We start from the raw sequence: 121,896 nt of genomic DNA, 5'->3' as shown, positions 1-121,896 counted from the left end.
GTTGAATGACCAGAGCTTAATTTGTAATAGTAAAGATTTAAGTTGGATTTCAGTACTTCCCATAGAATCAACAATGGATTTTCTTATGCAAAGGACAGTCAGGTATATCTACTTCCCCAAAGCAGGTCATACTGATCCTCCTCTTCTTTTTTTGCTAATCAAAATTTATGATGGGACTAGAAGCTGGAGAGTTGAAAGTTCATATAGTTCCAAAACTCATCATTCCACACCTGGACCATTCTAACAGTTTCCAAAATGGTATCCATCCTCCACAGAAGATACCCTAATAATCTTCCTAAAGCATAGTTCTGACCATGTCACTTAATTGCTCAAGAATCCACAATAATTCCCTATTAGCAGAATAAACTGTCAATCCCTTAAGCTTGCTGCTTCTTTCAGCTTCTTCCAAACTATGTTCTAATGATCTTAGTATTGTGACTGACTCTGGCTCACTTTCCTGACTCAATTCCCACTTGTACAATCACCATTCCAGGGAGAGAGATCACCTTCCATCTTCTGCCTCCATGTATTTGCAGAGGATGTCTGCCACACCTGTCATGGTTTTCCCCCTCACTTCTACTTCTTAGATTCTCTCCAGCTTCCTTTAATGTACCACTTCTCTAAAGGAAGTTCTCCTTTCCCCATTATTTTGGATTTGCTTGGCATATATTTTGTATTTCTTATTTGTGAACAAATTTTGTGTATACATTGTGTTTGCTGAATTGTGTAACTACCCAAGAGAGGGCCAGCTCCTTGAGGGCAGGATTTTCATTCTTGCATTTGTATCTCCACAGGGTAGCAAAGTCTTGCCACAGAGATCCTTAATCAATGCTTGCTGAATTAAACTGAATGAATCTGTCAGCCCTATTGAGTCAACAGAGGTGTAACCTGGCTGCTAGAAAACTGTGTGAAAGTAGATTGGTTGCATGAAGTCAGAGCTGGAAGGGCTGTTAGAGATTTTGTGAGGGGGAAGGAGGAAAGAGAGGGGAGGAAAGAAATGATAGGTTCTGTTAACTATAATTTTTTTAGACTAAAAATGAAATAATAAAAAATTTTTATCCATCAAGTTTTATTTTCTAAGATCTTACCGAAACCATGGGTTGATGGTATCATTGAAAATACCAACCAGGAGTTTAATGAGGAAACAATATTTACAGAAATTTCACAAAGGATCGTAAAAATTTGGCAGCCAACCAATCAGGTTACACATTAGTACACAAAGGTGCCATTGATTACTTTGTTTCTCTAATCCATCCATAAGAATGTTACATGTCAGAATTGACAAAGATCCAATTAGCAACAGGACTACTATCTCCTCTTCTGACTTGATATTTTGTTATCAGATATATAAAACAATGGGATTTCTCCATTTCCAAAATGTTCTAAGTATAAGAATTTATTCAGTCTGATAGAGATATCCAGACCAGTTTCCTGCCTTCTAGGGATGATCTTTACTCTGTTTATACAACTGTGAAAGTCCAAGCTTTCAGATGAAGTTAGAGGGGGACTAGGCTATCGGATTTATAACTGGAGACCTTGAGGAGAGTACAGGCAAACATTCAAACTTACAAACTTCAATTAGAGGCTGATAAAACCATTTTTGATCAGAAATACAGAATTAAAGAGTATCAGACTGTTTCTATGTTTGGTTCTGGTCATATCACACAGCTGGAGATTCACATTGAATTCTGGGGCTCATATTTTAGGAAAGATCTTGTTGAAGAGAAAGCAAATCTAGAGGGTCCCTGAATTGGAAGCAGTGTTTTGGGCAGAGGGCATTGTGGAAGGAGACTGCTGGGGTGAAACTGCAGAGCAGTGACTAGAACTAAGAAGGAAGGAGGCTAAGGAAGATCAGTCACTGGCCGAGGCATTCAGCTTCCCCAGTAGGATTTGGAATAGGAAGATTTGGATTCCGGTTCCCATTTGGCCAGGGGCTAGCTGTGTGATCTTGGACAAGTCATTTTCTCTTCTATATAATGCCAGTTATCTCTTCTGTAAAATTTAGAGAGCTGGATTAGGTGCTCTTTCAAGTCCCTTACATTTCTAACATATATGAAAACGCTCTTTTCTGGGTGCCTGACTGGATTGGTGATGTCAGAGTAGCCCGAAGGAGGAAGGTTAGGCTGGTGACTAAGGGAAGCAGGAGCTGGCTTCCCCTAGCCCCAAAGTGGGATTACCAAACCCTGCCCCACCTTCAGTATTCCTGCAGGTTTTATGGGACCTGGCCAATTCAGCTAGTAGGGCCAAGCCTGAGTGTGATTTAGACCCCTGAGCCACAGCCTGGAGCCCCAGATTCTGGAGCCCCTAGATCTAGGACCATGCCCAGGCCTCATCACCCTCTCCCATCACCCAAAGGACACGTCGAGTTGCAGAACTTGAGGGAACATCGCCAACTTGTATTTGGAGATGCAGATGCGTGCTAGCACTAGGGAACCCAGAGCTGGGAGGGCTCTTGGAGACCACCTGGAGGTCAACCACCTTTTTTTAAAAATGTTAACCCCAGGTGATAGGGGAAGTTTAGGGAGAGGAAGGGATTTTCCAAAGAGCAGGATTATTAGTGTGGGGTTCAGAGAGTAGGGCCGGAAGTCGGGAGACTATCAGGCTCCGGGCTACTCACCAAAGATAACAAAGATACCTAGATAAAAAACAAAGGTTTTACTTGGGGAGGGGCAGGGAACGATCAATATGTACATATAACCCACCTTCCGCAGGAGCCATCCGGCCCTTTCTCTTTTTACAAAGATTGTCCCAAGGTCATCCCCGGGCCCTCTAACTCTGAGGGTCTAGGATCGGCCCACCCCGCCTTCCCAAGGGAAATGTTGAAGGAAGTCAATTCTGGGTTTTGGGGGGAGTAGGGAGGCACTAGAAGTGGGGGGCGGGGAAGCACTAGAAGTGGGGGGCAGGGAGGGCCCTAGAAATGGGGGGCGGGTAAGGCACTGGAAGCTGGGGGCGGGGGGAACGCACAAGTGGGGGGGCGGGGAAGCACAAGTGGGGGCGAAGGCCCTAGAAGTGGGGGGCGGGGAAGGCCCTAGAAGTGGGGGCAGGGAAGGCACTAGAAGTGGGGGGGCGGGTAAGGCACTAGAAGTGGGGGGGCGGGGGAAGGCACTAGAAGTGGGGGGGCGGGTAAGGCACTACAAGTGGGGGGGCGGGGGAAGGCACTAGAAGTGGGGGGGGGGGCCCTAGAAGTGGGGGGCGGGGAAGGCCCTAGAAGTGGGGGCAGGGAAGGCCCTAGAAGTGGGGGGCGGGGGAAGGCACTAGAAGTGGGGGGCGCGGGTAAGGCACTACAAGTGGGGGGCGGGGAAGGCCCTAGAAGTGGGGGCAGGGAAGGCCCTAGAAGTGGGGGGCGGGGGAAGGCACTAGAAGTGGGGGGCGGGGAAGGCACTAGAAGTGGGGGGCGGGGAAGGCCCTAGAAGTGGGGGGCGGGGAAGGCACTAGAAGTGGGGGCGCGGGGAAGGCCCTAGAAGTGGGGGGCGGGGAAGGGTTTTGGCCAGTCCACCCCGCTCTCCAGCTCTAACACAAGGGGGCCGGGAGGAGGCGGCCCCTGGGCCAGCGGAGCCGCGTTGGGGCGCCCGGCAGCGCCCCGACCCGGACCCGGGGGCCGTGGCTCCAGGCCCGGCGGAGCGGGAGGGCTCGTGCAGGTCACAGGGGCAAAGCCCGGGGGGCTTGGGGGGCCGGGCCGGGGTCACGAGGCCTGCGGGCCCAGAGTGGGGGCGAGGCCCTCTCGGCCGGGCCTCGCTCCCCCGTCGGGGCCGGCACTCGGGGCCGCAGTGCCCCGGCGCACGCGCACACGCCGCACGCGCACGCGCCGCGGGTCCCGCCCGCTCCCCTCCCCCCGCGCCCCGAGCCCGCCCTGTAGACGTGGATGCCCCGCCCCCCCGCGCAAGTCCCGCCCCCGCCCGGCCGGAGGACGCTGGCTCGAGCCGGGGCGCCCGGCGGCCCCGCCCCCGCCTCCCATTGGCCTAGGGGCTGTCACCCTGTGGCGGGCGGCGGGGGCGGGGCGGCTTTGCTTTGTCATTCGTGCCCGGCGCTCCGGGGGCTGCGGCCCGGGTGTCCCCCGCGGGGGGCGGACGGGGGGCCGGAAGGAGGCCCGGAGGGCGAGCCCCTTATATAATGAGGCGCGGCGGCGGCCGCGGGGAGCCCACCGCGTGCCGCGGCCCGGGGCCCCGGTCACGTGCTGCTCCGTGCCAGATGTCGGATTGCAGAAACTTCTCAACGCGATATGCCGCATGACAGATATAACATGGCGATATAGTGTAATATAATAATTTAATATACTATAGTGGAACAGATCGTCACCACAAAGCATCATAGAAGATGTTATATTTATAGGGCCTATTTATAAGCCCCTATTTAAACGCTCTCTGATTGGCTTAGGCGCCGCTACAGGCCCCATGGTGATTGGCGCGCTCTTCTGTCCGTCAGGAAGGCGGGCTCTAGGCCCGACCGGATCCCAGCAGGCTCTAGGATTGGTCCCGGCGGCGGTGGCCGAAGCTCCGATTGGCCGACCTCGCCGTCGGTCGGCGCGGGGGAGGCGGGGCCGGAGGGCGGCTGGCCGTGGGGCGGGCGGGCCCCGGAATTGTCATTTCTTTGTTTCCGAAGGCGGAGGAGGCTCCGCGGCCCCCCCCTCCCCGGCCCCCGCCCCCCAGCCCCGTCCCCACCCCCTCCCCCCGGGGGCTGGCTCCGCGGTGACCGGCCCCAGGGTAGAGTCCAGGCCCGGCGCGGCGGCGGCGGCGGCGGCGGCGGCGGCGGCGGCGGCGGCGGCGCGGGCGGGCGGGCGGGCGGGCGCCCGGACAGGCGGCTCGGGCTCGGCTCGGGCGGCGGAGGCGGCGGCGGCGGCGGCGCGGGCTCCCGGCCCCCCAGCGGGAGGAGGATGAAGCGGCGGAACGCGGACTGCAGCAAGCTCCGCCGCCCCCTGAAGCGGAACCGGATCACCGAGGGCATCTACGGCAGGTGAGGCCCCGGCCCGCCCCGGCCCCGTTATGTAAGCCCGGCCCCACTAGGCCGCGCGCCCGCCGCCCGGCCTGCCCGGCCTGCCCGGCCTGCCCTGCGGAGGCGGGGCGGGGCCGCCGCGGAGGGGGCGCCGGGAGGGCCGCGCCGCCGGACCCCCACCCCGGGCGCTGCCCCCGACACGCGGCGGCGCCCACGGCCCCCGGGCGTGCACACACGGAGGAGGGAGACCCTCCCGCGGGCCGGAGCCGCGAGTGAACGGACCCTCCACACGCACAGGCCTGGGCCCACTCACAGGCGCCCCGACCCCAGACACGCACACATGGTCCGGGGAGGCCCCCACATACACCTGAACCCACTCACAGGCGCCCCGACCCCCAGACACGCACACATGGGCCGGGGAGGCCCCCCACATGCACCTGAACCCACTCACAGGTGTCCTGCCTCTCAGACATACACACATGGGCCAGGAAGACCTCCCCACATGCACCTGAACTCACTCACAGGTGCCCCGACCCCCAGACATGCACACATGGGCCAGGAAGACCTCCCCACATGCACCTGAACCCACTCACAGGCGCCCCGACCCCCAGACATGCACACATGGGCCGGGGAGGCCCCCCACATGCACCTGAACTCACTCACAGGTGTCCTGCCTCTCAGACATACACACATGGGCCAGGAAGACCTCCCCACATGCACCTGAACTCACTCACAGGTGCCCCGACCCCCAGACACGCACACATGGGCCAGGGAGGCCCCCCACATGCACCTGAACCCACTCACAGGCGCCCCGACCCCCAGACATACACACATGGGCCAGGAAGACCTCCCCACACGCACCTGAACCCACTCACAGGTGCCCCAACCCCCAGACATGCACACATGGGCCGGGGAGGCCCCCCACATGCACCTGAACCCACTCACAGGTGTCCTGCCTCTCAGACATACACACATGGGCCGGGGAGGCCCCCCCACACGCACAGGCCTGGGCCCACTCACAGGCGCCCCGACCCCAGACATACACACATGGGCCAGGGAGGCCCCCCACATGCACCTGAACCCACTCACAGGCGCCCTGACCCCCAAACATGCACACATGGGCCGGGGAGGCCCCCCACATGCACCTGAACCCACTCACAGGTGTCCTGCCTCTCAGACATACACACATGGGCTGGGGAGGCCCCCCCCACGCACAGGCCTGGGCCCACTCACAGGCGCCCCGACCCCAGACATACACACATGGGCCAGGGAGGCCCCCCACATGCACCTGAACCCACTCACAGGTGCCCTGACCCCCAGACATGCACACATGGGCCGGGGAGGCCCCCCCACATGCAGCTGAACCCACTTACAGGTGCCCCGACCCCCAGACATGCACACATGGGCCAGGGAGGCCCCCCCCACATGCACCTGAACCCACTCACAGGTGCCCCGACCCCCAGACATGCACACATGGGCCAGGGAGGCCTCCCCACATGCACCTGAACCCACTCACAGGTTCCCTGACTCTCAGACATACACACATGGGCCAGGGAGGCCTCCCCACATGCACCTGAACCCACTCACAGGTGCCCCGACCCCCAGACATACACACATGGGCTAGGGAGGCCTCCCCACATGCACCTGAACCCTCTCACAGGTGCCCTAACTCTCAGACATGCACACATGGGCCAGGGAGACCTCCCCACATGCACCTGAACCCACTCACAGGTGCCCTGACCCCCAGACATACACACATGGGCCAGGTAGATTCCTTCACATGGACATGGAATCATTCAGACCCACCCCCATCCCTCAGACATAACACACAAGAGTCCATATGTATATGCACACATGGGTGAGGGTTACCCCCCCCACATACACAAGATTTGGTGCCCACAAAAGATACTCTCCACCCAGACACACACAGACTTGTACCCACTCACAAACATCTCTACCCCAAACACACATATAACTGTGGGAGATACCCTGTCCCCCCAGAGGCCTGCACTCACTCACAGACACTCCACACTGATCAGAACCCACTCACACTCTCAGACACACACCAGGATGAGAGAAATCTATTCACAGATCCCTTCCCTCCAGAGACACACAGGGTTTACTCACAGACCATACCCCCAGAGATACATGATCTAGAAAGTCATTCACAGACCAACCCCCTCCAATTCCCTCAATACTTGGACTGGAGAGACTCACAGACCAAGGCCTACTCAGGGACACCACACAGACACAGACACAACACATCTCAGGACTCCTGGGAGAGCCCTCCCCCCTTCACAGGAGAATTCTTCCAGCTACTCCACCACAGACCACCCTTACCCTTATAAGGTGGCTCTCTTTAAAGAGGCAGACATAACATAAAGACACCCCAACCACCTTCCTCACAAGAGACCTCCCCCCCCAAGATGCCCTCAAGATATGGTCACATCAGCCCTCACCCGTGATACTGCCCATAGAGAGACAACTGCCTACATAGAGATACTTCCATCCTCACAGAAGATAGTCCCCAAAGACATCCCTTTCCTCCCAAACCCTTCATACACATATTCCCCATCATAAAAAAATCACCTCAAAACAACCTTGCAAATGTAGCCCTTTCACCACCCCACATGCTGCCCCATACATACATAGTCATCCCTTTCTTCCCTGGAGGTGCCCCCTAAAAACACTCCCATACACAGATGCCTACTTTTTCACAGAACGCCCCCCCAATCAGATAGCTTTACACACTTGCCATTCCTTACATGAGAGGCCCCTCCACGAGATAATCTACACACATACTTGGATGTTTCCTTCCTCACAAGGAAAGCACAGAAGACAACCTCTACACACCTGAATGTCCCTTTTCTTAAAGAGGAGGGACCATAAGACAACCTTCTCTACATATAGGCACCCATCTCTCACAGGAGGTTTCTCTTTAAGATGACACCCCACCCCCATCCTTTTTCTCCACAAGAAATTCTCCATAAGATAACTCCTTCACCTGATCTTCCCTTATGCACCAGGGATGTCTCCATGATACAACCTCCCTCTACACAGATAGCCTCTTTCTCAAAGTTAGGTCTCCTACACAAAGCTTTCCTAATACTTGACCATCCCCTTCCTCATAGGAGAGGACTTCCATAAAACAACCCCCAAACTTTGAAGCTTCTTCCTTAAAGGTCTGCTTCAAGACAGACACCCTTTATATATAAACATCACTATAACAGGAGATTCTCCTAGAAGGCAGCTTACCAGAACACCCCCCTTCCACAAACAAAGCCCGTACTCAGATATCCCTTGTTATAATCAGAACCTCTTCCAAACTCCCTAGATCCTCAGAATATTTTACTCCTGGTTCTCACAGGAGGCCCCCTACGTAAAGTCACTTCCTTTCTCATAGCTCCCCACACATTCATTCCCATTTTCTTAGAAAAGCTGCCACCAGGGTAATACCCCTTCTTCCTAGGAGGCCTCCATCCAGGGCCACCCCCTTTCACATAGCCTTCCAGATACTTATTTATTCAAGATATCTCTACATTTAGGACAACCCAAATACATAAAGCACTCCTTTTCTCATAGAGGCAAGACCCCATTTTTCAGGAGGCTTCTGAAAGAGAATTCTCTAGATACTCCCCTTTTTTCAAGATTATCTTCCCCATAGATTTCTCTTTCCAGGGAAAATGCTTCCATAAGATACTCCTTTTCTCACAGAGTAGGCCTCCACACATAGACCTATTTCCTGAAAGGGGAATATCTCCTTGCATCCATTCCCCCCTTTATCCCCCACAACAGGGCCCTCCCAGTATATCCCTTTACACACAGACACAGGGGAGCCTCCTAACTGAGGGGGGGGGAAGGAAAGTTTTTTTGAAAGGGCATTTCTGGATGGTCTTCTAGGACTTTTGATTTCTCAGAACTCTTGAGGATAAGTTTTTCAAGTGGGGGGGGGGGAAGATGGTGTTTGGCAGGCAGTGCCTTTAGTCTTTCCTGGCCTAGTTCAGAGGGGCTGAGGCTCCTCAGCCCCTCCACAGTTCTCTGGAATGGTGGGGGGGTTTTCTAGTCCATTTTCTTTTTCTGTTCCACTTGGGTACTGAGGGAAAAGCTGTTGCAAAAATCAAGCACCCTGGACCTAAGCCAGGCTCCATAGGGGCTACTGTTACTGTGCTTTGCTCACTGTAGACACTTTATTTGTTTGAATTTAATTAGGAAAAGAATTTTAACATGACAAAGAAAGTTTTTCTTGAACTCTTGGGACGGGAAAAAACTCCTTGGTGGGGCATTTGCTCCCAAATCTTGTGTCTTTTGTCCTTATAATCCATTCCCTCTTCCCCCCATTCCAAGCAACTGTAGCTTAAAGGTCTTTCAGGGCTCAGAGAAAATCTACAGGTTCATGGCAGTTTCAGCGTGGATCATTTAAAATCCTGGACCCTCAGTACGATTCATATACAACAGCTATTTTTGTTCTTCTTCATAGTGTTAATTCTAAATGGTATTTGTTTTGCTCAGGAAGTCTATTAATTGGAAAAGAAATTGTAGAATTTTCAGTGAGTTAAAAATTTACTAAAGTCCTCCTCAGCGTGTCTTAAACATTTGTTTTTATAGCCAGAGACCTTACAGGAATATGTGAGGTGACTGAAGACACCTGGGATGTCTATACACCTGTGTGTGTGTGTGTGTGTGTGTGTGTGTGTGTGTGTATTGGGGGGAGTGTTTTCTTAGGTAGCAGATGTTCCTGTATTATTTTTTAAAAGCATATCTAAGATCATAATTAAAGCAGAGTCCTAGAATATAATATGTCCTCATGTGATGACTAAGCAAGACCATTTCAACTAAAACCATAAAAAAGAAAAAAATTTCTCTTGATCATTTAAGAGTGTATATATATATATGTATATATATATATATATATATATATATATTCAGTTTAAGTTGATAGCTATAACTCTTGAATAAAAGAGCAGATCCCTTTGTTATTAAGAAATAGATGAAAAATTTAACAGGTGATTTGAATTGAGAATCAAATGTTCCAGAGTAAACAAAGTGAATAACTATGGAATTTGATTATCTGCTATATACAAATGGCATGACTTTCATTTGTCTTCCATTTGTAGGAAGAGTCAGGATGCTTCCATGTGATCTGTTGTTTCAAATTCTACATGCATTTTGTTCAAGGTCCATTGTCTTGTTACTAAGTTGCTGGTGGCCCTTTTGACTGTGAATTCTCTTATATAGTTGAAGATAAAGTTCTTAGGAAAGCTAATGAGTCTCAGGTCATCAATTTTTGAAACTTTCCCAGAAATACTTGATTATATCTGTTATTTCCTTCATATATGTTCTGGCACCTCTTGAAATGGTACATGAAAATGAATTTATATATTTCTTCTAGAAGCTGTCAAATGAGATCTTCCACTTATTCTTTATATTTTTGAGTGGATTATGGAGTAGTAGGATTAAAAGTTTCAGTGAGTCTCTTCTAGGTCAATACTGGTTTCTAATGAGAGTTTTATAGCAGAGTCCTAATGCTTCCAGTTCTGAATTGATTCTGAATGGTAAACTGAGGCAGCCTATGAACTTGGTTTTTTTAATTGTTCAATAAATTTCAGTGTGATTGGTGTCCTTTGAAATTCTATACATTTTAAAAGCATTCTTTCAGAGAAATCCATAGATTTGGCCAGACTGTCCAGGGGTTCCACAAGACACACAAAAAAGAAGTGCTATTGTAAATAATACTCAGAGCTTCTTGAATATCAGTAAAAGGCATCACAATTTCTGCTTAACATAAGTATTTCATATGTAAGATTTGGTCTCCCCAGCCACCATTTACTGTTGCCCTTTTGGTTCTCCACTGTTATTATTTCATTCACCAGAAAACTTTTCTTCTGACGCTGGCCACTGTCCTAACCAACAGAGGGCAGACTTCCCAGTTAATTTATCTTTCTACCTTTCATGGAGCCAGTGACTGGGTGGTGCAAGGTTCAGATTAGTGTTGTAGGAACTCAGAACTCACTTGCTGCATTAAAAGAGGTTCCAAGCAGATTGTCGACAATTTCATGTTTTTACAAGGTTTGGAAACCTTATTTTCTATTATAAATTTGCCAGTGGAGGTTTCAATGCTTACAGTATCAAACTAGTGTGCAGCTTTAACTTTGAAAGCTTCCTACAAGCCTATTTGATTTAGTCTTTAAGAAAGGTGGATATCATTTGACACACTTGGAGTCAAAATTTGTAGGGTCTTTCTTGCTTAAAAATCCATTTGGTGGTAAAATGGTCTTTTGAGTGGCTTTTGCCATTGGTCTTTCTAGCAATTGTAAATAAACTGTCTCTTGATTCAGGTATAGCTCATGGTCAATTTAGAGGGAGTGCTAGAAGTTTGCTTCAAGCTCAGATTTTTTTTTAAAGAAGTCAGATTTTTTTGTCAATTTACAATTAAAGACCTGAGAGAAATCTAAAGGAGAAAACATGTAGAATAAATCACCAGTTTGGAATCAGTAGGCACCTGTCTTTCATTCCTTGCTCTTATACTTATTATTCATACTCTCTGAGCCTCAGTTTATTCATCTGTAAAATGAAGGGATTTAGGATAGATGACCTTGAAGCTTTCTTCCAGTGCTAATCCTGGGATCCATCTGTTTTTATCGATTTGTTTTGTTGTTTACCAAACCCATGATTTCAACAGTGAAGGGGAACTTCGCCTGTTTTGATAACAGGACCTTTCTCTACTTGGGTAGATAGACTCCTCTGTAATTTATAGATAGGAAGGAAGAGGTGGAAATAACTTGCCATGGGTCACATAACTGGTAGTGGAACTTGAATTATTCTCTCTTTGGCTACTTCTCTTTCCCCTCTTTTCCAGGTTGTTTCTTATAGATCTGCATCTATTTTTATCAGGGTTGTGTGTGTGTGTGTGTGCCGTGGGTTCAGTTCCCTTCCAGATATTAGTATGTGATCTTGTCCATGTGATCATGTCACTTAACCTGTGTCTCAGTTTCCTTCACTATAAAATAGACTTGAAGTCCTCTGAGGTTTTTACCAACTTTGAATCTGGGTAAAGTGAGAGGGTTGCATTAGATGTCATCTCTAAGTTTTATGATAGCTCCTAATTTCTTTAATCCTTTGATTTTGTTTTTAAAACACCAGAGCATTTGGTTAAAGAACCTCATCACAGAACTTTGGGGTTGGAAGAGATTCAGAGACTATCAAGTTTAGCCCAGACCACTACAGGAATCCCTTCCACAGTATACCTGACAAGTGGCTGGTCATCTTTGGCTTGATGCTCTTGATCTAGGCAGAACCCATTGCTCCTTGAGGCAGCCCATTTTGTCTATGGAAGGCTCTAGTGGTTACCAAATTTTTTTTTATTACATTTTCTTACATTAAGGCCTAAATTTGCTTATCTTCAATTTCCATCCTTTGCTTCTGCCTCAGGGTGATGGTTCTTTAGATATTTAAAGAGAGCTCTCTTGTTCTCCCTACATATTTCAGTTCTCTGAGCTGAACATTCCTACTTCTTTCTCCTGAACTTCCTGAATCATGCTCTCTAAACCTTTTCCCCATCTTGGTTGTGCTTTTTTACTTAAAGTTTTGTTTGTAAATGTACATTCTAAACTGGCTCTCAGAACTGAATGCAGTCCTGGATGTGTTCTGACCAGGAGCATAATCACCTCCTGGAGCCTTTCTTGATGTTGCTTAAGGACACATGACCATTCTTGGCCATGGAAACTTTCCTGTTTCCATTTGAGTTAGCAATCCTCTTTCTCCCCCACATATTTTTAGACCCCCCCCATCTTATTTGTGAATTGGATTTTTTTTTTTTGGGAACCCAAGGATGAGTTCATCTCAATTAAATTTCATCATTTAGGATTTGGGCTGACATTCTAAGGCTTTTTTTTTTTTGCAAGGCAGTGGGGTTAAGTGGCTTGCCCAAGGCCACACAGCTAGGTAATTATTAAGTGTCTGAGGTCGGATTTGAACTCAGGTACTCTTGACTCCAGGGGCTGGTGCTCTGCTCTATCCACTGCACCGCCTAGCCACCCCTAACATTCTAGAATATCCGGATCTTTTTTATCTTAAGAGATAACTCTCTTATCTAATGATGTTAATGTGTTTAGTAGAGAAATTAAGTCAGCATTCTGGCCTGTTTATGGTTCCAAATAACTGTAGGAGCTAGAAGAGACCTGAGTCTAGGCCAGTTCCCTTTCATTTAATGGTTAAGGAAGTAGAAACAAATTTTTTTGTCCATCTTCTAAGGAAGGAGATCTCATAGCTACTTTTAGCGACAAGAATCGATTCTTGACTTCAAGTTTTTTTGTGCCAAGTCCACTCCTCTTCCCATGTTGCTGCACAACCCATTTTGCTTTTCCTTAAGACCCCTATAAATATCCTCTTCTTTCCAGAAATTTAAATGCTTCTTCATCTTGTTCTAAAACTCAAATCTCCTCTGGACTTACATTTTTTGCAGTAGCAGGAAGACTGCCTTTGGCCTTGATGGTTCATGTGTTGTGCATTTGAAACCTTAGATACCAATATTGCCGTCTCATAAGCTAAAAAGAACAGTATTCTGCTCCTCAGCCTCAAAAAGTATTCCATTAATGAAGAGAGACTTTTACCGAAGAACACCTAGCCTAGAAATGAGTGGTGATACTGATATTGCTTTGTTATATTTGGGAAAGATTGAAATAGAAATGTGACTTGATCTGCCTCTGGGTTCCTGGTTTGATCCATTTGGAAAAAACTGCTTGATAAAATTTTGACACTATTTTATACCTAGTTTTAAAAAGTGGTTTTTCTTCCCTGTAACTCCTTAGGGGTCCACCTTCCATTTTTGTAGATTCTTTTAAGTAACTATTACTGGATTGGAAGAGTAGGTCAGTTTTTTAAAAAGGATCCATTCCAAATTGTTTGCTTAAAAGCTTATTTTTATCACAATGATAGTACTTTTTCGCACAATTTCCTAATTATTTTCCTTGTGCACCATTTGTATCTGAAGATGAATTTTAATACTAGGCTTTATAACTTTATAATTATTTCCATTTTCATTCTATGCGTCATTGAATTTATATTCTGAGTTCCGAAACTGAGAAAAACTTCCTCCCTCTTTTTCTGTTTTGGAACTCTCAATTCTGAAGATCTTCCTGTTGATATTAACCCCTTGATTTTTGTCACTTTCTAGGCCTTAAGCACACTTTGACATAACTGTAGGCTTCTGAGGGAGAGAAGTTTCACAAACATAGTTAAGAGCCACAAAGTAAAATATTGTATTGGGTTACTTTTCTAAATAAAAATCCATACATCTTAGATCAAGTGATTGCTTGTCTTTTTCCTAACTTAAGCTTACTTATTGTATTTGGCTTGTTTTCAAGGATTGAGTCCAGAACTAGGAGTTAGCTCTTCTACAAGCTATAGAAGGAAAATTGGACATGCCTACCCAAGGAACATATCCTTTGGAAGGTGTTTTTCTCCCCATCAAAGTATCTTAAAATACCCAAGAAATGATTGTTACCTTAAAAATCTCATCTTCTGGTGCTGACCACCTAATTGTGAACTTTTAAAAAAATCCTTAAAGGCTTCTTCTATATTTTAATTTGGCTTTAACTTATTTAAAATCAACTCGAGACTCATATAGAATCTCTTTATCTTCCTTCTTGAAGGTACTGAGCACTTTTGTGGCTCTGGAGCTTATTTATTCTTCTCCTACACTCACTATTGAGTCGTGGGATTATGACATCAGAGGTAAGTTTTCCCACCCTCAACAACTCTGTTGTCTTTTCCTTTCCCACTCCCACCCCACCCCCTTTTTAACTGGTTTTTCATTTATAAAGGTGGCTGAAATGGGGCAGTCCCATCACAGCATCCTGGGATCCATTTCCTGTCCATCCTAGTGGAGGTGGCCAGAAATAATCTTTTGTTATCCTTACTATTACCTTGTTCATCTTCAAAAACACTTTTGAGCGCCAAATAAACCTCCCAATGCCACTGTAAGTACTTTGCCTATGTCAAAAATGAAACAATTGAAGATTCTCTGGAGAGATTGAGACTTTTCCAAGACTGTTTGCAGAAACCCCTATCAGGGCTAAGATTAGCATTCTTGCTTGAGTCTTCTATATGTGACAGATTTATCAGGGACCAGTTTTCCTCTTTTTACCTTTCTTGCACTAACCGTCTATATACTTCACATGTCATCATTATCTGTGGCCTTTTTTTTTTTTGGCATTCTCTTTGTTGACATGTTACATAGCAGAAATAGTACTGGGTGTGGAGCTAGTAGGCATAGGTTTGAATTCCAGCTCTGCTGTCTGGAAAATCGTGAATGAGTTATTTAATTACCCTCCACAGCAGTTTCTTCATCTATAAAAATGAGGGGGTTAGACAAGATATTTAAAGTATCTTCCAAATTTCATGGTACTATTTTTCATTTATATAATATAGATGTTTTACAGAAGCTACTCAAGGAGGTTGTTTATTGTTAGGTGGTTTTTTTTTTAATGGTAGACTGGAAACTGACCAAAAATCAGGTGGCTCACCAATGAGAAAACTTTCTAATAATTAGTTATCTGTACTTTTGTTATTTATTTATTATTGTTATTTATTATCTTCTTGTGTTTTTATCCTGTAAATAAAGATACTGAGGAGTAATCTTTCTTGAATTCTTAAAAGCCCATTACTCATTCATGACTTTTATTTTTTGGCTCAAAGATATATATTTATAAGGGACTGTATATATTTCAAAGTTGGCTCATGGTTGTTATCTAAATTGATTCTCACAAGCTTGTGAAGAGGGTAAAGGTAAAATGAAATTAATAACAGCTCTCACAAATTGTTGAAATAACACCTACATTTCTTGAAAACTTAAATTCTTCAAAGATACTAGCTAGTATTGGCTATTATTATTCCTATTTAGCAGATGAGGAAACTGAGAAACCAATAAATTGTGACTTGTCCTAGGTCATATAAAGAATTGGGGATGTCTGTCCTAGTCTCCTCATTTTTAATCCAGTGTTTTTCAACTCCACATGGAAATTATTACAATCTCTTCTGCATCATAAGTGCCCAATCCAGTTTACAGAATTGAGAACAACTCCTACTTGTATAGAGTTTATAGTTCACAACAGCCCTGTGAGGTGAGTGGCACAAGTGTGTTCTTATACTCATTTTATAGAGGAGGAAATAAGGAGTTGGAGGTTTTTAGTGACTTGCCGATAGGCATGACAACATGAGGTACAGCTGCAGTTTGAAACTTAGGTTTTTCTAATTCCCCATCTAGAAATTTCCTCCCTGATAGGGCTAATATGAGGGGGAAATGAAGTTGGATGGGAAAATAGTTTTGAAAAATTGGCCAAATAGATATGGTGGATTTTATTGTTATCTTACACATGATGAACAATACTCTTAGTCTTCACAAAAACTCTACTCAGTTCCTTTATGTCATGACAGTGGCCTAGAGTTTTTGAATAGAGGCAGTGTTGCAGTGGTGGACAGAGTACTATCATTGGATTCAGAAAGACCTAAGTTCAAATCCTGTCTCCTACACTTAACTATGGGATCATGGTCAAGTCACATAAACTCTCTGAACCTTCTGCAAAATGGAAGTTATGCCTGTAGTGCTTACTTGAAGGTTTTTTATGTGGTTCAAATTATGTTCTCTATGCAAGGGACTTTTCAAGTTTTAAATCACTATATAAATATCAGTTGATTATTGTTGAAGGTTCTGTCAGTGTAACAAGGTAAAACAAGCTGGAATAGCATTGAATTATAGATTCGTTGGCAAGTTGTATGTCTCTTATTCAAGGACCTGCCTAACATTCAGAAAAGGTCCTTTTAACTTGACTTGAATATTTTTTGGATATAGCAGCTAAAGAAGCCTTAAAACAGAGGGGTGGAAATTTGATTGGTGGAGGGAGGAATTCCTTTAGTGATTAAATCACTTATTTTAAGTAGTAGTATTGGTTATCGCCTCCATCTTCTTTCCTTTGCCCTCTTGCTTCAGGATACAGTCTGCTCAGTCATTCTTAACAGTTATGTGACTAGTCACATCACCCCTAGGAAGCCTCATTCTCTTCATCTGTGAGATTGTAGGGGAAATGGAGAGTGCCACTAAATGATTTCTAATGGCCTAGTTTTTATAATTGTGAGCATATAAATTCCTTTCATATAAGACATATATATGAATTCTTTTAAAATTTACTTTTGCAGTTGTGGGATTGCGATTCCTTATATTATTGAGGTAATGTTTACCACCAAAATAGTAATGATGATTCTATACTGAAGGTTTTGCTAAACACTGCATCTAAAATTCCAAACTTTGAATTTGCACCACTTGATCAAACCTGAAATTCTTCTTTTTGTATGAGTTTATGTAAGTTCTACATATTTTTTGTTTTTGTTTTTTCTAAAGCCTTCTTACCAAGTTTCAGAGCTTGGTGTTTTCCATCGGAGCATTCATGTTTCACATTATACTGTAAAACAATAGCAGTTGTTACCCACGAATCTTGGATTTTGGGTAGAATAATTTGGTGGCTAAGACATTATCAAGCAGTAGAATTGAACAAATTTCTCTTTTTTTGGAGGAGATGAGAAGGATGATAGGGATGTTTTCTCACATAAAGGTGAAGCTTCTCAGAGAAACCCTTGGGGTTTCCAATACATTTCATCAGGTAAACTTGACAGAGTCTGCATAATAAAGAATTTAGGTAGGAAAGAGAAAGAAGTCAGGAGATAAAATGTCATGGTGGATGGGTCCAGAAATCACAGAATGACTTCATCTCTTCCAAAAAGGAGAAACAGTCAATGAGAACTATTTGTTAATATCTGCAGTATTTTTTTTTCTTTCTGTGTAAACCTTATAATTGTGTGTTTCTGTGTTGGTGTTGCAGCATTCTACTGCCCTTCTCATTCCCTATTATCTCTCCCCACATCCTTAATTGCCTAGTGAAATTTTGTGGTCTTTTAAATATACCTTTTGGTTACTCCCAAACTTGATTCCTTTTTTGCAAACAAGTTATTTTAAGTGTTTTCATTTAAGTTGTAATTAGGTAATGACCTTGTCCTTGGCTCAGAAAGAACTTTAGAAAATGAAAGTTAGGACCCTGCAACAATCTGATTGTTTCTAATTTGGGGATAAGGCAGCTGACAATTTAAAGATGATTAGTACAGTGAAAGTACTTTGGATCAGGAATCCAAGAGACTTGACTTCTAGTCTCACTTTGACACAAGAGATTTTTCCTCTGTACAGTGTTGAGATTTGACTAGGTAAATGTCCCTTCCAGTATTGATTCTACGAGCTGTCTGTCTAATTTCTAAAATACTTAATAGAAAAAGTTGATTTTAGGAACAATGGGAGTAGACAGTTCTGTCTTTACTGAGATCTCTAAGCATAACATTTGTTGGGTATGTAAGAAACAAATGGTTATGGTTGTCTAGTTTAACTCTTATGACCCCTGAGGCTCCTTTCAACTCTGATATTCTGTGAGAAAATCTCAGTGAATATGAGATTCTCATGGATAACCAATAGTCACTGAGAGACCTGAGCAGGAATTTGATCAGGATAGGGGACAGCATGACTACCTTGGAAAAATTCCAGGAGGGGACAGTCAGCTGTATAATATCAAAAGAATGCAAAGAAGAAAAAGCAATTGAACCAAGGGAAGTATATCAAGAGCTGAAAAACATAGAAGATGAATCATAATCAAGGCTAAAAAGGCAAAGCAAAGGAAGAAAGGCAAAGGATTGAGATTTGTGACTCCTATATTCACACTGAAGTTTTCCACATGTTTCTGTTGTTTGAGGACCGAGGGGACTAAATGACCATTAGTTTTCCTGGAGAAAAGGTCAGGTTTTGAGGATTAATAGAAGTACTATCATTATTTTGTTGGCTAAAGCCATTGGAAGCAACAAATCTCATGAATGCAGAAAGAGAAGTGTCTTTTATTTGGAAACAATTAAAGTATAAGGTATCCAATAATTTTCTTCTCATTAGTCCAATGTAGAGAAGTGCTGCCAAACACACCAGGGAAATCAGTCCTGGATGGCAAAGGTAGAAATAGTACCATTTGGCAAAAGATAAGAACAGAGCTCAGGAAAGTAGAACAAACCAAGAGACCTAAGCCTTAGTTTGACTGATACTGACTTTGGGCAAGTTACATCCCCTCTATCCTCATTTTGTTCATCTTTATAGAAAAGGGTTAGGAACCAGAGGATCTCTAAGGCCTTTGAATTAAGTTAGAAGGGTCTAGAAAATTGATTTTAGGAAGTAGGTACATTATAGCAAAAGGGTAGGAAGAGAGTATTTGGGCAGGGTAGGCAGGCAAAAATTTTTTTGCCCTTTTACAATGTGATCAGTGGAGTTCAATTTAAAATTTAAATTTCCAGCATCATTAAGCATAATAATTTCATATCTTTTTCTTTATTTCATTGGCTGTAAGTATAGCAACCTATACTAATAAAGATTTTACCTTTCTGCCCTTGTTTTTAAAACAGAATGGTTGAAAAATGTCCTGTAGTAAATAATTTTCCTAATCAGGATTTTCCACCTTACAACTTTCTAAATCATTTGAAAGGAAAAAAATCTGAGAATCCTAAAGTGATTTAACAATTGCCAGTTTTCTCCTTCCTCTTTGGATATGGCAGAATCTTAGTTGATCTTTAAATGTGAGGCAAGATATATTCATTAAAATTGATACCCATCCTGAAATGTTAAATTTCTGAATCTAATAACTTAGATTATTTGGTATTTTTAGCCAGATTATTTGATACTTTGGGCTTTGTAGATACACTTGTAAATTCTAGAATATTAATATGTATATGTGTGTTGACATGGCAGAATGAATTATTGTATTTTATAAGGTTAAGTTCTTTTTGGGGGGGGGTTAGGTTTTTTTGCAAGGCAAACAGGCTTAAGTGGCTTGCCCAGGGCCACACAGCTAGATAATTATTAAGTATCTGAGGCTGGATTTGAACTCAGGTACTCCTGACTCCAGGACTGGTGCTCTATCCACTGCATCACCTAGCTGCCCCATGCCCTTTGGTTTTTAGAATGGTCTGAAAAGGTGAGCCTTGGAGAAACAAGTTATAGGACCAAAGTGCATGATACTTCCAAGTGCTGTTGCACCAGATTAAAACATAATTGGGAAATAGTAAACAAAATAAATATGCAATATAGCATAGATTGTTACTTTCTAAGTCAAGATGTGGCCCACAAGTCTCCTTTCGTATTTCAGTTTTTTAAAAAAAATTTATTTAAGGCAATGGGCTTAAGTGACTTGCCCAAGGTCACACAGCAAGGAAATTATTAAGTGTCTGAGGTCATATTTGAACTTAGGTCCTCCTGACTCCAAGGGCCTGTGCTCTATCAGACATTAGTGACTTAGCTGTGCCCTTTCCTATTTTATTTTAAACCCTCTGTTGCAAGGTACTGCTTTGTCAAAGACTTGTCTTTCATCATCATGGAGTCACAACTACGCTCAGAAATTTCTTAGAACTGGCAGTTACCAACAGAATAAAATCTAAACTCTTTAGATTGTCATTTAAGGTCCTCCAGTACAGCTCCAACTTGCTTTCCCAGTCTTGTCTCCTCCTATTAGTCACAAACCCTGTGCTTCGGTACAGTTAGATTATTTTCCCATTTCCAGGCCTGCTCCTCATCTCTCTTTTCCCAGTGCCTTAATTTTCACCCACCCAAACGCTCTATTTCCTCAACTCTGTCTTGTTGCAATCCTTTGAGACTCAACTGAAAGATTACCTTCTTCATAAAACTTTACCTGACACCTATTTTCCATAATTGTCCTTTATATAGTATATATATATTGCAACCATTTGGAGTGCTCAGCCATTTTCTGGTCTTTTCTGTTCACTCTCCTCCATGAGCTGCTGGGATGAACTTCTCTCTCCTCTTCATTTGTTTCAATCTTATTCCTTTGAACTTTAGATTAAATTCCCCTTTTTTCAACAAACTTCCCTTGATTTCCCAAACTGAAAATAAGGTCTCAAAAGTTTCTGGATCTCTTCCTCAAGTGCATTCTACATTACATTTTGGGTTTGTGCATTTGTATGGTCTCTTATGAGACTGTAAAACTCTTAAGGGCAGAGATAGTCATTTTTTAATCTTTGCATTCTCAGTACCAAGCACAAGGTCTGGCAAATAGTAGGCACTAAATAAATACTGACTTGCATGTTGTTGTAACACTTTGCCTGACTAATAATAAGGCTCTTAAGGGGAATAATCAAGGTCAGGGTCCATTTTTGTATTCCCCCAGGCTAGCACTGGCTCTTATGTACAGTTGGACTGCAATAAATACTATTTTATTTAATGAGAGAGTTGCATTTTTAAATGATGCCAAAAAAAGATTGATTATACCTGAGAACACTAAAATTGAAGTTAGTTGTTGAAGAAAAAATAATGTAGGTAAAAGTACCCTCTATCAAGTAGTCAAACCAGGACAGAAGAATTGACAAAATATAAGGTCATTTCTTCTTGTTCTTTTCTAAGTGTAACACTGAATTTTCCCTTCTAATTCCAACACACTTTCATCATTTGAGTGATTGATTGTCTTTAAATGATGAAACAATGATGCTTCATGTTCCATTGGGATCCTGCCACAACCCAGGAGGGACAGAAAGCAGGGGGAATGTTTCTTATCCACCTGGGCAGTGGTAGATATATAACTAAGACACACCTTTTTATTCATTCCAGAACTGGTTCCCCAGAATACTGAAAATAATTATCTTTTCGATCTATTTTTTAAAAAATGCTTTAGGAATACTTCATTAAAAGATATTCATTCCTCGTTAAAACAAATAAACTTGAAATTGGAGGAAAACTGTTTTAGTGCAAAATAGTCTTTCAAATCATTCAGCAATAGGGATCAATTTTACTTATCTCAGCTCATGAAGAATCTTAGCAGAAACCTGTTTAACTTTTCCTTGCAGTGAATTGTGTTTTGTGTTTCTTCCATCTTGCTAGAAGACTTAATGCTTTTTAGTAAGAATGAGGGCACAGTACTCCTATGGACAACAGGTACAGCAAAATGAAACTGAAAGGCAACCAGAGTTTATGGATTACATAGCATTGCACCCCCCCCCCCACTTCAGTCAGCAGAAGCTTATCATGCTGCCAGAATATGTTCTTAGTGAAAGTGTCTCTTAGAGATTAACCATATTTGACAAGTATATGACGTACTGCTGGGCTGTCTTACCTGTAAATGCAGCTAATTATCTTTAAAGGCTCTTTACACCTGAGCTCTTTCACCTATATAATCTGAGTCTCTGTTAAAAGTCCTTATTATAGCATTGCCGCATTATGGTCTGGAATGAGACCTGTGGCTGAATTAGTAGTGCAACCCAAGTTCTGGTAGGTCCTATTGTGCTGGAGAGGTCTTTTTTTTTTTTTTTTGCAAGGCAAATGGGGTTAAGTGACTTGCCCAAGGCCACACAACTAGGTAATTATTAAGTGTCTGAGGCCGGATTTGAACTCAGGTACTCCTGACTCCAGGACTGATGTTCTATCCACTGTTCCACCTAGCTGCCCCTGGAAAGGTCTTCTAAGGAGACCTGGTGATAATTTAATAATCCCTATTCAAAGTTCTCTTCTTATCAGGCTTTCTTCTCTTATGTATCTTTGATCTCCTGTCTTTCCAGAAGATACTGCATCACTGTCCATGCTCTCCAGTATTGCACCCCTCCTCTTGTCCCCACTATACAAGGCATACTCCTTGAAGCTTACTGCCACTTTCAAGCCCTCCTTCTTTTACCTCTCCTACTTTAAAGGATACTCTATATTTACCACTTTGTGCAGATTTTGATGGCAGCCATGTGCTGCCACTCAGGACATTTTTCCTCTTTTCTCAAGGAATTCAGTACTAGTTTGTCACTTCCCTTCACACCCACTGTTAGAGTGAGAAACTTCAACATGCATATTGATATTCCCAAGATATAATGCTCTCCCAGTTCACCAGTCTCATCAAACTCTATACACGAACCTTTTTTCCACCTCGAGCATATAGGAATAATCACTTCATCATTTCCTACAAGTATTTTATTTCAAGAACTCTGAAATTCCATTGAAATATTCGAAATTCCTTCCATTGCCAACTTTTCCTGTGCTTCATTCTTTGCTCTCCCCATGGTCTTCAGTCTCTCCTCCATTGGTGCCATTCCAAGCCATTACCTAATTCATTTGCCTTTTCCCCTTTTCCAATCTTGACCTCATCTTTAACCAGTTCAGCTTTACATTGACCTCCATTTTTGAGTTCTTTGATTTAAGTTCTTTCTCATGCCTTGCCAAACCCCAGATACCTTGCACTGTGTATCCCCTCCACTCTTATTCATGTGCAACTGAATGAGGAGGTGGAGTTGAGTGGATCTTCTCAAGTCCTCCACTACAGCCTTTCCCTCTCTGTTCTCAGGACTCACTTCATATATTACTAAGAAGATAGAGACCATTCCCCCTTCAGTGCTCTTTTCTTCTTTAGGTATCAAAACTCCTTGTCATCTTCATTCCCTCCTTTAGTCTCTCAACTAAAAATTGACCAATCCCTTTGCCAAAACCTTGTCTTGTGCCTGTGCTACTGTCCTCTTCCAACTTTTCTTGTAAATTTTCCATGTAATCATTCTCCATTCCATTACCCCCTCCATCCCAGTCTTCAGTCTCTTCTTATCTACTTGTTCCTTCCCAGCCCTCTATAAGCATACCCAGGAACTCCTCCGCCTTCATTTAACAGTAACATCCCCTAAAGCTGATATCCTATTTCCCCCTTACACTGCAGCATTCCTAGAAAAAGATGTCTGGACTTATTGTCTTTATTATATCTCTACTCACTTGCCAACTCTTTGCCTGCCAATCTTATTTTGCAACTGAAACTACTCTCTCTTTAAGGTTACCAGTGTTATTCTAATTGCCAGATTCACCAGCTTTTTTTGTCAGAGTTCACTTTTTATGCATTTCAAGCATTTTAGTGTTGACCACCCTCCATTCTTGGTTACTATTCTCTGAGTTTTCATGATTCTTAGTCTTATTGTTGCTAATAAAGTTTTTTCTACATATGTATATCAGGTCTATTTATCCAACCCCAATCTCTCTCCTGACCTCCAATCTCACAACTCCATTTGCACATTAGACATTTCAAGTTCTTTGCCTCCCATAGACATTTAAAAATTAACATGTCTAATATTGAACTCAATATATTTCTCTCTAGGTCCTTTCCCCTTCTGAACTTTCCTAGTATCATCCTCACTGTCCTCCCAGGTTACCCAGGTTCACAGCTTAGGTACCATTCTTAACTCCCCAATCTCTCACCCCAACATTTCCAATGTTGCTTCTACTTTTGGTATATATCTCCTGTGAGCTCCTCTTTTTCCTTTAACATTGCTACCTTTGTGGTGCAGATTCTTATCACTTCTAGTCTGGACCATTAAATCAGCCTGCTAGTTGGTTTCCTTGTCTCAAATCTTTCCCACACCCCAGGTTTTCCACTATTCAGCTATTAAAAATGATCTTCCTTAGGGGTGGCTAGGTGGCATAGTGGATAAAGCACTGGCCTTGGAGTCCAGGAGTACCTGGGTTCAAATCCGGTCTCAGATACTTAAGAATTGCCTAGCTCTGTAGCCTTGGGCAAGCCACTTAACTTTGTTTGCCTTGCAAAAACCTAAAAAAAAAACCAACACCAAAAAAAATGATCTTCCTTAAGTGTAATTCTGAATATGTCACTACCCCCTCCCTCCCCTTCAATTCAGTGAACTCCTCTGGCTCCCTATTACTTCCCAGATCAAACAGAAAATTCTCTGGTTTTTAAAGGTCTTTATAACTTGGCCTTGTCTATCTTTTTTTTTTTTTTTTAGATTTTTCAAGGCAATGGGGTGAAGTGGCTTTCCTAAGGCCACATGGCTCGGTAATTATTAAGTGTCTGAGGTCAGATTTGAACTCAGGTTTTCCTGACTCCAAGGCCAGTGCTCTATCCACCACGCCACCTAGCCACCCCCAGCCTTGTTTAATCTTTTTTTTTTTTTTTTTTAAGGTTTTTGCAAGGCAAATGGGGTTAAGTGGCTTGCCCAAGGCCACACAGCTGGGTAATTATTAAGTGTTTGAGACCAGATTTGAACCTAGGTACTCCTGACTCCAGGGCCAATGCTTTATCCACTGTGCCACCTAGCCACCCCTGGCCTTGTCTATCTTAATAGGTTTGTTAATACCTCATTCTCTTGTGATCCTGGCCTCCTTGTTTTCCTTGAACAAGATCCTTTTCACTGATTTTCCCCTTTTTCTTTTTTCCTTCATTGCCTCTGCCTCTTGCTTTCATGTCTAAAATCCTACCTTCTGCAGGAAGCTTTTCCCAGTTCCCCTTAATGGCAGAGCCTTTCCTCTAAGATTACCTCCAATTTATCTTGACTATATATATATATATATATATATATATATATATATATATATTTTTGTTCTTAGTTGTTTGCATGTCTCTCCTCCATTAGAATGTGAGCCTTTTAATGACAGGGATAGTTTTTGTTTTTCTTTGTATCCCTAGTACAGTTCCTGGGACATGATAGGACACTGAGTTGGTTTCATGGCATCTAGACTTTGCTTTTTTCTATAATCTGCACAACTACCAATGTACTAGATTTTTTTTTTTTTTTTTAGGTATTTGCAAGGCAAATGGAGTTAAGTGTCTTGCCCAAGGCCTCACTGCTAGGTAATTATTAAGTGTCTGAGACCAATTTGATCCAGGGTCAGTGCTTTATCCACTATGCTACCTAGCCGCCCCTAAAGTGAGAGATAATTAAAAAACATCTAACCACATCACTTCCCTCCTCAAGAGCCTCTAGTGGCTTCCTCTTGTCTCTAGGGTAAAATACAATCTCCTCTGGGGTGACTAAATGCCCCATGCCCCTTTGTCACAACCTGTCTCTTCAGATTTCATCTTAGTTCTCCCCTTGGCCACTGGACAGGCATGTCGTTCCTTTCTCTGAGCTGTCCCCCAAGCCAGCAAAGCTTTTCCTGATCACTCAGACCTCTTGAAACTCAGAACTTTCTTCAAGGGGCCTCAAAAGACCTTTCTTGAAGCTAATTGTGGGTAAGTTTTATTCTCTGGCTAAGATTTTAAGTACTTGAGGTCTGGGAACTCACTTTTATTATCATTTCCAGCTCTTGTACTTAACACAATATTTGACACATAGTAGGGGCTTAAATATTTGTAGGTTTTTGTGTATATATTACTCTACAAAGATTAGGCAATTAATAAATATTTGAAGAATGAATAATGTCCTTCAGCTAATAGGATTTATATGGCATTAGTTTGGCATTGAAATGTATTTTAAAACTCCAGGCAAAATTATTTTGTACATTTCAGGCACTTCCAAACAGTTCATTTTAAAAGACCTGAATTTTATCCAGTATAGAATGGACAGTGGAAAATGGACTTGGCATACACGCTAAGATTTTTTTCAGCATAGGGCAGTTTAAATGACCAAAAGAATCAACATTGAACTTTCTTGGAAAATAATTGTCTGTTCTTTAGTACTATGTATTTTGAGATAATGTATATGAGGTTTATATACTTCAGCACCTTAAAATATTTGAATGAGAGTGACTAGGTGGCACAGTGGATAGAGCCGGCCCTGGAGTCAGAGGAGTATCTTGAGTTCAAATCCAACCTCAGACACTTAATTGCCTAGCTGTGTGACTTTGGGCAAGCCACTTAGGCCCATTGCTTTGCAAAAACCAAAAAAAACCTATTTGAATGAATGAATGAATCGTAGAACTACAAGGAACCTTGGCCATCTAGATCTATTTCAACTTTTTGAGGAAATCGCTTAAGAGAGTGGCCAAACTGTACTATGATTTTATTTTTAAGCAAACATTCCTTTGTTCATTCCTGACATCTGGGGTCTTTCTCTAAGCAACAGATCACCTGAACTGGAAGCCAAATCTGATTCCTGCTTCTGATTCCTTGGGTGACCTCTCTTTTATGCCTTCTTTTTAGTTCTGGGCAAACCACTCCAACTCTAGACTTTCTCCACTTATAAACCAAGAGAGTTTGGTTTCTAAGATTCCTTCCAATTCTAATATCCTATTATTTTATTTTATCTCCTAAGGAAATTGAGATAGAAGAGGATCATGGAGAGGCAAGGAAGCGAATTAGCAAGGAACATGACCAAATGCTATGTGGTTTTTGTAAATGTACAGGATTGTTTCTTTCTCTTGTCTTAAGTCTCTGGGAAGCTTGTGATTAACTGACATCTGTTCCCTGTGCTACTTTCACTACCCTTGGCTATTCTGGAGGGTTGTTTGGTTTTTATTTGTGTGTGCATAAGCACTGAGTGGCCAAAGGAGAAAAGGAAAAACAGACTGAACTCTTGAGGCATGGATGGGTATGCATCAAGAACTTCATGGACTCTGCAAACAGATGTAAAAGGGGTGGGGAAAACAGCAAATTTGAGGCCTTTCAACCATGACATTTTCCTCTAATGAAGAACAGCTTGCGAGCTATAATTTTGAAAGTGTTGCAGTATTTTGAAGCCAGACAAATAACACATTTTTAAATAGTGGCAAAATTTAAATGTTTTTGCCACCCTAAATGTAAAGTACTTTTGGTCACTGCCAGACTTGGCACAGGAGTATCTGCCTTGTCTTGATAAGTAAGACTTAAGTGAGAAGTGGCTTTTAAAACTGTTAGGTGAGTTATAATATCTTCTTTTATCCTTTACTTTCTTCATTTTTATGATGTACATCAGAGGTGTCAAACAAATAGCCCATAGACCTTAGCACTCCCAAGTATGTGTACCCTGAACCAGTTTAAATTGGAAAATATATAAGAAATTAAGTAAAAATGTAGTAGAACATAGATAACGCTAACATGTGGTTTTTAAAAATATTCAGCCTGCAGGGATTCTCATGCATATTTAGTGACTTTTTCTATTTGAGTGTGCCATACTTGGGAACACAGTTACTTACATATTTCTCTTGATAAGGAATAGTGGAGTTTTTTTTCCCTTCTAGTTCTTCACAACTATCATTGAATTAACACTTTTATTTTTATTTTCTTTTGCAGTACATTTTTATACCTGAAGTTCCTGGTAGTGTGGGCACTTGTATTGCTGGCCGATTTTGTCCTGGAGTTCAGATTTGAGTACCTGTGGCCATTCTGGCTTTTCATCAGAAGTGTTTATGATTCCTTCAGATATCAGGGTTTGGTATGTTCACTAAAAATGATTTCCAAATGTAATCTATATAATATGTAATAAATTTCATTTTATAGTCATTTCAGGGAAATTTTTTTATTTAAAGATTTTATTTATTTTGAGTTTTGCAATTTTTCCCCCAATCCTACTTCCTGTCCCCCACCCCCACAGAAGGCAATCTGCCAGTCTCTATGGTGTATATGTGTGTGTGTGTGTGTGTGTGTGTGTGTATATGTGTGTGTGTGTATGTATACATATACACATGTATGTTGATCCAAATTGAATGCGATGAGAGAGAAATCAAATCCTCAAGGAAGAAACAAAAAGTAAAAGAGATAGCAAGATCAGACAATAAGATATCAGTTTTTTTTCCCTAAAATTAAAGGTAATAGTCCTTGATCTTTGTTCAAACTCCACAGTTCTTTCTCTGGATACAGAAGGTATTCTCTATCTCAGATAGCCTCAAATTGTCCCTGATTGTTGCACTGGTGGAATGAGCAAGTCCATCAAGGTTGATCATCACCCCCATGTGTTTGGGTGTTCAATGTTTTTCTGGTTCTTCTCATCTTTCTCAGCATCAGTTCATGCAAATCCCTCCAGGCTTTCAGGGAAATTTCTAATGCCTAATAATGGAATCAGATAGATTTTGGTAGGTGGGTACAACTTGAGTTTTATTATCTAGTCTTTAGACTTAATGTAGCTTCAAATGGCATTTTGCCTAGCTCTGTTGGGCAAAAATAAAACTCCTTAGTAGTTTATAGAAACGAAAAGTCTACATGATCTTTTTTTTTTTTAAGGTTTTTGCAAGGCAAATGGGGTTATAAGTGGCTTGCCCAAGGCCACACAGCTAGGTAATTATTAAGTGTCTGAGACCAGATTTGAACCCAGGTACTCCTGACTCCGAGGATGGTGCTTTATCCACTATGCCACCTAGCTGCCCCTTACATGATCTTTTCTAAAGACTTATTTTGTCCCCAAGAATCCAATAATATTCTTCATTCTGATAGAAGAAAGTTGAGAACCTGAATTGGGACTAAAGAGTTGGATCTAATAATATCTAGCTGTAGACTGAAGCAGTGATTCAGATCAGATGAGATAACTTTGTAAGCTGCTCTATTATGTATAAATCTGTTACCAGCAAATAGCTGGTTTGTTTTTGTTGTTTTTTGCTGTAATACATATGGTTGTTTAGTTCATAGGGTCAAAGCAGAGCTAAGTTTAGAGTTTGATTTCTATTGTAGGCCAGTTAATAGTGTTCAAGACTAGAGCATGTTCAGAGGTAAAATTGCCCTAGTTCCCTCCTGCCTTCCCCTTCCCTTCCCCCTTTCCTCTCAGTATCTTAGTTCAAGAAAGAAGCTTACAGGAAGAGTGCAAATGGATCTATAAATCAATGACTTAACAAAGACCATCCACATCTTAGGTCCTGCTGATGGTGGGGCAGTATCATAAAACAGTTGGCACTATAAACTTTATTTTTAAATTGCTGCCTCTTCTCCCTTGGAGATAGAGATAAGTCTCCCATGAGACCTTGTAGGGGCAAAGTTGAGTGAGAAAACTCAAGGTTTTTTAAGGTTAAAACTATGAAATTCATATGAAGTTAGTGCTGACTTATCTTGTTTTTTTTCCTGATCCCTTTCTCCTTAGTTAATTAATTATTATAAATAGCAGTAATCTTTAATGTAGAGACATTGTCCTATGATTAAATAACTACCACGTATTTAAATATTCACATTGAAGTTAAATGTTGCTAACCTACACTCTAATTAACTATGTTCAATTCTTTTAGAAATTTACTTCCATGGGGCAGGCAACTGGTTGGCACTAGCCCTGGAGTCGGAGGATCTGAGTTCAAATTTGGCCTCAGACACTTACTAATACCTAGCTGTGTGACCTTGGGCAAGTCACTTAACCCCATTACCTTGAAAAAAACCTAAAAAGAAAAAAGAAATTTACTTCCTGATGTTTAACAAATATAACAGCCTATTTGATGGAAAGTAATTCATTTTCTGACATTTTGTTTTGCTTTTTTCCTTTAGGCCTTCTCTGTATTTTTTGTTTGTGTAGCATTCACCTCAAATATAATATGTCTCCTGTTCATCCCTATACAATGGCTGTTTTTTGCTGCCAGCACTTATGTATGGGTACAGTACGTCTGGCATACAGGTGAGTCTTTTGGATTTTTAAATGAACTGGAACTTTTGTTTTGAATTCCAAAAAAGGAAAAAAAATCTTTTGGCATAAATTGTGATAGAGTGACAGTGGTTGTGTGCATTTTAAAACTGTCTTCCAGATTCCTATTAAATTCAGTTTGGGTAGTAGAAGAACATTGACCTGGGAATCAGGAGACCTGGATTTGTAGTCCTGTCTCTGCACTTAATAACTATAGATTAAAATCTCAATGCTGTAGGGCTTCTCATGGTATCACCTCTCTAATGTCATGATCTTCTTTGAGAATGAAGGAAAAACAAGAAAATCTCAACAGGTTTAACTGTAATCTTCATTAAGTCACCCTCTTTAACTTTTTTTATTGTTAGTATTCTGTGACCCATACTTCTCTATAGATCACTTTTACCAAGGGATTGACGTTCAGCCGCTCTTGTTTGCTAATTAGTTAAAGCTTTTTAGTAGTTTTCAGTCCAGCATCTTTGTGATTTGCCAGTTAAGTTGTAGACACTTTAATGGTTGAAGCTTCAGTGTGAAACCTTTGATGAAAAATTAGGAATTTATTTGAATATAGTCTTAAAATCCTGTATATTCACAACCATTCACTCTTCATAGTTGGTCACTAACAAAATATATGTAGCATATTTATTTAATTCAGTTAAGACCAGATACTGTGTGGTTTAAATGAAAAGAGTGAGCTGATATAATTTTTGTATTTCTTCGAAGACCAAGGAAAAACTGACTCTTGGAACAATTCTGAACTTGTAGGATTTAAGGACTGATGAAAAAACAAGCAAATAAAGATAAATCTGTCATTTAATGATAAAACTGTCATATAATGATAAAACTGAAAAGACCTTAGAAATAATCTGGCCTAACTCCTCAGTCTTCAGAGGAGGAAATTGTGTTTTTTTATAGTTGTTTTATTTGCTTGCTTGGGGGATGCACTTTGGGCTAAGTAACTTGTCCAGGATAACACAGCTAGTGTCTGAAACCAGATTTGAATTGAAGTCCTCCTGACTTCAGGACTTTATTCATTGTGTCACCTTGCTGCTTCAAAATTGAGGTCTTATAGAGCAAGTTCTTTACATATTCTTATAAGCTTAATAAAAGTATGATATTTAAGTACTTTAAGGAGCCATGACAGTTGCCTAGTTGGTGATGAGTTTCTCCAAACTAATAGAATCTCAGTACCTGAGAACTGGAAGGGGCTTCTGAAGCCTTGCAGTCATGGCCTGACCAGTATTTCTTTTTACAGTACTCCTAGCAAGTGGTCCTTAGCCTCCTCTTGAAGACCCCTCCTTAACCAGGTTGGTCCTCATATGACAGACCAAGGCCATTGCTAGCTAGGACCCAGTAGGAAACCTGTGATTGCTATAACTTGTCAGGGCTTAGACTTTGCCAGAATAATCAGCCACTGATACACATTTATTGAGGACCTATTCTGTAATGTATTATGATAATTCCTGGGGATTAAAAAGGAAAAACAAAATTGTTTGTATCATTTCCTCACTCCTACCCCCAGTGTAAAATGTCTCAGTGTTTCCTGGACAGCAGTACCTACTTTGCATTATCACACAGTATGAAGTATGCTCAGTCATTCTCCTTTTTGTGTGATGTTTTCCACACATTGCTATTTACTCACTTTTACTATTCGCTTGGAGATAGGTACTGGAAAATGCCATCAGCCATGCCCTAGTCCCCTTATCAGCCTAGAGAACAGGAGGAGCCATCAATTATGGGGATTGTTCTTAATAATGAGCCTCCTTAATAAGGAAGAGCTCCTCAAGCTAGCTCTTCAAGTCTCTTCACCTTCCTAGGCCTCATTGGCTGTCATGGAATAAGTATTTGCTTCTTGACCTGATTTGACCTGAAGGACTTAAAGGTTGAATCATCTTCCAGCCTTCGTGTACTATGAGTCTGTGACAAGTTTAGCAGTTGAAAGAAAAAAGTAAGTAGCTAGTTTTAATTAGAATAGTTTGGGAATAGGTTTTTGGAATTATCAATAGGGTTTGAGCCAAATGACACCTATTTGTGATAGCATCTCCTGTAGTTCTAAACTTCAAAATGATATTTGGAGCACATTAACATGTTTTTGTTTATATTGACAAATGCTTTTTAACATTTGAGTTTATTGCTTGTTATGCTGGACAGGATTGAGTGTAATTTAATAAATCTTGGATTTGTTTATCATCCTATTGTTCATAGGAAGTCTTCTTTGATGGTAAAATGACAGTGGAAAGGGCGGGCTTGGTATGATTAAAAGGTGTTTCCAGAAGGTACTGAAGAAATGGGGAAGGTTAATTTGGTAACTCAGGAAATGGAAAAGTTCTCTAAGAGAGAGGCTTATAGTTGAATTATCAAAGGTCTTCATCCGCAGAATGGCTTGATGTTTGGTATGTTTTTGTACACATATACTTGAAGCATTCATGTTCTTTTTGACTGGGGGAAGCCAATATCTACATTTGTTGAATCTACAATAATGCTGTCTGTACTGACCCTATCTTCAAAAAGTTCACTGTGTGGTTACATCACTGTGGTGTGAGGGGAAAGCACCAGGGTGGTGGGTAGGAAATCTGAGTGGTGATCCCAAGTCTGCTACTAATTTTGCTTCTGGCCTCCTTAGTGAAAGAAGGGGATTAGAACTATGTCACTGAAGAGCTCTTCCAAATTTTGTGGTTTTGATCTTATCCTAGTTAACATTAGGAAAAGTATCTTGAGTATTTCCAAGTTACTGACACAACTTTTTCTGTCTTTTCTTAAGCACTCTTCTGTAGTTATATTTTCCTATCTGAGTAATCTCTCATGCCTTCTCCAATCAAGTTAGTTCATATGTTTTCCTTCCCCCTCATTGTTTTTCCTTTCTTTTCTCTATCTCTTCCCTATCTCCCTTTCCCTCCACTCCCCCTCTTCTCTCTCTTCATCTCTCTCTTTCTCTTTGTTCCTTTCCTATCTCTCCCTTTCCTCCTTTCACATCAATCTTTAATCTATACAGGGTATCTATATTCAATTTTGTCTTTTTTGCCTGTATATACTTTCCACTCCAGGACTTCTCTTCCTCATCTGTAAAATAGAGCAGGTTGAACTAGATGGTCTCAAAAGCCTTTTCCAGTTCTAAATTCTAAGATCTTATATGTCAAGTCTGTAATATGTTTCCACAATTTTGATTTTTAGAAAACTGACAAAAATTCTCCTTTTATCGGAAAGACATTTTTCTTGGTTCTTTGGAAGGGTGAATGGCTTTTTAATTCCCAGGAAGTTGAAAGCTTTAATGAAAATCATGGGAATTGAGTAAAATCTGCTTTAGGATTCCTTTAGTTAATGTGTTGCTGATAACTGATTCTATGATTTTTTTTTTTCCAGAAAGGGGAGTGTGTTTGCCCACAGTGTCCCTGTGGATACTCTTTGTTTATATTGAAGCAGCAATTAGATTTAAAGATCTCAAAAACTTTCATGTAGACCTCTGTCGTCCTTTTGCTGCTCATTGGTAAGTATTGTATATGTTATTAAACTATTTTTAAATTTTTTTTAGCTTTTTTATTACATATTTTAAGCATTGCCAATATCATAAATTCTTTATTTTGTACACAGATATTTGTACAGAAGAATATCTTGATGAGAATGAACTTGGAATTTCTGTGATACTTTATATTTACTTCTCTCTGGACAATCAGTCTTTTGAGGCCAAGCCTGTTTCATTTTTGAATTTGTCTCCCCAGGACCTCTCACGGGCTTGACCTACAGAATGTCCTCAATAAATCTTGTTGGCTCAGATCAGATTATAGTGTAGAGAAAGGAATTCTAAATTGAGTCAATCACCAGGCTCCTGTTCCTTTCTCCCGAAACTATATTTCTGAAGTTCTCAATGAGCCATTTACCTTCTAGGAACCTCTGTTTCTTTAACTGTGAAATAGAGACAATAAGAATCACAATATCTAATTCACAGGATTGTTAGGAGCATTAAATGAAATATATGATAGAATATTTTATTAATCTTTTTTTGGAAATATTACATTCATTGATAATTTGTTTAAATAAAGTATCACTACAGGCTATGCTTTTTTGTACTTAAAAGATTTTATTTATTTTGTACTTAAAGATTTTATTTTATTCATTTATTTATTTATTCATTCATTCATTTATTTATTTGTTTGTTTGTTTTATTAATTTTTCCCTCAGTCCTATTTCCTTCCCCCCACAGAAGGCAATTTGCCAGTCTTTATGTTGTTTCCATGGTATACATTGATCCAAATTGAATGTGATGAGAGATATTTTATTAATCTTAAAAGTGCTGGGTAAACATAAGCTATTATTATTCTTCACAATTTAACAGAGGAGTATTATTCTGTCCAATGGGAAAAAAGCCCATTGTAAACTTTACAACCCCTTCCTCATCATTGCAGAGTTCAGTGACTGGCTGTGGATCTGCAAAAAGAACCAGGCTTTGTCACTGTATGAGTTAGTTTTGCTGAACTCTTTTCCCTTTTTTATTCTTTACTAGAAGACATTTACTAGAAGTTCTTTTTATAAGTTGTCAAAAACATATTTTAAAATTCTAGTTGATTCTCAAAAGAACAAATGTTTATGAGGAGAAACTAATAAATACCTGTGTTTTAAGCAAAAAAAAAGGCTTTAAAATATTAGTATTAAGATGTATATATGGGGCAGCTAGGTGGTGCAGTGGATAGAGAACTGACCCTGGAGTCAGGAGGACCTGAGTTCAAATGTGGTCTCAGACACTTAATAATTACCTAGCTGTGTGTGACCTTAGGCAAGTCACTTAACCCTGCTGCCTTGCAAAAACCAAAAAAAAAAAAACCCTAAAAGATGTATATACAAGTTTTCAATTATCAAGAAAATATTATTCTTCCTCTGAAACATGCAAATAATGTTCTTTTAAAATTGGGCCAATTGTCATTTGTCTCCATTACTAAAAACATTTTGCCTAGTTTATAATTTCTCACAAACATATGTTTGCTAACATTTAATGCATAGAATAAAATTAACTTGTATCTTAAGCCAGAAATATCAATCTATTCTTTTGTACTTTTAGCACAGTTGTATGAGTCAAATAAATCCAAAATAACCCATTAACTTGAATTTTTATAATATGCCCACATTTGGACTCTTCATGGTGATTGACAGAATTTAGATACCTATAAAGTTTATTCCTGGGTTGTGAAAGTATTTGCTCAGGCTGTGAAATGAGATCAGGTTGGTTGATAAGTTGACTAAAACATCTCAACTTGTCATTTTCCCAAAGACTGGGACAATTGACTATAGCTGGTTTCCTGATGTGATACCAACCACATGTTGGTGTTGATACTGTTATGTTTTTATCTAGATCAGTGGTGTCAAACCCAAATAGAAACAGGAATCAGTGAATTGTTCATAAGGATCCCTGTGGGTGCATATTGACTTAGAGAACCGCCTAATTAACATTGTTTTATTGTATTTCTATATACTTTGTTAAATATTTCCCAATTACATTTTAATCTTATTGGGACTTCACTCTCAAGAGTGTTGTTTGATGGGCTACATGTTTGACATCTCTGATCTAGATGAAGATTCTATTGAGGTTATGGTATTGTGTTTGCAGAACAGTTTTCCAGAAATAGGTGATGGTGGTACCCTTCTGGCAACAAGAAGATTAAAAAGCTAAAGCATTCGTCTGATTTGAACCCTGTCTTCTGGTACTCAAGAGTCTCGGATGATGACCTATTGGATTTGTTTTTCTGACTTTGAGATCAGTTTATATTCACACAAAGAAAGGAGGTCCAGTGCTTTTCACACAATATTTTTAAAGGGCAATTTTTGTGCAGATGACGGATGGATGAATGCTTGGGTGAATGGATGGATGGATTGGTAGATGGATGAATGAATAAAATTATATAGCTAGACCCTGCCTAATATTAAGGGAAGCAGTACAGTAGGAGTGAGCCAATTCCACAGAAACATTGTTGCAGTGGTAGTTGACCAAATAGTGCTTCAATGGGATTCTGGGACATTGACAATAACACATTATTATTTTAGTTTAATGACAGCATGAAATTAGGTTGACAGTGTTTTTTAGAGTATGCCTGGGCTCTGGTAACTCTTATAAGAAGGCTAAATATTCCTCTTTTAATACATGTTCTAGTACTAGCTTACTTGATTTCTTTTTTTTTTGTTTGTTTGTTTGTTTTTGTTTTTGTTTTTTTAGGTTTTTGCAAAGCAAATGGGGTTAAGTGGCTTGCCCAAGGCCACATAGCTAGGTAATTATTAAGTGTCTGAGATTGGATTTGAACTCAGGTACTCCTGACTCCAGGGCCAGTACTCTATCTATTCCATCACCTTGCCACCTTAACTTGATTTCTTTTTAAGAAAATCAGATTTCTCTAAAGGTGATAAGACCATTTCAGGTCATTGGTGACTTCTTTAATTAGATTGAAGTCACAGAGAGCTTCAGAGAAGATTTTCCTGAGGCTCAATCTCATTGGTCTGTTATGAATAAGCTATCCACCACAGTTCTCTCTGCATAATGACATATTTCATTTCTCTTTACATATTCTTATAGCAATTTGTATTCTTAGGTACTCATCCTATCACAATCTATATTATATTTATTCAGATACAAATGATGTAATTCATATTACATTTCTTTTTCATTTCTAAAAATTAATGAGTTATTTGAGGCCAAGGACCTCATCATACGTCCCTTTGTATCTTTTCTGACATCTAAGTACAGTGCTTTACCATGAATGAGTGAATGAATGATTTCCTATAGTAGATGTCATCATCATAATCAACTAGAATTAATAGTTCCAGTTGTTGGAACATTTAGAGGTACATGAAACATATGGTCTTTTTATTTTAACTTTTATTGACTGACCTGTCTTCTTTCTAGTATTGGGTACCCTGTGGTGACCTTGGGCTTTGGCTTCAAAAGTTACGTAAGCTATAAGATGCGGTTAAGAAAACAAAAAGAGGTGCAGAAAGAGAATGAATTTTACATGCAGCTTCTTCAACAGGCTCTCCCTCCAGAGCAACAGATGCTGCAGAGGCAAGAGAGGGAGGCGGAGGAAGGTAGGTCTGAAAGCTCCGAATCTGCTGCCTTACCATTCAGTGTGGCTGAGTGCAGTGAATGCTTGCTGTCCCACTTACTGCCCTTATGACTGTAGACAGTGGGTCTAAGAATTATTTGTTCTCCCAACAGCACCAGCGTTTTGTGAGGAAAATGCTTTCTGAACTCTCAAGTGTTCTAGAAATGGGAGTCATTGTGTTGAGGAAGATTCTTAGCCATCCTTGGCAGAGTATATGCTTGAAGTGGTGTCCAGTTGTTTATACTTAGTATAATACAGTCACTTTGAATAAAGAGTTATTAGGCCTGTTCAAGAACCAAATTGTTACTGAGGTCAGGTTGCTGTGATTTGTGTATACAGAAATACATGTTCACACACATACACATGCATGCTATATATATACATACATACATACATACATACATATATATGTGTGTATACATATGTATTTATGGATGTGTATGTATATAGATATGTTTACCCAAAATGAAAATAAGAGGGAAATATAATCTATTTCAAATTGATTTTATATAATATTCTGTAAATGAGGCTTTGAAATGGGACTTTACTAATGAGACCCAATTACTGGGAACCCTCAGCTAAGAGAAATGGAAGAACAGTGGCATCTGGTGTCTTTGGTTAAGGGACAAAAGGATGATGTGAACCTGGCTTCATTCTGACTGACTGGCTTATAGGGTAGAGGGTAGGGAAATTGATTTAAATCTCTCCCAGAATTAAATTCAGTTCATCAAACATTGAGCACCTACTTGTATTGAGTGAATATTGTGCTAGTTAGTCTTTGGAGAAAGGACAGAGTTTAGATAAGGCACAGTCTCTGCCCTCATGGAGCTTATCCTATGTTTTAGTAGGGGAATATCAGATACAGATTCTCAGTAATGCTAGAACAACAGAGTGCTCTGAGTTACTGGGGAAGATTGTTTTTGCTGGGCATGGGAAGAATCAGGAAGGGCTTCATAAGGTGGCATTGTAGTCATTCTTTAAAGATGAATAGGAACTTTGGGGCAGAGGATGGGGAGAAGGATAAGGCATAGAGAACATCATGGATAAGGACAAGAAGGTAGAAAGTATCACAGTTTGAGAGTAGTGTATGTGTGTGACAGAATGGTTTAAAATCTTTTTCTTTCCTTCCCTGGCAGACATTTAAAACTCCTTTTTGAAGTCAAAGAAAAAAATTCTCCCAATAAAGTGATAATGACTTCCTGTTTAAATTCTGGAGGCTTCCATTTCACTAGCAATCATATTTTAAAATTTTGTGTATAATTAAAATAATAGTTCACATGAATATAGTGGCTAGAGAACTGCCCTTGGATCCAAAAGACCTGGGTTCATACCTTGCCTCTGATGCATAAATACTATGACCTTGGACAAGTACTCAACCTTCCTGCCCCATCAATTCTTTTGTGGAACAGCTGCCCATTTACTTTAGTAGAGGACATTTCTTTACTGTGGGTTTCCAACACTGATGAAGTCACAAACCTGGACAAAAAAAAAATCTATCAGTATTTTTCTTGGAGAAGCAGTGTGCTGTGTTGGAAAGAAGCTCAAATTGGAAATCAGGAGACATAGATGCTAGGTTCAGTTTATCTCGAGTTATCTTGAAATCACTTAACACTGTTAGAACTCAGTTTGGGGATATAATACAGGAATTGCCTGTTCACAATCTATCTGTGAATATTTGCTCACATTGTATATCAGTTTCCCCCAGTAGTCCTTTGGAACATTATAGCACCTCATTTTTCAGATGAGGAAACAGACTCTGGTTGAGTGTGAAGGGGAATGACATGCCCAGAGTTAATATGGAGTGAAGCCTGGGTCTTCTGACTCCATGTCTAATGTTCTATTGCTTACCTTTCAATAAATATCTTACTGGAGCCACCTCTGGACATTATCTTTTTAAAAAAAATCTTCATTTGACATTCATAATAACCTGACTGTCTTTCCATGAAAGTGATTTTTTTTCAAGTATTCAGCTCCTCAAGCCTACTTAATTATGCTTTTCAAAATTGTATAATGTACTCTAGTTATTGCTTCCAAATGAGGATGCAAATTGTATAGGAAGTGTCCCAGCCATCAATAATGTAATGAATCTTCAATTGTAGAAAACTAAACCTTGCTATTTGTTGTTTATTTTTGGTCTTCTAGCAGCCAAAGGATTGTCTGATGTGGATTCCTCGATGCTGTTACATCACAACGGAGGCATTCCAACCAGCAAAAAGTTATCTACAACTTTGCCAGAACTAGAATACAGAGAAAAGGGAAAAGAAAAGGAAAAAGATGCCAAGAAACACAATCTTGGAATAAATAACAATATTTTGCAGCCTGTAGACTCTAAAATACAAGAAATTGAATATATGGAAAACCATATCAATAGTAAAAGATTGAATAATGACCTGGTAGGAAGTACAGAAAACCTCTTAAAGGAGGACTCATGCACTGCCTCATCAAAAAATTACAAAAATGCCAGTGGTGTTGTAAACTCCTCCCCTCGAAGTCACAGCACTACAAATGGGAGCATCCCTTCCTCATCTAGTAAGAATGAGAAAAAGCAGAAGTGCACCAGCAAAAGTCCGAGTGTGCACAAGGACTTAATGGAAAACTGTATTCCTAACAACCAACTCAGCAAACCAGATGCCCTGGTAAGGTAAGTGTGCTTTATGATACCTGGGCATCAATTGGTGCCATTCAGTCACCTCAGGCTTTGCCTTGGACAATATATATTCCCATTTTAGCTTGTTGAGGAGCTGTTTATTGAACAGATTTTTAACAGTTCTGCCTAGGATCCTCCCCGGTGGATAAGACACAGCCACCTTGAGCCATGTTGTAGTGGAGACCTTCTCATTTTATTGAGTTCTATTTAGCATTAGGTCGAGGAACTGTTTCTTTTTCCAGGAATGGGTCATTGTAAACAGAGACTGGATTGGGAACATGGGCTGTAGAAAATTTGGGGGGGTTTGGGGTCACAAATGAAAGAAGGAATAGTCATTCCTTTGGACTTTGAATCAATATTCATGGAATAAGATTCTTCTTTAACTCTTAGTACTTTTCATTTGTTTGTACAGAGTTTTCTTGGCACACTCTCCCTAAAAGAAGAGCTCTGACCCTATTCTCTCAGATTATGTTTGTTGGACAGCTTCTAAGAGGAAAAAGTTATTTTCCCTTGAGCTTTGTTTCTACCTTTAGCCTATGTTCTCTGTCATTTAGTTATCTTGGGGTTACTTTTCTCCTAAATAAAAAATATTGGACTGGGAGATTTAAGAGAGATGTTTTAAATTTTCATAGGCAAATATGTCAGAAGAGTGTTGGTCCAAGGGTTTTGATTTGATGGTCATGTATCTGAGGAAAAAAAGCCTGGTAATTGTTGTGTTGCCCTGCTTGAATTTAGACTGCATTATGTTTGAAGATGCATTTACATATACCTAGTTTGGGGTCACAGAATTTTAGAGCTTGCAGGGACCACGGAAATCATCTAATTGTTGGAGGTTCTTAACCTGGAGTCTGTGAGCTTGTTTTAATAAGTTTAATAACATTTTAATAGAATTGATTTTCTTTGTAATCCTATGTACTTTACTCTTTGTGTTTAAAACATTCTCCCATGAAAGAGATCCATAGGTTTTACCAGACTACCAAAGGAGGTACATTACACAGAAAAGGTTAAGATCCTCTGACCTTATCCAACCCTTCCTTTCTACAGAAGAGATAACTAAAGGTCAGAGATGAGAAGGGATTTGACCACCGTCACACAGGCAATTCCAGAGTCAGGACTCATCCACAGCTTTGTTGACTATCAGATCAGTGTTCTTTCTATCATAACTTAAATGGTTCATAATTCTGAAGTTTTGCTTTATTGGGCTTATATGACAAATTGAAATTGATCTATTTTTATATCTTTCAAAATTAAGGTATTGTAGGTTTGGATACCAACTCTGCCATTTCTCAAGGTCTTTATTTATAAAAGCAAACTTTTGCATTTGATGAATAATAAATTCTTTGGAAATTAGTACTAATATTTAGAACTTTTCTTTAGTTTTAGTTGTTTTTTTTTTTTTGCTAGGCAATGGGATTAAGTGACTTGGCCAAGGCTATTGCTTATGATCCCATTTGGAGTAGTTTTGGCAAAAGATGAGAACTCTAAGAGTTAGAGTTTCATTTTTTCTCTCGTAATCTCTGGAATCCAGATGATTGATTTGTTTTTGTTTTCTTTTGTTCTCATCTGAGAGAATATTGTCCTTATTCTTCTCCTTATACCTCTTTTCTGTATTTATTACAAAATTCATCTTTGTAGACTTCAAAAAATATGGCAAAAGATAATGACTAAAATTGTGTCACAGCACATTCTGTGCCTCCCAGATCTTTATGGGACTGTACTTGTTGCTGTTGATACCAGTTATATAACCATATCCATTCTTTATGGCTGCCTATCAAAACACACCAGCAATCCTCCATCTCCACATTACAGGGAGAATCTAGTGATGCCATGTTGGTCAGGGTCAAGGAGGACCTATTAGCCACCCTAATGATGGTGGGGTGTGTGTGTGTGTGTGTGTGTGTGTGTGTGTGTGTGTGTGTGTGTATTTTAGGGTGCAAATTTAATCTAGGCCATACTAATAGAAGTCTCTTGTCCAGAACAAGAAAGGGAACAGTCCTGCTTCCTTCTGTGCTACTTCCACCACATCTGGAGTAGAAACACTTCTGGGTACCACTGCAAAACTGGTGAGGTCTTCTTCAGATTTGTTAGCAGAGATGTTTAGCTTGATAGAATGAGGCTTTGGGATGGGGCAGGTCTTCATAATGATGCTTCTTATATTTGAGATGTCATGTTGAAGGAATAGATCTATTTTCATTGGTAGTAAATGGCATAACTACTAGTGGATGGATTAGTTTCAGAAAGTTGTATAGATATTTTGGCTCGTTGTATGTAAGGTGTGATTTTCTAACAATTAGAACTGATGGAAAGTTCAGTTAGTGTTTCTCCCATTTGAAATGATTCTCAAGTAGAGGTTGCATGGGTGCTTGTCAGGGGTGGTACGGAAGGGCCTTCCTGCTTCAGGATGGGGTATCCTTAAGATGTGGCCTCTGGGATCCTCTCTCGATGACAAGATTTGATGATTGAATTCCAGGTAGTTCACTGTTTTCTGGCACACCAAGTTGGAGATTCTGCAGCTCGGCTATGTGTCTGTCATTTCATGACTGATAACCCCTCCACCCCACAAGCAGATGAGGTTAGGATGAGAGTGCTGTGGGATCCCCAGAGAGTTCCCAGGGTCTGAGCTTTCAACAACTTCTCCTCTGGGAAACTGGTGCCACCCTAAATGAGCTGAAAATATTATATTTTAGGCAATTATCTATAAAATTTCTAGAGATTGTATCTTTCAGTTTAATTATAATAGAGAGTGGGTCTCCACCTGTAGCTTACCTGCTTATTTCCTCCTACTCCGACCTTTCTCCTTCCTCCAATTGACTGTGTTAGTGAATTGTGCTGAATGACCTCATATAGCACTTTGTTTTGTAACTCTTTAATGTATTTACCATGCCATGGTGTGTATTATAGTTGTGTTTGGGTCTTCCCTGCTTACTAGACTGTTTCTGTCCCAGTCCATTTCTTTGGGACTTAAAGGAGGCTTTTACAAGAGTCAGATAGGCCAGTAATGCTTAAAAAGCATTTCTTAGAGTACTTCTCTTAATTCTTACTAACATGAGACATCCTTGGGTGGAAGTCTAGCTCAAGGGGCAGCAAAAGAAAGTTACAGCCAAGGAGGTCGTGAAAGCCTTTGGCACAGGGGTCTTCAGTCCATGGTAGGAGAAGTAAAAGGAGTCAGTGATAGTTCAGGCAGCCCTTGGCCTTGCACTTCAGTCCATTCTGCTGGTCTGTGTGGCCTTCCTCCTGTCCTAGTTCTCTTCCAGCATAGCTTCCTGACATAGAGGCAAGGACCACAGAGCACTGTCCTTTTTGGAAGAGGCAAAGGTAGTGCTCAGGCATGTCTAATTAACTTCTCATCCTGGTATCATAGGCAGAGAGAGGCTAGGGATTAGGAGGATCCTGGCATCAAAGGTGTAAAGTGTAAGGCATCAAAGTTTCGTACATAGATTAGGGAGGTTTTCAGAAAGAAAGGAACAAGTTGTCCAGACTAGAGGCATTCCATTGCAAATAAGCTCAGAGAAGCCTAAAAGGACAAGGTTTTTTGAATGATATTTTTCTAGAAGGGGGAGGATCCAAGACTTTAGAGACAGCAGAGTGGAATAGTATGAAGAGCATTGGTCTCTGAATCAGGAAGAGCCTGACTTTATATTTTATCTTCTCACCTTTTTAAGTTCTGGTTTCATGAGTATCATGGGTAAAGGCTGCTTTGTGGGACCCTGGCAAATCTGAATTATTGACTTAGGAGATCAGGTTTATTTTTTTCCAGGTCAACATTTTAGAGGAATAACTTTAAAAGTGACTTTAAAAAAAATAAAAATCTTCCCTTTTGACTACTTCCAAATAATCCCTTTTGGCCAATACTACCAGAAATCAAATTTGTTGGTCCTGAGATTCACAAGAAAACTTTCAAGGCTTGGAAACTGTAGACAGTAGAGGAAATTAAAGCAGAGTTGAAGGGAATGAGCAGTTATTAAATGCCTACCAAGTGTTTCACATTATGCTAAGTGTTTTACATATAGTATTTCATTTGATTTCCTCAAATTGGAGACACAGAAGTTGGTGCTTCTTTGAGAGGAAGAAGAAAAGAGGGGCTGTTATAGAAGTGTTGTAAAAGTAAAGACAGACTCATTTGGAGGCCAGGCAGGGATCCATAAGAAACATTTGGCAGCTCTTGAAAAGAACATTTCAACTTATTAGCATGATAGAAATGTGAATTATGTCATTTAAGCTGAACCATAACCTTCAGCCAAATGAAACCCCCATTTTGTTCTTCCAAAATACATGCCATCAAGGTGTTCTTTGAATCATGGCACCTGAAGTTGAGTCAATAACCTGCTCACCACCTTGTATGACTGTGGGGACTTCTAAGCTTGGGTCTACATCCTCATCTGTGAAGAGAAGAGCCTATGTTGCCTACCTAAGATCAAAGAAGAGGAAAGTGCAAAAGGAAAGTGGTCTGTCATTGCCTGGCTTAGATTAGTTTACTTTGATTCTTTACCCTTCTCTCTTAATCTCTAGTTGAATGAGTGTGATTCATTGAATAAGCCAGAATTTTTTATTTGGGAAGATGTTCTACTTAAGAATAGAATGATGATGAAAGATCAACTATTTTAACATCACTGAGGGAAGATGGGAAGAAAATGGAGGAAAGGGCTCCATGTGCATTTTCTAGAGTATTCACTTGTTAGGGTGAGAACTGATTAAAGTTGTGATTGAACTCAACAAATATTTGTTAAAAGTGACTCATTCTACACTAAATTCTGAGGGTACAGAGTCTGGACAAGATGGTCCTTGCCCTTCTGGAACCCAAGGCTGAATGGAGGTTAAGATACCTGTGCAGAGTGTATATGATACAAAGAGACCTTCCTCAGTTCAGTTCAGCAAGCATTCATGAAAGCACCACAATGGGCTAAATTCTTGACTGGGACAAAAAGAAACATTCAGAGGCTCCTGTTTTGTTGCAGGACACACTGCTGGGAGTTAGGAGAGGCACAGATGAAACCTAGGTAGGGTTCATGTCCTCAGGGTTTTGACAGAATAGTGGGGGGATGGCACATGCCCACAGAATATAATATGAAATTAGAACATACAAAGTACAAAAGAGGAACTCAGAGGGCTGGTGAAACATGCAAAAGGAAAGAGAGAGAAGACTCAGGTGAAGAATTTGGCAGCTGATCTTGTCCTTGTGAAAGAGATGGGTTTGGACAGGCAGATAAAAATCAGAGAGGAGTCAATTTCAGGCATGGGAGATGGAGAGAAGCAGACATCTATTGATCACTTATTGTGTATCAGATAGTGTGCTAACTCCTGAACAAAGAGCTTCCATTCTGATGGGAGAAAGATGAAAACCATGAGGAGATGGGTAGAGTGAAGCCCAAGAGCAGGACCCAGAGTTGTGGAGAACTAGAGACTAGAACATATGAGAATAAATTGGGGTAGGTTGTGATATGGAAGAGGGATGAAAACTGATCTTCATAACCTTGAAGGACAGAACCAGGAAGGATGAAACATGGGGAATCAGATTTTAGCAAGATAGAAGCAAAAACTTTCTAACAATTAGAGTTGCCCCAAATTGCTCAGGAATGTCTAAGGGAGGTATAAATAATGAATGTTCCCATCAGTGGAGGTCTTCAAGTAGACTTGGATGAATAGATGGCTTATTGAAAATACTGTAGAGGAAATTCCTTTTTGGGTCTGAGTAAGAGATAGATGATAGAATTACAGGAGACTTCCAGCAATTTGTTTTGTTGTAAGAGATAGATGATAGAATTACAGGAGACTTCCAGCAATTTGTTTTGCTGATGGGAAAATTGAGGGTCTAGGGAGAAGGTCTGATGTGCCATAGCTCATAAGTATAAGATCCAGAGTTTTAAGTTAGGGCTCCAGTATACTATGCTGATGAAAACTAAGCAGGGTGGAAGAGTTGGAATTCCAATTATGTCCTTCTACTCAGATGGTGAGAATGAGCCTCTACAGGTTCTCCAGCAGGATTATTGACACCATCTGATCAAAGTTTTTTTTAATTTTTTTAATTTTTAAAAAAATTTTTTTTTGATCAAAGTTTTAAGAAGACTGATGTGGCAGCATATGCAGAATGACTTGGATGATCAAGAAGACCAGCTAGGAGCTTATTGAAGTAGTAGAGGCCAGAGGTCAGAAGGATGTTAGCAGCCAGTACCCTTAGGTATAGAAATAGAAATTATTCAATTGTAGAAATACTGAAGCAGAATTGCACTCTTTTGGATTTACTTCTTGCTGTGCTGTCTTCCTGCAAAAGAGAAAAAGTTCATTTTTCTAACTTCTAGTACTTCTAGTACATTACTTCTTTTGAATTCTCTAGTTTTGTAGTGCTTTTTGGCATAGGTAACACTTTTGATCACAGAATTGAGAACTTAGTTCATCTAGTTCACCCCACCTTCACCCAGTATTATAGCACTGGAAGCACCTTGGAACATAGACTTAGAGCTGGAAAAGGCATCAGAATTCATAAAGCTCTTAAAACAAAGAATGCCAGAGCTAGGTGGGCCCTTAAATCAGAACTGATTTAATCAGGTGTAACTGTAGTCTAAAAAGACAGCAGATTTGAGGTTGAGAAGGGAGGGTTAAAATTATACCAGAGCTAAGAGGACCTCTAGAACAGACTATGTTTAGACTGGGTGGGGACCTCAGAACACAAAATGATAGAACTGGGAGGGATCTTAGAGAATGTCAGAGTTGGGGCGGGGTCTTAAATTGTATGTTAGAGCCAGAAGAAATTTTATAATTTTTAGAAACTTCAACTGTTTCATTTTCAGAGGAATAATATAGGTCCACAGTGGTCAATTGACTTCCTATAGTCACATAGCCAGTTAGTGATAGATCAAGTAGAACCCAGGTCTTTCAGACCTTCAGTACAAGGTTGCTCTTCCTACAATTCTTTACTTAAGCACATTTGGTAGCTGACTTTTTAGGTATTTGTGTTTGGGTTAATAACACAGTGAACAGATATATACAAAATCCTATGTGTGCAATTTTTGTTGGCAAAAACTGGGTCCCCAAAATAAATACCTTATCAATTACTTACCAGGGCCTAACTTTATGCTTTAGTACCAAAAACCATAGCAGAGCATATTTTTTTAGAATTGCTGGATTCATTTTTTACACCCTGCCACCTAGTAACTAATTAGTATGAGTGTGAACCAGCTATTGGCTTTTCTCAGCACCAGTTTCTTCCAGGAGATAAGGAAGGCTGTGGGGGGGGAGGGGGTTGATGAAACCCATCAAGTTTGTTTTTTTTTTTTTAGAGTGAGAGAAAATTGTACATTTTATTCACGAACCTTGCAAGATGCACATTACAAGATATGGGTACCTCACCTATATGTGAGGCACAAATTGGTCTTGGAAACTCAGTTATTTTGTGGTCTTCAGAAACTCTTTCCCCTCCCTCTTGGATGTTCATAGGCTCTCAGAGTTTGAGTTACAATCTAAGAGGTCCACCCAATCCATGATCCCCCCACATCATATGACGCATGATATACTAATGAACCCCAATCATCACAGGGGGTGTGTGGGTTAATATTCAATTACCTAATTGTGCTAACTCAGTTGCATTAGGTCAAGATCTCTAGGTTACTTTTGACCAGTTGAGAACCGGTTTGGGGAAACCCAACAAGCTTGATGGACTCTGAGCTAACTTCTAGCTTTAAAAGTCTGTTATTTTAAAGTATCTGACTTCTTATTCCTAGCAGATCTATCATGGGCATTTTTATTGCTGAAACTTTCTTTACTCATTATTATGCTATGGTAGAGGGAGGAGTCCAGCTATGATTGGAGCTAGTTTTCAATGAAGGAGGTGCTGGGAAAGTAAGGTGAGTTCTTGGGTCTCTTCTACAGAACTCAGTACTATTCAGATGTCCTGAATGTGGTCACAGGATCTGGAGTGGAAAAGAACCTCAGAGATCTTTGAATTCAGTGAGACTCAGAGAGGTAAAACTAATTATACAGATTCACATGGGTAGTTAATGGCAAAACTAGGATTTGATATCTGTTGTTTTGATTCCAAATCCAATATTCTTTGTATGAAGTCAGAACTGATTTAATCAGGTGTAGCTGTAGTCTGAAAAGACATTTGTTTGAGAGGTTGAGAGGAGAGGGTTAAAATTATACCATAGTTCTGATCCCAGTTTCATGTAACCATGAACATACACATATATACATACATATACATACATATATATATATATATATATATATAATGTCAGGGGAAAAGATCCTTTCCATCTTTCTCCATCTAGATGGATGATCCCTCCCTCCTTGAACCCTTGAGGTTCCTTTCTTATGTTCTTTTTAGAAATGCGAAGAATCACATGATTCAAATCAGATAGAATCTCAGGGTCATCTAACTCAACCTACAGCAGAAAAATAGCCTCTTATGTGGAACACTTGATGAGTGATCCACCTAAAGTTAGAGATATCTAAACCACCTATTCTGTCCTTGGATGGCTCCAGTTTTTAGGAGGTTGACCTTATAACTCCCAGGGCAAGTAGGACAAGTTGAATCTCTCTTTTCAGATACTTAAAGACAGCTCTCATAATCTACTAATTCATGTTTTCTTCAGGTTAAACATTCTGAGGTTCTTCAGTTAGTCCTCAGGTTTTTACTTTTCTGGATGCTCTCCAGTCCATCAGTGACCTTCCTAAAATGAGGGGCCCAGAATTGGAACAGAGCAGATCATAACAGAACCATCATTTCTTTGTTTTTGGCAGCTATTAAGGAAGCCCAAGATTTCATTTAACTGTTTGGCTGCCATATATCATAGTATTGGGCTTGCACATTGTAATCTTCTGTAACCCTTAGATCTTTTTTATAACAAACTATCCAGGCTTCTCTTATCTTAGACTTGTGAATTCAAATTTTCTCTTTTTTTCCTTTTTTTCTTAGTCAAAAGCTAATGTATTTAAATTGAGAAACAGATTTCAAGATTTTATTCACTGTAATTTTAATCATTCACACTAAGTACTATGAATTTTTGCTCTGTGATGTTCTGGGACTATAAACCAAAGCATGAATTTTTCTTCTCTTTAAAGACAAATTTGAGGAAAATCTATCATTATATTTTGATCATATTTTCCAGGGATCTCATGCTTTGTATTAGGTTTGGATCATGCCTGTTAGGGAATACTTTACTCACTCCAACCAGTTTCCCCACTTGATTCTTTCAAATGGCACCATGGAAAATTAAAAAAATCTGGTCCAGTTGATACTCCAATTTTCCTTTTCACTGACAGAATCAATCCATATGCAGATCTGATGAGTCAGCAGTATTTCTACTTGTCCGACTTTGGGGACAGCCAAGGCTCCTGACAGCTTAGTTTGTGTTTAAGTCCTGTACTTGAAGGTCAAACTTTCTGTTCAGCTCTGGTCATTTCAAGAAGAACATTTGAAATTCCCGTTTTCATTAAAAGTCCATCTTTTTCCCTGGAAGATATTCAGTTTTGCCGGGTAGTTTGATTCTCGGTTGCATTCCAAGCTCTTTTGCCTTCCGGAATATTATATTCCAAGCCCTCCAAGCCCTTAATGTAGTTGCTGCTAAGTCCTGTGTGATCCTGACTGCAGCTCCACAATATTTGAATTGTGTCCTTCTGGCTGCTTGTAATATTTTCTCTTTGACTTGGGAGTTCTGGAACTTGGCTGTAATGCCTGGGTTTTTTTTTTTTTTTTTGGATCTCTTTCTGGGGGGAGATTGGTGGATTCTCTCAATTTCTATTTTGTCCTCTGCTTCTAGGATATCAGGGCAATTTTCCTGTAGGATTTCTTTAAAAATAAGGTCAAGGCTGTTTTCCTGATCATGACTTTCAGATATTCCAGTAATTTTTAAATTATCTTTTCTGAATCTGTTTTCCAGATCAGTTGTTTTTGCAATGAGATGTTTCACATTTTCTTCTAATTTTTCATTCTTTTGGTGTTGAAGTATTGTGTCTTGATTTCTCTCAAAGTCATCAGCTTCCTTTAGCTCCATTCTACAGCTGAAGGATTTTTTTCCTAAGAGAGTTTTCTTATCTCATTTTCCATCTGACCAATTCTGCTTTTTAAAGCATTCTTCTCCTCAATAACTTTTTGAACTGTTTTTATCCATTTAACCTAAGCTGGTTTTTGACATGTTATTTTCTTCAGCATTTTTTTGGATCTCCTTTACTAAGCTCTGACTTCATTTTCATGTTTTTCCTGCATCTCTCATTTTTCTTCTCAATTTTTCTTCTCTCTTTACTTGATTTTCAAAATTGTTTTTTTTGAGCTGTAGCATAACCTGAGCCCAACTTCTATTTTTATTGGAATATTTAGTTGCAGAAACTTGTACTTCCTCATCTTCAGATTGAGTATTTTGATCCTCCTTGTGATCATAGACAAAGTATTTGTCAATGGTCAGGTTCCTTTCCCAAGGACCTCAGTGTGTGAGGCTCTGACTGTACTCCTGGTCTGTGAATGACCATAAGTCCACCCCTCTGCCAGAGGGCTGGGGTGGGGGGTCCCTGTTCTATGGGAGGCCTAGACTGTGATCAGGATCTGAATGTGGTCAGAGCCCCAGAAGTCCTATTGTAGGGACAAAGGACAGACCTCGGAAGTCTCCCTCTACTCCCTTACCTTTGGTGGGCTGAACACTCAAGTCATAGCTGTCTAGAGGCTCCTGCTTGTTGGCTCCACAGGCCTGCTTCTGTTTCCTGGATCTGGGTGCGCTGAGTGCTGCAGCTGCGCTGAGAGCCTGGGCTTTGCACTTGCTCTGGCAGAGGTCTCCCTGCCGATCTTCCAAGTTGTGCTTTGTACTCCCTGAAGTGCAGGTCAGGAAACTGCTTCTGCTGCCATGAGCCATGGCTCCTAGGTGCCCTGGAGCTGTTCCCAGGAGGGTGAAGTTTCTTTACTCTGGTGGGGCTGCCCCTCTAACCTGGTGAAATAGTTTTCCCACTATTTTCCAGGTTACCTTGGGCTGGAGAATTGCCTCACTGGCTTCTGTGGGTTCTGTCTCATGCAAATTTAGTTACAGTCATAATTTTAAGATTTTTGAAATATTTTGGAGAGAGCACCTAGGAGAGGCTCTTCTGCCACCATCTTGACTCCACCCCCCAAAGTCAAATTTTCAAACCCAATTGTTTGTCCATATTAAATTCATCTTATTAGATTTGACCTAACATTCTAGTCTGTTAAGCCATTTTGGATCCTGACTGTTATCTAATGTATTAGCTACTCTTCCCAACTTTATGTCATCTGCAAATCTGATAAGTTTGCTATCTATTCCTTTATCCAAATTATTAGCTCAAATGTTGAATAGTTATAAAATCAAACATGGATTCCTGGGGGTACCCTTTCCAAGTTGACATGGGACCATGACTGATTGCCCTTTGGGTCCAGGTGTATGCCTTCATTCTAATTCTTCTGATGGTACATTTAGTAGCCTGCATCTCTCCATCTTTTCTATAGAAATAGCAGAAGAGACTTTGTCAAAAGCTTAGTTAAATTCTGAATGAAAAGTCTACTTGATTTACCTAGTTTAGAAATCCTGTCAAAAAAAGAATAAGTGCAAATAAGGAATAATAATGTACATATTTTTTCAAATTTTATTTAGGGCAATGGGGTTAGGTGACTTGCCCAAGGTCATGTAGCTAGGTAATTATTAAGGGTCTGAGACTGCATTTGAACTCTAGGACCGATGCTCTATCCACTGAGCCACCTAGCTGCTTCCAATGTATCTGTTCTTGAAAAAACATACTGACTCTTTGTCATCATTCTTTTCTCTTCTAAATGTTCATAAGCTGTCTCTTTGATAGTACAATTAGAATCATTACCAAGAACCCAAATGAAACTTACTCAACTGTAGTTTGCAGGTTTCTTTCTCTTTTCTTTTTTGGAAACCTGGGTAGCCTTCCCTTCTTGTGCTTTCCCATTCTCCAAGATTGTTCAGATTATTATTTATCACTAGTGACTCCTAGTCATATCTCCCAGTTCTTTTAACACTGGAACTTCCCTAGACTAATGACTTGAATTCATCAGAAATAGCACTTAGTGTTTCCTTAATTATCTTGGATATCAATTTTTTGTTTTTTGTTTTTTGCAAGGCAAATGGGGTTAAGTGGCTTTCCCAAGGCCACACAGCTAACTAATTATTAAGTGCCTGAGACCGGATTTGAACCCAGGTGCTCCTGGCTCCAGGGCCGTTGCTTTATCCACTGCGCCACCTAGCTGCCCCTGGATATCAATTTCTTAATAGCCTTTTTTATTCTCTACATTCTAGTATAAAAATCATTCTCTTTTGTAGAAAAATTAGAAACAAAGTAGAAGTGGAAATCTCTGTCAACTCTTTTAAGTATTGATTTTCCTCCTCTTTCTACCCAAATAGCTTGTTTAAATAAATGAATGAGTGAATGAATGAATTGATCATTATTTCAGTTTTTCTCACCAACCTTTTGTTCACTCTGAAATTTACCAATCTTGATATTGATCTTACAGTACTATGCCTTCCTTTTGTATTTATCCTGTTACTTGGCTTTGCTTTTATCTTCTTAAAATATATATATATATATATATATATATATATATATATATATATATATATATATATATAATTGGGGGTGGCTAGGTGGCGCAGTGGATAAAGCACCGGCCCTGGAGTCAGGAGTACCTGGGTTCAAATCCGATCTCAGACACTTAATAATTACTTAGCTGTGTGGCCTTGGGCAAGCCACTTAACTCCATTTGCCTTGTGCGTGCGCTATCTCTCTCTCTCTCTCTCTCTCTCTCTTTATATATATATAATATATATATATAATTATTAAAAACATTTTGGTATCTTGGTGAATTTTAATTCCTTGTGCAACCACATTAAGTCTTTTAAGACAAGTTCCCCCCTCTTCTCAGAACTGCTTAACTTTAGGGCCTCAGAATTCTTTTCCAGTGTGCTTGTCCTCCCATCCCTCTCCACAATTGTAATTTAATTTGTTTATCATCTTTGCTATCTTATGACTGTGAGAGATTTCAGAATTGATTTAATTTACTTTTCTCTAGTTATTAATGATCTTAAAGATTTTTTCCACCTAGCTCACAGCTTGCATATCTTCATTTGATGACTGTTCATTTCCTTTGACACAGTAATAGGGAATGATTTTTGTTCTTATTTATTGTATCACTTTCTTGTATAGCTGGAATATCAGATCTTTATTAGAGATGTTTGGTACAAAACCAATTTTTTTTCCCCACCCAGTAATATTATCCCTTTCTAATTCTAATCTCATTTGTTTTTGTTTGTGGAAGGACTTTTCAATTTTATATGATAAAAGGTGTTTATTTTATCTCTTGTTGTCCTCTCTAATCTTGTTTAGTCAAGAAATATTTATCCTTTATACCTCTAATATGACTTTTATATCTAGGTTGTGTATCCATTTAGAACTTACTGTGTGATATATAATGTGAGAATGTTGCCTAAATCTAATTTCTTCCAATCCCTTTTACAGTTTTTCCATAAGTTTTATTGATCAGTGAGAGCTTACCCCCAGTAGTTGGAGTCTTTGGGCTATTGAATACTATGCTGCTGTACTAAAAGTTCAGTTGTTTTCTGGGCTTTGTGTACCTAATTTGTTCTGAGCAACTGTTATCTTAACATACACCAAATTCTTGACAATTACTGATTTTGTAGTCTAATTTGAGGACTGAAACCACTAGACCTCCCTTCTTTGACTTATTTTTCTTTATTTTTCTTGATAATATTGATCTTTTCTTTCCGTAGATGAATATTATTTTTATTTTATACTAGTACTATAGAGTAACCTTTTAGTATAACACTGATTCTGTAAATTAGCTTAGAAAGTACTCTCATTTTTATTATATTGACAGATTCCAATGATGAGAAGTTAATTTTCTCCATTATTTAAATTTCTGTAATTGAATGTTTTATAGTTTTATAATTCCAATTTCCATCTTTGTGTAGACTCCTAGGTATTTTATACATTCTGTGGTTATTTTGAAATTAATTTTTTTCTTTTTCTTTTTTATTGCTTTAAATAGAATTTCTAGAAATATATTATTATGACAGGGTGCATTTTTTCCTATACTTTCTATGCTTTCCCATGCTTCCTATAATTTCCTATACTTCTGCCTTTTTGGAAAGATATTTGCTGTTTCTCTGAAATGATGCTAACTCTTAATTTGGAATAGGTGCTACCATTTGCATATTAAGAAATGGTCCTTTTTTTTCTTGTGCATTTTGTTGTTTTTAACATAAACATGTGTCATGTTTGTCAAAAGTCTTTACAGTATTAATGAAAATAATCTTGTGACTTTTATTATATGATCTAATATAGTAATAATATAGTAGTTCATGTTTCATAATATTAAACCAATGCTGCACTTCTGGTAGAAATTCAACTTGATCGTAAATATTATGTGTATTTTTTTCAGCATGCTCTCCTAACTTTGCTAATAATATGTAAATTGATATTAGTAATGGTATTCTATCATTTCCTTTTTTCTTTTTTGTTTTAAATTTATTATGAGTTTAATAGACACCAATTAAAAATGATCATTTTTTTTTTAAGTTTTTGCAAGGCAGTGGGGTTAAGTGGCTTGCCCAAGGCCACACAGCTAGGTAATTATTAAGTGTCTGAGGCTGGATTTGAACTCAGGTACTCCTGACTCCAGGGCCAGTGCTCTATTTACTGTGCCACCTAGCCGCCCCAGATGATTGTACAAGAAATAGTACATTTTGTACTGTTATGTACATTTTGCTTTTCTTTCAAAATATATAATATTTAATAAGTAACTCAATTCTGTCTAGTTTGTCTAATTCTTTCTTACCTTCTGTTCTCTTCTATACATCTTTAAATAATTCATTGACCTTTTGGGGCGGGCGTGCTACCCTATCCTTGGGCTCCCCTTCCATTCCATTCCAAAAATTTATAACAAATGTTTCATCAAATAAAACAAATTTTCATATTGGCTGCATCCAGAAATGTAATATTATTCTGCATCTTAAGTCTGTTGTCTCTCTGTTACATGCCCTGTCATGTGTCCTCATAGTTTATCACTGCATTGATTAGAATTCTTAAGTCTTTCAAAAATATTTTTTCAGTGATGTTAATGAATAAATTGTTTTCCTGGTTCTACTCACTTCATTGTGCATCAGTTCATACAAGTCTCTTGACACTGTCAACTTTCATTGTACTTATAACACAAAAATAGTTACATGAATTTATATACTATCATTTCTTCAGTCATGCTCAAATTATTGGGCACTCCATTAGTTTCCAAATTTTTGCTTTAGCAATGGAAGCTGCTTATAAATATTTCTGTAGGTATGGGTCGTTTTTCTCATTCTTTCAACTCTTTGAGCTAAGCTTTTTAGTGGTGTCATTGAGTTAAAGATTATATACTTACCAGCATAGTTTCAAATTGCTTTCCAGAATGGTTAGATTAATTCACAGCTTTCACTAGCAGTGCATTATTTACTGTATTTTTACTCTCATATTCCCTCCAACAATTATTTCCTTTGTCATCTTTGTCAGTTTAATGCATCCCTGGGCCCTGCTCAGGACCTCTCTCTTGCCATGTCTTGCATGTCTATGACAGACATGCTTGGCACCGTGTTTTGCCAGGACATTGTTCTGATTTAGGTGCCTACTACTTGCAAACTTTGCTTTCTGGTCACCTCAACTTGTCTGTGCTCAGAACTTTTTATAAGATCTTGGCAGTAATGTGTTTTATGAATTCCTGAACTAGATGAAAGAGCTTGTAGTGCTTTTTCTTTATCATTGTTTTTTGTAATTTTTTTGTAATAAATAAATTTTCTTGTAATAAAATGTAATTTTATTAATGTATTTTTAGAGCTTTACTGGAATGTTCCTAAGTCAACTGGATTCCTTTTACAAAGCTATCCTCCCATAGTTGCTTTAATTTTATTTCTTTGCTTTCTCTCTCCTTGGTTTAGCTATCAGGACAATATTGGTCTTAAAGAAATATCTTTGAATGATTAATAGAATTCACTTGTAAATCTGGCACTTAGAGTCTTTTTTCAGAGTTCAATATGACTTAAGTTTTTCTAAATTTTTATATATTTCACATATTACCAATTTTGTTATGTAACCATGCAAATAATTTCTAATTCATTTTCTCTTTATTTCTTGGGAAAACTTTAATTTTTGATGTTGACGATTTGGTTTTTTTTTGCAAGGCAATGGGGTTAAGTGACTTGCCCAAGGTCACACAGCTAGGTAATTATTAAATGTCTAAGATCGGATTTAAACTCAGGTCCTCCTGACTCCAGGGATGGTGCTCTATCCACTGCACTACCTAGTTGCTCCAACAATTCGTTATTTTTTTAAATTAGATTTGCTGACTACTTATAGAAACTCACAGCTCTAGAAGTAGAAGAAATCTTAAAGACTATCTCATCTAATTCTTTAATTTTTCAGATGAAAAAGTTGAGAATGCAGCAAGGTTAAGTTGGCCAGGGTTACAGATAGTAAGCATTATAGATAGAATTTTAATCCTGGTCTTCTGACTTTAGAACCATTGTGTGTGTGTGTGTGTTTGAATGTGTAGCACATGAAATATATCTTTCTTAATAGGCCTCTTTTAAAAATCTAATTTTAGTTATCATTTTTCTTTTAATTTTATTTAAGGCAGTGGGGTTAAGTGAATTGCTCAAGGTCACACAACTAGGCAATTATTAAGTGTCTGAGGTCACATTTGAACTCAGGTCCTCTTGACTCCAAGGCTGGTTCTGTATCCACTGTGTCACCTAACTGCCCCCTATTTATCATTTCGATGGAAGTTTTGCTGTTTTTAATTGTGGTGATCTCTTTTTTTAGTTTTCAGAATGCCTGTTTTTGTGTTTAGTTGGAAAAGGTTGATTTATTGTTTTTCAAAGTTTTTAGTTTATTTTTTGTTGCTTACCTAATTTATTCATCTATTTTCTTTTTCTTTTATTGGTGAAAGTCTTTGAGGTTATACATTTTCTCCAAAAGACTGGTATGGATATATCTTCAAAGTTTTGGTATGTTGTTGCATTGCCATAATTTAATTTTTTTTAATGTTTCTAAATTTGTTCTTTGACCTACCATTTCTTTAGGATTTAGCATTTAAATTTGATTTTTTTTTCTTCACATGATATTTATTGATTCTAATTTTATTTATTTGTAGTTATGTAGAAAAGCAGAACTATTAGATTTATTGTTTGAATTTTTTATACCCCAGCATTTTGTAAAGGTGACATACATAGCTAAGAAATATGTATATTCCTTTTTATTCTAACTCATTAACTTTTCTAAAATTCTTTTTAATGCCTTGAATTTCTTCTGCTTTCCAATCAAGTCTGTTGTACTTTTTATTATAAGTGTTTTTTCAATTTATATTTTTTGACTGATTGTTTATTATCCTATCATATCTTCTAATACTTTTCCCCTTCTTTTCCTCCTATCCCTCCTTTGCAAAGAACAAGGAGATAAAGAAAATCTTATCACCACTAGTAATCTATTATTGAAGTCATTTGTTTGTTCCTTTGCTTTTCCCCCTCTTCTCTCTAAGTCCAGAACCTACACTCTTTCTCTTTTTTTTTAATCTTTCTTTCATGACCCACCTTCCAGAACTGACATTTGTTTTGTTTGTGATCATTATATTTTTGGATTCTGCCTTCCTCTTTAGACACTCATCTCCCATCTCCTTGTCCCCATCTGTTTCTTTGTTGAATTGAATGGTGTGTGTATGTGTATTTTCAATTGTCCTTTGTTTGGTTAAGAATCTGGTTTAAGAGATGTTCAGTCCCCCACCCTCACCCTGTATTTGTATATTCTTTCTCTTATGCCCCTATTTTGTGACATAGTAATTTTTTCTTCCCTAATACATTCCTTTTACTTTGTCTTTTCTTGCCTCTCTTAAACCAGCAAAGCAGCAGTTCCTGTGTTTGTATATTATATAATTCCTCTGTGACCCTTGAAGACAGTTTGATTCTGAAAGAATACTTGTATATCTTCTCCATCTATTGGAATGTAATCACTTTATCATCATTTAATCCCTTTGCCCATATGTAATTACCTTCCTACATTTCTCTTGGACCCTGTATCCCACATTTCAGATTTCCTATTCAGCTATGGTCTTTGCATTAGGAATGCTTGAAAGTTCTATATTTCACTAAAGATTAATTTTCCTCACTCAGACAATACTTGTTTTATAGGATGTGTGTATGTATGTGTGTGTGTGTGTGTATATATATATTTGTGTAATTTTTTATTTTTTGCTTTTTAACACTATATTTCAAGATTTTCTTTCCTTTATAGTAATTACACTATAGTCATATATGATCCTGTCTTGCTTCCTTGGTCCTTGAACTCTTTATTTCTAACTGCTCATGTCACTTTTTTCTTCAACATTGAAGTTCTGAATTTTGGCAATGACAATCTTGTGTATTTTCAAGTTTGGCATTTTGTTAATCAGGGATTTTTTAAATTCAATTTGCCCTTTGTTTCTGTTAGACTAGGGCAGTTTTTTTTTTATGATTTCTTGAAATATGGAATTCAGGTTTTTTGTGTGATCAAAGCTTTCAGGAAATATGAACCTTAAATTATTCATTCTTGACATGTTCACTTCTTTTTGAGAGTAAATATCTTATATTTCCTTCTAATTTTCAGTCTTTCAACTTTGTTTTTGTTTTGATATTCTTGACTCACAGAGCCACTGAATTCTAATTGTTCCACTCTGTTTTTCAGAAAATCCACCACATGGGGAAGGATTTCTGCTTTCTTTTTAAAGCTCTTCTAATTTTTTCTTTAGATCTCTTATTTCACATCTATTTTATTCTTATTATCTCTGTATTTCTTTCAGCAATTCTCTTAGCTTTTTTGAATTAAGTAGTTTTACTTCTCTTATTTTTCTTTATTGTTGCTCTATCCATTGTCTTCAGATACTCTCTGGGGTTTATATTAAGAAGTGGGCTTCTCTTCGATATGTCACCTAGTCAGATTAGCCAGAAATGAGAGATACTTAACTAGGTCGTGGTTACCATACTGCTTCTCCAGACTGGCAAAGATGACCCACTGGATCTTTGTCATTTTCCTTCCCTTCTGGGATGAGTGGGGATCAAGAAGCAGAAGGGGCACTGATTCTGAGTCAACCATGTTGTCTCTGGTTCTCTAAGCTGGGGAAGGTGGGGGCAGCATATACTGGTCTTGGTTCAGCCCTTCTGAGGGAAAAGGAATTCCACTGAGTCTGTCAACCCCATTCTTTAACTTTTCCTTGTCATTCCATGTATCTTCAAATTCACTGTCTTTTTCAGTTTTAACATCTGCCTAGTTATCTTCATAAGATCCTTATTCTTATTTAAAGTTCTATTCCAGACTCTTCTGCCAATGCAAACTTCTTTGCAAGCCATAAGTAGAATACCTATCATATTTTTAGTTATCATATAGTATATTTTGATTTGTGTTGATATTTTAGCATGTATATTACAGGTGTGAGAAGATTGTATGATATTACTATATATACACAGGAAATGGTATAAAAATATCATCAAGAACATGTGTTTAGAAAGGGAGTGGGCTAGCAGTGCAGCAAAAATAAAGGCTCCCCAAGACACCCTGAGTTTAGTATTGCTATCCACAAAATATCAAAAGAACCATAAAAGGTCTTTACTAGCTTGGGTGAATCCTCAGTGGAAGATTTTTGGGAAGGCCTGGACAAGAACTGAACAGGCAGATGCTGTAGAGATGTTACAATCTAACAGGTATAGTCTGTCCTGACTTGGTTGTGAGTCTGTTGGAAGTGTCACTGCTCTCAGCTGTGGGTTCATTAAAGGAAAGGACTATGCCATTTTATCTTTTTATCTATTCCTGTCCTTGAATTTCTATATATAAGCTTCTGTGACTATTAGTATTTACCAAGTGCTATGGAAGGTAACATTAAGGCAGTATTCCTCATTAAAGAACTTAAAAACTATTTATTTATTATTTATAAAATGGATCTATTTTGAACAGTATTTTTATTGTTGTTTACCATAATTTTAAAAAATATTTTATTTATTTTTCCAGCTATATGCAAGGTGGTTTATAGCAATCTTTTTTCTTTTTGACAAGATTTTGAGTTTCATATTTTTCTCCTTCTCTCCCTTCCCTCTCCTCCCCTGATAAGAAAGCAATCTAACATAGTTTATACATATATAACCATGCTTAACATAGATCCATATTACTCATGTTGTTAAAGAAGAGTCAAATCAAAATAAAAAAAAACAGGAAAAAAATACCTAAGACCGCTTTTAAAAATTGATGTTAGTTAAGTTTGGTCTGCAACTCTACAGTTTCTTCTCTGTATGTGGATGGTATTTTCCATTACAAGTCTTTTAGAATTGTCTTTGATTATTGTGCTGCTGAAATGAACAATTTATCATAGTTGATCATCACCTAATAAGGAACTTATAATTTAGCAGGGAAATGTAAGTCATAGAAGCAAAGAATTGGTGATTAATAGGTCTGTGTTGACTCCTAAGGGTTCTAGACCCTGGTGTTGAGAGATGTACATGGGTCCTCACCACAACCCTAGGAGGCAAGAACTGTAGCAAGAAGTTAAATGACTTGACCAGGGCCACACAGCTAGGAAGAAGGATCTGAGGCTAGATTTGAGACAAAGCTTTGGAAAACTCCTGGGAGTGCCATTTCTAAGACTGGGAATATCTTGACTAGTAGGAACTCTAACTAGCCTCCTTGGGGAGAAGAGAATTCTTTGGATATTTTTCTAAACATTGCTTGCTCAAGTAGAATAGAGATAACTAGTCTTTCCAAAGTCTCTAGCTTATTTTCAGGACTCAACTTAGGCTAATAGGTTATGATTCATAGATAAAAAAATGGTTTACAAATTATATAAATCTGTTTGTGTGTGCTACATAATATTTTACATTCCACAAATAAGAGAGAACTGTGGTATTATATCAGAGCACCATATCCAAGTCACTTTACTCCCTCAACTGGAATTGGAGATATTTGACTGTCTAACAGTATTGTTGGGGGGAGGGGTTCAAATGAGATAATATTTGTAAAACACTTTGTAAAATATAAGTACTATCTCTGTTTACTTTTTGTTATTATATTTCAAGAATCTACAAAGAACATATTCATATTAAAGTAAAAGGTAAAATGTACACACAGTCTCTTTTCTAATCCTGTCATTGCCCTTTCAATGATAACCTCATTTCACCATCCCTGGAGTCAGGAGGACCTGAATTCAAATTCGGCCTCAGGCACTTAATAATTGCCTTGCTGTGTGACATTGGGCAAGTCATTTAAACCCATTGCCTTAAATAAATAAAAAAAATTTTAAAAATGATAACCTCATTTTGTGTTTTGTAGTTTCAAATTCCTTGTGAAAAAAAGGCTATTCTGAAATAAATTGACAAGATACTAAGAACTTTCTCCCACTTAACCTTCTTGTGGACTGGTTATGCCATTGATGCAAATTGACCAGATGGTGTTTGTAATCTCAGATGATTTTAGGCAGCCTAGGAAACCCTTCTGGGTGCACCAGGTTGGATCCCTTTTCTCTCAAAAGGGGTATGTTGTAACTTTAGATGTTACGGAGGCAAAATCAACTTCTATCATATAAGAAAACAAAAAGCTCTGGTTTCCCCACCATACTCTATGGCCTCACATAGTTACTAGAAATTACCTTCCCCTTTGGGAGCTCAGTCTGTAATAGGCATTTGTGGAGCATGACAATGTCCTTCAGACTAGAAGGCCATCAACAAGAGCCAGGAATACATAATCTACCTCTTAGTAGCTCTCCAGGTTCTAGATTTGAGATTTTGCCAGTAAATGAGGTGCAGTGTAGCATGGTGCAAAGAGCCTGGTGCCTAGCTAGAGTCAGAAAACTTGGGTATCCAACCTGGCTCTGATGCTTAGGAGCTGGGCTACCACAGGAGAGATCTTGTACCCCTCTGTTGCCTTATTGAACAAATGGGGACCTTGGTACTTCTCTTCCTATTTCACTGTTGGTTGTGAGGATGGTATTTTGTGAATTAAAAAAGATTACATATCTAATGGGGAGCTATAGTCAGTAAATTAGGATGGGTCTTAATTGAAAAGAGAAGACCATGTTCTTATGTACTACTTTTTTATTGTTTTTTTTTTAATTTTACAATTTCCCCCCAATCTCATTCCCCTCCCCCAACAGAAGGCAGTCTGATAGTCTTTACATTTGTTTCCAAGCTATTCATTGATTAAAATTGAATGTGTGGTCAGAGAAATCATATCCTTAAGGAAAAAATAAAACATAAGAGATAGCAAAATTATGTAATAAGATACCTTTTTTATGTCTACTCTCAAGGGAAAGCATTGGGAACAAGAAACAAGGAAGGCCATACATGTGAACAAGTACCTTAGTAAAAATGAATCCAAACCTTTATTATAAAATATTAGAAAAACTTATTAAATTATCACAGGAAATTGGATTCTAGGTTTTTTACTTCCTAAAAGGAAGTAATAAAATTTCAAATCTTTCTGTGATTGAGTTCTTCCTATGTTTAAATCAAGGTAAGAAACAGCAGCAGTGTTATAAGAGAGAATATAAATTACAATACAAATTAAAATATAAAGCCCTAGTATCGTTCTCTTTGTGGGATTCAGAAGACTCTGGAATTAGAAAAGCTGTGTGTTAATCAATGAAAAAACACCTTGCTTCAGTTTTATAAAGGATTTACTCATTCAGAACACCTTTATTAATATACTTCCAAGACTGGCTACAAAGCTTAGTGCTTTTAATATTGGAGCAATACGGAGGTACGTAAGAAGTAGTACCCTTAAGATGTGTGAAATATAGTGAGACTGATGAGATATGTACATAGACAAATAAATTTGAGGTACAAAGTGACCACGGGATGTGGAACTAGAAAGGACCTAAAAATCTAGTACTGCTGTTTTGAAGTTCATGAGCAAAGATGTAGAAACAACCTTTCTAACTTCAGGGGTCAGGGAGAGATTCATGGGAACATTTGAACTAAGCCTTCTTCCAAAGATGGTGGTATGTTAACAAGGTGGAGATTGTGTGATTGTGTGTGTGTGTGTGTGTGTGTGTGTGTTTATGTGTGCAGGGTGCATTCCAGTGTAAGTTCATGAAGTCATATTATGAAGGGTTTTGAATGCCTAGTGTGGGGTGATTTATTCTTTATCAGAAAAACTGTAAGGGAGTGTAAGGTTTCAGGTAGTGCATTGTGGGACAGATTTGAAAGAGATTAAATCATGACTTGGTTTTTGAATACTCCCTTGAATACTGTCATTGAATGTTCCAGAAACAAGGATTCTGTAGGAGCTAAGTTTCTCCAGAATTTCCTGAGAAGTATGAAAATCAAAAATTAAAGTCATGCCTTTTTTGGGATTTCCTGCACTATTTTGTAAGGGGGATGGGGAGGGAAATTCCACATGCTTGATGACTATTCATCATCTGGCATCAGATTAATTGTACTCTGGGGAACAGGACACCTAGATAAGCCATTCTGACACAAAGAAAACCATTAGAAATCTACAGGGGCCTTCATTCTCACTTCCCTTCCCTCTCATTCCCTTAACATACCCAGGAAAGATTTGCCTATATTTTCTTTGTATTATCCTTAGAAATGAACAGAGTATCAAACTATTCATGTGGGGACATGTATATCCATCATTTTTCCTTTGTCATAGCAGAATAATTAAAACAGCCTGTGACTCCATTTATTCCAACCTTTTCTTCACAAGGAATTCTAAGTAGATTTCTCTGCCCTCAATAGAATTTAGAAACATTTTGGTTTCACCTGTAATTTTAATGCCTTGTGTTTGGTAATTGTAAAATCATCTTTTCAACTTCCCCAATAAAGTTCCCTCTGTGCTATACTAAGGTATTAACCATATGCAATACAATCTGCCTTTGCCATGAGTTATAAACTATTTTATGGATGTATGAGATAACTTATTTTGTAGGAATGCCTTCTTTGAGTGTGGAGTAAAGATTTATAAAAGGTAGAAAACCATGCCTTACAGACTTAGGAAAATTATTCTCCTTAGAGACTGCAGTTTAAATGAAATAAAATATGTTCCTTTGTGTGTAGGTACTTGGAAATTATTTGGAAATGTGGACTGACAGTATTTTCTGCAGTCCTCAAATACCCTTTTTCTTCAGTTAATAGTATTTCATTTTTTCCATTTGTGTGTAAAGACAGTTTTCAACATTCATTTTTGTAAGATTTTGAGCTCCTAATTGTTTTTCTACCTCCCTTCCTTCCCTTCTTCTCAGAACAGTAAGTAATCTGATATAGGTCAAAACCCTTTTTAAAAAATTTTTGTCTAGTAGTGAGTATATCTAGGTATAAACTTCTGTGCATGTGTATGTGTTTGTGCATGCACATGCATGCACACACGCACAATTTAATTCACTTCTTTCAAGAATTCATGAAATCATTTAAAGGAATATTGTCTTCATCCATACAGTTTGCTACCTTTCTATATTTTAGTGAACTTTACATGAATTGCTTTAAAAAAAAGTCCAGTTGCCAATGTATTGGTGAAGTTTCGCCTTTGGGAAATTTAAACAGTCTAACAAGTTTGACCATGGCTTGTGCTCCACCATCATAGCCTTTGGGAGCTATAATCAGTCATCAGAATAAACCTTTATGTGGTGCATTGGAAAGGATGCTACCTGATCCTGCTCTTATTACCTTTGTGACCTTGAGCAAGTCCTTCAACCTCACCAAACCTCAGTCTTCTCACTTGTAAAATGAGGCAGTAGGACTCAATGGTTTTCAAGTCGCTCTTAATATCCTAGCCACTTACAGGTTTCACTTGCTATACCTTACTTCTAATATGTACCCATAACATTTCCATTTATCTCTGCTATAGCAGAGAGTCATAATACAACATCTTGTCAAGTGAGAGATTAAATAGAAATGGAACATTGAATAATTTGCATGACTGCTTCATTCTGTAATCTTAGCCATGTTGCCATTTTGAAGCTCTAGTCTTAATGGTATTTCATCAAGCCCCTTGAAAAACATCCTTGTCCAGATTGAAAGGGAAGGTGGATAAAAGTAATGTTACATGAAAGATGGACGGAAAGATCACTAGACTACAGTCAAGTGACACGAGTGTTAGTCATGGCCTTGCCCCTGACCAACTTGGTTACTGGGGCTAGTCCCTTCTCTTTTGGAGGCCTCTGTTTTCATATTCATGAAATGCTTTTTTGGACCTGGGTCAAGAATAATTCAGTCCTGAGTACATAATGACTCAGCCTTACAGAAACAAGATTTTTGCAACAGTAAGACGTTGTCTTGAGAAGGCAATTGTAGTGAAACTTAAATGTTCTGGCTGAAGCTTGGTGTGGTGAGCAATCAGCTCAACTTCTGATGCAAAAGGTAGGGATTGATGACTCATGAATGTGGGGGAGTGCTCATGAATCGAGGTGCGCCAAGGAAGAGGAATCTGACCCTTTCATTGTTACTGATGCTGCCAATTTGAGGAGGGCACTTTCTGAATACTCTGCCCAGCAACCATAAGTATGTTTCGGCCTTTGTATTTTGCCCAGGGCCTTCCAGACCATTCTTTCCACCAGTTCAAGCTTGGAGCAAGTTTGGGTAAAGTTCCTTAGATTAATAACTCCCTCTAAAACCAGTTGTTTGATTTACCCTGATAGTGTTGAAATAGATGGTGGGCCTGACAAGATGGTGTAAAGGAAAGACTACTTGGAGGAAGAAAAGCTAGATTCTAGACCCAGATCTGTCAGCCTGTTGGGTCCATCCCCTAATTTCTTTGAGATTCTTTTTCTCAATTGTAAGTGATTTACATGAAGGTAAGGTCCTCCCAGCTTTGATATCCTGTGTTCTCAAGTTCCTTCCAGCTCTAACAATCTGACCCCATTATTTAGAATTTTGGAAGCCTTGTATAAAGCTTGCCATCTGTTAGACCAAGTGATTTTCCAGTAGAAAAAATTGGGAAATGCAAGTAGTTTGTTCTTAATTTTTATCTCTCTCTTAGTATATCCTTCAGGAATTAGTGCTCTGACAGTCTTTTAATTCTATAACTTTGCAGATCCTCTTCCTTCTTAGACCAAAAGACAGTATTCACTACATCATAGCTAGCAATCTAACAAGCTATATTATGTTAAGGAGGAAAGTCTAGAACCTAGACCTCCCTTCTTTTTCTTTCCCTTTACCAGGGAACCTGTGACCTATGGGTCTATACTTTATCACATTATAACATTTTATTATTATACTCATTGGTAATATGGGTTACCTTCTAGTCATAACTAAACTTTAAATTCTATATATGGCTCTTGACAAGTTGTTGTTGGTGATGGAGCCCAAAAGAACTAAAACATGGGACTCTCATATATCTAGGCAAATTTGTATGGGGGGTTTTGGTGGGGGTTTTTGGGGTTTGTTGTTGGGTTTTTTTGGGAAGTAGCAGAGAGTTGGGTTTTTTGTTTTTTTGGCTTGAGAAGAGGTAGCTTTTTATAATGGAAAGGCCATTTTGACTTAGAATCTGAAACACAGAATTTGAGAACTGACTCTGCCATTGTCTTTGGGACTCTTTATATTTCAAAGAATCACAGAATTAGAGACCTGTGTTTGTTTTATAGCATATACCATAGGTTTAAAACTAGATAGAACCCTAGAAAGTACCTAATGCAGATGCCTCATTTTATAGATGAGACCAGAGCCAAGTCCTTGTCCAAATGATTCACCCTCTGTCCCATAGGTAGAAATGGGCCAATCAGGATTCAAATGTAGGTCTTATAACATCAAATCCAGAGTATTTTCTCCTATGGTATTCAGTTAATGAATGTTTGTAGACTTAAATTGATTGCCTGCTCACTCTTGGATCAAAAAAGCATTGTGATCTTAAGAAGTAGCCTGCCCCAACGGTGGAAAAATATGGAAGTAACTTTTGTGATGGACTTATCCTAAAGAATATGATCCACCTGCAACCGAGTTGTTGGTGTTGGAACACAGACTGAAGCACATTTTTTATAATTATTATTTGGGTGGGGGTGCAGGGCAAATGGGGCTGGGTGGCCTGCCTGGGGCTGTGTAGCAGGATGATCATTGGGTTGTCTGAGGCTGGATTTGGACCTGGGTGCTCCTGGCTCAAGGGCCAATGCTCTGTCCGCCACCTAGCTGCTCCTACTATTGTTACTATTTTATTTTATTTTAGGTCTCTTTTTTCTTTTTTTTGGTTTATGCAGGGCAGTGGGGTTGAGGTGGCTTGCATGTCACACAGCTGCATGATTGTTGGGTGTACAGGGCCAGATATGGGCTTGGGTGCTCCTGGCTCCAGGGCTGGTGCTCTGTCCACTGTGCCACTGGGCTATACCTACAATTATTACTATTATTTTTTTTATTTTAATTTTTTTCTCTCCCCTTTACTTTATTGCTTGAGCGAGTCTATATTTTTTTGGGGGAGGGGGTATTTTGTTTACTCTTAAACAAGAATATTTTATTAATGTATAAAAAACATTTGTACAAAATGAGAATAAATATTAAAAAAAAAAAAGAAGTAGCCTGCCCAAACAACTGGGAGCACATGTGACCTGTAGCTTTGCTGTGATAGAAGCAAGGAATTGACTGAGGGAAGGAGGGAGTTCATCCTAGATCCTGTGAAAAGTGACCAAGGTGGGAGATGGATGCACAGGGGAAAACGTTATCTCATCTCCTATCTCATAAGGTTATTAGGAAGAAAATGCTTTGGAAATAGTGAAGAAACGCTTTTGTCAAAAACCTTTGTCTCAAACTACTTGAGAGGCAAGATCAGAGCTATGGCAGTCAGTGAAAATAATACTTGGGGTACATATGGAGTTCTACCCTTGAACTGGTCCTACCTCCTCAAGGCCTTTCCCTGTTGAATTTCTAGCACAAGGACTTTGCTACTCAAAGTTTGAACAAAACTACTACTAAGATTTTCTTGTTCGGGAAGAAGGAGATTAGAGTCTCAGCATTTCTTTCAGGCTTCCCTGTGTTGACCCTGCATAGATTTACTGCTAAACCACTCAGCATCCCTAGAGCAAGGGAGCTAGCCACACAATAGTTTCCAGAGGGAGACAGCAACAGTAAGTTATAGGCTTAGATCTCAAGAATGAAGACTTGATCACAGCCATCTCAAAAGTTAAATTTCTCTTTTCCTAGAGTGACTAATATCCCTGAGAATTTAGCTGAAAATTGGATTTTCCCTGAGATTTTTAGATATCATCTGAAAGTTCTTCCAAAGACAAAGGGCAAACCAAGGAGCTAATTAAAAGCACCAAGGAAGCAGGCAAGTGGGCTTCTCTTAGGGTGTTTTGGAGTGCAAATTGCCACATGATGGCTTAGCAAATGAGAAGAACTCAAGTTTCTGTAGCACTTTGACAGTTCACATAGCACTTTACCCATAGCACCCCTTATAGACTTCCCCATTTTATCTTCCCCATTTACAGATGGAGATGCTGGACCTGATCATCCCTAGTAAGTATCAGAGCTGGATCTGGAAATCAGGTCTTGTGGCTCCAAGAGCAGTGTCCTTTTACTTCCCATTATGCCATATAGCTTCTCTGGCTCCTGCCTAAAATAAAACAGTCTCTGTCTTCACACTACATAAAGTCAGTTGAATAAGGAAAATGAGGCATATTCACAAATAATGATCATTCTGGAAACAAACTGAAGGTACAACTATTGAGGAAACCACAAAGTACCTTCTTCTCATTCATAGTGACCTTGGGACTCATTTCAGATAATCACAGATTCTCTAACATTAGAAAGGAACCTTCTGGGTCACTTGGGTCTGCATTTACTTGTAGCTTGTAGCTTTTTAGCACTTCCCAAAGTCTCCTGTGATGAGCAGCCTATGCCATTTTCCACAATTCTAATTGTTACTAATTTCTTTGTAGTCAACTAGCATTTGTTGAATACTTACCAACTGTTTCAGAACTTGTGCCACCCCCCCCCCCAAAAGGCAAAGACAGCCCTGATTTCCAGGAACTCACAGTCAAAAGGGGGGACAACATGCAGATGGGATCCATATAGGATAAATTGGTGGTAATCTCAGAATGAAGGCAAGGTTGTTACAGAAAAGGGAAAAAAAGATTGCAGAAAAGTGGCAAAAGCTTTCTGTAGCTAAGCCTTGAAGGACCCTAGGAAAGCCAGGAGTGGGAGAGTGTTCCAGGCTTGGGGAATAGTCAGCAAAAAGACTCAGCCAGGAAGGCCGGGATCACTGAATTGTCTGAGAGGGGAGTCAAAGGTAAGATTAGAAAGGTGGGAGGGGGCCAGGTTCTGAAGGGCTTGAGAAAGCGCTCTGTATAAAAGAGGATTTTCTATGTGATCCCAGAAGTAATAAGAAGCCACTGAGGTTTAATGGATGAGGAGGGTGGGTAGGGATATGACATCCTCAGACCTACACTTTAGGATGTTGATCTGACTGTTTAGTGGAGGGTGGATGAAAGTAGGGAGACACTTGAAGCTGATAGACCCACCAGCAAACTCTTACAACAGGACAGGTTTGAAGAAATGAAGGCCTGTACCAGAGTGGGGGCAGTGTCAGAGGAGAGGAGCCATATGAAGCAAATGTTTCAAAGATAGAATCAGTAGAATTTATCGATGGATTGGATATGGGTGTGAGTGGAGAATCTGAGAGTGAAGAGTCAAGGATGATACCTAGGTTTCAATCCTAGGTCCTAGATGGATGGTGGTACCCTTGGACATAGGGAAGTTAGGAAGAGGAGAGGGAAGAAAAATATGTTCAGTGTGGCATATGTTAAATTTAAGATGTCTGAGAAGAGAAGTATCTAGTTCAAGATATATAATAGATAGTTGATGTAAAACTGGAGGTTAGAGCTGGATAAATAGATCTGAGAGTAATCATATGCGTCAAGATGGTCATTGAAATCAGAATTTATGAGAGATTTCCAGGAGAAATATCTAGGATAGTCTTGGGGAACTCCTACAGTTACTGGGCATGGTGTGGAAGAAGATCCAGCAGAGGAGACAGAGGTGTGGTCAGAAAGGCAGGAGAAGAGCTGGAAGAGAGCAATGTCATGAAAACTTGGAGAAAAGAGGATTTTAAGAAAAGAGTGATTGACTCTGTCAGAACTACAAAGAGGTCCGGAGGATCAAGGACTGAGAAAAGGCCTTTAGATTTGGTGATTAAGAGATCATTGAAAACTTTGGAGAGAGCAGTTTCATTGGAATGAGTTCAGAAGCTGGATTATAGATAGTTAAGTAGAAAGTTAGAGACCACGTAACTGGCCATATCTGTTGTAGATGGCCTTCTCAAGGCTGTCAGGCACCAAAGTCAGAAGAGATTCCATTGAACTGAAAACTTTCCCCGAAGCTTTAACCCTATTGTTCCTGGTTCTCCAGAGATCAAAGCAAAAATAAGTCTTGTTTCCTCTTTCACATGATAATCCTTTCAGTCTTTTCTCCCAACTCCCTAACTACGCCCCCCCAAGAAACCAAAGCCTTTTCTTCTCTAACCTAAACATCCTCCCCACTTCTCCTGCCTCATATGAAATGGTTTCAGGTCCCCCCAACACCATGGTCTTCCACTCAGGGTGGTCAGTGTGCTGCCCAGAACTGAGCACATAGCACTCTAGGGGTGTCCGACCAGCACAGACTCTGGGATTGCCCTTATTTGAATTCTAGACTTCTATTAATGTGGCCTAAGAATTTTTCTGACTGTTCAGATACTTCAATACAAAAAGGAAGTCAGGTAAGGCAAATGATTCTTTGCTTCAAGGTATTACTTCCAGCACCCACATAAGTCCTACTATTTTCACCTTGTACATAACTAAAGCCTTTGTTGGCAGCTATTACAAAGTGTTTTACTTGGTTGCTAATGTTGCTCCTGCAGGGCTAAAATGCGGATTTCATTTTCACTTCATAAGACCATTTGGGTAGAAACAGACTGAAGGCCCCATGACACTTTTTTACTTGATTAAAACTAAATTTGTTGGCTTTTGTGTTTAGCAGATTATAAAGCAGAGACTTGAGTCCCTTTGTAATACAGCTTTATTTTATAATTAGGCCAGCAGGGTGTTTATTTTTGGACACTTGTGCCTTATAAGCAAATTATGTAAACTCAGACTTTAGGCAACTTGATTTAGGATTTCTGGAGCAACTTTCAGGCAAGTGAAGTAAAGTGTCTGGGAAATGGTTAATTTGAAGCCTGGTTTTATGATCAGCACATCTGATGAATGCTTAGTTGTTAGGTTTTCCCCCCTATGAATCTTATAAGTTTCAGCATGTCTCTGGGATAAATTACCTGAAAGCGAGCAAAACTGTTTCTCATGGGGACAGGGTTTCTCAGATAGTCATGATTTGTGGCTCAAAGCTTTCTGTAAAAACAGATGTTGAGTCTCTTAACAAGTCTTATCTTGCATGATTAATTCAGAGAACCATAGTGGAATTAGTTACTGAGACAAAGCAATTGCTTTTTTTTCTCTTTCCATGTGGATTTGCTTTTTGAGAATGCAGATGCCTTTATACCCAGGTCTTCTACCACAGCTCTCATTCAAAGCCAAAAAACTTTGATGGATCATTTCAGATCCTTATATTCCATGAATATTGACATGTTTTTGCATAGAGTTATGAGAATCATAGAATGTCAGAGCTGGAAAGAAAATCTAGAAATAATCTTGGAGGCATCGTAGATTTGGAATCTGAGGATCTGAGTTATACTTTGCCATTATCCAACTTTACTACTTATCTGTGTGACTTCAGACAGTCACGAATTTTTCTGGGATCTCAGTTTCTTGTAAAAGATCTAAGTTCTCTTCTAACTCTTAAGTCTTAGGATTAAAGTAAGGTGCCTTCATTTTACAGTAAAGTATAATTGGGGACCTGAGACATCCACAGTTCAGAGCAATTCTGTAAATGTCTTCTGATTAGCAGGGACAGTGATGTGCTATAATGCCAAAGGAGAGGTCTTAGACTGGAGTGGTCAGGGATGGTCTTACTAATGAGATAGCCAGGTCTTATATGGAATAGATACTTAAGTGCACTGTGAACATTTATGTTGCTTGGAGGTCAAATTTTAACTGGATCTTGAAAGATAGATACAGACAAACAATAGTGGCATGGCCAGGGATTGTCAGGGATGGGAGGGGGGCTGTCAATCAACATGTACTGAGCTCCTTACTGAAGGCAAGAAAATGTAGAGGTTTGTTTGGGTAAAAGTTGGATTGGGGCAGAGGATTTCCTTAGAAGTAGTAGTGAGAAAAGCCTGAGAAGGTGGGGAAGAGCTATCTTATTTGACTTCATTTGCCAGGCTTAAAATATTAGGTTATATTCTTTTCAGTTATTGTTCAACCCTGCACCTACATCCATCTTCATTGCCCTATTTATGAACCAAGCTGTTTTGCAGTGCACACTTGAAGTTGATACTCTTCAATCTCTTCCCTGTGAGAGGGTGGGTGGGGGTACTTTTTATAAGTGCTGCCTCTCTAGAGCTGAAGATGTTTCTGGTAATTTTACTCATGTGGCTTATTTAATTAATAGAACCAAAAGGCAAAAGTTTGTCATTTTCAGGCCATTCACTTGGGCTTGCATAAGATTCCCACAATGTAAAAAGGATTGTTTTGCCATATTTAAAGAATATATCTAAAAAATATATGGGTAGGTATAAGATAAAAATAGAATGGAGTTTTGTTGTGAGTGTTGATTTTGTGTCGTAACCTTAAAAGCACACACTAACTTCTTGAAAGTTACCCATTGTTGAAACTGAAATAACTTTTCCGTGTGCCTTTTGTTTCCTTGGAGGAGCTGCTTCTTAAGGAAGATTCACTATATGCTTAAGACACATTCTGAGGTAGTTCTACAGTTACAAAAATTGCCCTTTTTCTAAAGTTATAGCCAAGTTCAGCATGGGAGTCTTTGCTTATGATAATTCAGCTATAAGGAGAATGGCATCTATTGGTTAAAAACAGTGTGATGTAGCAAGGGATTCTGGGCTGGACCCCAAGCAAACATGTGAAAGTCATTTAAACTGTTGGGAGTCTTAGTTTCTTGTTCTAAAAGATGGGGAAAATTGTAACACACTCTGTAGCTCACAGACTGTTATTTTTTTTGAAGCCCCTAAACCTAAATGCCCACACATGGGTATATATATGTGTAGTTATGCATGTATGTATATACACATGAACTTTTGTGGGTTTAGACATGGTGAACTTTTGTGGGTAGATAGCTGATCAGCCTGGAAGCCAGGAAGACCTGGGTTTGAGTCCTCTGACACCCATGTACACTGGGACTGTTGGTGACTCCCTTCACATGGTGTTCAGCCACTAAGCCTCTCAGTTTCAAAGTACCAACCTGCATTGATAGAAGGAGTTTGCCTACCTGACACTTCATGATTGTAGATGTAGACCTACTCCATTTTATAGAAGAACCTGAAATCCAGAGAGAAGTGATCTCCTTGAAGAGCAGAGCTGGGGTTCAGACCCTCCCTCTTTTGACTCCAAATCCTGTGAAAACATACATGTGCATAGCTGTAACCAAAACCTATGTATTGCATACACATAGAATAATGGAGAGAGTTGTGCCCTGGAAGTCTGAAAAGGTGGCAATGCCACTGCCTTGCTGGGTGATCCTGACAAGGCCTTTCCTCTCTCTCTGGGCTTCACTTTGCTCCTTATTAAGATGGGGTATAAACAGCTGGCGCCTAAAGCCCCTTCCGTTCTATCATACTTTGAGAAGTTTCTACAAAAATCATTGCCCTTACCTGCTAAAATAATTTAACCTGCTTCAGTCAATAAAAATGAGGTGCTCAATTCAGATTTTTATATGCATGTGATTTCAGGCCATAGTGCCTCTGGGCAGGGCTATGTGATGATGTGCTTCCACTTGCTGTTCAAGTTGTTACCATTAGAGCTTCATATATTTAGGTTAAGGAATGAAAATTTTATGAAAATTTTGACAATTATGAGCTATGGATCCCTTTGTGTGAATTTTCTTATATTCTTTTGAATTAATGACAAATACATTAGAGCAAGTTTTGACCCTCCGTGGTTGGGTAGATGTGTGGACCCAAGAAGTCATGAGTGGTTGGCTGATGGAAGAAGGGAACTGAAAAGGCAGCTGTGGAGACCTTTGCCCCGGAACTCCCTCACTGGCTACATCTGTGGCTTGACTTTCGCGTTGGTTGATTGATGACTTCTGAACTTCAGAGGTGACTTCACAGCACCTTCTTTGGAGACATGTACTTTGTCTTTCCTGGTGAAGGGGTCAAGAACAGTTATCTCACCCATCCACTGCCCCCTGGTTTTAGGATGGACGTGACCTGACTCCAAAATGGAGATGACATCTTTTACAGCCAGAGTAAGGAAGACTGCTTCCACAAGAATCGGTGCAAGAAGGAAATTCATTTGGTTTCAAAATTAACTAAGTATTTTCAGAGTTTGCAGGAATATTGAGGCCATATCTCTGGAAGAATTGTCGCTTTCTCTCATAAGCTTTGGGTCTCAACCCAGTCAGATGTTTAGAGCTTGTCAGTCCAGGTGAATGGGCAATGGAGCTTTTTGTTTTGATTACCTTTTCCCTTTTTTCCTTCAAGCCAGGTGTCCTGAGATTAGTTTTAAGGATTTTCAAACTTATTTGATTCGTTTTTGTAGCCTTCCCCCCCCCCCACTTGCATCACAATTTGGACTACAACTATAGACATTTTATGGAATTCCAAGAATATACGTGAAGATTCTCATTGACTTCTGTGACCTCTTTAATCAGTATAAGTCCCATTTTACCTCAAAACACGCTGATCCTCCTTTACCAGTGGGTTTGGCACAACCTTAGTAAGACAAGTGGCTGTTACTTTGTAAAAAAATGTCCATAATGGGCCCAAAATGGGTGGATTCACTGCTCTTTACTAATTGAAAACATTCATCCTAACTCAATGTGTATATTTTTCCACCTGCTAGCACAAAATTTATGAAGTGCATCTTGTAAATAATATTGGTTAAAGCTTCAGTGGAAACTGTGGAGCCGTGGCATGATAAAATTGCAACTGTTAAAACTGATAAAAGCCCAACCCAAAAAGTCTCTCATCTCCCCCATGAGACTTTTTAAGTGATAGAATCACTTGGGAGTCTACCCTGCCCTCTGGGAGGAGTAGCAATTTACTAGCTAAACTTTGTGCTACTATTGGAAGCTTATTAGTCTTCATTTTTTTTTAAAGGCCAAATATATTTTATTGAATTAATATTAAGCTAATAGATTTAAAATATAGTTTATAAAAGAATAATGGTAGATATGCTCTTAACATCAAATGTCTACAGATTTAATTTTCTCATTCTCAGTTGCTGTTTAAATATTGCCTTCAAAAACATAGCATATGTAGAATCTGATTCCTGGGCATACTTATACACTCCTAAGATGCAACTTAATGTGTATTTCAGTGTCTGTGTGTATTCATTGAGTCAGATTACCTGGATCCTAGAATGTTAGAAGAGCATAGATCTTAGAGCTGAAATTAGATCAACCTCCTTATTTTGCTTATGAGGAAACTGAGGCTGAGACCTGGGATGATTAAGTAATTTTCCTAGGTTACACAGGTAATGAGAGGACATGGATTTGAAGCCATATCCTCTTTCACCAAATTCAGATTTCTTCTGCACACCATCGGGCCCTTCACTCATAGACCTCCAGAGCAAGAAGGGTGTCGGGATCACTTTGTCCATCCTCTTTACAGAGGCCTGGTATAAGAACAAGAGTTCTTGATTTCACATTCTAGTTCCCTTTCCCTATTCTGGTCATAAAAGACCATTTTTTCAACCAAGGATATAAATTATATAAGGACATTAAATTCTACCAGTGATAAAGAGAGAACATAACATCCAAAATTTAGCACAGGAATTTGCTTGTAATAGACATTTAACATGTTTATTGAACCAAATGAATACTTTTTGTAACCTTTCTTCTTTTCTTCCTTCTTTTCCATTTCTTTCCTTTTTTCTTTTCTTTGCCTTTCTTCTCCCTTCCTCTCCTTCCTTCCTTCTTCCCTCTCTTTCTTTCCTTTTTTCTTTCCTTTCTTCTTTCTTTCTACTCTGAAGAGCATTTTTTTTGTTATTAAACCTTGGTCTTCGTTTTTTTGGTCATACAAATGCCTTCCTTCCAAGAAGACTGGGTTCCATTTTGTTCCCTTCAGTGGACGCTGCCTTTACTAGTGTTTTTCCCTTTTCTTAGCTTGTCCTTCCCCCCCCTTCCCACCCTTCCTAAATCCTACCCCTCTTATCCATCTGAACTTAGGATCAACTCCATTTCTATAGCATTTTCTTTCCTTATCATTAAAATTATCACTGAATCATGCCATTCCTTGAATATTTATTGAAGCATTTTATTCATGTCTATTTTGGATCCTTGACAAGTGTGTAAACCTTTTGAGGCCAGAACTGTAATGTACATTATTTTTGTGTCACACATAGTAACACACACAGTAAATATTTGCTGAATTGAAATCTGTTGTTATACAAAAGAATTGGAATGGTGGCAAGGAAGTGAAAAGATGGGTAGCATAGCTTACCCTTGAGAATCTTTACCATTTAGAAAATAAGTGTAGACAAGTATCTTGTTTTTGTACTTTTTTGTTATATCATTTTTTTAAACTGAGTTTAATAAGATTTTCTGCTAAAAATCATAAATACCAGCATAGACATTATTTACCCATGGTTCTATCAACTTTAGTAGATTGTCTCAAGGACTTTTTATAATCTTTTAGGTGGCTTTCTTTATTGACATGAACCAGTAGGTCATGACATATTGGTGGATCTCAAAGCCTTACCTGGTAGTCCTTCAAAGTGTTGACATTTCTACCGCCCCCTCCTCAAGGTCCATGGGGAGTCCTACTATAGAGGTACCTTCCCAACTTATACTCTCACAGAAATTCCTCTTTTGTCCCTCAACCCACACCCTTCTATGATCATAAGACTTGGAGGGAAATCAGAAGCTGCCCTTGTGGGAGAGTGGAAAGAGGCTTGGACTTAGGGTCAGGGCCTAGACTGGACTCCTGGCTCTGCCCTTTATAATCTATGTGTCCTGAACCAGTCAGTCCCTGAAACCTCTCTTAGGATCCTGGGATTCAGAAAAGGCCTTAGAGAAGCCCAGAAAAATTAATCAAATGACATACAGGAAGCTCTGGGATAAAGGAACTGGGAGTCTAAACCTACCATACCACTAGACCTTTGTTTATTTTTCCCTAAAGTGAACTGTAAGATTAAGTAAGCTATAAGCTTCCTTCTAGTCCTAAAGATCAAAATTTTCCCACAGAAAGTGTCTGAGTCCCATCTTTTAAAGGTGTGATTGTGGACTGCAGTCCTGACACTGCCCCAGTTTAAGCCTAACTCATTCCCTCAGAAGCCTATAGAGTTTCCCAAGAGCCCAGTGTATAGACCACAATGAAAGCTCCCTCTCTCTCACCTGTGTTTTCTTCTCTTAGGTTGGAACAAGACATTAAAAAGTTAAAGGCTGACCTGCAGGCCAGCAGGCAGGTGGAACAAGAGCTCCGCAGTCAGATCAGCTCCCTGACGAGCACAGAGCGAGGGATTCGCTCTGAGATCGGCCAGCTCCGACAAGAGAATGAGCTGCTCCAGAACAAGTATGCTTTCACTCCTGTCCTCTGAGGCTGGAAGCCATGATGTTTGCAGTCCAAGGAACCAAGTGGAGGAAAAGATAGATTCATTAGTTAAAGTGTTTTTTTTTTTAAAAAGGTTTTGGGTATTTTTTATTTCATTTTAATACTGATTAAGATTGCCACTTGTTTAACATGTGGGATCTGGCAGTCTTTACTCCAAAGCCAAACAGTTTCTTAGGACATTTTATTTTGATCATAATGTCCCAAATTTAATTTGTGGATTTTTTAGCTCAGTTGAAAATAAATTGAGCTAATGGTATTGAAAGTGATCATACCCCCTTTGACCTACCAGTAGTACCAAGATGCCTAAAAAGAACCACTACTCTCTATAAACAATAGTTATAACATCATAACATCTTTATTTGCAATAGCAAAAACTTGATGAAACAATCTATTCAACATCTAAGGAATGCCTTGACAAATTTTGCTATAGCAATGTCAAGAAATATTTTGCGACTTTCAAAAAGGACAAACATTAAAAATTTAAACAAATCTTAAAAGATGTGTATGAAGTGATTCAGAGTACAAAAAGCAAACAGGATTAGAACAATTTGTGTATACTGCTGTGATCCTGTCAACAAAAATAAAACACTTTTAAGTGCAAACAGAGGTTAAAAAGGGCTAAAAAGCCAATGAACAGTTGTTCAACATTATATTCTTTCCCTTTAAGCAATATATGGTTCAAGTTATCTAATTTAGAAAGGAAGGAAAAGGTTGGACTTTAGAATTAAAACTGTCAAATCATCCTAGCTGCTGTCAACCTTGAATATCCTATTATTTGATATTTACCTTACTTTCTGTTTTAGAACTCAATTTGACTGATTTTCCATTTCTGGAACTGAGAAATTTGACAAACTTTTCATTGGTTTCATTTATAGAGATGGGCAGTCATGAATGAACCTTTTTAAGGCCTGAGTAATTTTTTCCAGAACACTTTTTGAGTTTTATTTTGGTCATTTTGGTTTTTAAAAATCTTTAGCTAGAGGGCAGTTTTTCCGTTTAGAGGATCCATGGTCTTCTTCCACAGAAAGAATTCATGCAGTTTGTAAATGATTTGAAAACATGTAACTTTAGAAATTGGGTGTAGTGGAGTGTTAGACTTGAGTTAAGCATCAGGGTGACCACACATTAACCTTTTGGGTGCCCTTCATCACAGCAGTAATGTGAGCAGGCCAACCTTGCCGGAGAGGGAGGAGTGTGGAGTTGGCAGGAGCTGGACCTGGAACTTTTCATTGAAATTAGGATAACTCCAAATGAAGCGCTCTCCCACAGTGATCCCCAGCTAGTGAGCAGTCTCTCTGTAGAGTGGGTGAGAGTATTTATGTGACTCTCAGCATGACCTTTTTTTCTTCTTAAATTAAGCTTTGTTGATGCCTTTATACATCATAGAAATTTCTCCTCTAATTTACCCTAGATACTCTTTGAAGAAATATTTTGTCCAGTGCAGTATTGAGGATGCTTTTCAGCCCTGGGATCAGGTGTATGATTCTCTTCTCCCTTAGCACCTGATCAGAAGCTTTCTTTCCTTTGAATGCTTTACATCTTTTCCCCAAATTTTTGTCTTACCTGGTCCAAGGGAGATATTTAGATCACTTCCCCCTCTCCTATCAGTCCCAAAGCTGGAGCCATGCCCCTTTCTGTATCCTCTAATGCATCTCATTCAGTGAGTATTAAACAATAGCATATATTCAGTGGGAGCTGTGGATGTTGTTCCATAGAGCAATAATTCCCAAACAACTGTGAATCCTAATGTCTTGCAAGGCACAAGACTGACTCCTACCTGTTCTTTCTCTTTATTAAATGAAAGAATGAAAAAGTCTTTTTTAAGTGCTTAGTATATGGAAAAACACTGTTTACAATTACTATTATAACCTTGGCCCTAATGCATCTCCCAACCCCTACCTTGAATAGACTGTGATTTTAACTGGAGATGTTTAATTTATGAATTCCATAAATGTATTTCATGCCTCCAAATGTTTCATGACTACATTAGTCCAGGAAATACAGATTGAGGTATTGATTATAGAAACTACCTGTTGCCTTGACCTTGATCGAATAGAGATTGTATGTCTGCATGTTTTACAGTGGATACCTCCAATCCTAAAGCTTTCCATAAAATTAATTTCTTCACAGATTACATAACGCTGTCCAAATGAAACAAAAGGATAAGCAGACTATCAGCCAGTTGGAGAAAAAGCTGAAAGCAGAGCAGGAGGCCCGAAGCTTTGTAGAAAAGCAATTAATGGAGGAGAAAAAAAGGAAGAAGTTAGAAGAAGCAACTGCTGCCCGAGCTGTTGCCTTTGCTGCTGCTACCAGGTACTCAATGCCCACTCTGCCATCTTGGATCTGAGACTGCATTCCCAACGTGAAGATAGGACTTGTAACTTGATGCCCTAGGAGCCTGTCAGGGGCACAACTAGACCTCTTAAATACCTTTAGGGTTAGCTGATGGCACAAGGTGGTCAGATAGATGTCAGTTCCTTTCGTGAGTATGTGTCTCACTAGCCTCGTGAAGCTTTAAAGGTGGGATTTTTTTTTTTTTAACTTGGGAGTAGGAATCCCATGAAAACTGTAGACAACTGTTACCTAACCATATAATTATAGAGAATTGCCACTCAGGAGTTCCAAGAAGTTGAGTGACTTGCTCATGGTCACTAAACCAGTATGGGCTGGAGACAGGCCTATTCCACTTATCTCTCGTTCCATCACACCATGCTGTCTCTGATCCAGGAATGGGGGCTCTAATGTTTGGATCAGAGGATCCTAAATTTAGCACTGAATAGCCACTTAGGGTTGCTTTCCAGCCCCCCCATTTAACATATGAAGGTGTGAGTCAAGACACAAGTAACTTGAGAATCAGGAATAAAAACTAGGATTTCAATCCAGGGCCTCTGACTCCAAATCTCCACAGATACACTGTCCGTGTTTGTAGTTTACTAAGTCATAACTTACTTAAGTGCTTTGTTCACAACAGCTCAGTAAAGTAAGTGGTACATGATCCCTGTTATTCAGATGAGAAAACTGAGCCTATTAAAGTCCCTTGTCCTCAGTGGCAGAGCCAAGACTCAAATTCATGTCCAGGGTTCTTTCCTCTATCCTGTGCTATTTCCTCTTCTTCAGAATGGGTAGTCAAAGTGATGACTTTTAGGAAAGGTTGAATTTGACCTCAGCTCTTATCCAAATAAGTGTTAAACCTGTTTTCTTTAAGGTGTAGGAGTTTTAGGAAGCCATGTTTCCTAAGATTTTGATAAAAAGGGAGGCTGGTTTTAGTTTGGGGTCTTCCCAGTTGCCTTTTAAGTGACCCAAAGTAGACCCAGCAAGTCCCTGAAGGCTTCACATTAAAGTAGGCACCCCACAGGGGAAGTTCTGACCCATCCACTCAGGCAAGTCTGACTCCTCACATGCTGCTGCCTATCAGGTTTGGACATTACCAGAAGTTGTGTCATGAATGGAAGAGGCAGAGAGAAGTGAATATAGGACTTTATTAACGTCCAGTTAACCAAGCAGTGAAAAAGAGAAATTGTCTCTGTAGCAAAAACCCAACCCCTATCTGGACTCTTACTGGTCTATATTCCATCAAGGAGGTAAGAAGATTAAAATGCAAATTTCTTCATCTCCTGTTAACTGTATCAATTTTTCATTGAGTTTTCTGGGCCTCACTTACGCCATCTGAAAGATGGGACTTTTATTCTTGTTTGCAAAATGAATGAAAATCTGCAGATGTAGGGTGAGTGTAAATTATTATTTATTCTATTTTTAATTTGTACCCTAATTTGCATCTGTGTGGTATAATACTACTTTAATTCCTCCTTGAGTTTTTGCTTTGTTTTATTAAACAAGCAATTTACTTGTCAACCTTTGGCATATTAATAGCCTTCTTTTAGGTTTTTGCATATGCATAATAATTGGTGAATAATCATTTCCCCTTCAAATGGAGATGAATAATCTAGAATTCCTGATTTTGTACAGCCTTTGCTTACTGCCCACAGTCTTACTGTTTTTTCAGCTCCATCAATCCTTGGTGCTTCAGTTATTTACTCCTGTCCTATTCTCTGACCCTGTGGACCTTATTTCCATGGAATTTCTTGGCACAGATACTGGAGTGGCTTGCCATTGCCTTCTCCAGTGGTTTAAGGCAAACACAGTTAAGTAACTCCCAGGGTTGCAAAACACCTGAAGCTAGATTTGAATTTGGGTCTTCCTGACTCCAAACCCAGTGCTCTATCCAGTGAACCATATAGAGCCTTCAGCCTGTGCAGTCCCTCTAAATTCTTGGGCTTTGGAGAAAATAGATGGCAAAATGGGTAGCTGGTGCTCTGCTTCACATCCAGGGCCATCTCTAATCATCCTGATTCATATCTGACCACTAGAGAAAAGGGAGGGGCATAGCACCCCTCACTCAAATCCAATTCATGTGCCCGTCATAGCCCTTGATGTCATGGTCTTCTTTGAAAATGAGGGTCAGTCATCATCAACAAGTTATCTTTGACCAGCCTCCAAGCAGTATTGTACTCAAACCTCCCCAAAATCCCACCTGTCCTTTTCTTAAGAATTCTATTAGGAGGACTCACTGTCCTCCTGACATTACTTTCCAATATCTTTTAGACTAAGAATGGGAAAATCCTTTGAGACATGACAGATTTTCCTCTATAACAGTTGAAGCCATTTTTTTGGTCCTGTTGCTGAAAAGTTGCTCACCAATACATATGTGAAATATCTTTTGTTATATTCAAGACCTCCTTCTAGGTAAAAGGCAGGCCAGTTCTGAAGTCTTTGCCTCTTTGGGACAATTCTAAGTGGAATCCGTAATTAGTTTTATTTCTGTCCTGCATCTTCATAACTTAGGTAAATTTAATAGCTCTCATTTTATTTAATGCTTTAGGTTTATGAAGTGCAAGATAGTACAAGAGATCTTGACTCCATTTTACAGAGAAGAGAGAGGAGGTGACTTGCCACAGTCACCTAGCCGGCCAGTGTCAAGAGCCATGATTTTTTTTAATAAAGAAAGATTTTATTTATTTTGAATTTTATAATTTTCCCCTAATCTTGCTCCCCACCCCCACCCCGAAGGCAGTCTGTTAGTCTTTACATTGTTTCCATGGTATGCATTGATCTAAGTTGAATGTGATGAGAGAGAAATCATATCCTTAAGGAAGAAAAATAAAGTATAAGAGAGAGCAAAATTACATAATAAGTTAATGTTTTTTTTTTAATTAAAGGTAATAGTCTTTGTTCAAACTCCACAGTTCTTTCTCTGGGTACAGATGGTATTCTTCATCGCAGATACCCCAAAATTGTGTCTGTCGCACTGATGGAATGAACAAGTCCATTAAGATTGATCATCACCCCCATGTTGCTGTTAGGTTGTACAGTGTTCTTCTGGTTTTGTTCATCTCGCTCAGGATCAGTTCATGCAAATCCTTCCAGGCTTCCCTGAATTTCCATCCCTCCTGGTTTCTAATAGAACAATAGTGTGCCATGACATACATATACCACAGTTTGTTAAGCCATTCCCCAATTGAAGGACATTTACTTGATTTCCAATTCTTTTCCACCACATACAGGACTGAAGAGCCATGATTTAAGCATTTTTCACTTCTCTGCTGACTCTTAAGTGCTGCTATCAGCATGGGACATAGAAATAAACTGGTGATGGGCTAGCCATCACCATGATAGTGGAGATAGGTGAACACTGCTTAAAGGAAGAAACAAAGACCCAGGAAAAAAAAGAGATTGTTGCCCCTATCACACCTTTTTGGAAGAATAGGCTTAGAAACTGGTTCTACCACAAGGGGCTTTCTTTTGCCTACTGAGTCCTATTGGAAAGGACTGTATCACATTTGACATAATCTCTAGGAATGATTTCCATGTTTATGGACCCTGGGGAACTGAGCTAGAGGGCAGGGAAGAAGTAAACTGGGTTAAAAGGAAATGCCTAGCTTTGGGGTATGTGGGAGTTTGGGATTTTAGAATCTTATACTGGACTCAAATATGAATCTTTGTGAATCCTTTCCTTCCTCTTCTCTTTTCCAAAGGGGAGAATGCACCGAAACCTTACGGAACCGCATCCGAGAGCTTGAGACAGAATGCAAGAAGCTAACGATTGACATGAAATTGAAAGAAGACCAGATCAGAGAATTAGAAATTAAAGTCCAGGTGAGGAGAAAATACCACTCCTTGATGGAGTCCCTTGGGAATGAAAAGTGGCAGATGGTGGGTGGGCCCCTGTTGATGGTAGACCATGGGGACACTAATAGAATTTATGTCCCCCTAAGAGGGCTTCCTAGGAAAATGTCAATCAGTCAATCAACTAATGCTTTTTTGTCTACTACTTGCTTGATACTGCTTTAGTAATGTGACTGAAGAAGGAAAACTTTAAAATTAATTTAATGCCATAATTTTGATGCCCCCTATAAGGAATCTGAATTAGACTTTGGGTTTTAGACTGAGGCCTTACTTAGTCTCTGTTGACTAGTAGCTCATTTATACTTTAGAAAACACTTGACATCTGTCATGCTGAAACTGCACAGTGATGCTGGAAGAGAGCAAGTCCTTTTTATCCCCTTTTATGGATGAGAAAACTGAGGTTTGTGGAGGCAAAATGAGTTGGTCATTACCTCTTAGAGAGTAACCATGGGAGTTGAAATACCTTCAGGTTTGACCCAAGTCACTGCTGCTGAGCATGAGAACCCTTCCCAGTGACTTGTGGAATGTCCCCCTTGCTCCCAGGGGTTATTGCCCACCAAAAGAGAGGAGCTGGGACTCTAGCCTAGGGCATGCCAAGTCTGTGTACAACTTTGTGGCGCAGATCCTACCTCAGCTAGGATGCCATCTTTTTGCTATAAAATACCTACTCTAAACAGTCAGAATCCAGAGAGAGACCCTTAGGGTCTGCATATAGTATAAGCCCCTCAATTGGGCCCAACAAACGACCTTCCTTGAACACTGCCCTCAGTGACAGAGCCATGGCATATTTGGTTGTCCCATTCTGTGCTGGGAATTTTTAGGAAATTCCCTCTTGTGATGAGGCCAAGTATGTCTCCCTAAACTTCATCCTTCAGCCGCCATTTCTCTCTCTAGTCCTGAGCCGGCCCATTTGTTCTCTGAGAATCAATCCTACCTCCTGGGGAGAATGGAGGGCTCTGTGAACTTGTCAGAGGCCCATTGCAAATGTAGCTGGTTCTCTAGCCCCCAGACCCCAAGGCTCACATTTGGGTTTCATTTTACTTAACCTCACTGGCAGGAACTTGAGAGTTCAGACTCTAGTTGAAAATGAAATCCAGACTGCTTCTTAATAGTTTTTGTTCATTCCTTCCCTTATTCCCTTCCCACCAAAACCTTCTAAAGTTTCTTCCAGCACCTTTCAGTACAACTTGCACTTAATCATTATCTGCTGAATTGAAGACCTTCTTTCTGATGAAGACCCTCTCAGTCTCCTAAACTGGAAATCCTCAGGCAACTTGGTTCACGTCTTTTTTTTTTATTATTAAAGATTTTATTTGAGTTTTACAATTTTTCTCCCAATCTTACTTCCCTCCCCCCACGGAAAGCAATCTGTCAGTCTTTATTTTGTTTCCATGTTGTACATTGATCCAAATTGAGTGTGATGAGAGAGAAATCATATCCTTAAGGCAGAAACAAAAAGTGTAAGAGATAACGAGATAAGACAATAAGATATCTGTTTTTTTTTCCCCTAAATTAAAGGGAATAGTCCTTGAACTTTGTTCAAACTCCACGGCTCTTTATCTGGATACAGATGGTATTCTCCATTGCAGACAGCCCCAAATTGTCCCTGGTTGTTGCATTGATGGAATGAGCAAGTCCATCAAGGTTGAACATCACCCCCATGTTGCTGTTAGGGTGTACAGTGTTTTTCTGGTTCTGCTCATCTCACTCAGCCTCAGTTCATGCAAATCCCTCCAGGCTTCCCTGAATTCCCGTCCCTCCTGGTTTCTAATAGAACAGTAGTGTTCCATGACGTACATATAACACAGTTTACTAAGCCATTCGCCAATTGAAGGACATTTACTTGATTTCCAACTCTTTGCTACCACAAACAGGGTTGCTGTGAATATTTTTGTACGAGTGATGTTTTTACCTTTTTTCATCATCTCTTCAGGGTATAAGATCCAATAGTGGTATTGCTGGATCAAAGGGTATGCTAATTTTTGTTGTCCTTTGGCCGTAGTTCCAAATTTCTCTCCAGAAAGGTTGGATGAGTTCACAGCTCCACCAACAGTGTAATAGTGTCCCAGATTTCCCACAACTCCTCCAGCAATGATCATTATCCTTTCTGATCATATTGGCCAGTCTGAGAGGTGTGAGGTGGTACTTCAGAGAAGCTTTAATTTGCATTTCTCTAATAATTAATGATTTAGAGCAATTTTTCATATGGCTATGGATTGCTTTGATCTCATCTGTAAATTGCCTTTGCATATCTTTTGACCATTTGTCAATTAGGGAATAGCTTTTTGTTTTAAAAATATGACTTAGTTCTCTGTATATTTTAGAAATGAGCCCTTTGTCAGAATCATTAGTTGTAAAGATTGTTTCCCAATTTACTACATTTCTTTTGATCTTGGTTACAGTGGTTTTATCTGCTCAAAAGCTTTTTAATTTAATGTAATTGAAATCATCTAGTTTGTTTTTGGTGATGTTCTCCATCTCTTCCTTAGTCATTAAACTGCTCCCCTTTCCATAGATCTGACAGGTAAACTACTCCTTGATCTTCCAATTTGCTTATAGTATTTTTTTTGTCTAAATACTGTAACCATTTGGATCTTATCTTGGTAAAGGGTGTGAGGTGTTGGTCTAATCCAAGTTTCTTCCATACTAACTTCCAATTTTCCCAGGAGTTTTTAATCAAAGAAAGAGTTTTTATCCCAATAGCTGGACTCTTTGGGTTTATCAAACAGCAGATTACTATAATCATTTCCTGCTGTTACTCCTAGTCTATTCCACTGGTCCACTACTCTATTTCTTAGCCAGTACCAAACAGTTTTGATGACTGATGCTTCATAATATAATTTTAGATTAGGTAGGGCTAAGCCCCTTTCTTTTGTACTTTTTTTCATTAAATTCCTGGAAATTCTTGACTTTTTATTTCTTCATATGAATTTACTTACAACTTCTTCTAAGTCATTAAAGTAATTTTTTGGAATTTTGATTGGTAGGGCACTAAACAGGTAGTTTAGCTTTGGTAGAATTGTCATTATTATTATATTAGCTCTACCTATCCATGAGCAGTTGTTATTTGCTCAGTTATTTAAATCTGATTTAATTTGTGTGAGAAGTGTTTTATAATTGTTTTCAAAAAGTTTGAGTCTATGTTGGCAAATAGACTCCCAGGTATTTTATATTGTCTGAGGTAACTTTGAATGGGATTTCTCTTTCTAGCTCTTCCTGCTGTATCTTGCTAGACATATATAGAAAGTTGAGGATTTGTGAGGGTTTATTTTATAACCTGCAACTTTGCCAAAATTGCTGATTGTTTCCAGTAGTTTTTTGGATGATTTCTTGGGATGCTCTAGGTAGACCATCATGTCTTCTGCAAAGAGTGAGAATTTTGTCTCTTCCTTCCCAATTCTAATTCCTTCAATTTCTTTTTCTTCTCTTATTGCTTAAGCTAACATTTCTAATATGATATTGAATAGTAGTGGTGATAATGGGTACCTTGTTTCATCCCTGATCTTATTGGGAATGCCTCTAGCCTCTCCCCATTGAATATAATGCTTGTTGATGGTTTCAGATAGATACTGCTAATTATTCTAAGGAACAGTCCATTTATTCCTACACTCTCTAGTGTTTTTAGTAGCCTTGGAGGATTTCTAAAGCCCCTTCTGACTGTCAATCTATGACCCTTGGCTCCACCTCTCATGTTTGGAATGAAACTTCTACCTTCCTTCCTCTGCCTTTTCCATGACTCCTTCCCTGATAATTGCTGCTGGAGCTGATCTTGTCTTCTTCAGATTTCTAATCCTACACTGTTAGGATATCTCCTTTGCATTTGTTACAATTCTACCTTTTATTATAGTCACTTAAATGGATAGTTTCACTTTTCTATCAAATACTACATAATTACATATCTGCCTTCTTCATCTCTCTGCATTCTTCTCCCCATCATCACTATTCAGCATGTTCATGTTCTTGTTGAATTGACTAGTTTTCTTGCCCTTCTCAGGAGCTCCGGAAATACAAAGAGAATGAGAAGGATACAGAGGTGCTAATGTCAGCACTGTCAGCCATGCAAGATAAAACCCAGCACTTAGAGAACAGTCTGAGCGCAGAGACAAGAATCAAATTGGATCTTTTCTCTGCGCTGGGAGACGCCAAACGACAACTCGAGATTGCCCAAGGTAGGCTGGAATTGGGTCATGGCTTGGTCAGGACATGCGGGGGGAGGGCGGGAGAAGTGGTTAAAAAACCCAAACCCACAGTTCTTGATCTCAAGAGTTTATATTCTAATGGGAAAGAAAACCACGAACAACTGTCTGCATCTCCATTGTAAGTGGAAACTCATCTCGGAGGGAAGTGAGGAGGAGGAGGAGAATGTCCTGGAGTGGAGGGGAGGGGTGCTGAGGAAGGTCTAGGGACCCTAAGGGAGGCCAGTGTGACTGAATCCTAAGAGTAGAGGGAGGAGCTTCTGTTGGAGCCTCAGGATAATTGTACGCTCCTGGAGTTTACTAACTAATGGGGGATACCCAGGTCAGACGGTGGCAGCTGCATGGGTCTGTACCTGACCAAATGGGGCTGGATTTGGGAGAGGCTTGAGGTATGGGGTCAAGGCTTCCATAGGGGTCCAGGGAAGAAGTCAGAGGAGGATCCTAGCAGTCTGGGTTAGACAGGCCCGGGACAGACGTGGAGGTACTGCATTAAACAGGAGACTGGCTGAACCCAGGGCTGAAAAAAGAGCAGGACCTAGCCAGAGTTGGATGGGGAGCACTGTCCTGGAGGAAAAGGGAAGCTGATGGAGCTGCTGAGAGGCTAAGGCTGTGCCTAGAAAGATCCCTTTGGAAGGGGTGCGGGAAGGCCCTCACTTCAGACAGTTCCTCAGGGGCCACCACATCATTTATAAAAGGGCCTGGTCCATCTGCTGGTCCTCAAAGTGTGCACCATGAATCCTCAATTCACCATGCAGGACTCGGGACCATGGGGAATCTCAGAAGTAGAAGAAAACTGAGACCCTGCCCCCAGTGTCCCAAGGGAGGGGCCTTAGCACATCTTAACACCATCTTAAAGACAATCAAATGACCTAACAAAAATCTCCACAAATGATGAGGCTCAGCTGGGCCCCTGGACCCCCAGGGCAGTGCTTGGTGTGCCTTTATGCTATCAGCCTGCCTTTCTTGGCGTGGTGACCCTCAAACATGACAGTTATTGCAATGATGACCCTCCAGGGTGCTGGGATGTGAGCAGGTGTCCACCACCTCAGACATGGGTCCAAAAGCCTGCCTTCTGAACATACCAAAGCAGCTGCTGGGTGGATATGGGTTTAAGCAGATGTGTTGCCCAGATCATTGGTTAGGTTTCCTCCTCATAGTTTGCCTTTAAACACATATCCTCCCGAAGCCAGGGTCTGTTAGAGAAGGAGGGCTGAGCCTGTCTAATGTTAAATTCTTGTTTTTCCAGGGCAAATCATTCAGAAAGATCAAGAAATCAAGGACCTCAAACAGAAGATCGCAGAAGTCATGGCAGTCATGCCCAGTATAACGTACACTGCAGCCACCAGCCCCCTGAGTCCTGTTTCCCCCCATTATTCTTCCAAATTTGTGGAGACCAGCCCATCCGGACTTGATCCCAATGCCTCTGTTTATCAGCCCCTGAAGAAATGAATGCCAACTTTGTATTTGCCCAACATTTTGGTCACATAGAAGGCATCGCAAAGGAGCATCTCTTGCAGTCAAGATAAAAAAAAATTGTATTGTGTGGGACTGTATATGTTGTCATTTGGAAAAAAAGAGAGGGGGTGGGGGGGTGGGGAGAACATCCAAGTCTGATTAGAACTGCCCATCAGTTTTTCTTGTAAATTTTTAGAAAACCTCACAGAACTTTGCAATTTATTTTTCTCGGCCAATGCATTAAAACAACTCTTGGATTTCAAGTAGCCAATTTTGCCTTTTATGTCCTCTTGCATGGTTTCCTCTTGAAAAAAAATGCAGGGCTTTGCTTGATTCTCAACCCTTTCTTTTGGTTTGTTGTTTTCTTTTTTGGTTTTTGTTTTTAATTGTTTGTTTGAAATAATCAAGCTAAACCTGCAGATTGGATTCAAATGTGATAATGATGAAAATTCTTTTAGTTTTTAGGTGGAAAGGGTTCAATAATCTAACAAAGCTTTGATTTTCATAGCTGATATTAAAGAAGAGGACGTTGATGTCACAGGGAAAAATGAATTCCCATCCCCCCCTCAAAGGGCCAAACAAATTTAAGGGGCATTGTGGAAGCATACAGGAAAAAACAAATAGCATGAATGGCCGGTAATATAATGGTGGCTATTGCTTGAGGTCTTTCTATTCCCCTTAGTGTTTTTAGTCCATAAACATCGCTAGCAGTCTTACTCACAGTGCCTTGGGAAAGAGACATTTCAAGAGGAGACTTGGTAGTTTTAAAAATCATTCCCTCTTCACTGTCATTTAGCTTCAACATCGAGCTCATTACAGATCATCCTGCAAAAAGTAGAGGCTGGATGGTGGCAACCAAGGTATCATGCCTCCTCTGAGTCTTGAGCCTTCTGTCACTTGCCTCTGTCACATTGCCCCCACCCCCACACACAGACCCCTGAAAGCCCAGGTAATGAACCCAAGCAGTGCCCTTGGGGAGGGAGAGCTGGACTGTATAACAGAGACTCTAAAGATGGCCAATAAAAGCAGTTCTGGGTATCTGGGTTTTTTTTTTTTAACTTATTTAACTGTGATTTCCACTCTGCACCATCTCGTGTTTGACAGCTGAGCATGACCAACTCTCAGCTATTGTGCCAAGGAGTTTTTTTTAAAGAGTTCATTCTTTTAAAGAAACTCATAAATTGCACAGAGATTTCAGTTTCAAATGTATATTATACATTGGTAGAAAACTGTTTGCACTGGCAACTTTTGGAAGTGTTTCAGAATTGGGTAGGGGTGGGCAGGGAAGGGAGAGGGCAAAGCAAGGTAAAATTATATTTGGACACACTAGGAAAATTCAGAAACCAAGGGAATCAATTTGGTTTTCTTGCTGGGGATTCTAGAAGAACACAGCTCTTCAAAAGTTTCATGTAATTGGCATGTAATGTCTCATTTAAAACAAATTACATAGAATAAGCAAGTCAGTAAAAATAGAAATGTTAAAAGATTCATCACTTTAATCACAGGCCTTCTTTTGGTATAAAAAAAGAAAAAACAACTTTTAGCTTCAGCCAGATGTGCATGTTGCTGTCATTTTGCATTTTTGAATCATCTTGTGTAATTGTCACCATAAAAGTGTTACTCAGAAATGTCACAGATTTTTCATCTTTGTGCAAAACATGAAAAATTGTCACTGACTATTTGTGTTGAGGGTTTCCCCCATTTTGCTCCCCTTTGGGACATCATTTTCGTTCAGTACTTGGTCTTGGCTGCATTCTTTTATTCTGTGGGGTTTAAAAGAATAAACATTTTCTTGCAGATACAACTACCTTTCTGCCGTTTTAACTTTTAAAATGAGATCAGCAATGTAGTGTGTCCTCTTCGGGGTGGGGGGGTGGGACACTAATACCCCCCCCCATCATTCCAGGCTCTGGAAGACTGAGTTTGAAAATATGTATCTATATATAATTATATATATATGTATATGTATGTGTGTAAATCATACATATATATGTTTATATATAAAATATATAGTTTCCAAATGTTCCTTATATAAAACATGTCCCTTTTTTTCTCCCTAGGCATCGAATTGAGACTATTGCTCACTTGACTTATTTTGTATCTGTTCCTCTTCCCTAAAAAAACACATAGTGAATAAAATAGAATCGGAGCATGCCAGAGGTAGAAGGGACTTCAGAGATCATTTGGGCCAGCCTCTTCATTTTATAGATTAGGAAACTAAGGATAATAAAGGGGCTTGCCTAAGGTGCTACATCAGATCTGTGGCAGAGCCAAAGTTAGCATCCAAGTCACTTGACATCTAAAATGACCATCATTTTCAACCTGATAGAGGATTGTTTGGAGCAGCCCCAACTCCTTTACCCACCACCACCTGCTTGCCATTTTCCTTCTCTCTGTCCCTCCAAACACCCAATCTGGTTTAACTGCATTTTTAATATGGTCAAAAAGAAGGGGAACCCATTGGATTTCCATTTTGTTCTAGCCCTTGGACTGACCTATCCTCCTGGCTCCCTGTTGTTGTTTTCAGTAGCTTCAACTGTTTCCTTCTTCAGAGAAGCCAGATGCCTCTCTTGGCATGGGCTTCCTCTCTTGGCTACTCTTCCCAACTGGTCTTGGCTCCAGTTTTGGAAAATTCTGCTCTTGGCACTCCATCCTCCATCCTCACTCTCTTCATCCCCTTTTGGATTCTTGCCCCACTGAACTCCTTGCACAAGTACATTCATATGTCCATCCAGCTCCCCAGGGAAAGTGTGCCTGGCTTGGCCTTTGCCTTCCATGGAAGAATGTTTCCTCCTTTACAGTGCCCACCAAATCGTTCAATTCCACTCAGGAGTGTCTCCTTTGTGGTTTTACATCCACCATAAAGTAATGATACAATCCTAATGTGTACAATAAAGTATTGTTTGTTGCCCTGTGGTGTTTAAATATTTATCAGATGAGATTGCTTAGATATATTTGGACTATCTGAGGAGATCCATTAACATCCTTTATGTTTACATAACAGAAATGCTGTTAGATGCCTTCATAACTTACTATAAATCTCCCTAAGTTATTATTTGAAGCAGCTTATGCTGCAGTGGACGGCCAGGAAGACCTGAGTTCAAATTCAGCCTCAGACACTTAATAGTTGTGTGAGACCTGGGCAGATCATTTTACCTGTATACTTTAGTTTCCTCAGCTGTAAAATGGGAGATAATAGCAGCTACTTCTCAGGGTTGTTATGGGGATCAAAGAAGATATTTAGTAAAGGGGGGGCTTAGCATAGTGCTTATTCTCCAAACTTCCATTGCTCCCTCCTTCTTTAAGATGAGCTCTAGATTTGGGATTGAAGCACCTGGTTTCAGATTCCAGCTCTACAATTTATAACCTGTATGACTTTAGATAAGTCATTTTTCATTCCTTGGGCCTTAATTTTCCTTTTCTGTGAAAGGGGGAAGATTAGATTTTGTGGATCTTGTAATCCTGTGGAATGGGTCACCCCAAGCTCAGAATGGCCGGAGATAACTAGACAGGCCCCATTCTGTGGCTAGATCCTGGCTCCTGGCGAACTAAAAGCAGCTGCCATTTCCCGTCTGGCTGCCTCATCAAAAATTCACACTAGAGGGAGCTAATGAAGTTCCTTGTACATCCTTTAAAGAACTCAAGCCAAAATAGTGAGCCATTATCAGGTGGTTAGGGCATAGTAATTAGATTGCTGTGAAGTTACACCGACTCTGAGACCAAGGGATGCACTATGGATCCAACTTCAACTTTAGGGCTCACCTGGTCCATTTTTATGTAGAAAATTGGCTTCAGGGACTCGTTTACAGAATCTGGAAACACAGTAGATGCCTCTAGGATAGTTGAAGAGCTGGGGTGCAGGGATGGAAGGACTTTTGACTATCCTAGCATCTCACCCAACAGGCCTAAATTAATTTCTGATATGTCCCCCTTAGTCCCTGATGCAATGAAGACCGAGGAAGGGCAGGAATATATATATAGACACCATTTCCTTCCTGCAGCATCCTGTCCTGTTCTTGGCTTTGTGGCTCCCAGGTAAACTTCTCTGAAATGCAGATCCATAAACTCATCACTACCATTTCACAAAACAACCCCTGGAGCTTGATTAGAACTAAGAACTTCATTCCTGCAGTGAAAAAACCCCTTTACCTTCCAAACTTTGAAATAATTCAGTGGAGAAAAGCTGAAATGCTAAATTTACGTGAATTATTCATTGCATTAGGGTGGGAGGTTGGGGTGCAGTCTGATCTGTGGGTGAAGAACTCAATCCAAAGCTAATTAATAGCGAATGGAGATTAGACCTGAGATCTTAGAAGTCATGTCTTAATTGTATCAGGGTGTTCCTGTAATGGAAGCTGAATGGTGGTAGAGATAGACGACAAAATTGTTTCCAACAAGGAGAGAAAAAGCCCCTTTGCCCTCCGTACTGATCACTAAGGGCAGATCTGCCAGTCTTTCCAAGGGCCTGCCTCCTGGTAATAGTTTGACTCATCAGTGAATTCTTTCCGAAATCTTGCAGGATTTCATCAAGCACAAGAGACTTCCCCAGGAGCTCAGTCAATTCTGGCATCTTAGCTCCTAGTTGGAGAGCACTTCACAACTTGCAAACCTGATAGGTGAGTGGTGCAAGAGTTTACCAAGTAGGAGTTTCCACATAGGTGGGGTAGGAAAAGCCCTGGATTTGGAGTTAGGATGTTTACTCTGGCACTTCGGCAGGTTCTTTGACTCAGAGCAAGTTTAGTCTCTATGAGCCCCAATTTTCTTCAGTGGCAAAATGGGGGTGATCTTCACTATTGACCAAGGATTGTGGGGAAGTCTTCATATGCCTTAGGAATTTGAACTGAAGTTGTTAAATGCCTTCCCCAAGATCCCACAGTGGCAGACCCAGAATCTGAAACCCAAGTCCTGGACTATTTCCACCGCGCATCCCTAGAAATGTGCTTCTCCGTCAAGGAGAAATACCCCCTCTGCACCCAGAAGTATGCAGAGAAAGAATTTCCTACTCTATGGTGGGTACAGAAGATAAAGTTCTAGGTCTGGATTCAGGAAGACTCATCTTCATGAGTTCCAATCCAAGCTCAGATACTTACTAGCTGTGTGACCCTAGGCAAGTCATTTTACCCTATTTGCCTCAGTTTCCTCATCTGACAAATGAATTAGAGAAGGAAATGGCAAATCACTTCCAGTAACTTTGCCCCCCAAAAACCCAATTGGGATCACAAGAATCAGACATGAATGAAAAACAACTGAATCACAAATAATCCAAACTACAATTCAAAATCTGGGGCCTTTTAAAGGAAAGAAAGGACAGTTAGATCTCAAGGAAAACAAATGGTGCTGGGGTAGGAGAGATGACTGCTTTAGCAGATAAGCTTCCTAGTGGCATATTTCCCAGGTCAGAGAGGAATTGGGAGCAGGCTTATGTCTTATAGGGGACCATCAGAAGAGCAAGCTCCCTCTACCAATGATAGCCTGGTACTTTCTTAAAGAGTCACTTCTATTTTTATATATTTATTTTTTGGTTTTTGCAAGGCAATGGGGTTAAGTGGCTTGCCTAAGGTCATACAGCTAGGTAATTATTAAATGTCTGAGATCAGATTTGAACTCAGGTCCTGACTCCAGGATCAGTGCTCTATCCATTGGGCCACCTAGCTGCCCCTAGAGTCACTTCTAATAAAGAAATAAATTAAAGTGACTGGGGACACACATAGAGGTTCCCGATTGGGGAACAGAAGGGTGATCGAACTGGAGATTCATGGTAGCCACTCTCAACATGGCATCATGGCCCCTGATCAGGTCAGAACAAAACCTGTTCTGTAATAATTATCCTTTTATTGTTGTGTCATTATTCAGTCGTGTCTGACTCTTCATGACCCCATTTGGATTTTTCTCAGCAAAGGTACTGAAGTAGTATATGGCATTTCCTTCTCCAGTTCATTTGACAGATGAGGAAACCGAGGCAAACAGGGTATGACTTACTCAGGGTCACTTAGGAATGTCTGAGACTGGATTGGAACTCAAGAAGAGGAATCTTTAAGACTCCAGGCCTGGCTCTTTTTGCACTATTGGTGTCCCTGAGTTGCCCTTAGCTCCAAGGAAAGGAAAATCAAAATTCCTAAATAATGCAATCAACGGTATCATGAGGCTTCAGTGCTGGTCCTGGTTCTGTTGTGTTGACCTAGGGTGAGCCAGTCTCCCTATATGAGTCTAATTTCCTTCACTGAAGTTCCTTTTAACTCATCAAAGTTGTGATCCTAGAACCCTTAGACTCTGAAGTTATCACCTCTCTTGTCCCCTAAGAATGAATGTTCCAGGATTTGGGGATAGGAAGAACCCTATTATTGTGTTCCCTTTGAGGACTCCAGGTCATTCTATGTACTGGGGTCTAGTGGCTTTCCCAACCAACTCATGGACTAGGTAGGTTTCCATACAAATTCTCATTGGAACCTATTTCTACTCTGAGAGCCAATATGTAAAAATAGCAAATGGCCCTAGTGACCTTGATGGTCATATTGTCTCTGTGTCTGGTCTCTTTCTCTTTTTCCCCTCCTCCATCTTTATCTGCCTCTCCCCCTGTTTTTCCCCATCTTTCTGTTTCTATCTTTCTTTCTCCCCTCCTTCCCTCCATCTTTGGCTCTGTCTCTCCCCATCTTTCTTTCTTTGTCTCTCCCCTCCTTTCCTCCATCTTTGGTCTCTGTCTCTCCCCATCTTTCTTTCTTTGTCTCTCCCCTCCTCTTCATCTTTGTCTCTGTCTCTCCCTCTTCCCATGGCAGGTTCTTATCTTCTTTAGGTCCACCTTTCTTTTACAAGTATAAAGATCCCTTAAAGCTTCCTCCTTATTTCTCTGCTCTCTAGATATTCTTTACCTTAACAGTCTCATGGTCTATTATCTTAAGGAAACCATTCTTATGGTTTCCATAGGAATTATAGTATCATCTGTATGCAAATGCATCTACATCTGATTATGGCTACATCTAGAGAGTCCCAATTGCTCCCTTCACATTTCCGCATACCCGATGTCACCTTGGTGTCCCACTAATGAATCAAACTCAGCAAGTATAAAACTGAACTTGTGATCATTCATAACTAATATCTACATAAAGTTTTAAAATTGGTAACATTGACCTTTTCAACAACCTTGGAAGGTAGGTGCTATTCTTATTCACATTTAACAGAAATATCAAACTATTATTGATAAAGGGTGCTTGCTTCTCTAGTAACCCCCTAAAAGACGTAGACAGGCCTATTCCCCATTTCTCTCAGGTCTTAGAGATAATCCCTTTAGGAACTTGAAGCAGAGAAGGCTCCTCAAGGAAGAATATCTTATCTGAGGGCACACAGCTAGTAAGTGTCTGACGGAGAATTAGAATTTGGGTTTTCTTGAGGCCAAGTTAGCTCTCTCTCGATAGATTCTGTCTAGTTGTCTCGTCCTCCTTCTCCCTAAATCTCTTTCCTTCTCCCAATTTCCCTATCATCCAGGCTAGAAACTTCAGAATCCTATTGGGCCTTCTTTCAACCTCCTCCCCATATTTATGGTTAAGGTTTAAAGATTACCTCATCTCACCTTAATTTTAGAGATGAAGAAAGTGAGGCCCAGAGAAGGGAGTTGTGGGTCTCCTGATTTCACTATCACCTCCACCAACATATTTTTGTATCCATTGCCTTCTCTCCATTCACTCAGCCTAGGGGAGCTGTCATATCTATTGAAACCCCTTCTGGGCCATTATGGCCATTCCCTGGTCTCCGTGCCTCCACTTCTCCCCTTCTCCAATCCACCCTTCACATTAGCTGCCATCATAATTTTCCTTAATGCATCAGTCTGACATTACTCTGATATTTAATGGCTTCCTGTCATCTTGGGATGAAAAAACCAGACTCCTCAGCCTGGCAGTACAGACCGTCTCTAAGCTGCTCTCCACCTACCTTCCTGGCCTCATTTCTCTTCACTCCCTTCATCCTGTCCTCTCCTGCCTCTGTAGAGGGCAGTCCTCCCAGTACGAAGGAAACTCCATCCACATCTCTGCCTCTTGAAGTCCTGTTTGGAGGAGGTGCAGCTAGAGATTGACCTTCTTTAAGAAGCTGTTGATTCTTTGCTGAAAGGGAACCTGGCTAGTGATTACAGTGGTCTTTAAGCTTTATCAGTACTCCTCATTTCATCTTCCCAGCAGCATAGCATTTTACATTATACAACAGAAAAAAACCAGACGGAGTAAGAGAGGTGACTTGCCTACAACTGATGGTTAGAGGCAAGATTTGAACCCAGACCTTCCTCAAGCTAGATGACACTGGGAATAGTGTTGGGCTTGGAGTCAAGGAGCCTCAAGTTCAGATCTGACCTCATATACTTAGGAGTTGTGTAACTCGGTGCAAGTCACTTCACCTCTTGTCTTCTTCAGTTTCCTCATCTGTAAAATAGGGATTATAACCTCAGAGTCATTGAGGACTGAATGAGATAACGTGGATAAAAAGCTTTATAAAACTTAAAGTGCTATATTATATTTAAAAGCTATAATAATAATACTTATTATTATTATTATTACTGTTAGGTAGTATAGTGAATAGAGTACTGGGAATCAGGAAGACCTGAGTCCAAATCTAACCTCAGATCCATACTATGTATGATCCTGGGAAAGTCATTTCCCCTCCATTTGCCTCCATTCCTCATCTATAAAAGGAGGATAATAATAGCTCCTCCCTCTCAGGATAGTTGTGAAGATCAAATGAGATAATAATTTTAAAGTGCTTAGGACAGGATCTGGTACACAGAAGGTGCTTAAATAATGTCTCTTTATTCCCTTTCTCTTCCCAGTTTAACACTTTTTCCACCATGCCACATAGCTGCCCTATGCAAGCTCTCCCTCCTCAAATTTTCCTAGATTGTTTGGCTCTTTACTTGGCTGCCATTTCACTCATTTTGCTTTGTATCACATTTATATTTATGACAATATTACATTAGATTCATATAATGTAAAATTATGTGTATATATAGCAACTAGGTGGCATTGTTGGATAAGTGCTGAGCCAGGAGTCAGGAAGACTGGAGACACTTGCTAGTTGTATGACCTTAGGCAAGTCACTTAACCTCTGTTTGCCTTAATCCACTGGAGAAAGAAGTAGCAAACCACTCCATTATCTTTGCCAAGAAAACCCCAAAAAGGAATCGTGAAGAATCAGACCCGATTGAACAACACATGTATACATACCCATACAATGTGGTCACATTATGTTTAGGATCCCTTCCTGCTTGCCCATTGAGAATAGGGACTTCACCATTTTTTCATTTTTGTATCCCTACCAAACTAGCAAAGGACCCTTGCATGTGGTAGATACCAGCTCAATTTTTTTTTTAACTCGAGACTTATAAATCACAGAGAGGTTAGATGGATCCAAGGATGTTGTTGGAGCCAGTTGGAATTGACACTCAAGTAAATCATTAAATTTTCAGTGTGAGCATTTATACTGGGGACATAGGCAAATACTTCAAATCATGAATTGTTTTATTGATTGACTAGATTTAAGAAGTGAAGAGGGAAATATTAATGTATATTAAACTGAAAAATGTGTCATGGTAACATTCTTTTAGAGTTGGTTGTTAAATATATACCATCACCACTCCCAGTGTAATACTTGGCAAAAATACTGACAGAAAAGAGTCAAAATCTTGTTGTAGGAACCAGGCCTAGGGAAGGAGAAAACAGTCTTTCCTTTGGGGTGTTCATGTTATTTATTTATTTGTTTGTTTTTTTGACAATCGAGTTTCCCACAGTTGCAGTGTTGGGGCTAGCACACATCAAGAGAAATCCAATTCTATTTTCAAATCATCACTTCAGCTGCCACAAGGGGGCACATACAGCTTTGGAAAGCCCCAGAAACCCCATTCCATCCTTAGCTAGAGGAATACCTCTTTCTTAAAAATCAGAACTGTAGAATTTGAGATCTGAGGGGGAACCTTCGAACATAGATGTTAGAGTTGGAAGGGGATTTGGAATGTGTACTGTTTGAATAGAAAAGACCTTAGAATAGAAAATATCCGAACACACCAGGTTGTAGATGGAAATGATTTTCTTGTTGTTCAGTTGTTCAGTCATGTCTGATGCTGTGATTCCATGGACCACAGATCACTATCTCCCAAAGGCCATACAAGATCTCATATTCATTATTTCTATGACACTATCGATTCATTTCATCCTCTACTTTTCCTTTTGCCTTCAAGCCTTCCCAGTATCAGGGTCTTTTCCAATGAGTCCTGTCTTCTTCTATATTTCAGCTTCAACTTTGATATTTGACCTTTCGGGGCCCAGCCTGAATTCATTTCTTTAAATATTGGCTGATTGAACTTCCTTGCTGACCAAGGAACTCTCAAAGTTTCTTCCACCACCATAATTCAAAACTGTCAAGTCTATGGTGTTCAACTTTCCTTAGAGCTCACCTCTCACAGCTTCACATCATCATGAGGAGGGATCTTAAGGATTGTCTAATCCACTCTCATTTAACAGAGTGGAGTAATTAAGACCCAGAGAGAAGAAATTACTTGACTGAAGTCATAAACTAGTTTTGAACTTGATCCTTGTTTCTTGGCTGAGCTCGACCGTAAGCCAGGGGTATCCACTGTATTCCTCTCTATCTGGTCAACTCTTATCTTTCTCTAAAGCCCAGTTCAGGTGTCATCTCCTCCTCTGACCTCCCTAATCGATCACCTTGCTCTTCTCTCTCCCAACTCACCTCCCTTTATCTGCAACCTCTTCAGGGCTTTTGCTGTGTGATGACACATATTTTGGTCACATGTGAATGTGGTGTATGCCTCTACAGGGCTATGAACTCCACAATAGCAGAATTTTAAGATCAAAGATACCAGAGACAACAGCTGACTCAACCCCTTCAACTTTATTAAACCCTACCCCAGAAGATGGGTTAAATGATAAGGTCACACAGGCAAGATATTCAAGCCCAGCTTCTCTGCCTTTATTGGATGTCAAAGAGTCCTGCAAACTCAACCAACATGAAAATGCAAGCAAGGGGGAGAGAGTTTGGAGAAGATGTGGTTCTTGTCCTCCAGAATGGCGAGTCAGGGGAATAGTGGAGGGGAGGAGAAGAGAAGATATGTGGTTATGATGTTTTCTTTTGTACATATGCAGAGAATGAAAAGTGAAATGCTACAGGGACTGCCTGGCCTTGGGGTTGGAATGCTGACTGGCCTTGGAGCCAGTAAACTATGTCACTATCTTGCACCTGATGTCAGTTGTGTGACCATGGACAAGTCAGTGTCTCAGTGCAAAGAGCCTCCAGAATCAGGGGAATCTGGGTTCAAATCCTCCCTCTGTTGATCACTACCTGGACAAATCACTTCCCTACTCTCTGCCTCAGTCCCCCACTTTGTGAAATGAAAGGATGGACCTGCTGTCCTTTTCCAGGTCTTGTTAAGCCTATGTGAAATAAGTTCATTCCCCGAACTCTTATTTTCCTTATCTATAAAATGAAGGAGTCAGACAGCCATCATTTCCAGCTTTAAATCTATGGTTATGTGTGAGTTTCAATAGAGTAAGGTCATTATAGATCTTTTTGTTTAAATCAAGGCAAGCTTAATTTCTAGGACCAAAGAAAGTATTCTGTAATGGTAGTAACTGAGCATGGTGACTAGCCTGTTTGTGGTTCCAATGAATTGGCTAATTAGGCTGGAAGGACCAAAAGCCTTGGGAGTCCTTCATGGGTCAGAGGTGGAAGGTCTTATAGGAGAAGTCCCCTGTTCATGGCCTCCTTTCCTCTACTACTCCCAACTTCTTCCCCATTCCCCAAGTCACTGCCCTTCATGCACAGTTGAATCTCTGCTATTTCTGGTGTGCCCAGCCTCCTCCCAGGGAAATGGAACATGGAGAGGTCATGGGTGTCCCTGGAAGACTAGTTGTCAGATGCTGCCTTCACCAACACCTGAGCAGGAATCTCTCTCTACTGTCTCTATAAGTAAGGTAGGCCAAGTGGGCAGGGTGAGGGCTATGCTAGGAGACATAGGCTTGAGGACAGTCTCTAAGATGGAATTCAGGACCCCAGGGCTTCTGTAGATGTAGAGTTGTATCAGGGCTCAGCCCTCTGTCCAGGGAGAGACAGAGACCTAAGTTATTCTTTGGGAAAGCATAGGGAAGAGAACTAATCCTAGGAGTGGAAAGACAGCCCTAAGACTTAGGATTCGGGGCGGCTAGGTGGCATAGTGGATAAAGCACCGGCCTTGGAGTCAGAAGTACCTGGGTTCAAATCTGGTCTCAGACACTTAATAATTACCTAGCTGTGTGGCCTTGGGCAAGCCACTTAACCCCATTTGCCTTGCAAAAATCCTAAAAAAAAAAAAGACCTAGGATTCTACAATCCTTAGGTACGTAAATACTCCAGGGAATCTATCAACTCATTGATTGGGAGTTAAAGACAAAAGTCACCACCGGATCTCTCGAACAGACATATCAGGAAGCTTTTGACTGACTTCCACAGCCAAAATGATTTTCCCAGCAGTAATCCTTGGGCCATCATACTTCCTGGCCTCTACTGGGAAGCTACTTTCTCCTCCAGGAAGCTTGACTGGTGGGGCTGAGAATTAACTGGTGGATGAGAGATTCTTTTATGTTGAGGTTCTTGTCCTGCCCAGGTTACCAGGGGAGACTTCCTCTGATTCGACCCTTCATCTGTCTTCCTTCTCAGCACTTTGAGTCTTCCTCAGCCCTGTGACAAGCTCTGAAAGGGGGATTAAAAAAAAAGGTCAAGGTAGAGACCTAAAGTCTGCCCTGGGAAATTGAACTTAAGAGTGAGACTAGAACTTAGAGACCATTTAGTCCAACTGCTTCATCTTATGAATGGAACGATTGAGGTCCGAGATCACCAAACCCATTAGTGGTAGAACCAGAACTGGAACCCAGGTGTTCTGACAGCCTGTCTCATATTTTTTCCATCACAGTAGGCTACTTTCTTTATCTTCATCTAGTATAAAACAGGGACTTAAATGTCTATTCATTTACCTTAGTGCAATAAGTTTTTTCCAAGTCACCAAGGCAGGACTTGGACTGGGGCAGCTTGTTCCAAAACCCAGGTCTTGCCACAGATTTCTCCAAAGATATTGTGCATAATTTGGAGAAAGCAAGTGAAGGATGAGTTACAGAGAGGAGAGTTAGGTGGCAATAAAGTTAGGAGGCATATGAGAAGTAATGGGGAAAAAAGGATGCAAGAGATGAAGAGGAGTAGGTTCTAGGTTCTAAGGTTCTTCTTTCCAGTGGGGCCAGTCTCTTAATACCTGGGCTAGGAGAAGGAAGTAAGACCATAGTCAGAGGATCTGGGAGTCCAAAGGGACCTTCCAAGCTGCCATCTTGTCTAACACCTGAGGAATCTCCCTCTACTACCTCTGATAAATGGTTGTTCAGTCTCTGCTCAAAGGCCTCCGGCGAGATGAAATCCCTTCTCTTCTAAAGGAGCCCATCCTTCTTTGTTAAAAAATCTTTTCTCCATATCAGGCCTAAATCTCTTTTCCTACCGCTTATACTCATCACTCCTTGGGATGAAGACACTGTTGTTATTTAATCATTTTTTTTTGGTCATATGTGACTCTTTGTGACTCTTATTTGGAATTTTCTTGGCAAAGATCCTGAAGTGGTTTGCCATTTCCTTCTCCAGCTCATTTTACAAATGAGGAAACTGAGGCAAACAAGCTTAAGGTCACACAGCTAAGTAAGTGTCTAAGACCAGATTTGAACTCACAGAAAAGAATCTCCTGACTCTAATCTGACACTGTTCACTGGACCACTTAACTGCAGGAATGAGGAAGAAGTGAGTTCAGATCCTGCTTCAAAACAGCTATGTGACCTTGGGAAACTAACTTAACCTTTCTCAACCTCAGTTTCCATATCTGTGAACTGCAGTTAATAATAGTTCTTACTTCACAGAGTAGCTGTGAGGATCAAACAAGATAATAATTGTAAATACTTTGCAAAAGTTAAACCGAAAGATGAGCTATTAATATTATTTACCCTCTAGGGCTGGAGAGGAAAAAAACCCAATTCTTCTGTACCATAATATTTCAAATACAGGGAACTGCTTTCCCATCCCACTTAATTCTTCTCCAGTTCCCACAACTGAGGCTCATATGCCAGGGTCCCTAGCCCTCTCCCCCAACAGCATCCTGGTCACCTTCTTTCTCACCATCCCTAGTCTGTCAACATTCTTCCTAAAATACGGCACTCTCCATGTGGTCCGAGCAGGGCAGAACCATCAGTGACCTGCCTCGTCCTGGACTCTTTGGAGGCAGCCAGCCTGAGACCACCTTACCCAAGTATTCCAGCAGATGTGGGGCCATGCTAGTTTCCACTCTCATCCTGGGTGGCAGGGGCTCCCTTCACATCAGCTACGGGCAGCCTGGCTCTAAGTGGTGTGTTAATTATTATGAACTCCCCCTGGGGAGAGCAAATTCAAACTAGGGTCACCATGGTAACTCAGACGGTTGCAATGTGACCAGATTTTTAAAGGGCTCCCAGTGTACTCAGCAAATTGCCTTTCTGTGATGTGATGAAGGATCGGAATGAGGACTTGCATCTCAGCTCCTCAGGCCTGGGAAGGATGGGAGTAGAAGGGGGGACGGGAAGGGATGGCTTCCTTTTTTTTTTCCCTTAAGTTGGGAAGATATTTCACCCAGGAAGATATGGATACTGGAGTAAGGCTGGGAGGGGAGACCAGAAATGCTTTCTCTCCAAGTTCCATCCTCATCACCATTTTCCAGATAAGAAAATGATGACTTGGTCAAGGTCACCCATATACAAAGTGCTTGAATTCAGACTAAAGCCTGGATCCTATGAATCTCTATCAAGACCTCAGAAAAACCTCCAGAGACAAAAAATATCTGAGGAAAAAATGGGTGGAAGATGAGACGTCTGGCACCCAAATTCTCTTCTGGGGCTCCTAACGTCTACATCTTCCTCCGATCAGTCGACTTCCTATCAATTGTGGCTTGCCAATCAATCACTTTTATCCTTTATGTTCTACTCCCATTGCAACCACACCAGTCTGGTTTCTCATCACCTCTCACCTCCAATCCTTGTTCTAGTGGCATCACTGGCCTCCTTATTCCATTGTCTCCCTTTCCTGCTGCCCATCATACACCACCTTAGCAATGTCCACGGGTGGCCACGTGACTCCTCTACTCCAATGCCTTTAGTAGCTCCCCATTGCCTGAAGATTCCTCCTCTAAAACATTTTGTTTGCATTGAATTCCTGAATTTTAGGCCACTTTCTCTCTGGCCTGGCAGTGGTGTATGATTGTGAATTTCAGAATTTTATGATCTTCAAAGACACAACATTTTGATTGTGAATTTTTGCAACGCTACAATCTTCGAAGAAAACATTTCGGGTATCCTATAGGACAATGGAGGGAGCCCTAGTGGATACAACTAGGCTGTAATATATTCCATTAGTGAGTTGTGCATAAAGTGGTGTAAGGTATACCGTAAAGGAAATGTCTAATGGATTCTAGAGTTCTGGGTTCAAATCTAGCTTCTGACATTTAATAGCTGGTATTTATTTAACAGGGCAGCCAGGGGCACAGTGGATAGAGTCAGGAAGACCTGGGTTCAATTCCAGTCTCAGATGTTACTAGCTGTTTGACCCTGGGTAAGTCACTTAATCCTGTTTATCACCCATTTCCTCAACTGAAAAATGTGCTGGAGAAGGAAATGGTAAAATACTCCATGATATTTGCCAAAGTGCCCCCCCCCATGGGATCACAAAGAGTAGGATACAACTAAAATAACTAAGCAACAACAAAAATGTATATAGCATTTCTGGAGCTTTAAAGCCTCGGAGACATTTCCCTTCTATTATCTCATTTTAATCTTCTCAACAACACTGTGAGATAGATGCTATTATTGCTTTCATTTTATAGAAGAGGTCCTGAACCGCATCTATAGTTACAGCTGCTAAGCTCGGGGTAACACAGCGCCTAAAGCAAGATTCGAACTAAGGCTTTTCTGAATCCAAATCCACCCCTACCTCCTACACTACCTACTGCCACTTGTCACAGAGGCAACTATAGACAGTTCACTTAACCTCGTTGGGCCTCAGTTTCCTCTTACGTAAAACGAAGAGCTTTTGTAGTCCCCTTTAGATCTGAGCCTGTGAGCTCTGCTTACAACCAAGGTCTTGTCCCACGGTGGAGGCTCTGCTGGGTGGCGGATAACTGATTGGCAGACTAAATTGGGGAGGAAGCAGAAGGAGAGGGAGTCATGGGCACCAGGGCTTGACTGAGTCCTTAGGTGAAGAGCAAGGAAAAGGATGTTCCAGAAAATACTCAATTCACCTCTGCCTATCCTAGAATAACTGAGGGAAGAGAGCAATAGCAGGGGTCTGTACCCCATTCCTGCTTTATCTCCAGAGACCTCAGAGAAGAGATTAAAAAGGGAAAGTCTCAGGCCTGAGGGAGGACGGATGTGTAGCAGTTGAAATACCCCCCCAAAAAACCTGAGGCCACCAGATGCTCCTCTTCAATGCTGGCTTTTTTCCTTTTTTTATTTTAATATTAGGCAGGCCCAAATTTGGGCCTGGGGCAGAGGGTCATGCATTTTAAAACTGGGAGGATCTTTAGGCCAGCCCCCTTCATTGTACAGATTAGGAAACTGAGGCTGAGAACATGTAAATGAAACTACCCAAGGCCATGCAGGTCATAAGTGGCCAAGCTGTGCCCCATATCTGGTTTCTAAAATCCATCATTGCTTTCTTTGGACCCCTCTGCCTCCCCAGGGCACTTGAAGGGTTAAGAACTTTGTGGTGCAAGATCTTTGCAGTTATTAAAGCCATCCATCAGCAGACCCAACTAACCTCATTCTGTCCTGGCAAGCAAGAGGCAGTGGATGGGCAGTCTGAAGCAGGGAAAGGGGGAAGAGAAGGAGGTCAACTTTCAGCCAAGTCCCACTCCCCTGATGGAGGGTTCAAATAGAATCTTGGCCTAAAGTCAGCCCATTTTACAGATGGGGAAACTAAGGCCCTGCAAAAACTCTTAAGAGTTGCTCCCATGTTGAAGGTTGTGAAGAAAGTAGGGTCCTGGTAGTGACTCAGCTTGAGATTCACTTTGTACTTATAGAAAGTCCCCTGGGAGATGTTCTCAGCTAAGTCCCTATCACTCTGAGTTGATCCCATTCACTCAGTCTACTCTGGCTACCCACTAGTTGGGACCCTGCAACTCTGTACTTTGGAATTACAGGACCCAGGGTTTTACTCTTGATTGGTAGGGAGAGGAAGGACGGGGAGCTCTGTATGAAGTGAGATAGATAACCTTTGTAAAGGTTATTAGATTCCCTGGTCCCAGAATTGGTTTGGTGCTTATTGGGTAAATCTCATTTTTTAGTAAGAATCCTAGAATGTTCTGTTTTGTTTTATCAAGACACCAGCCTGGAGTTCCTGTCAGCTACCCTAACTTTGCCACCTTAAGTCACAGAAAGAACTAGCAGAAGTCCAAAAACACAGTGTGCCAGAAACAAGAGGCCTTTTAAAACCAAAAATGTTAGAACATGAAATATCAGAGCTTGGAAGGCCATTAGAACAGAGACTGTCAGAGTTGGAAGGTCCCTGAGAACAAAGACTGTCAGAGTCAGGAGGGTCCTTAGAACATGGAATGCCAGAGCTGGGAGGGCCCTTGGAACAGAGAATGTCAGAACTAGGAGATCATCTGGTTATATTACAGATAAGAAAATAATAGAGGGGGGAATGACATACTCAACAGGTTTCAATTATTGGAAAAATTGGGATTGGAACTCAGACTCCCAGACCCTCTCTCTCCCTGCCTGCTCTAGCTCCGGCTCCCTAAGCATACTTTCTGGTAACGAGGACTTCTCCACAATCCTCTCCTCCTTTCTTTACTGGCCCACGTCCCCAGTCCTGACTAACCCTGATCAGTGACTGTGGATGAGGAAGGCCGCACTCTGGCTGGATCAGAAGGACGTGACCCATCCGCGTCTGAGGCTCAGTTCGAGAACACTGTGACCTGGGAAGGCAGCCAGGTCTGAACAGGTTAGAGGCCACTCTTGCTATATCTCCATGGCAGCTGGTGGCCTGGGGAGGGAGGGGAAAGGGAAAGGAATACATTAGCCCCAGGGACCAGGATTCTAGGCTGACACTGATCAGTGATGACAGCTTCAGCAGGCCTTCTGTTAAGTAGGGCATTGGGAGGAGGGACAAGCAGGCAAAGGGGAGGAGGAGGAGGGACAGGTCAGGGAGAGCCAGCTCCTCTGGTCCTCACCCTTCTCCCATCAAGGCCCCTAGGAGCATGGCCAAGGTCAACTTCAGTTATCTAATACAGAGCCTATAAGGGTGTGTCTGGGCAAGGAGGGATGGGGTGAGGTAGATGAATTGGAGCAAAATCTTTCCAGTCTCTCCCTCTGCTCTCCAACACCTACCCTTCACTCAGACTTAGATAACTTCCTCAAGATCCCAAACATACCCTGGTCATTACTCAACTTTGCTTCTGCCTCCCCACTCCCACACCCCTGGTCCCTAAGGGCCCTCCTATTTCTGACATCCTGTGTCCTAAGGACCCTCCCAGCTCTGATAATCTGTGTTTTAAGGACCCTTCCAGCTCCGACCTGGGTAATAAGGACCCTCCCAGCTCTGACCTTCTGGGTTCTAAGGTTTCTTCCAACTCTAACATTCTTTGTTCTAAGGACTCTCCCAACTCTGTCATCCTGTGTTCTAAGCACCCTCCCAGTTCTGCATTCTATGGACTCTTCCAGCTCTGACATTCTGTGTTCTAAGAACCCTTCCAACTTTCATGGACTGTGGTTTTATGAGTGGTAAATTTTCACTTCCTTTCCCCCAGCACCTGATTTAAGTTTGGGCTCTGGCCAGGTGGGAAGATACAGGTCATACAACCCTATATCAATAAATACTTGTTGAGAGGTTTATGGATGAATTGCTCTCCTCAGTTATGAGAGGTCTCTGGAGCCAGCCCTGGATTGAGAGCAAGGAAAACATCAAACACAACAGGAGATAGAATTATACATGCAAAATCACAGCCATTAAATGTCGACTTTTTTCATGCTGATTGTCGTGAAAATCATTTCCCAAGTGGTACGAGCCAGTCCCTTGGTAACTTAATCAGCACAGTGCAATTTCGATTTCCTTCCAATTTGACTGATAATTAATTGTTTTTAAAAATACACCCTGGCTATGTCTGTACATGCAGGCTCCTAAGCATGTGACAAAGGGCTGCCTTGTTACCCCAAGCCTGCTCCCAGGACTACTGTAGCCTGATTGCACTTTGGGGGGCTTCCATGATTTCAATGAACAAACATAAGAAGCTTGCTATATTGGGGTGGAGAATAGAGGTTGATTTGGCTTAGGGACCTTTTAGAGTCCCCCCCCCATATTTCCATAAACACTTAGGGAGCCTACTGCATTTTGGGTGAGAATTAAGAAGTGGCTGCTGAGTTTCCAGCCTTCTCTTCAATGCTACAAAACCCATGACCCAACGGGGTAAGTCACACTCACAAATAGCAGAAAACTAAATGTTAGACCCAACCCCCCACTGTCTTACCATCTGCACCCACATTTTCAATCTATTTTCAAGTCTTATCAATCCTCTCCCCTTTACCCTCCACCCTTCTACTACTTTTGAAGATATTACCATCCTCATCCTGTCCTCCAAGTTCCCAGCCTGGGCGGCATCTTTGACTACTCACCCACTGTCATCCCCACCCCATATGGGACAATCTGATGCCAAATCTTGTGGCATCTACCATCAGAATCTAGCCCCTTTCCTCTGACACTGACTGCCCCCTGATATAGTCCCTTCTCACTGCCTATGGGTCTTCATACTTCAAGTCTTTCTCCACATTAGTTCATTCTCTGCTCATCCATTATAGTGCTCTGATCATGTCATTTCCTACCCCCCCTTCAATAATTTCCAAGAGCTCCCTATCATCTCTGGCATCAAATATAAAATCTATTATCATTTCAAAGCTCTCCGCAAGCCACCCTCCTGCCACTTTCCATTCTTCTTAGATTTAATCTCTCTCTTGTCATCTGAGATCTAGTGACATTGGCCTCTTTGCAGTTTCCCAAAGAAGTTATTCCATCTCCAGATTGCCTTACTTTTTCATTGGCTCTGTCCCAGACCTTCTTATCTCCATCTCCTGGTTCCACTGGTTAAAATTCCAGTTTCTTCAAGAAACATTTTCCAATCCCTTTGAACACTTGAGCCTTCTCTCTGAGACTTCCTCAAATTGATCTTACCTGTATTTCATTTGTACCTAGCTGCCCATTGTCTCATCCCTTAGGCTGGGAGCTCCTTGAGAGCAGGCACAACTACTTTTTGCTTTTCTTTGTATCCCCAGCTCTCAGTATAGTGCCTGTTGTGCTAGGTTCATTAAAGGCATGGATAATGCCCTGGTTTTGGAACCAAGAAGCCCTGAGTTCAAATTTGGACAAGTCATTTAACATATTTTGATTCAATTTCCCCATCTTTAAAATGAGGGTAATACTAGCACCTACCTTGTTGTTGTGAGAATAAAATAAAATAATACAAAGTGCTTATCCAATCCATAGTCATATGAAAAATTGCTCTAAATCATTACTTATTAGAGAAATGCAAATTAAAGCTTTTCTGAGGTATCACCTCACACCTCTCAGACTGGTCAATATGACCAGAAAGGATAATGATCATTGTTGGAAGGGATGGGGGAAATCTGGGACACTAATGCATTGTTGGTGGAGCTGTGAGCTCACCCAACCTTTCTGGAGAGAAATTTGGAACTACGCCCAAAGGGCAACAAAAATATTCCTACCCACTACTGGGTCTATACCCTGAAGAGATGATAAAAAAGGGTAAAAACATCATTTGTACAAAAATATTCATAGCAAAAATGGCTTGGCAAACTGTGGTATATGTCTGTCATGGAGCACTATTGTTCTATTAGAAACCAGGTAGGATGGGAATTCAGGGAAGCCTGGAGGGATTTGCATGAACTGAGGCTGAGTGAGATGAGCAGAACCAGAAAAACACTGTACGCCCTAACAACAATATGGGGGTGATGATCAACCTTGATAGATTTGCTCATTCCATCAGTGCAACAATCAGGGACAATTTGGGGCTGTCTGCAATGGAGAATACCATTGAGAAAGAACTGTGGAGTTTGAACAAAGACAAAGGACTATTTCCTTTAATTTAGGAAAAAAAACCTGATATCTTATTGTCTGATCTTGCTATCTCTTATACTTTATGTTTCTTCCTTAAGAATATGATTTCTCTTTCATCACACTCAGTTTGGATCAATGTATACCATGAAATTAACGTAAAGACTGACAAATTGCCTTCTGTGGGGGGGTGGGGAGAGGGAAATGAGATTAGGGGGAAAACTGTAAAACTCAAAATAAGTAAAATCTTTAAGAAAAAAACCCCAAAACAAAAAAAAGTGCTTAGCACAATGTTTGCCACATACTAAATGCTTAAAAGTGCTTAATAAATGCCCATTACCTATCCTCTTTGAGTGCCTAATAAATGCATGTTATCTCTATCTAGCAATTATATTATATATGATTGTCATTTTTATTATATTAGCTTGGCCTACCCATGAGCAATTGACATTTGCCCAATTATTCAAAATCTGATTTTATTTATATGAATAGTATTTTATAGTTGTTTTCATAACGTTTCTGAGTTAGGGGCGGCTAGGTGGCATAGTGGATAAAGCACCGACCCTGGTGTCAGGAGTACCTGGGTTCAAATCTGGTCTCAGACACTTAATAATTACCTAGCTGTGTGGCCTTGGGCAAACCACTTAACCCTGTTTGCCTTGCAAAAACCTAAAAAAAAAGACTGCATAAAGTTTCTGAGTCTGCCTCAGCAGGTAGGCTCCCAAGTATTTTATGTTGTCTGAAGTTATTTTAAATGTGATTTCTCTTTCTGTCTCTTGCTGCTGTATTTGTTAGTTACAGTTTATTGCTTTTTTCCTAATTTTGGCTGTATTGGTTTTGTATGTGCAAAACTTCTTAATTTTATGTAATCAAAATTATCCATTTTACCTCCTATAAATTTCTCTATCTCTTATCTGGTCTTGAACTTTTCTCCAATCCATAAATAAGTAAGGTAATTTCTTTCCTGCTTCCCTAATTTACTTATGATATCATACTTGATGTCTAGATTGAGTACTTTTTTTTGAGCTTCTTTTGGTATATGAGATGTTAGTCTAAGTCTAGTTTCTACCAAACTATTTTCTACTTTTCCCAGAAGTTACTTTCCTCCCCAAGAGTGAGCCTCTGACCTAATAGCGAACTGACCTAATAGAGACCTGACCTAATATCTAGGATCTTTGAATTTATCAAACTCTGGACTACTGTGTTATTTTGGTTAAGTATATTGTGAACCTAATCTATTCCATGAGCCACCTCTCTGTTTCTTATCCAGTGCCAAATTGTTTTGATTTATTACTTCTGAGTCTCTTTCCTTTATTCTTTATACTTTTTTTCATTGATTTCCTTGATGGTCTTGACCTTTTGTTCCTCCAGATGAATTTTATTATTATCTTTTCTAATTCTATAAAGCCATTCAAGTTTGATTGGTTTAGCACTAAGTAAATAAATTTAGGTAGAACTGTCATCATTCTGATATTGACTTGGTTTAACCATGAGCAATTAATATTTCTTCAATTATTTCAATGTCTTTATGTGGAGTATTTTTGTTTTTGTTTTTTTTAATTCAAATACTATAATAATAATAAAAACAAATCATGGGGTGGCTGGATGGCGCATTGAATAGAGCACCGGCCTTGGAGTCAGGAGTACCTGGGTTCAAATCCTACCTCAGACACTTAATAATTACCTAGCTGTGTGGCCTTGGGCAAGCCACTTAATCCCATTGCCTTGCAAAAACCTAAAATTAAAAAAAAATTTTAAAAGATAAACTGAGGCACAAAGTTCTAAGCATGTTCCATTTATCAGTAAGGTTTCCTCATGTCATTTAGTCATTTTAGTTAGATCTTGTGACCCCATTTGGGGTTTTCTTGGCAATGATACTTCCGCTTCTTTTTTGTTTGTTTTTGCAAGGCAATGGAGTTAAGTGACTTGCCCAAGGTCACACAGCTAATTAATCAGTAAGTGTTTGAGGCCGGATTTGAACCCAGTTCCTCCTGATCCAAGGCTGGTGCTCTATCCACTGCACCACCAAGCTACCCCGATTCTTCCATTTCTTTTACCAGTTCATTTTATAGATGAGGATCTGAAGCAAACAGAGTTAAGTGACTTGCTTAGAGTTACAAAGTTAGGAAGTATCTGAGACCAGATTTGAACTCCAGGCCCAGGAATTTATCCACTGTATCATTTAGCTGCCCCATTAATTAGTAATGACCAATAAAAAGGCTTTTTAGTTCCTCAACATGGCAAAAGACCTCAAATGACAGCAGAAAGATCATTTTTATTTTTTTAAAATTTTATTTTGAGGCAATGGAGTTAAGTGATTTGCCCAAGGTCACACAGCTAGGCAATTATTAAGTGTCTGAAGCTTGATTTGAACTCAGGTCCTCCTGATTCCATGGCCAGTGCTCTAGCCACTGTACCACCTAGCTGCCTCAAAGACAAATCATTTTTTACAGAAAAAAGTAAACACCCAAAAGCTAAAAGGCAGCATCACAGACAGGGAAAGTGATATGATTGGGTGAAAGTTTGGAATGCAGGTCTAGTAACAACCCCTCCTCATTATTAAGGAATAATTTATGGAGACCCTCTGCATCCTGCAGCACTTGTTAGCAATATTACAGTTCTTTATTAATTGTACATGGTTATGCAGGATTCCTTAGTAAGATAACAAGTCTCCCTTAATTGTACATGGGCAGTAAGATATGTAGAGATAATTTAGTACTTTAAGGTGACTTAAGGGACAACTTTGATAAGAGAGGAAGGCTGAGTTTCTTAAAGATAAAGAAAGGGACTTAGGTTGCTATGCCAAATACAGAATAAAATCAACTAAACTCGATTTAATTACAAAAATAGGATCAAGTGAAATGGAAATAATGTAATTTTGTCAAGAACAATTTGGAACTATGCTCTAAGAGTTGTAAAACCATGCATACTCTTTGACTTAGCAATACCACTACTAAATCTGCATCTCAAAGAGATCAAATAAGAAGGAACAGGACCTACATGTACAAAATAAATCTTTTTGTGGTAGAAAGAATTGGAAATTGAGGGAATGCTTATCAATTGGGAAATGGTTGAATGAGTTATGGTCTGTGATAGTAATGAAATGCTATTATGTTGTGAGAAATGACAAGCAAACTGCTTTCAGAAAAACCAGGGAAGACTTATGTGAATTAATGCAAAGTGGAATAAGTAGAACCAGGAGAATATTGTACAATAGCAGTATTGTAAAGGTAATCAGCTGTTAAAGACTTAGCAACTGATCAATGCAATGATCCATCACAATTCTACAGAACTCACGATGTAAAATCCTATTCACTTCAAGACAGAGAATTAGGGGCAGCTAAGTGATGCAGTGGAGCATTAGCCCTGGAGTCAGGAGGACTTGAGTTCAAATCATCCCTCAGATACTTAATAATTGCCTAGCTATGTGACATTGGGGAAGTCATTCAATCCCATTGCCTTAAATAAATAATTTTTTAAAAAAAAAGACAGAACTAATAGATTCATAGTACAGAATAAATATTTTTCCTTTCTTTTTCTTTTTTTTTTTTCCCGGAATTTGGTTAATGCAGAAACATTTTGCATGACTTTATATGTGTAACACATTTCTTGCTTTCTCAATGGGTGGGGAGAGGTGAAAGGAAGGAAAGAATTTTGAACAAAATAAAAGTAATTTTTAAAAAGTATTCAAAGGGTAGGGTAGAACAGATAAAAGGTGGTCATTTACTTCCCTCACACACACTCCACACACAAAAATACTGAAAACCACAGACTCAAATATCTATTGGTGGATACTTAGAACAGGATTGTGAGCTGATGGTTAAATTTAAATTGTGGACATTTCATCCCCAATCAACAAACACTCTAAATCAGGATTTGATTTATTGTTTTGTTGATTGTCTAGACTTAAGAAAGTAAATGAAACAATAATATAGATTGAACTTAAAAATTGAGTATTAAACATTTGCTAGTACTTTGCTGCCAGTAACCCATCTCTCTTAAATATTCCCCCTCTAAGTGCATAGGATTTTGACTCTAGAGCTGGAAGAGACTTTAGAAATCATCTAATCCAAACTTCTCATTTTATAAATGAGGAAACTGAGGCATATCTTGTTTCAGTCACCCAAGATCACACAATCTCAGTTCCTATGGCTCTTAAGTTCAGCCCTTTAAAATCCTTTATGGGATGGTTGAAGAAACACTTCTCTTTCACTCTGGCATGTTCTTTCTGCATCAAATATAATCCAGGGTCTTTTGTCAAATCTTGTCTTTGCTGATTCTTTGAGTCCTTTCATCTGCCCTTGCCCCTCCTTTAGTGTTGATCTTCTTCAATGAGAAGCAATGGTGATCACCTGCCTCTTATAAAATTATCAGCTCATTTCTTCCTTTTCAGTGGAACCTCACCTTGGCCTCTCAGCTGGCTAGCCTTGCAAAAAGGAGTTTAATAATAGCAATTTGTTGAGTCTATTGACTGCTACATTAATATAGACAGATCTAAGTGATTGATGATGTTTTATTAATAAACTCAAATAGATCTTCCATCTCATCATGTGGATATTCTCTCTGACCATGCAGATTGCAGCCCATCCATGCCATTCCCTTTCTGTTCCATTCCCATATTAAATACATAATGGAAATACAAAGACAAAAAGTGAATCAACTCTGCCCCCAGGGAACTTACATTCTGCCAGGGAAATGTATTTTATTATTAGTAGTAGTAATAATGATTGGGCAGTTAGGAGCCACAGAGGATAAAGCACTGACCTTGGAGTTAGGAGGATGGGAGTTTGAATCTAGCCTCAGGCACTTATCACTAGCTGTGTGATCTTGGACAAGTCAGTTAATTCTGATTCTCTCATCCAGGGTCATCTCTAGTCCTCTTGATTCAATTCATGTGCTTGTTATGGCCTTACCTCCCCTGATGTCATGGTTCTTTTTTTTTTTTTTAAGAATGAAGGACAGGGGCGGCTAGGTGGCATAGTGGATAAAGCACTGGCCCTGGAGTCAGGAGTACCTAGGTTCAAATCCGGTCTCAGACACTTAATAATTACCTAGCTGTGTGGCCTTGGGCAAGCCACTTAACCCCGTTTGCCTTGCAAAAACCTAAAAAAAAGGACAAACATCAAATCAATAATGATCATGTTAATAATTTATATATTCCTTTAAGGGCTTTTCAAATATTCTCATTTTATCTTCACAACAAACCTGAGAGATAAGTGCTGTTATTATTCCCAATTTACAGATGAGGAAACTGAGACAGAAAGAAATTAAGTGATTTGACTAGGGTTTTATAGCTATTAAGTGTCTGGAGCAGGCTGGGGTATCTAGGTGGTACAGTGGATATGGACCTGGAATCAGAAAGATATGAGCTCAAATCCAGTTTCAGACATTTAATAGCTGAGTGACCCTGGGTAAGTCATTTCACTGTTTGCCTCAGTTTCCTGATCTATAAAATAAGCTGAAGGAAAATGCCAAACTATTCCAGTATCTGCTAAGAAACCCCAAATAGGGGTCATGGAAAGTCAAACATGACTGAAACAACTGAATAACAAGTATCTACACTAAATGTGAACTCTGGAATCTGTATCTCTATTTACTCACTTCTATATCTAGGTATAGTATAGATATAATGACCAACATTTATATAGCTCTTATATGCCATATCTGTTTCTATATTCGTGTATCTATACAACAGCCAACATCTATATAGTCCTTATTATGTATAACTATATTGCTATTTCTATATTTATCTGTCCATATATATCTGTACCCATACATATATATGGATATAAATATATACATACTATATTCATAAATACAGAATATATACAACTCTCTACTCTCCTTTCTGCTACCCTACTCGGTCACTAAAATTAAAGATAGAGACCCATAGGATGAGGGCCATTTTGTATTTTTCTTGGTTTCACAGGTTGCTGTGGCCAAAGAATCTATCACCAAGTTACCAACCTATTGGTGAGTTATTATCATTTTTAATTATAATAGTAACAAAAATGGGTATTTTTCTAGTATTTTCAATTTTATAAAGATTTTTCTTTATAGTAATCAGAAGATCAGAGATACATTTATACTCTTACTAATAATATAACTCAATAATAAATGTATTATTTTCATTTTATAGATAGGGAAAGTGAGATTCAGAAAGATGAAATAAAGTAGAAAGAGGGGCGGCTAGGTGGCGTAGTGGATAAAGCACCGGCCCTGGAGTCAGGAGTACCTGGGTTCAAATCCAGTCTCAGACACTTAAGAATTACCTAGCTGTGTGGCCTTGGGCAAGCCACTTAACCCCATTTGCCTTGCCAAAAAAAAAAAAACCTAAATAAATAAATAAAGTAGAAAGAACACTAAATTTGAACCAGAAGACATGGGTTCCCATTCTGGTTTTATGACATGTATTCTCTGTGTTACATTGGGCAAGGTGTTTCTTCTCCAGATCTCAGTTCCCCTCTCTGCAAAATGAGGTTAGACTAGAAGTTTCCTAAGGTTATGCGACTTGTCCGTGGTAACCCAGTGAGCAAGCACTGAGTTTTTAAATCCAAATTCAGGTCTCCTGACCCAAGGTCTGGTGTTGTTCCTCTACTCCAGTCCATTGCCTCTCAGGGCTGGTACTAGAAAGGGCAATTCCTGAACTGCTTAATTGTGTGATATCAGGCATTATCCTAGGAAAGTAAGAGTGTGGAGGGATTTAGGGGCATGGTGCTTCTTGGTAGCCCCTTACCCCACACCATGCAGAGGGTCTGCTTCTTCTTCCTCTGGGTAAGGCCGAACAAGCCAAAGTATAATCAATCCTACAACAAACTTTCATTAATTGCTTCCTACTATGTACCAGATCCTTTGAGAAAAATACAAAATTGGAAAAGCATCTGGCCTCAAGGAGCAGGTAATGGTTAATGAAGCAATGAGGGGAGGAGCGGGGCACAGCAGCTGGAGAGGTCAGGAAAGATGTCATACTTGAAGTCATAGCTGGATTGAGTTTTGAAGCAGACTAGGAATTTTGGGAGATGGCGGTAAAGGTTCAGGCATGAGGGACCGTCTGGGCAAAGGCATGTCATGAGAGTGATGAAAAAAGGCCAGTTTGGTTGGATCATAGATTCTGTGAAGGGACCTAATAATAAGGCCAGAAAGAGGGGTTGGAGGGGAAGGGCTTTAAATACCAAATTGAAGGGTTTATATTTTATCCCAGAGACAATAGGGAGCCAGTCGAACTTCTTGAGCAGGGGAGAGACTCTGGACAGAGCTTTGCTTCAGGAATATCACTTGAGAAGCTAGGTTGTAGAGTATGATTGGGTGAAACAGGAGACCACATAGGAGGCAATTGTAAGAGAGGAGAGGTACTAGAGGGTCCTAGAGTGGGTACCTCCAGAACATAGAGGAAGAACCCATACAACTTGGCAACTGATTGAATGTAGGGGGTAAGATGAGGATGAGTGTAAGAGGCCAGGCTTGGAAGATGGGGGAGCCCCCAACCTTGGCTGGTTTCAAAGCTTCCTGTTTTTGCCTTTCCTCAAAGCATTGTGTACTGGAAACAGTTGTCAACTCAAAGCCACAGTTCAGGCTCTCCCCTTCCCCCTCCTGTCCCATGTCTTGAAAACTACTCTTCAAACCTTTGTGGCCCCCTCTCCAACCTCTTTAGGTATTTCCCTCTTTGGTGAAATCTGCCTTCCCAACCTCACCCTGCTGGGATCATTGATCCATCTTGGGTCTAAGGAACTGTAGAAGCTGGGAGGGATTAATCTTCTGAACTGCTTACTCTTTATGTATTATATTATGTCCACCTTTAATTCAGGGTTAAGTCTTTCTCTCACTGTTAGGCTTCTCTGTTCTAATCTGAGATAAAGGTGTGCTGATAAAAGTTTAACCACTGGATCTTGGAGGGGAGGGGGAAGTGGGGAGGGGAATCTTTTTTTCCCCCTGACACATTTTTAAGTTAAATCTGCATTATTAACATTTCTTTTTATCAATTTCTTAATTCTAGATACTCAGCAAAACAATAAATCAAGCTCTGCTTTGTGGCATTTGTTAGTTTCCAAGCTATAAATGAAGATTTAACAATTGTCTGTTCCAAAAAGGTACAGTTGGCTCTAGCCCTTCCTTCACCTCCACAGACCCAGACCTCAGATTCCTTTATGAAAAGGTCATCATCAAATGAAGAAGTAGAAGATATAGGGCAGAGGGCGGCTAGGTGGCACAGTGGATAGAGCACTGGCCTTGGAGTCAGGAGTACCTGAGTTCAAATGCTGCCTCAGATATTTAATAATTACCTAGCTGTGTGGCCTTGAGCAAGCCACTTAACCCCATTGCCTTGAAAAATCTAAAAAAAAAATAGGACAAGGACAGCTAGGTGGCACAATGGATAGAGCACTGACCCTGGAATGAGAGCCTTAGTTCAAAACTTGCCTCAGAAACTAGTTGTATGACTGTAGGCAAGTCATATAACCCTGTTTGCCTCAAAACTAAGAAAAAAGAAAAAAAAGACATAGGACAAAGTCCCAGCTCTGCCATTTGTTTCCTTGGTGACCTTAAATGGGTCACATCTTCCTTTTGAGCCTCAATTTTCCCATCTATAAAATGAGGGAATGAATCAAATGGATATTCAAGTTGCTCTCAGCTCTACCATTCTTAGTTTGAAGACCCTTCTGAAATCTAAAGTTGTTGGGAACCGTTATCTATTGGGAATACTGTAAATTATTATCACCTAATGCCTTTGAACATCAGAACCTTGTTTGGGTAAGTATCATGGGAGTGGGAGTGGATTAGAGACGAGAAAGGGAAAGGTATTTAAGCACTTTTATTCTCTAGATGGAGTAGATGGAGTACTTGTCACCTTTGTAATCCTTGTCTCCTGCCTCTCCAAAGCTGGCCTGGGGAAGATTGAGGGGAGTCCAGGAACTGGGACTCTACATAAAGTTCTGTGAATCTCTAAGCCAGTCAAACCTAATCTTTGCTCTAAATCCCAGACTGTCTTGCATTTTTCTCTGATCATATATCAGTCTCATCTTCCTGGAGAATTCTTTTGTGGCAGCAATGGGGAGGGCTTTCTCCTCCTCTCTACCTCACCATACCTTTCCCCCTATTAGCATCACAGCCTGAGGCTGGGAGGTTAGCAGAGACTTGTTGGTTGACTGCTTTCTGGTTATCATGACCTCAGCAATAGATCCCTGGTTAGATAGTGAATGGAGTGGCAGACTTCTTATATGTGAAATAAGGAGGAGAATTTTATTGGGACAAGACATGACTGTGATGTATGGAAAGCATTCTGAGATGAAGAAAAAGCTGACATAGGGGCAGCTAGGTGGCACAGTGGATAAAGCACCAGCCTTGGAGTCAGGAGTACCTGGGTTCAAATCCGGTCTCAAACACTTAATAATTACCTAGCTGTGGCCTTGGGCAAGCCACTTAAACCCATTTGCTTTGCAAAAACCTTAAAAAAAAAAAAGCTGACATAAACATGCATCTGGAGGGAGTATCAAGCAATGGCCAGAAGGACTGAAAGGGCTGTTGTCTTCAGAGTCTTTTTGTCAGACCTTCTGGCATGCCTGGCAAGTGTAAAGGGGCAGGCACAAGCATGTCCTTTTCATTTTCTGATGAGAACATTGAAGCCTAGAGAGCCCATGAAAATGGGGACATGAAAGATCCTTAGGAAACCCTCAAGAAATGAAACATGGAGTTTATTTTGCCTATAGAAGATATATTTGCTTATTTATTTTCTTGAGTTCCAATGAATATGTTGTTTGGAATGAAATAAAGAAGGCAATGTTTAGGTGTTCAAATGGACTTGTGAGCTCCTTTATAAGTCCAAGGCTTCTCAATGGTTTACAGGTTTGGAAGTACTGTTCTAAGGGCCCTCCCAGTTCTAATATTCTGTGTTCTAAGATCCTTTTGGAACTCCTGGAAGAGTTCACAAAGGATTTTTAAAATTAAATAAGACAGATGGAAGAAAAATTGTAAAATAAGAATGATGCAAAAGAATCATATAAAAAAGATCAACACTTGGTAAAGGAAGTATAACAAGCTGGAGAAGATATTAAAAAATCCACTGAAAGGGGCAGCTAGGTGGCACAGTGGATAAAGCACCAGCCCTGGAGTCAGGAGTACCTGAGTTCAAATTCAACCTCAGACACTCAATAATTATCTAGCTGTATGGCCTTGGGCAAGCCACTTAACCTGCTTTGCAAAAACCTAATATATATATATATATATATACATATATATATATATATATTTATAATCCAGTTTCAGAGCTCCCAGGTCAAAGAGAAAATACTTCAAATAGCTAGAAAGAATTAGTTAATTTATATATCATAGAACCATGGTCAGTTTTATATAAGATTTAGCAGCTTCTACATAAAAGGATTGGAGGACTTTGAATATGACATTCCAGGAAGCAAAGAAATGAGATTATAACCAAGAATCAGCTACCCAGCAAAACTGAGTATAATCCTTCAAGGGGAAAATTGGCTATTCAGTGAAATAGAAGACTTTTAAGCATTCCTGATGAAAAGTCCAGAGCAAAACAAAGTTGATTTTCAAATACAATATTCAAGAGAAGTATAAAAAGGTAAACAGGATAGAAAAGTCACAAGAGATTTGATAAGGTTAAACTGTTGCCATTCCTACCTGATAAGATGATACTTATAACTCTTAATAATAATTTTATCACTATCAGAGAAGTTAAATGGAGTATATATAGACAGAGGGAATGGATATAAGTTGAATATGATAGGTTAACTTAAAAAAATAAAACTAAGGGGTGAGAAAGAGGATTGCATCCAGAGTAGAAAAAAGGGAGAGGTAGAATGGGGTAAAAGAGGCATGAAAGATCTATTTAGTGGATGGTGGTGATGGGTTGTAATTGGCTCTCTCAGTTTCATTATTGTTATATTTGACTCAAAAAGGGAATACCATTCACATTAAGTTGTGTATAGAAACATATTTTAACCTATAGAAGTGAGAGGGGGGGAAATTATAAGAGAGAGAGAGAGAGAGAGAGAGAGAAAGAGGAGAGAACTGATAGAAAGGAGGGTGGATTGGGAGAGGCAGTGCAGAGACAACATATTTGTGAGGCAGGATAGGGTGAGAGAGAGAAAAAAATGTATAAATAGAGGAGAAGTAAGATGACAGGAAATATATAGTTAGTAATCATAACTGTGAATGGAATGAGCTCACCCATAAAATGGAAGAAGATAGCAGAGTGGATTAAAAATTAGAATCCTGTAGTATGTTGTTTACAAGAAACACATTTGAAGCACAGAGACACACACAGAGTAAAGCTAAGAGGCTGGAGCAGAACCTTTTATGCTTCTGCTGAAATAAAAAAATC

At 39.9% G+C, this 121,896-nt stretch overlaps 1 protein-coding gene across 2 annotated transcripts; it reads left to right on the top strand.

The window, feature by feature from the left end:
* Nucleotides 1-4,820: 4,820 nt before the first annotated feature.
* Nucleotides 4,821-91,226, top strand: MACO1 (macoilin 1). 2 transcript variants are annotated; one of them, XM_074218085.1, is made up of 11 exons: nucleotides 4,821-4,950; nucleotides 27,963-28,104; nucleotides 30,129-30,255; nucleotides 33,619-33,742; nucleotides 37,142-37,320; nucleotides 39,480-39,978; nucleotides 77,383-77,541; nucleotides 79,711-79,893; nucleotides 83,613-83,733; nucleotides 87,758-87,932; nucleotides 89,206-91,226. In XM_074218085.1, exons 1-11 carry the CDS (start codon nucleotides 4,871-4,873, stop codon nucleotides 89,406-89,408), a joined length of 1,992 nt encoding a protein of 663 aa, XP_074074186.1. In that variant the 5' UTR covers nucleotides 4,821-4,870; the 3' UTR covers nucleotides 89,409-91,226. The 2 variants fall into 2 exon arrangements, with proteins under 2 accessions (XP_074074186.1, XP_074074188.1); XM_074218087.1 differs by lacking the exon at nucleotides 4,821-4,950 and adding an exon at nucleotides 10,018-14,906.
* The last annotated feature ends 30,670 nt before the right edge of the window (nucleotides 91,227-121,896 follow it).

Source organism: Macrotis lagotis, chromosome 1 (genome assembly GCF_037893015.1).
Source record: "Macrotis lagotis isolate mMagLag1 chromosome 1, bilby.v1.9.chrom.fasta, whole genome shotgun sequence".
NCBI lineage: Eukaryota > Metazoa > Chordata > Mammalia > Peramelemorphia > Peramelidae > Macrotis > Macrotis lagotis.
The sequence above is the reverse complement of the archived record's forward strand: the minus strand, read 5'-3'. Positions and strand labels throughout refer to the sequence as shown.

What these genes read in the sequence shown, in the direction of transcription:
- MACO1 (XM_074218085.1), top strand. Translation starts at nt 4,871, where the DNA reads ATGAAGCGGCGGAACGCGGACTGCAGCAAGCTCCGCCGCCCCCTGAAG. An exon ending in CGTCCTTTTGCTGCTCATTG is followed by an intron (nt 33,743 to 37,141) that starts GTAAGTATTGTA and finishes TCTTCTTTCTAG; the next exon opens with TATTGGGTACCCTGTGGTGA. An exon ending in GCCTTTGCTGCTGCTACCAG is followed by an intron (nt 79,894 to 83,612) that starts GTACTCAATGCC and finishes TCTTTTCCAAAG; the next exon opens with GGGAGAATGCACCGAAACCT.